The sequence below is a fragment of the Miniopterus schreibersii genome, assembly GCF_964146895.1.
Source record: "Miniopterus schreibersii genome assembly, chromosome: 18".
NCBI lineage: Eukaryota > Metazoa > Chordata > Mammalia > Chiroptera > Miniopteridae > Miniopterus > Miniopterus schreibersii.
In genome coordinates this window covers 19,301,045-19,406,852 of record NC_138121.1, presented here as the reverse complement: position 1 = coordinate 19,406,852, position 105,808 = coordinate 19,301,045, and the positions used below count along the sequence as shown (strand labels likewise).

Below are 105,808 nucleotides of genomic sequence, written 5' to 3'. Positions count from 1 at the left end.
CTACGGCTTAGATCAAGATACAGAATGTTTCTAGCACCCCAGAAGGATACATGCAGAGTTCAGCCAGGAGCACTCAAGATTGTATGTATGTATCCAGGACCTAACAGAGGACTTTTCTTTCATTTTTTAAAGAGGTGATAACCCAAGATTGGATAGTGCAAAGAGACTATAGCAGAGAGCGGGCTAAAGGTTCTGTTTGGCAGAGAGGACCCTGTAAATTATTGCCAAGAAAACACGGTAATAACGAACCAGGAATCTCATAGGGACTCGTGGGATTTGTATCGTGGCCAACTGGAGAGCCCTGCCTAAAGCCGCGCTCGGCTCCAGCCGACTTTCAGTCTGCGGGAATATGAGCCCAGTGTTGACATTCTCCAGCTAGCGCAAGCTGGGAAGGATTTAACACTTCTGGCCTTGAGTAACATGACCATAAATTTCTTTGGCTTTCAGCATCACAACAATGCTGTCCACCACAGCCTTTTTACCTGTTGTCATCTCAGGAAGCCACAAATTGAGCCGCTTTCCCATCTTCTCCATAGCTTCCTCACGCACTACACATGCCACTTGAGCACTCTGTGGAGCAGCCTCTCGTACAGATACGCTAATTTCCTTTTCCTTTTTTTTTGATGTACTGAACTGTTGATTAACATTGAGCTCTCGGCCAACAGCGCTACAACTCATGCCTGAGCGACGCTTGTCTCGCACATGTATTTTCTCCATAAGGCACCTCACAGCCTTCTCGCGCTTAGGAACAGGAGGCAGCGCTCCGGCACGACGCTTGGGGTCATTTCAAACAGCAAAATCACTCTAAAACGCACAAAAATGCAAAACAAAACAAAAATGCAAAAAAACGCGGCACTAAGTGGACTGCGAAAAATACACTTAGACATAGTATGAGAACTGGACCAAAAATCTGATCGTCTGCTTTGCTCATTCTCAGCTGGTAAAACGCACCGTTGACTCGAAATTTCACCCTCTACGCATGTCTGCAAATAACCCCAGAAATCACCGCGAATATTGTTTTTGGGGTTACAATAAATTTCAGCAAGTAAGAGAATACAAAAATACCAACCTGTGAATAGCGAGGGTCAACTGTATTCCCAAAGACATGTAATTTTGTTTAAGCACGTTTACTAAATTAAGTAGACTAGGTAGCACCGAGGACTACATGTCCCAGCGTGCACCGCTTCATCACGGAGCCAGTGCTTCGCCAACTGCCACAGTATCTCCTGCCGCGGCATTGGCCCGGAAGTGTCGCGTTACCGTCACGTACACGCACTGCGCATGTGCACTCGCAGCGGGGGCCCGCCCCAACCGCCGCCGCCCCCGCCTCAGCTTTGTAGTCTGTCCCTAGAGGTTTGCCTTGGGGTCAGCTGCTGCGGTCCTGTGGGTTGGCCCTCCCCGCGTGGCAGCGACATGGAGGAATTCGACTCCGAAGACTTCTCCTCCTCAGAGGAGGACGAGGATTACGTGCCTTCGGGTAAGCGATTCCGACTGGAGAGGCTTGCCCCGCCCCGCGACCCACGTGAGGCGCGCTTGGCTAGGCGTGCGTGGGCCTTGGTGGCTTTGGTGGCCCCGGAGCACGGGTCTCGAGCATCCCTGAGCGCTCCGCCCCTGGGGCCCGAGACCTGTGCGGGAGGACGTCTGGCGCAGCCGCTCCCGGCGGCCTGACTTCGGCTGCAGCCCCCTTTCGAGCGCGGGAACCGGCGCGGGAACACGGCCCTGCTTCAGGGGGCGCCGGCGGTGGTCCGCCATCCCCTAGTCACGCCAATGCTGAAATCGTCTGAAAGGCGGCCTGAGCGTTGGAAGTTATCTTAAGATCCGTCCTGAGGGAATTGCCAGCTAGCATCACGTCCAAGATAGCTCTGTCCACTTTCTGCCCCCAGACGGGATCTGGTTGGTAGAAAGTTCACATGATGCTTTTTGCCTGTTTGTTACGTATATGCCATTGCTCTTCTCAGAACTTTGTGTGTGTATTGTTTTGTATAAAAACTGAGCGGGGCTAAAATAAATCTTGTCACCCAAACCTATCTCTTCCGAAACTCTGCGCCTTCCCCAGACTTTCCCATCTCATAAAAGTATTCATACAATCCCTCTGATAGAAAACAAAACAACCCTGGCCTGTGTGCTCAGTGGTTAGAGCATCCGCCGGCGCACTGAAGGGTGGCGGTTCGATTCCCGGTCAAGGGTACTTACCTGGGATGCAGGTGGATGGATACCCGCCCGGGTTGGGGCGCGTGCGGGAGGCAACCGATCGATGTGAGAGGGATGCATCTATGTCTCTCTCTCTCTCTCTCCCCCTCTCTTCACCGTCCCTCCCTCCACTCTCTCTAAAAATCAATGGAAAAAAAATCCCAGAGTGAGGATTAACAACAACAACAAAAAACACCACCAAAAAACAAAGACACAAATAAAAACCCTTAGGAGTAGAGTCATCCTTATTCTTCCCTTTTGGTCCAACCGATCAACAAGTTCTGTTGTGTCTACGTGGAAAGGACATTTCTGACCACCTCCTTACCAGTCTCACTGCTACTGAGCTACCACAATCCTTCATTAGGATTCCTCATAGCTACACCCCCCCCCCCCCCCCCCGTTTTTCCCTGATTCCAGTCTCCTCCACCAACATTGATCTTACAGTAATGGCCAGAGTGATCGTTTGGAAACTAGTTTTCATTTTAATAAAAAAGGCTTGTTTTGAAACCAAGTAGTTCCCGTCATCCCTCATCAGCTTCATTCCTCTCACTCCCAGCACACACCCTCCCACCTCAGGCCCTGACCAGCTCTCCGGTCTGCCATTGTTCCTGTGTCCGATTTTGGTTAGATCAGTATTTAGTTTGTTGATGTAGGAAATGCCCGAGCCTGTAGAGAATTTTTATAAGAGTTTACTTGAGCCAAACTGATAATGTATGTTGTGGAGCAAAATCTCAAATGCTCCAGATATGAACAGTTTGCAGTTTCTTTTATGCATTTAAGGTTAAGGAGGGATCCTGAGGAATATTACTGAAGGTGGGGGAGAGGAAGGTGGGATTGGGGATTGGATTACAGGATAATTGAGGTTATGTGCTGTCTTGAGGGTGGCCTGATTTAGGAGGAAGGGTCCAAAAGGGGGATTTCAAAGGTGTGTTAACCTGAATATACCATTTAGTATAATGTTAGCTATAGGTTTTTCAGCTACTTTTTGTGTGTTTTAAGCAATTTACAATGACTAAATCACATAACACTAGCAGGTATGTGCTATTATTGTGCTCTACATTTTACAGATGAAGGAACTGAGGCTCCCTAAGTCATCCAGCAAGATAGTAGCTAAGCTGGGATTTGAACCCTGGCATTCTACATATACTGCCTCTCACAGATGCTTTTTATCAGGTTAAAGTTCCTCTATTCCTAATTTGCTGAGAAGTGAGCTTTGTCAAATGCTTTTCTCCATCTATCGATGATGTGTGGTTTTTCTTCTGTTGTCTGTTAATGTGGTGAGTTGCAGTGATTGATTTAAAAATCCCCCCCCCTTTTTATTGGATTTCTTGGGTAACACTGGTTAGCAGGATCCCTGTCCTCATGCTGTGTATAGCATAGCAGAAATTGCAAACATTAAATATAAATGGGATGAGTTATGGAGGAAAATATGGACTGCCATGGAAGCCTAGGATCCAGGAACTTAGCCTAGTCTCCAAGGACAGGGAAAACTTCTCTAAGGAAGTAATATTTTAGTTAGTTGAAGAATAGAGGGAAGTACTAGACTTTTTTCCTAACACAAATGTCTCAACTTGCTGTGAAAACCTTTATTCCTGCCTTTCTGACCGCCCTGTTCTGTGATTTCAGGTGGAGAGTATAGTGAAGACGATGTAAATGAATTAGTGAAGGAAGATGAAGTGGATGGTGAAGAGCAGACACAGAAAACCAAAGGGCAAAAAAGGAAGGCTCAGAGCATTCCTCCCAGGTGATGCTGCCCACAACGCCCCTAGAAGTCAGGGCTGTTATCCCAGCCATCCTGATTGTTCTGATCAATTTCTTGCTGCTAGGGTTTCTTACCTTTTTCTCTTCGGGAGAAACATTTGGTGACATTTTAGGATTAAATTTTTCGTCTCTGGCAAGGTTTAAAATTTTTCGAGCATTAATTTAAAAAATTTAATAGGTAAAACATAAACATAGTTAAAATGAAAAGCTTAGTTACTACAAAAATATGTACCCCATCTCTAGCCCCTGTTCCTGTGTCTCAAAAGAACTATGCTACCAGAGATATTCTATGCATATATAAGCATGTATGTATATCTTTCCTACTCTCTTTAAAAACGAGCAACAACAATTAGCATACTCTGTATATCGTTTCTCATTTTCATTATTTCACATCTTGGAGATGATACCATGGCAGTATATCTAGCTATACCTTATTCTTTTCATTGGCTGCATAATATTCCATTATATGGATAGACCTTACTTTAAGTTGTTTATAGATATTAGCAAATTACCTTCCATAGGCCTGGTACTGAAATACATTCCCACCAAAAATTATGAAAATTCTTATGGGTTATTTAACTTAGATAAGAGAATCTCCCATAGAAATTTTTTATTCTCTTTGATTGGTGTTTCTGTCTTCCTGGGCATTGAAGCAAAGAGCAGATTGTAGTTTATAAAAAGGGGGAAAGGAATTTTAGGTATTAGGTTCACTTGAAGTTAGAATCAATTTACTTGCATGAGTTTTGGGCCCAGTTCCTTTATCCTTGGAATTTTCTGTATTTCAGTTTTAATAGCTTCAGAAAATGGGAAGAAATGTGGATCCTGTTCCCTGAGAATTCTAGGAAGAAACAATGCAAATAAAATATTTTTTTAAATGTATTTTTATTGATTTCAGAGAGAGGAAGGGAGAGGGAGAGAGAGAAACATCAATGAGGAGAGTCATTGACTGGCTGCCTCCTGCATGCCCCCTGCTGGGGATCAATTCCCACAACCTGGGCATGTGCTCTGACGGGGAATCAAACCAGGATCTCCTGGATCATAAGTTGATGCTCAACCGCTGAGCCACGCCAGCTGGGCCAGTGCAAATAAATTTGAGGCTCTCCTCAGTAAAACATGTTCTCCAAATGTAATGACTTCAAAAGGTCAAAAATACCTGATATATATATGTATGTATGTGTGTGTGTGTGTGTGTGTATGTATATATGTTCTTAGAAAACTTTCTGGACAGATTGATTCTGTGAGGTGATTTTGGGTGTTTCTTGGTGAAAATAACTGGTCCTGACTTAGAAGTAGAACACTATATTTTGATTCTAGGTGTTTAGGGGGGAAGCTAAGGGCTCAATTCTTTTTTTCTTCCACAAAAATCTCAGTGTATCTCTTCTACACCCCTAGTGTGCATCTTAATCAGTAGTCCCAGATTTAAAAGTTTCTTGGGTCTGCAACATTGTGTTTGGAATTGAGGAAGGGATAACATCATTTTGCATGTCTTGTCTTTCTTTTCCTTGTGATGTTGGTGATTAGGAAGAGAAAACAAGGTGGCCTCTCATTAGAAGAGGAAGAGGAGGGTCTCAGCGAGGCATCTGGAGGAAGCAGCAGTGAGGAGGAAGGCATGGCTGCAGAGCAGGAGGAAGGCGCGGGGTCAGAGGATGCAAGGAAGAAGAAGGAGGATGAACTGTGGGCCAGCTTCCTCAACGATGTGGGGCCGAAATCAAAAGTGCCCTCGAGTCCGCAGGTTAAAGTAAGTTGATTCATGAATGAGGTGAATGTTTCCAAATAGATTTTATTTGATTTACATACTGAGATTTGAAGCTTACAGCAGAAATCAGACTACATAGATGCCTTTTGATAGTAACTCTACTAAGTGAAAAAGCAAAGTATTCCCTATGGTAGGAGAAATAAGCTTTTCTAATCAAGTAAATTCTCAGTAGGTCTTTAACTGTTTAGAGATGAAACATTTATGAATAGCCATGGACAGCATGTTTGAATGGTTTTTTTAGATTTCATCCTTATGTGAAACTGATTACATTTCTTACTTTTTTCATAGAAAAGAGAAGAGGCTGAAGAGACAAGTTCAAATAAATTGTTGGTCAAAGCAGAAGAGCTAGAGAAACCTAAAGAAACAGAAAAAGTTAAAATCACCAAGGTGTTTGATTTTGCTGGTGAAGAAGTCAGGTAAGATGACCTTCATAAATTTTAGAACTAGTTCTTTTAAAAATGAGCATCTTCCCCGGCCAGGCGTGGCTCAGTGGTTGAGCGTTGGCCTCGGATCTAGGAGATCGAGGTTCGACTCCCAGTCAGGGCACATGCCCGGGTTGCGGGCTCGATCCCCAGTCGGGGACATGCAGGAGGCAGCCGGTCAGTGACTCTCTCATCATTGATGTCTCTCTCTCTCTCCCTCTCCCTTCCTCTCTCTGAAATCAATAAAGATATATTTAAAAAGAAAAAAAAGAGCATCTTGCCCTAGCCGGTTTGGCTCAGTGGTTAGAGTGTCGACCCGCAGACTGAAGGTTCTCCAGTTGGAAAGGGTCTCCAGTTCAGTTCAGGTCAAGGGTATGCACATCAGTTGCAGGCTGGGGGCATATGTGGGAGGCATCCAGTCGATGTGTGTCTCTCACATCAATGTTTCTCTCTCTCTGTCTTTCCCCCTCCCTTCCACTCTCTCTAAAAAAAAAAATCAATGGAAGAGATATCCTCAGTTGAGGATTAACAACAACAAAATTTAGAGCATCTTTCTGAATGGTGTTATGAGTAATCTGTCTTCATTCTACTCCATCATAATATTTTGGGAGAGTTATATTTGATCTCAAGGAGAACAGTGGCTCCATGAATTATCAGAGAACATAAGTAGCAACCAACAGTGCTTCTTGCTCAGAAGGGCACAGTGCACTAATGTTAATGTATGGAATTTTGCACCTGTTTCTGTTGCCTTTTCAGTTCAGCACTCTTTCTTTCAAAGAATCCTTTTGAATTTGAACTTCTTTATGTTTTGTATGTAAAGGCTTCGTTAGTCAAAACATCACTGCAAAGAACTCACTTTGGTTTTAGTAATGCATGATCAGAAACCACAGTCAATATAAGAGGGCTCATACAGTAAAAGCGGTGTGACTCGGTCGACCTTCATTTCTTTGGAATTTTTTTTTTTTTAACTTTTAAAAAATATATATATCTTTATTGATTTCAGAGAGAGGAAAGGCGGGGGAGGGGAGAGATAGAAACATCAATGATGAGAGAGTCATTGATCAGCTGCCTAGGCCACAATCCGGGCATGTGCCCTGACCGGGAATCGAACCCTGATCACCTGGATCCTAGGTCGATGCTCAACAGCTGAGCCATGCCCAGCCGGGCATCTTTGGAATTATTTCATCGTCATGTGGTTTATTACTATTGCTGCATTTAGAAAAGATGTGTTTTCACAAAAAAACGAGTTTTGTTTTGCCATCAGTAAATTAGCATTTAAAAAACACCAATTTTACTTTCTTAATTTAGTTAACAAATTTAAACTAATTTTTAAAAGTCACACTTGGTTAATAGTTTAAATGATTTTTAAAATAATTTATAAAGATAAATGCTTACAATCCCACTTCTGAGTATTTAGTCGAAGAAATCCAAAACACTAATTTGAAAAGATATATGCATCCCTATGTTCATTGAAGCATTACTTACCATAACCCAGATAATGGAAGCAACCTACGTGTCCACCAGTAGGTGACTGGATAAAGAAGAAGTGGTATATATATATACAATGGAATATTACTTGGCCATAAAAAAAGAATGAAATCTTACCATTTGCAACAACCTGGATGGACCTAGAAGGTATTACGCTAAGTGAAATAAGTCAGTCAGAGAAAGACAAATACCATATGATTTTACTTATATGTGGAATCTAAAGAACAAAATAAGTGAACAAACAAAACAGAAATAGACTCATAGGTACAGAGAACTAACTGATGGTTGCCAGATGGGAGAGGGGTTGGGGGTCTGTGAAAAAGGTTAAGGAATTAAGTATAAATTGGCAATTTCAAAATAGTCATGGGGATGTCAAGTACAGCTTAGAGAATATAGTTAGTAATATTGTAATACCTGTGTATGGTGTCAGGTGGATACAGGACTTACTAGGAGGATCACTTTGTAAATTAAATGTCTAACCACTCTGCTGTACACCTGACACTAATATAATATAGTATGTCAACTATAATTGAAAAATAAATTATAATTAAAAAAATAAATGCTTACATTTTATCAAGCTTTTGGGTTTTAGTTGACAAAATCACCTAAACACATTCTTATGTGGTCTTTCTGCACATCACTAATAAACTAATATCACATGTGATCATCTTGTAAGTTTGACGATATAACTGAATTGATCTGTATTCTGTTTAATGTAGTGAGTCCATTGATCATGTCTTAAATATTATGACATTGTCAAATTGCAAACAAGTTTCTAAATACTTACTATTTCTATATTCATCTCCTCTTGGACCAGTAATAGATAGTATTGTGTGGTTTTTTATTTTGTTTTGTTTTTAAAATATATCGTATTGATTTCAGAGAGAGGAAGGAAGAGGGAGAGAGAGAGAGACATCAATGATGAGAGAGTCATTGATTGGCTGCCTCCTGCACGCCCCCGACCGGGGGTCGAGCCCGCAACCTGTGCATGTGCCATGACCGGGAATCGAACCTCGATCTCCTGGCTCCTAGGCGAATGCTCAACCACTGAGCCACACACGGCCAGGCATAGTTTTGCAGCCCACATTTTATTTATTTATTTATTTATTTATTTATTTATTTATTTATTTATTTATTTTTAAAATATATCTTTATTGATTTCAGAGAGAGGAAAGGAGAGGGAGAGAGCGAGAGAGAAACATCAATGATGAGAGAGTCATTGATCGGCTGCCTCCTGCACGCCCCCGACTGGGGATCGAGCCCGCAACCCGGGCATGTGCCCTGACCGGGAATCGAACCCTGATCGCCTGGATCCTAGGCCGATGCTCAATCGCTGAGCCACGCCCAGCCGGGCAGCCCACATTTTAAGTAGCTCTATGTATGATTCTACTCAGATTTCCCCCCGGTTGTTCTAATAATGTTCTTTACAACTCTATTTCTTGTTCAGTCCAATATCCAATCCAGGATTATACACTGCATTTAGTCTTTTTAGCCTCCTTGAAATCAGACTGTTTTTAAGCCTTTTTTGTATTTCTTAACATATGTTGTTCGAGTCCATCTGTGTTGTAGAATGTCCCTCAGTTTGGATTGTTGAATTGTTTCCTGTGACTGGCATCAGGTTAATCACTTTAGATACTACATTGATGGTGTTTTGTCATCCTCGGTGCACCCAGTATTGGTGGTGATGTGATAGACCACCTAAGGCAATACCTTTCAGAATTCCCTGTCATAAAAACACCCTTTTCCTTGATAATCATTCATTTTGGGGATCCATTATGTAATTCTTGACCAGAAATCACCCGGGGAACTGTGGAGTTGTCCAATAGAGCATAGCAGACCACTGATGGTAAACCTTTAATGGTTTGGAAGGCCTACAAAAATAATACAGAAAGTGTTTAACATACCATTAGAAACAAGACCTGCATTATTTTCCATGTGCCTTATAGGATACCTTAAGAAAGATTTATTATAAATAACTTAACCACTGGCCCTACGTGAGAGTAAGAAAAGCTGGTGAGTAACTGTTGTTATGAGAAAGTATTAAATTTCCTGATCAAATTAAATTTTGTGGACTTACTACTATTTATTAACATAGTCTGACACAAATTTCCTATTTCGCTTAAAGCAAATGGTAATTTTAAATATTGGATGGATATTCAGGTAGCCTGCTATTTCTATGATTTGTCAGAAGAGGGCAGCACCATATCTATGAACAAATATGAGTAGGGAAGCACTTTTTCATAAATATAACAGATATATTCAAAAGTAACAAATGCTTATTACTTTAAAGACATACATTATAGAGAGATATAACATGAAAAGCAGAAGTTCTCTATAATCCCTTCTAAAGAAAACAAAAACCCTGTTGGCAATTTGGCATGATTTTTTTTTTTTACTTGGATTATTTATATGTAAATTTAGGTATCATAAGGAACTCATGTAGGACCTTGGGAGGCCTGAATTTTGACAACCAGATGCAAACTTGGTCTATAGATTTGAACGTAATCTTTAATCTCTATGCCATTCTGCTTTTTCTTTTTGTATCAAGTTAAGAGCATTACTACATTTTTAAGAAATGTAAGAAAGAGCTAGTGATGACTGGGAAGAATTTGTAAGTATAAGCATAAGGTAGTGTTAGCACAAAGTTGGTCTTTTTCTAATTACATTTTAATAATTAAATTTTGGGTCTTTTACACACCCCCTCCCCCCAAAAGATGTGTAGCTTATTAACCAGGGAGAATGAGGACAAGTAGTATTTTCTATCCTTCCCTGTCACATAACCAACCAGCTGAGCGAATTAGCTCAGACTTTCCTAAATGATTCACCTTTTGGAAAAGGCCAGTCGTGGAAAGTTTCTGCCTAAATAAAGACTTTTCAGGAAGTTCTGAGCAAGTGAAAATGAACTTAAAATGGAATTTCTGCTGCTATCACTTGAATTAACTACTGCTAATAGTGGGCCTTTTCCTGTCAGGGTTCCCTCTTATATATTAGAAGTGGTCTATAATTTAGACCACTCCTACTTGAAGATATTTTGATAGTTGAATCCCTGCTTGTTGTTTGTTAAAAGTGGAGTTCTTCTAGGTATACTATCAGTGAAGAGTAATCTTCTGCAAATATTACTTTGTATCAGTTAGCAAAGTCCTTGAGAGAAATATACCAGTTTATAGAACTTGTTTCCTGGTGAATATGAATAGGACTTTGACCCTAAGAAATTAACAGAGATACTCCATGGTTATACTTTTTTCAATGCTTCCTTTATACACTTAACTATAGATCATGTATTTTCATGATTTGTTTTTATGATTGGCTTCCCTGATAGACTGTGAGCCCCTTAAGGGCAGAGGTCATGGCATTTTTTAATAGGTCCCACATCTACAGGGTTCTCTCTAGCTAATCTACTTAATCTCTGGCTAATCTTGAAAAAGTAACTTAACCCCTTAAATTTCATTTTTCTCTTTCACGAAATGTAAATGTGTCAGCTATTGCTACGGAACTACTGTGTAATAAACCATCCCAAGACTCAGTAGTATACACCAATAAGCATTTATTTGTCACTAGTGTGTTTCTGGCTGTCTGGGGCTCAGCAGATCTAGGCTTGGGTCCAAGCTACTAGTTGGGTTCAGATCTGTAGCATGTGTCTATCATCTGCCTTGGACCAGTAGCTGCTTGAGGCATATATATATATATATTTTATAGCTAGAGGGTGTCAAGGGGCACATGAAACAACAGAAACACATTTAAAGCTTCTATTGCTGTCAGATCAGTTAGCATCCCGCTGACCACCACTGAAACAAGTCACGTGTCCAAGCTTAACATTGGTGGGGTGGGGGAGTATCTTCTTGATCAAGAGGGAAGGAATGAATATTTGCTGAATGATGGTTTAATCTATCATATAAGTTCTCTTATTTTTGACTCTTACTACTACTGAGAGGCTCATTTGGAAGAGTTGAGGTACCCACAAATTAAGCCTGATAGAAGTAGGTCCAGATTTTGGCAATCATTCCCAGGGAAGATTCTTAATACAGAACCCTCAGAGTTATATTCTGTGTCATTTATGTGGGTGACACAGTACTGAGTGCAGGAGTGAGATGACTCTTGATAAGAAAATTTGGTTCGGGTCTTAGGAAGCCTTGAAGGAAGGAGAGAAGAGATAGAGACTTACATTCCTGCAAAGATGGAATTTGTAGGATTCACCTGTTGTTCTTGGCTAGTCTTATTCTGGATGACCTGGTTGAAGACCCATAATACAATGACTATAATTTTCGACCCTCCTACAGATAGATTGGAATTTAAACAAAATTCCTCAGATGTTTTTGTTGAATTTGCAAGCCTAGGCAGGCATTAGGCATTTCTCTTTCTTTATCTGAAATTTCAGACACCATAAATATCCTTATTTGTCAGTTTTATTGAGGGCAATTTTTGCAAATTTGAAATTGGGCAGGATTCTCAACTATAATTTTCTTCCATTCCCAAATTAGTGCCAAATTAGCCAGTTTTAAGGGATCTTGCTTCATCTTCGGGTTGTTTTAGGTGTAGAATAGGAGTCTTCTGCAGAGTATTTTCAAAATGTTTATATTGTTGCTTTTCTCTTTGAAATAATACCAGTGTTTTTCTCCCAAATATTCCATTTCCTCATTCCAACTTTTACTGGGCCTTTCCGTGTGAGTCCTAATCTACATGTGAAGTGCAGTGGGAGAGCCTTTTTCAGCCTTCACACAAGTAACCCACAAGGGCTGTGATTCAGTAGTGACTACCAGAGTGTTTCATGCCAACAGAAGTAATGGAGGGGATTTTAGATCAAATTTATACACGTGATTGTTTCATTTAGCAAGGGAAAATGTATTTATCTGGAACTATTGTAGTAAACTTGAACCATAAAGCTTAGCAACCAGAAGGTATTGAAAACCCAGTGGATATTTTCCTTGTCATTTTATTCCCTTTTTTAAGATTTTGTTTCTGTCTTTTTATTCCTTTTGTAAACTTAATGTCTCCTTCCTTGGCACAGGGTGACTAAGGAAGTAGATGCTACCTCTAAAGAGGCTAAATCTTTCTTCAAGCAAAATGAGAAAGAAAAACCACAGGCTAATGTCCCTTCAACTCTGCCGACACCCCCTGCTGGGTCAGGGTGAGTATTCTAGTCCCAGGCCCAGGTGTACCTGGCACATTGGAGAAGCTGTTTTTGGTATAAGGACCACTTTAACTGCAGCTGTCATGTCTCCTTTCCTGAGAGAAGGAATTATGTTTCTGCTCTGCCTTTGCTGAAATATTTTCCAATGGAAGATGGAAAGGAAAACTAACCATAGGTCTCTCATTTGATACCAGCCTAAAAAAAGTCCTGATTTATAGTGTTGATCACAGGGCTGAACAATTAGTAAACTTTACATTTAAAATATAACTTTTAAATGAAAATATCAGCACGTCTTCAGAACATCTAATGAAGCATAATTTGGGTTGAGTACTCCCATCCCCCAAGGCCCTCAAAGGAACATAAAAAGTGAAAGCTGATTTACAAATAATTCTATTAACACATTTTCAAGAACTTAATAGACCTTTTTCCTTCATATTTTCTATATTACTCGAGTTATTTTTAGCTGAAGATTAGAATTGAATTCTTTCTCTTTGGAGAAAATAAAAATCTCTTCTTAACCTGTATGTAAGAGGTAAAGTCTCACAGTAAATGTAAGAAGTAAGGGCACTAGCCTCCAGAGAACTGAACATGGACCACAACCCATGGACACACTGATCACCTACTAACTCCTGTGGGAAACTGTGTCCTTGAGGTGTTTGGGGTAGAAGAGTCACCTGCAGGGGCTTCTCTGACCCTTTTGTCAGAGTTTGCCGCTTCTTCCTTCCCTTCCCAAACATACTTACGTCATTGCTATGAACAGTAAAGTTTTGTTTTTTACATTAAAAAAAATTGGTTTTTCTATCAGATTATGAGCTTTTCTAGGACAGGCCTTTCTTATCTCTGCAGCCCTGGCTGCAAACAATGCTATGTTACGCTGGTGTGCTTTCCAGGGTTACCCAGAAGCAGACCCTGAGACGAAGGTTTGTTAGTGTGAGAGGTGATTCCAGGAAGCCCCAGTAGGGAGGTGAAAAGGGGTGGGAAGGAAGCCAGTTGAGGGTGTGTTGCCCAGCAGGTTGCTGCTGGTGGTGGCTGGTACTCAGTCCTGCTGAAGGGTTCAGGGAGATGGTGAAGAACATGGGGAGGGCGAGGAGGCTGAGATATTAATCCTCCAACTCCTATCCATCACTGGCTCAGCTGCTTCCATCTGTCTTCAGTCCTCATGCTGTGAGCTGCAGGTGCTTTAGTAAGGTGCTACTCTCAGGGTGTGCCATGGCTCTGAGTGCAAGGACATGTGGTTGGAGCTCTGTCCACATCTGCTCCATGCTCTTTACCTGCTGCTTACTCCAAGTATTTCTCTCCCCCAGAGTGACTAGGTGGCAGAAGTCATGTAGTACTTATACAGAAACCTGAGAAGGAAAGGGATTGAGTGCTTGATACCACAGTGGGAATGATACAAACACTGATGAAGGCAGCTGTGGAAGGATCAGAGTAATGTGAACAGAGTTCTCCAGGCCTGACCCTGAACTTTTTAAGCTGTGGTTTGCAATCATCATTTAAAAGAAATGAAATAGAATGAAAAATATTATAGTACATCACATGGTAAGAGTAAATATTGTTTCATAACATTTTTATTTCAGTTATTGATGTGCTTGTCACAAAATAAACTATTTTTAGTGAGGGTTGAGATTTTTAAAAAGTGAGGCTGTAGGCTATGCAACATGTTTTTAGCTTTATAATCATATTGTTTGAAAGGGCTTCTCTTCAGACCAGTAGCTTTCAAACTTTATTGACTGCCAGTTTTAGTAAGGAATACATTTTACAGTATGCCCTAGTACACCCATAAATATAAGTATGTAAAAAAGTGAAATAAAAAGCTGGTGAAATAATATTTCCCTTTTCTATAGATGATGAACTCTGATTTTCTACCTTACATTATTATGTCAAGTGTGTTATTTTTTAAAATGTTATGACTAACTGATTCGACTACAACTTGAATTTGAAAAAATACTGCTTTAGACTTCAGGAATTAGCCTCTGCAGGCTTTTACTTGGGTTACGAGGCCTATATCATTATTATTAAATAATGTCTCGTGCATTTATTGAAAGCATTATTGTGAAAGTTACCTTTGGATTAAATACCAGATAGGTAAAGAGGCAAAATTTCTTCTACCTTAGGTTTCTAGCATGGTTTCAGCTAGCCCAATTTTCACTTCTAGCCTCCTTGGCTATTTCTTAAAATAATTCCTATTGATACTTAGAGATTCTACTTAGAAACTATATGTTTCAGAAAGTACTCTGTTACTATGATTATGAATCTAACTAGAGGAAGAAGTGGCAGCTTAAGAAGGTCACTAAGGCAGCTCGTTTAAGTCCCTGAGTCACTCACATGGAAAGATCACTGCATTCTGTAACCATCCCTTCCTTTCTTAGAGCTCACAGCCTTTCTAGGGTAAGAAATCTGTGGAGAGGATATCTGTATTAGGGAGACCCAGCAGGAAACAGATGGCATCCTCAAATTAGGATACTTTGAGGAGAGTTTGAGGTGAAAGACCCCGGGGCAGGTAATAATGAGGCTCCATTACCACCCCTAGATCTGAGGGGCAGGAAGGGGAGCAGTTTATGGCAGACAGAGAGGGCCTTCTGACAGGAGCTGAGACCTCACTTGAGCGATGGACCCTCCAGGGGGAAGCCAGGGGAATAAATACCAAATCTCCCATTCTTCCCTCCTGTCTCTTACCAGGGTGCTCCATTGACCACTGAGTCCTGTGAAAGAAGAAATTATTCTAACACTTTTTTAAATGGTAAGGAAGACTCACTTAGGATTATCGCTATAGGTATTAAGACATCACATTTTGGGAGAGACATCCACCTCAACTCTGAATACAGCAAAGACAGCTGAATGAGCTGTCTTTATAGCCAAGGAGCAGAATGAGAGGGGGCAGGATGGAATATGACTAAGAGGGGATGTCAGGGATGGGAGGATTCTTGCTGAAGGCAGGCTGGGAATTATACCTCAAAGGTAGGAAATTAGGAACTTGATCAGATAATGAGAGTGATCAAATATTAAGAATGGGGGATTCTGCCCTGCCGGGCATGGCTCAGCAGTTGAGCATCCACCTAGGATCCAGGCGATCGGGGTTCGATTCCCGGTCAGGGCACATGCCTGGGTTGTGGGCTCGATCAATGACTTTCTCATCATTGATGTTTCTATCTCTCCCTCTCTTTTCCTCTCTCTGAAATCAATAAAGATATATTAAAAAAAAAAAGAATGGGGCATTCTCTTCAAACTGGCTTTCCAGGATTCTTGCTAAAAGTGGGCTGTACAAGCCTAACAAGGACAGGGGCCAAGACTGAAGCCTAGTTGAGAAGAGGGCTCAAAGGAGCCTGACTAAGGTTTGATCCAGAAGAAAGTCTTTTGTCCGTATAGGGCAGCATCTGGGGCAGAGGCCAGTATGGAAGAAGGCTTAGAGGGAATCTTGCAGTAGATTAATGAACAGCTGACTCCTTTATAAAAGGGTAAAGTGAAATTTGATCAAAATCAGTTTTTTTGAAAGTTACAATGGAATGTAACATCATAAGGATATGTCTGCCTGGGTAAAAAAGCCCTTAGAGTTGTACATGAAAATGGGGACTCACTGAATTATGATGCAGTGTACTTTGAATTTCTGAATAAATCTAGAAGATGACCTTCAATGTTGGCATGATTGCTTTTCTTGCATCTCAAAAAAACTTCTACAGTTGTAAATGTGCTTGGGAAAAGACAGGGTCAGGAGGAATTCAACTGATCTGGGGTGTCTTAGTGGACTCATTTGATCAGTGCCAACATTAGTATCTGCTGCAGGCTGCACATGCATGGTATGGAAAATGTTTTCAGGGGAAAAAATTTATAGGACCCAATTTATTAAAAGAAAATTATTCTAATATTTTTTCCACAGACTTTTCATTTTCATTTTTGGAGTTACTTCAGTTTATAGAAATGCTTTATTTATTTATTTTTCTTCTCTCTAAACAGATTTAAGCAATACAGGAAAACCAGAGCAGCAGAGTAAAACATCCTGTCCCACATCCTTTGCTAGCAAATAAGAACAGATTCACAGGAGCAAATGTTTGTAACTGAAAATGCATTTCCTCCACATGTTTAAAATAGCACACTGGTTAGGCTATAAAAAGCCAAAGTTTATGCTTTGGGAATGGAGTAAACCAAACACCCAATTTTAATTAGAGGCAGGATTTAGAGACGACAAGAAGCACTCTCTACATTTGGTAGTAGAAAGCAGAATGTTCAGTGTGTCTAAATTCCTGTATTTTTATTACTTAGCTCTTGACCAACTTCTCTCCCTACCCCCAACCCCCATCCTCATTACCAATACTGTTGGCCGCTTACATCCAGCTTCTCCCAGTGTTTGTGGATATCTGGCTAGTCAGCCTTCAACCCCACACTTATTACTTGCTTTCAACCCCGCATTCATTAATTAACCTTATTCCAGCACTGGGCTACTAGTGGGCTGTTAGCCTCATTAAAGTTTATAATCCTAGTCATAGGCATTAACTTGTTTAATTAAGGGCTTATTATTTAGTTGCCTCCTTATACAGGGGTAGACAAGAGTAAGTTGAATTACCAGCCTTTATTACCTAAAAGATAAATCATAAGCCCTGGCCGGTATGGGTCAGTTGGTTGGGTGTTGTCCTGTGCACGGGAAGGTTGCAGGTTCCATTCCTGGTTAGGGCACATGCCTGGGTTGTGGGGCTCGATCCTCAGTAGGGGGCATGCAGGAGGCAGCCGATAGATACTTTGCTCTCACATTGATGTTTCTCTCTAAAAATCAGTAAACAGTCTTTTAAGGAAAGGTAAATCATAAGTAAGGATACAAAATAATAACAATAATAAGGCAATGACAAATAATACAAGTAAATAATAAAGTAATAAATAATAATGCAAGAATAAACTCTTTCATGTGTTCGCAATGTTGCCCACTCCTGTAGATTGGGAATGACATAAAGAAAAGTGGGGAAGCTTCATTAAGTTTCAAACAACATCGTGGGTGGTGTCAGTTTAGCCCCGAAGATAGGAAAGAATTCTTCACAGTCATAATAAAGATAGAAGATCCAGGACTTGAGAAGACAGTAATAATGCCTGACTTTATGATGTTGGTCAGTACTCAGCCTATTGACCAATCAGTTCCCATAAACCTTTAGTTTGTGCAATAGACTCTTCCCATCTGAGCAGTTAATCTGATCTCTCCCGATCTCCCCACATGTAAGTTAATATTGACTTTGTTGGCTTTTTGTAGTTTAAAATATTTTCAATATATATAGTCTCTTGATAGAGAGCATTGAACGTTTAAAGTAACTAAAGTCTGATATTTCCACAATATTAGGTGGAAATGTTTCTAATTTTTTATCAGAATCTCTTGTTATGATGATCGATCAGATCTCTGACCTATGTTGATTTATTTTTGTAGACTTTTTTATTTTTAAAGGAGTTGCTTTCGTGTTGAGACAACAACAAAAGACAAGCTACTTCAGAATCTGACTTTCCCTTCTGGTTTAATGCTCACATGAAATGCCTGACCAGTTGGCATATGTCTGCCTGGTGAATAGATGTAGTTGAAGGTTAGAGGTGTTGACTGCCCAGGAAGAATATCCGAGTATAACTTAAATTGGCCCTCTGCATATACAGAATCCCAGCTCCAGTTGACCCTTGAACAATGTGGGTTTGAACTGTGTGGGTCAATTGAAAAAAATCCATGTATAAGTGGACCCGTGCAGTTCAAATGCACATTGTTCAAGGGTCAACTGAATATGGTGAGCTTACTTAATACCTTAGAGAATGGCCATTTTAGGAAAAGGAAAATCAACTTGGTTCAAAAGAGTAAATATCATGAGAAAGAGCTTATTGGTAATTGTAATAATTAAGATAATTAAAAGAAAGTAGATATTCCAGCAGATGTGATATTTTTTGGACACTAATCTTTATGAAGGCAAATGATTTAAAATGTGTTTTTTTTCTTTCTCTAAAAACAGCTTTATTCATTTTATGAATATACTACATTTTGTAGTATATTAGTTGATGGACATAGGGTTGTTTCCACTTTGGGCTATTATGAATAATGCTTCTATGAACATTCATGTATAAGTTTTTGAATGGACATAAATATTCATTTCACTTGGGTATATACCTGAGTGTAGAATTGCTGGGTCATATAGTAACTTGAATGTGGTCTTGAAAAGGAGAATGAGCCATAAGAAAAATCTAGGAGTGTTAGTTACCAAGGGTGGGTGACTTGGGTGCCTAGATTCCTTCCACCATGATTTTTTTGAAGCATGTTCAATTCTATGTGTAAGCTCCTGCTATAGGAAAAAAAGAGATTGATGGAAAGTTGTAATGTCTGGTAATACTATAAAAGCAATGACTACAGAAAAGAACAGGCAGTTTTCTCCTGTGATAATTAATTTTAGAAGTAAGGAGAGGGAATTAAGCCTTGATTTGTTCCCACAACCAGCTGTAAGCTTCCTACTTGGTGAGATTTCCTGTTTGATGATCATTTGGAATTTTAGTTTTAGTTGACTCTGGGCTTTCTCTGTTCTTATTTTATTACCGTTGGTAAATAGATGTTGTTACCCTTCCCACTAACTTTGAATTTAACTTTGTTATTCTTAGCGGATGTGGTACTGCCAGTAGGAGGTGTTCAGAAATGTGTGGTGAGATATTTTGGTTGTCATATGACTTGAGGAGGCCATTGGTAGGGTTCAGGGATACTAAATATCCTTAGGACATTTTGTACAGAGAATTTCCCCCCCCAAAATGTCAGCAGTGTCCCCTTTAAGACATTGTTTTAGGGAGCTGGAGCCCCTCAGTTATATAACTGCTGACTTTTCCTTCAGTTTCTGGAGACTCCACTCCAGGGCAGACATTCACAGACTGGCAGTCCATAGACTGAATCTGTCCTTAGTTGGCCAGTATTTAAAAGTAAGGAAAGTTGACATAAAAACCTGGATTACTGACTTTCTTCAGAAATGAGAAGCTGTGCCACTGCCCTCCCTCTTTCCTTATGGCAACAATGAACTGAAGCACAGTAGAGAGGGTTTATCCTTTCCTGGTCCCTACTCAGCTGCTTCAGTCATTTATGTTACCTGCTTGTTCCCTGTAGTCAGGTGTTTCGTACACTCTGGGATGAAAACTTTCCCTTTGATGATCACATCAGTTTCCTTATGGAAACCAGTTTATCCTTTAGGTGAAATGTCAGACATTATCATCTCAGACTTCAGGTTAAACATTTACCTTTTTAAAAAAAACTAAATAGCCCGGCCAGCATGGCTCAGAGGTTGAGCATCGACCTATGATCCAGGAGATTCCGGTTGGGGCACATGCCCAGGTTGCGGGCTCAATCCCCAGTGGGGGGCATGCAGGAGGCAGCCGATCAATGACTCTCTCGTCATTGATGTTTCTATCTCTCTCTCTCCCTTTCCCTTCCTCTCTCTGAAATCAATAAAAACATATTTAAAAAAAAAAAAAAAGACTAAATAGCTTCTGTTGATAACTTACCAAATTTAAGGCACAGTGTTAAGTGTATTATTTCAGAATTCTAGTCCAAGCTTTGAGACCAAAGCTTGGGTTCTCAGCCATTGTGTCATATAGCCACTCTTTCTTATCCTCCTGATTGGCCTTTAATGTTAAAAACATCTCTCTTCAGCTTTGTAATTGATGGAGGACTCTTTGAACACTATTTTGTTCTTTTTTATTTTTGAAGGAAGTGAAATGACTATTTTCTCACTTTTCCTGTAAGCTTTTTCCCCATTAACCATGGCTAGTCCAGATTTCCTCTATTTCAGTCTCATTCCTATCTCCTGAAATTGAAGGGGCTGGCATGCTTTAAAAATTGAGTTCCAGTTATGTTTATACATTGATAATCTTTTAATAGTTAACAAGGAAGCTGTGGACAAGATGTGATCAGTTGGGGAATAATGGCTGTTTCTGTTTCTGTATGGTAATGAACTTCTACTGAGGTCTGAATCCTACATGGTAGGCAACTTATATGCGGGTGTTGCCAGGGGAGTTAGATAGGAGATACCCTTGCCTGGCTTATGTTAAGTGCATTTCTTCTGGCAGCCGTTTATTCCAGAATAGGACTGGCTAGAAATAGCTTTTAAGGGGATACTTTAAGGAGCTAGTGTGGCAAATGGAAATGATTGATTCTGGCAGCCTTGGTGGTACTGCTACTATCTTGCTTATCAGCTCCCGAATGATGTGCTTTGTGTCAGGGCAAGAAAACCCTGTATCAGATTTTTACCTTCAGATCCTTCAATGGATGCTAAGCTCTGCTTTGTTTGGTTTTAATTTATTCTTAACTTGCTTTTTAAATGTACCTCTACAGGTGTTACAGGTATAGAGTAAATGGATTTGAAACTTAAATAGTTCTCTAAAGATTTCCCTATGAATAGTTGGCATATTATGAATTTATTAAAGGTGAGATTGTTCCAGGCCAAGCTGGTAACTCAAAGAATTATAGAGAGACTAGTGATATTCTTTTTTGTTGTTGTTGATACCAGGAGGGGGGCGTGGGGGGCAATATTTGACACTTGGATCAAGCAATGAAATGCCTGCCAATATGAGCATCTCAGTGAGATTCCAAACATAGATAAGCTTTTAAAGCAAGAACTTTTTTCATTTGTGGTCACCAGGATGGGGTAGCCTCTATCAATTTGGATTGAATATCTACAGCAAATACTATGAACCTAGGAAGTGTCTACAGTGGTGTTCAAGGTTACCAAGAGTTGAACAAATTCTGGTGTTCTTAGAAAATCCTACGAGGAGATAGACTTTATTGCACAGTGCAGCCTGTTTCCTTTGCCCTTAGCCTTGAGTTACGGTGCCAATGAGTTTCAGAAATCTGAGTTTAAGAGCCAGGTGCCTATATCTGTTATAAACTTTTAAAACTTTATTTTGCTATATTTCTATACCCCTGGTTGTGCCAGATTTCTCTTGGTGTGAACTATGAGTCAGTAGAAGTGCTTTTGGGCGCACATCTTGGGAACGTAGGGAAGAATAGAACAGGTAGCTGAAGTTACGATGTTCACAAAGTCTACTCAGTATGATAATAGGAAATTGATTTAGAAACAAGGATATGGAGGCTTCCATTTAAGGGGAAAGTTGTGATGCCCTAGGAATGAAGTGGAAATATTTCATTTCACTAATGAAATCACTAAATTTCACTAATTTATTGATTTAACGGCTTCATATGTTTTAGCTTCTCTTAGTGTACACTAGAGGGCAGAATCCCCTCTTGAAAAGATAGCTTGATTTTGGCAGGATCCCAGGAACTTCAAGCATTCCCAAGGTTTGGTATAAGAGTGCAGCACATTTTTCTTTGGCTAATTATATTAGTCCCTTGGTATGAGAGGTCTGTGTGCTATATAGTTTCTTCATTTTTCTTTTATTAGAATTTGTTTTCAACTCTACCATTGTGTTTAGAAAGTGAAGATGAGTTTTCTCATTTTTTTCTTGGAAATGCAGTTTTATTGTTGTTTTTGTTTTTTTATTGCAAATAAAAAAATTAAAATGGCCCCTAGTCCCCCATTTAAATTATTTTCAGAAAGCAGGCAGTGAAAATTTCTTGCTACCTGCCTTTTCTTCATTTGTGCAGATTCTTCCTTATGCTATGCTAATATATGGTAATCGTATATACATTAAAACAAAAATGGGCTCACTCTGTTAGCCTGCAGCTTGAATTTTACTTCACAGTCTATCCCGGGCATCTTTCCAGGCTCTGTATGAACACCTCCTGTGTGGTTCTGTAATTCATTGTGTGAATATTCTGTAATTTGAGTAACCATTCCATTATTGATGAACATTTGTTTTCTAAATTTACAGTTATGAATAATTCTGTAATAATCCTTGCACATATATGTTATTTCTGGAGGATAGATTCTTAGAAGTGTGACTGTGGGATCATCAGATACGTGCACTGTAAATCCTAATAGATGTTGCCAATTAGGCAATACCAATTTGAAACTTCTCCAGTGTTACTTGAGGGCCTATTTCTGCACACCATTACCAGTAGTCATCAGGGTTTTCTCCACAATTAATATGTTAACTGGATCTTCACAAACTGCTGGTTCAAATTGTGGCTTAAATGTTTCTCTCCTTTGAAAACCTGTACCAAAAACATACTTCTTTTTTCAAGAATTAAACCAATGCTACATTTTTGTGCATTTGTCAAGTGTAATAGAAACAATAAATTAAGATTTTGGGTGTCGCCTATAGTCTCCATACTGTTATCAAATCATCAGAATTCTTAGTCATTTAAGAATTCAGGTAAAAATCTGAGTTTTATAAACACTGAGGGAAATTGTGAGCCAATTTAGGGACTCTATATGATAGATCCTTTAAAACGCTGCACTACTACTCTCTTAGGTCCTTAGTATTGGAACTTACCATGTATTTCCAAATGTTTAGACATCAGTGAAGACTGTCATTTGTCCGAAGCATAACAATCAGTGATTCTTATGTTTCAACAGGTTCTATCTAATACAGGTATTTTGCTGCCATTTCATGGCAGGTTATGATTATACAGAAAGATTCAGATTGGGTAAATATTTTAATTTGGATTGGAGAATTTTTCTTACGGGAGAGGCTGAGCAGCTGTGTTCTAATTATTTTGGTCAGGGACTAAAGAGCAGGCCGATCTGAAGTTTAGCATTTACTATATTCAGTTACTTAGCCTTGGATTCTTGCCAAAACCCTGTTACCCAAGGGAATCTATGACAAATTTAATCTGAAATAATTTAAAACTTTTAAACTAGGCTAATATTTCCATATCAGTGAGAAAATGGAACACCTGAAGAAGACTTCCTCTTTGGATCTAGTAATTCTAAATGCGTATGACTATAAAAAAGTCCCAGCCTTTTGATTATTAGCTTTCCCTTGACTTTGAAATGTGGTACAATTCAATGGCTGCTAATTTGAGAATGAGCAGGGAAAAATCCATCCTTTGCATTGGCCTCTGCTTTAAACTGGAATTCTCTAACCCCAGTTGCCTGTGAGATGGTGAGCTATAGGAGGCAGAAATCACAGAAGAGTTTTCTCTACAGACAGAGTATGACATGACTGACTTGGACCAGAAGTGAGAGAAAGTCCCAAGGAATACCATGTACCAAATGCTCTTGATCTTGGTCTTTTGTCTAGTGTAGCTAGCTTCAAAGAAAAGATTTGAGAAAAAATTTCCTTTAGAAAAGTAACCACAAATGTGTCTGCTTCCCGGCCATGTTTCTGTGTTGTGCTGTGGGTTAACTAAATTCAAGTTTTTTATATCATTTCAGAAAGTCATTCTGATTTAGCTTACATTGGACCAGTCTGCACCTCATTTTCTCAGTCTTGATGTGGTGAATCCAGCTTCCCTATTGCGCTAACTTGAGTCAGTTGTGTGTTTTACACTATTGCACAAGAATGAGCCAGGCAGAATTCCAGCTCTGTGAAGGCTTAGATTATGAAGTATCTGTCTTTATGAAATTGGAGTTATATATTTTTTAAAACTTCTTTGATATAGAACTTTGTTTAACACCATAATGAAAGCAAAGCATCATTGTTTCCCAGGTATGGAAGGGAAAGTCTGTAATAAAGGGTTTTATTTTCCTTATATTTTATCAATCACTGAGGAAATTGGTTGGCAATGAAAAATGGAACACAACTCCTTTCTCCCAATAATAGGGTATGTCATCTAATTATGATACACTATCTCAAAATACTTCTTTCTGATAAGACTGGACCTCTGAGCTTTCTACTGCTATCTTTTCTATATTTGTTTAGGGTTTTCTCAAGATTCACAGGCCTCTTCTCTTTATGCATTTAATAATGACATTCATCTACACCTGAGCTCCAGACCCATATTTTTCACTGCTTGCTAAAAATTTATTCTGAATTCCCCTAACACCACATTGGTCCAACATTTAACTCATTATCTCTCATTCCTTCCATTTTGCGAAGCTGAAGAAACACAGCCTATGAAGTTAAATAGCTTGTCCAGGAGAGAGAGCCTAGGCTAGAATGTAAGGCTTCTTTTCAATCCAGTGTCCTAATCTGCTGGGCTGAAGTGCTGATGCATCACTGGAGAAAAGTAATGAGCCACTACTATTCCTTCAATCACTCAGGTCCCAGTCTCAGTGCCATCTTCAGCTCTTCCCTTTTCTTCCCACTCTCAGTTCTTCCCTTTTCTTTCCTGCCTCCCCACCTACACAACAACCCAGTCCATTAACTTCTTTTAATTTCACCTTCAAAATGTGTACAAACATTTATATTCTTCCGCTTCCTCTCCTTCCCCTCTTTCCTCCATATTTCATCTTCATTCCCATTGCCTTTTTTCTGGGTCATTCTTTCTGAAGCATCTGTCTTCATATAATTGGAATATTTTTTTGTCTTTTGAAAGGCTTGGATTATTGTAATTGTTTCCTAAGTCACTTAAATCCTATATTCCCTCTTCCTATATCCACCCTACATGCCGCTGCTGGGATAATTTAGGTCACATCACTTGCTCAAAAATTTGATCCTTGTTGCCTACTATTAAGTTCAAATTATTTAGCTTGTTATTAGTGAACACCAACCACACTTTAGCTCCAGCCAACAACCCTTTTTCTGAGTTACTTTATTTGACAACCAGAAAGGAGTCCTTCCCTTTGACCCGTATTCTCCTCCTTCAGCTTTGTTCAAACTGTTCGATCCCTTCCCCAGTTGCCCTCATCTCTCTCCATTGGAATCCTGACCATTTTTCAAGCCCTCCCAAACCCTTCCCTGATACATGTCCTCTTTCTTCATACTCCTGTTCCACTAATGGCCCTTTAAATATTTGACTATGAAGTATAGTTATTTTATTCTTTCTTATTCATGCCCTACAAAGAGTAAAGGCTCTTAAGATCTTCTCTTTGACTTTGGATTTCTGTAGTATCAAAAATCTGGATGGATTTAGTTTTGTTTCTTAAATCTAAGGAATCTGGCTTTTGAAAGTTCCTAAAGATTCTCAGGTGTTATCTCTTTGAATATTGCCTGTTTGCAGTATCTATTATCTCCTAGAATTTCAGTTATGTCGTCAGATCTTCTCATTTTGTTCTCCATATCACTTTGCTTCTGTGGTATTTTCCATCGCATTATTTCTTGGAGTTGCCTTCTGGCTATTACCAATGTTCCAGTTCTTTACTTGTTTTTCAGCTGTATCTAAAATATTTTAACTTGTCCAGTGAGTTTAATTTCAGTGACTAAATTTTTAATTTTAAAAAATTCTATGTGGTTAGTTTTCAGATCTGCCTATTCTTTTTCTTTTTTCCCCCATAAGATCTTATTTTTATGGTTTTGAGGGTTTTTTTAATGTGTGTAATCATTTTAAGTATACTTCCTTTATAGTTGCTGTCTGATGGTTCTTTTATCAGAAGTTCTCAGGGTTCTAAAGCTGTCTTTATTTTATTTGTGGCCTCTGTTATAGTAGATTATTTCCTTTTGTGTTTAGTATTTTTTATACTTATCTTTAGCAAGGTTTTTTCTTTGGGGTGATCTCAGGCAGGTGGCTTGGGGTGAAGTTGTATTTCTCTAAAGTGGAGATAAATTTCCTTCTTCTAGAAGGAAATTTGGGCTAATTTTTATGTTAATTTTTTACCTTGGAGTTCCTGGAATATTCAGGTATTATAATTGAAGTAATTATGAGCCACAAATTGGTGTGATTGCAGGCCCAGGGTGCCAGTTGTCAGGAGCCACTTTTTTCTCTCTATTCCCTATAGCCCAAGCCAAGAGACGCTTTCTTGCCTGCTTCCTGGTCTGTTAGGTGAATGTTTTCTAGCCTGTCCTTTCCCTGAGGATGCATATTTTCTACTTTATTTAAGAGAGGGGAAAGGAAAGAGAGAGAGAGACAGGGAGAGAGGAAGAGAGAGAGAAACATCGATCCATAGCCTCCTGTATGTGCCCCTATGGGATCGAACCCGAAACCTAGGTATGTGCCCTGACCAGGAATCAAACCTGAAATCTTTCAGTGCACGGGACAATGCTCCAACCAACTGAGCCACACTGGCCAGGGCCAATTTGTACATTTTATTCCCTTCACCTTTTTCTCCTAAACCTCTAACCCCCCTCCCATCTGGCAACTGTCAGTTTGTTCTCTTTATCTATGAGTTTGTTTCTGTTTTGCTTGTTCATTTATTTTGTTTTTTAGATTTTACATATAAGTGAAATCTGTGGCATTTGTCTTTCTCTGTCTGATTTATTTCACTTAGTGTAATACCCTCTAGGTTCATTCATGCTGTCGCAAATGGTAAGATTTCATTCTTTTTTATGGCCGAGTAATATTCCATTGTGTATAAGTACCACATCATTATCTAATCATCTATTGATGGACAGTTAGGTTGCTTCTATATCTTGGCCATTGTATATAATGCTTTATATATTTAGGTACTCCTATGTTGGGTACGTAAATATTTACAAGGGTTATTTCCTCTTGTTGGCTTGATCCCTTTATCATTATGAAAAGTCCTTCTTTATCTCTTATTAAAGCCTTTATTTTAAAGTCTATGTTGTCTGATATAAGTATTGCTACCCCAGCTTTTTTTCATTTCCATCTGCATGAAATATCTTTTTCCATCCATTTACTTTGTCTGTGTATGTCTTTCTGTCTGAAATGGGTCTCTTGTAGGCAGCATGTGTATGGGTCTTGTTTTCTTATTCATTCTTTTGAGTGGTGTGCTTAATCCATTTACATTTAAAGTAATTATTGATAGGTTTGTAGTTATTGCCATTTTATCATTCATAATTTTTATCTTTTTTTTTTCTTCTTTTTTTTTTTCTTTTTTTTCTTCTTAAAGAAGTCCCTTTAACATTTCTTATAATACTGTTTGGCGGTGATTAACTCCTTTAGCTTTTTCTTGTCTGGGCTATGATTTCAACTCTTCTAAATTTGTTGACATTAATTTTATGGCCTGAATGTGGTCTATCTTGTTATATGTTCTGTGCACATTGTAAAGCTCATTATCTTCTTTCCCCCCAGCATCTTTTAAATAAGCTCCTTTTCTGTCTGAATCATCCAGGGTCAATGTCTAAAAACCCGAACTAATATCCCTTTCCAACTGCATTCATTGGTCTCCACCACTGCACTGTGAGCTTGAGGGCATAGATCTTGTGTTTTGTATGTCCAGTCTAGTACATAGTAACTTATAGGTATTTGTTGAATGAATGAATAAATGAGTAGCTTTTATTAGTGATCACTATTTTTAAAAAGTCTTGGATAAACTTTGATCTAAGGAGATTTTATTCTTATTCTTTTGGTTATATATATTCTCCTATCAGTCTTAATCTTTAAGGCAGAATGTTTTTGATTCCATAGCTTGTGTTCAGGAAGTAACTGACCCTGGAAACAGACTGTAATGTCTATTATATGATTGGAATGACAATTTATTTTAGCTTAATCACGCCGAAGTTCAAGCATAGACATGTCGGAAGTTCCTTACTCATTCCACAAAACTTATTTTGCAACTCCTGCTATTTCCTTTATTTCAGGTTGACTTGTCCTCTTGTTGGAGAAGTGTTGTTTTCACAGCAGTACATTTCACAGTGCACGTCATTGTCAGAATGAGCAAAAGCTCTAATATGTGCCTGGAAGCCTATTCGCCAGTCAGGAAACACATGGTATTCCCTCAGCCTTTCCTGCACTTAACTTTGGGTTTCCTTATGGATAACTCTTCAGTTGTTGTCTCCCATTTAGCACAGATGCCAGTTAGAATGTAAGGGATTTTGATATGATGTATGCCGTTAATAAACTGTTCAGGCTTGCTGGTGACCACTAGCAAAGTTGCTGTGTAGAGTAGATGAAATAGATTTGGGAGATATAACAGGGTCATGAGCTAATAAACATTATACCACTTGGCACTGTATCCTCTTTATTGCTAAGCTAGTTTAGGGTGACTAACTCTTTTTTGCTTTGGGGGATTTTCTTACAGCTTTTACTACGAGAAAAAAACGGAGTGAGCCTGTGGAGAGGGGCAGTGGAGAAAAGTGTTTTTGAGGAATTTCCCCTGACTTTCAGTTATGACATATTTAATGGCTTCATGTTTTTTCTCCTTTGGAACTAAATTGACTAAATTGCACTTGACCACAACAAGTCTTTTCTATTTCTCTCATACTTAGTTTCTTCTCTTCTTTGCCACCTTTTTTCTTTTTCTTTTTTGTTTTACGGCATTCGTTGGAAATATTCAAGAAAGAGGTGAGACATAAATAAAACAAGATTTCAGAGAAATAAGGATATCATTTTAGTTATGGTTAGTATTCCTCCACTTCATGTATAAACAACAAAACTAGAGGAAGATATGTTGGGATTTTTGTGATTGCACAGCAAGAATGATGGAGAGCGTTTTGGTGACAATTCTCAGTACTCCACGTTTTGTTTTTTTCTCAGCCTTCATCTGTTCAGAAGATGTATTAAACAGCCTTCAGCTCAGTGAGCTTTGATAGTTAGTTGTATAAATCCATGTAGCCACCATCCAAAATAAGTAGTATAAGTTCATCATCTCAGAAAGTTTCCTCATGTCCCTTTCTAGTTGGTTCTCTTCCCCTACCCCCTCGCACCCTGTGCCCCAGGTAACCACTGATTTTTATTATGACAGATCAGTTTTGCCTATTCCAGAACTTCATGTAAATCAAGTCATTGTGTAACTCTTTTGTGCCTGGCTTGTTTCACTCAGCATAATGTTTTTGTGACTCATCGGTGTTGCTGTGTCTATCAGTAGTTCATTCCTTTTTATTTTCTTTGTATGAGATTATACCAGTTTATTCATCCTATTGATGGACATCTAGGCTGTTTCCAAATCTTTTTGAAGACATATGTTCTTATTTCTCTTGGGTAAATAAATACCTAGGAGTAGGATCGCTTGGTCATAGGGTAGATGTGTGTTTAATATTATAACAAACTACCAAACAGTTCTCCAGAAGATTCTATTTTTCTACATTCCTGCCAGCAGCACATGAAGGATCCACTTGGTCCATATCCTTGCCCATATTTGTTGTCAGTCTTTCTTATTTTAGTGGGTGGGAAATGGTATCTCCTGTGGTTTTAATTTGCATTGCTCAGAAGACTAAGAATGATGACATCTTTTCATGTGCTTATTGGCCATTTGTATACCTTTTGTGAAGTACCTCTTTCACCCTCATTTTTTATCAGTCTGCTCTTGATTTAAATGCTATTGAGTATTTTTCCCAGTCTGTGTCTTGCCTACTTTTTTTCTATGGTATGTTTTGATGAGCTTAAATTTTGAGTTTTGATGAAATTTAATTAGTTTAGTTTTTTTCTTTTATTGTTACTGCTCTTTGCATCCTAAGAATTCTGCCTATCCTAAGGTTGAGAAAATTTCTCCTTTTTTTGAAAACTTATGGTTCTAGCTTATGTGTTTAGATTTTTCAACCTATTCTGAATTAAGTTTTGCATATAAACATTCACTTTTTAGTTGTTGTTTTTTAAAAAAAACAAAACACATCTGACTGTTGTTTAAAAATTTCAAACAGCCTTGGCTGATATGGCTCAGTGTGGTTAGGGCATTGGCCCTCGCACTGAAGGGTCACAGGTTAAATTCCCAGTCAAGGGTAGCTGGGTTGCAGGTTGGGACCAGTGCAGGAGGCAACCAGTCAATGTGTCTCTCTCACATCTATGTTTCTCTTTCCCTCCCTCCCCCTCTCTCTTTCTCTCTTTCCTCCTCCTCCTTCTCTCACCCTCCTTTCCTTCCACTCTCTAAAAACCAATAGAAAAAATATGCTCGGGTGAGGAGTAACGAAAAAAAATTTAAACAATGCAGAAAGATATAGAAGACAAAATGAAAGTTAATAGTTTGATGTTTCTCTTTATAGGTCTTCTCTGTCCAGTACAGTACCCAGTAGCTATATGTGACTATTGAGCATTGAAATATAGGTAGTCCAAATTTACACACTAAATTAAACACTTAGTAAGAAAAAAAATAAGCTAGCTCAATTTTTATATCAGTTTCATTACTGAAATGGTAACTAACATTTTTAATATATTGGGTTAAATAGAATAAATGATTAACATTTTTACCATTACATTCTTTAATATGGCTACTATAAAATGTAAAGTTATATATGTGGCTCCCATTTGTGGTTCTCATTATATTTCAGTTGGACAGCTCTAGCCTCAACCTTTCCCTAAGCATTTAGTAATCTATGTATACATATCTGTATGGGATTTTCTTTCATATATAAAAGATGTTTTTAAAATGGAGTTATCTAAGTCTATTTTCTTGAAATTTTTCATTTTTGCTTAAAAATACTAAAATGTATGCACTAACACATTTCATGTTAGTACATGTAGATTTACCTGATACTCTTTTTAATGACTGCATGGTATTATGTTTTGAATGTTGTATAATTTATGAAACCACTTCCCTGTAAGGATATTTAGATTATTTACCACTTTGCTTTCTGATAAACATTGTGTTTGTAGAGATTGTTTGTATTTAGAAAGGTGATAAAACTCATTAGAGTTTTCTTGTTAAATAGAAATGGTTATTGCAGGGTGAATTGGGGAGAGGAAGTCAAGGCTTCCCTGGTAAAGGACGAATGGCTTCATAGCTATAATCAGAACAATCTTAAGGGTAGCAGACCCTTTAAATATAGTGTATTCCTTCTGCTGGAGTTCAAACTCTGCCTCTCTTTTGTTCATAATCAGTTACACAATGAAATAACTTAGGCAGGATAGAGGGTCACAAAGAAAAAGGTCTATCTTACCTTAGGAGAGTTTTAATGCTCACTGTGTGAAAATTCTTTTGAACAACTTTCCTCTTCTTTTCCAATTGTTTCCCCTTTTTTCCCCCCCCAGAAGAAATAACCTTCCTAATATTTATAAAACTTAGTATATAGCCAGTCATTTTGGAAGAAAGTCCCAAAAGAGAACAAATCTGTAAGCATTAGTAAGAATGAATGATATGAGATTATTTAAATATACTTTGGTCAAGTTAACATCTGTTTGTGAGTGTTGAAATGGGACGTTATGTTATTTCCATAAATGTATCCTGGGAAATGTACTTTTCCCCCCCAATTAGCGCATGTAACTGATAAATCCAGACCTTGAACCAGCTTTTAGAGTAAGGGAGGGAAGTAGACAGATGGGAGCAGCTGCTCCAATAGAGGTGTGTCAGGCAAATTGTCACTGTTTTATCTCCAGGCCAGAGTTGTTTCAGTTCCTAAACTGGGAATTAAGTCTATATGATTCCATGCCAGGGAATTCCTTTAAAATAGCAAGATCATGAACTTTTTTCTTTATCTTATAGTTAGTAAAGTTAATATCCCATTTCAGTTAGCAATTTGCTAGAACTTTGGAACCAAAATGTTTACTTGCTAAGGCTTTTCTTTGCCCCCTCCCTGACACACATGTTCTGGTTTATTTAGTATTCAAAGAGGCATTCGAAGGGTGTGTGTGTGTGTATGCACTCCTGCTTTTAAATATGTGGGGGACAGGGTGCCAGGAGGAAAAGTTAGCACTCCCTCATATTAAAAGATGATGGTTTTATTTTTCTTCCATGAAACAAAGCCTGGAAGGAAAAGTTGAACTTTGCAAGCATTTGCAAAAGTCAGCTGATTTCCAGACCTTGAACCTGGATTGAGGCACAACTGGAGCTCCTCTCTCAGATTTTCTGTTGATTCTTTCATGAAGAAGGTATTTCATGCTAAAGCCTGGTCTGAGGTTGTTATTGTTTTTAACTTCTAGTTCTGATTGGATTCTGGAACCATTTTGCAGGCAACTGTATATTGCTTCCTTAGAGAACTGGAAAGTTCCACTGATCTGGATCCTTTGGCAATAAGTTGACATTTTTATTGAGGCTAGTCAGCACCCCTGGCTGGAGTCTTGAAATTGTGGGTGTGTTCCTGCTGCCCAGTGTTGGGTTATTCATGAACAGATATGAAAACCATATACATCTGAATTGTGTTACCACTAGATTGTGTTCACTTTTTCTTTTTATTTGGGGACTCTGAGCTTTATGCCAAACTCTTCAGATTGAGACCCTTCTTGTAGCTGTTGTTTTGAGCCTCTTGTGTTTTGTCGTAGAGGGAAGAGAATGCTGTCATGAGTATTACTGCTGACTCCTTCTTTGGAAGTAGGTAGAGTATAATTATATGTGCTTTTGATTTGGCTAGTCCTGCCTAGTTCAACCCTAATTTTGCATGACTCTTTCAGCTATAAAATGGGGATCATAATTCCTACCTCATAGACCTGTTTTGAGAATGAAATGAAGGGTCTTAGTAAAGTTTCTGGCAAAGAAGGGCTCAATAAGAATTAGTTGTTGTTCCTTTTTTCCCCTTCTTTTTAAAAGAATAGTTTATTGATTTTTAGAGAGAGAAAGGAGAGCGAGAGAAGGAGAGATAGAAACATTGATGTGCGGGTGCAATATCTACCGGCTGTCTCCTGCAGGTCCCCTACCGGGGCTCAAGCTGCAGCCAGGCATGTACCCTTGACCAGGAATCGAACGGGCAACCTCCTGGTGCACGGGAGGGCGCCCACCCAACTGAGCCGCACAGGCTGGGCCCTTGCCCCTTCAGTAAGGTTGGTCTTCACCTAGTAGTTAATATTTGGGCAAAGGGCTTATAAAATGATCAGGTAGAATAAGAAGCAGAGTTAACTAATAATGAAACTTAAAACTAGTTAAAAACCTGTGTAGGTTTAATTAATATTTTCATCCTCTTCAAGGATGAAACGATCCCTTTCAATTAGAGGATAATACTCCGACTGAAATTTCATTTCATTTCATTTTCTCTGCTCATCCTAGTGTACAGCGAAACATTTGAGAAGGAAGACTAGAAACGGAGGTTCTTCTCGTGAATGTGAAGCTATGTTAATGTTTTATGTATTGGGACATAGAAACCTATATTCAGTAAAGAGCCCGCGTTAGCAGAGAAAGAACTCACCTGCAGTGGAAGCTTAACCATAGGACTTAAAGATGGAGATACTAGTTTTAAAAATTCAGTTGAATTTTATATAAATCTTGTTTAAGTTTCTTAGTTTACTTTGGCATCATCGTTTTTTTATGTCCACAGTTTTATTTACTTAGGGTATCATTAATTAGCTAATGTTTGATCATTCTACACACACATATATATGGAGGGAAAGTAATTATGAAGTTTGCATAATTTTCTACTGACATTACTTACAATGTTTTATTTGTAACTTATCCCAGAGGACTTCTAACAATGTCTGTCTAGACATTTGTAGTTGTCGTAACTTTGGCTGGAGAGTAGGGAGGACGCTACTGGCATCTGGTAGGTAAAAGCTAGGGATACTGCTAAACATCCTGTAGTACACAGGATAGTCCCTACAACAAAGAATTGTTTGATTCAAAATAAGAATAGTGCCCAGGTTGAGAAACCCTGTGTAGCACTAAGTGAAGTCCAAGGGAACACTTGGCAGTTAGTTTTTACAACTCTAAAATTGCCTTTTTCTGTACTTGACACATTCTGTACTCATATAGGACATATTTAATGAATAAATAAACTAAAGCTGATCCCATCTTTTTATTTTTATTTATTTTTTAATTCTCACCTAAGGGTTTTTTCCCATTGCTTTTCAGAGAAAGTAGAAGGGAGAGAGAGGGGGAGAGGGAGAGAGAAGCAGATGTAGAGAGACATATCATTGGTTGCCTCCCACACACTACCCAACTGGGGCCAGGGATCAAGCTTGCAACCGAGGTATGTGCCCTTGGCTGGAATTGAACTCGGGACCCTTCAGTTCATAGACTGACACTCTAACCACTGAGCCAAACTGACTAGGGCAAGGCTGATCCCATCTTGAATTTTGTTATGGGCAGGTCCTTTTGCAAGTGAATTGATTTCTGCAAATAGATCTTTAATTTTGCGTAGTAAGATATATGGGCTGTTTGTTATAAGCCTAATGCCAGTTAAAAGGCTTAAGGAGTATCAATGGAATATTTGATATAACACTTATATTAAAGATGTATATAGTATATGAGGCAACAAAAATCATAAGAGGGACTATATTTAAGTGGCAGAAGATATAGCATTACAAAGACTAAAAAATTTTATTTATTTATTTATTTATTTATTTTAAATATATCTTTATGATTTCAGAGAGAGGAAAGGGGAGGGAGAGAGAGAGATAGAAACATCAATGATGAGAGAGTCACCGATCGAGCCCACAACCCGGGCATGTGCCCTGACCGGGAATCGAACCCCGATCGCCTGGATCCTAGGTCGACACTCAACCACTGAGCCACGCCCAGCCGGGATAAAAAAATTATTTTAAAGGAACTTCTGACACATGCACACACACACACACACACAACCACCACCACATTCATTACATTTGAATTAATTCTGCCTGATTGACACAAGGACTGCTTCTTTTCCCCCCTTTTAATCCTCTTGTGTCTGGTGGACAGATTTATAATCATTGCCTTTCCATTTTCATCGGAGGAAACAAGTGTGGGGACATATGTCTTTAGCAATAGTTTGTGTTTAGATTATTGCTAGGCTACCCACTGCAAAGCCTTGAGTCTGAATATGTAGAGTAGTTAAAGCAGAAGACTTCATCTAGCTATATTTCTACATAGCAATATGTGCTTTAAGCTACTTTTATTATTACTATTCCTCAAATAAAGTATTTCTTCTATGCCTAATGAAAACAGTCTCATTTTACCTTTAAAAACTGTACAAAGGAACAGAGGACTGCGTTTACTTTTTACTTTAGAGCAAATTGTATTTTATATATATTATTCTTCTATTCCTGATCTGCCTATCTTAACCAATCTTGAATTTAATATATTAGTTAATTAGCCATATAAGTGTCTTGGTCTTTGTAAAGCAAGACATGATTGCACAAAATATTAGAAAATTTTCTTGCATTTTACTCTTTCTTTGTTTGAATTATTGAAAACTGGATAGTGTTGATACCAGTAAGGAAATATATAGCCCTCAGACTCCTTTTTTTTTAAATTCATCTTTTTAATATAGAAACCAAACATGTATACAGAAGTAAAGAGGAAGGGATAATTAATCCCTGTACCATCATCAGACTTCAACAATTATCAACATTTGCGAAATCTATGAGGTAGATATTATTATCCCCTTTTAGTTATTTTTTATTATGGAAAATATTAAACAATAGTAGAGAGAATAGTGTTAATGAATCTCTATGTACACATCACCCAGCTTCAACACTTATCAACACATGTCCCATGTGTGTATCATCTGTGATAGCCCTACCCATTCCACCACCAGCACCCACACTGAATATTTTGAAGCAAAATTTTAACATATCATTTTTAGCTATAAAAATTTCAATATGTATCTCTAAAAAGTAAGTATTATTTTAGAGACAATTACTATTATTACATCTGAAAAATATGTTTCTTGATATTATCAGTTATCCAGTGTTCATATTTCCTTAATTGTATCATAAGGTATATTTTTTTACAGCTAGTTTGCTTGTATCAGACTGCAAACAAGGTCCACATAATTACATTTGCCTGATGAGCCTTAGAAGTCTCATTTTACCTCCCCTGACCCCGCACTTTCTCCCCTAGCATTTTTTCTGTTGTTGTTGTTGTTTTAAAAACAGCCTTTTAAGGTATAATTTACATATTGTAAAATTCACTTAATGTATGTATACAGTTTTAATGATTTTTAGTAAATTTTTTAAAGTTGTAACCTTCATTGTGCATGATTCAGTTTTAAATCATTTCCATCACCCAGTTTCCTTCTCTCCATTCGCAGACAATTTCTACTCCCACCTTCAGCCCCAGTCAAACACTGATCTGCGTTCTCTCTCTATAGATTTGCCTTTTCTAGAAATTTCATATAAATATAATCATACTTTTAATGTCTTTAATATAGGTTCTTAATCTGCCTTCCTTTGCTTAGTATAATGTTTTTGAGGCTCATCGATGGAGTAGTGTATATCAGTAGTTCATTCTTTTTTATTGCTGAATGATGTTCTCTTATATAGATATACAACATTTTGTTTATTTATTCACTAGTTCATAGACATCTGGATCATTTCCATTTTTTGGCTATTATGAATAATGCTGCTATGAACATTTGTGTACAAGTCTTTGTGTGGACATATGTTTTAGTTTCCTTTGGTTGATACCTGAGAGTGGAATTGCTGGGTGGTACAGTAAATTTATGTTTAAAGAAATTTTAAGAAATTGCCAAATTGTTTTCCAAAGTCGCTACACCATTTTATATTCCTACCAGCAGTGTAAGAAGGTTCCCATTTCTCTACTTCCTCACCAACTCAGCTATTGTCAGTCTTTTTGATCTAGTGGGTATATAGTGGTACCCCATTTTATATAATTTGCATGTCCCTAATGACTAATAATGTGAAGTATCTTTTCACATATTTACTAGCCATTTTTATATCTTCTTTAAATGTCTTTAAAAATTGTTTTGCCTATTTTTGAACAGTGCTGTGAATTGTGTATCTCCTTATTGAGTTGGGATTCCCCCCCTCATTTTTCAGCTGCTCTGACAGCCAGACATAATACTCTGTCTCTTCAAGCCATGAAAATGCAGTTTTCTGTGTGAGTTCTAGCCACTCATTCAACAGGGACTGGCGAGTGCCCACTGGCAGAGCACTGTAACTCAGTCTCACAGTCATTTGTCTTCTTAGGGTTGATTCCACTCCAATTTCTACCTGGTTTTGGTGGCTCTCTTGTGCCTTTAATACTTGTTTTCCATATTTTCTCCAGAGTTTATCATTGTTTATGACTGTGAGAGGGTTAGTTCAAAAAAGCTACTCCACCATTACTCTTATTCTATCTAAAAATAGCTTTTTATGTACTTAACCTTGTTGTTCAACTTCAGATATCACATATGTGTTACAATTATTTTATGATTTGTAAGCTCTTTATGGGCTTAGAGTAAATCCACATATTAATACATCAAATATTTATGATGATGTGGAAAAACAACTAACCAGTCTCACCATGGGGAAATTTCTGTTATGTTGATGGCCAGATCACCCACAACACATTGTAGCCACAAATAAGTAACTTGGTTTCCTTCTCATTACCCATCTACTTAAAACATACTTGAAAACATCACCAAAATGATATAATAGATGACCAGTGTTTAGTAGTGTTAAAAATGAACAATTGGCAAACATTGATAAATGCTTAGATTAGTGGTTCTCAAACTATTTGGTCTTAGGACTTCTTTACATTCATAAAAATTTTGAGGATCCCAAAGAACTTTGGATATCTGTTGATATTTACTATGTTAGAAATTAAAACAAAGAAATTTAAAACATTTATTTTCAAATAGTAATAAATTCATTACATGTTAGTATAAATAGTGTTTTTATGAAAAGTAAATATATTTTCCAAAACAACAAAAAAGAATTTACCAAGAAGAGTGGCATTGTTTACATATTTACAAATCTCTTCAGTATCTGTCCTAATAAAAGATAGCGGGGATCTCATACTTGCTTCCCACATTCCATTAGCCATCATTGTTGACGCTGTCACCTATCATGTGACTTCTGGAAAACTCCACCATATACTTGTGAGAGAATGAGAGAGAAAAGGCAAATACTATCTTAGGGTTTTCATGAAAATAGTTTTAACCTTTTTGACTGCCTAAAGAGATCTCAGGGGTCCCTGGACCACACTTTGAGAACTGCAGGTTTAGTATATCTCTAGAGAGATATTTAAGCAACTAATAACAGTATTTGTTTTAGGGGAGGGGGAAATTGGCATTATTTTCAAATACTTCTTGAATTTTGTTCTTGTTCAGTAATTTTTATTTTTTTAAAAGGTGAATTATTAAATAAAGCTCTTATCTTCCTTCTGGCAAAAAGGTGATTATTAGACTTCTGAAAATTATTTTAGATACTTATATTTAGAGGGGAGAAGAGCCTCAGGAGACACCTCTCCAATCTAAATTGGGTCCCCATGGTCATGATCTGTCAGAGCCCCTTATTCTTTTCTTTCATAGCGCTTACCTCTGTAATTACATGGACTTTTATGTATGTTTTATCTTTTTCACCTCTCTTCTCCCCCAGTAGACTGTTAGCTCCCTAAACACATGAATCTGGTCTGTTCACTATTTTCAATCTAGTATTTGGTTCATAGTAGTTTGTTAGTAAATGTTTCTTAAATGAATTAATAAGGATCTTTGGGGAACTCACATCAGTCCCATTTGTCAATGCTGAGCAATTCTGGACAGCTGGGTAAAGTTTCCTGCGTTTGTTATAGTTCCCCATAGATTGTGCACTAGATGAGCAGTAAGTATTAATAAGCAATTTAGAAGGCAAGTGTCATGAAGGGGTCACAAAATGATTCTTTTGTGCTCAGACTTTTTGCCTTTTTTTTTTTTGCTATAAAGATTTCCTTCTCTGTCTCATTCTTTGATTGTTATGTTTTTCTCTAACTAAAATAAACATTTAAAAAAAGACCTCATTTGGCTTTGTACCAAACCTGACACTAGTGCCAGAGTAAATAACTACACCAAACACTTCTTTGTGCCTGGATGAAGTTGGCCAAATGTTTCATCTGTTTCCTTGTGGTGGTTCTTTCAGTATTCTCAGCTCATTCATCACTGGGTCATCAGAGGCAAGCGGCTGGTTTCAGAGCCAGCAGTTTTCTTATACAAGGCCTCCCATTGCCACAGGATCTGCCACTGCCATAGTAACAATACCTCAGCTGGAGCTCTTGCTGCAGCCGTTGAAGTCCATTCATGGCCTCCTGCCCTTGCCTCTCATTTTATGTAATATCATTGTTTTAAAAAAGAATTAATGTCTGTTTTATATAAAATAACCCTGTGGAGCAAAAGGTTTATAGTCCTTAGTAGGAGGGCCCACAGTGAACTACTGTTTTTTGGTAAAGTAATTATTTTCCCTCTCGTAAACAGAACTTTAGGTTTGCTTCTAAGTGTAGGAATGAAGAGCAGAGAGTACTCTTCTGGAAGGTACCTCAGCTCATGGCTTGTGTTGTAGATTGAGATTGGCTTCATCACTTTGCCACATGTTTTTTTGAGCTATAGTTTATATGTTAAGGAGTAATATTAAAAAGTTGGGACTGTCTAGGAAAATCTACAACATAAGGTTGGTTTTCTTGCCTGGAAGGAAGACAGGAGGTTGACTCTTTAAAAGAGCATTATGCTGTATTTTAATTTCCACTTTACTGATCTTTTCAGCACAGTGTTGGTATCAACACTCCTAGAGCTGCATCCTGGCCCTGTCTCTCTACCCAAAGTAAGATGCTACACAATAGATTATAAGCAAAACCATTGGTCTTTGTGGAGACTTGTTTTTTGGTATGAAGAACATTTTTGCCTTGAAGTTTGTAGAGCAAACAGATGGAAAGAGAAGACAGTAGTGACTCAGTAGTGTCCCACTTGACTGTTGCCACCTAGTTTGTGTAGATCATACACTGTAGCAGCTAGCAAGTGTTTGATGGTGGCCAAAAACACCTCTTCTGGAAAAGAATACTTTCATTGAATACTTGGACTTTTCTGAGTTTTTTTGTCTTATACAAATAACTTCCTGTAGATATGGGAATTACTGGTCAAGACAGGCTCTCTTGCTTGCTTTTGTTAGGCCTCACTTCCAGCCCATTCCATAGCTGCACAGTGTGGAATAGGAGAAAGGAAGAGAGCAAAGAAATAACAAAGGTTCTGAAAACAAATACAAGGAAACCAGGGGGTCCAAAGAGGAAACAGACATGAGAAATTCATACAGAAACCTAACAAGTAAAGAACATGCCTGTGTGTTCAGTTATTTTCTACAGTATATTTATGGAGGGGACAGGTTCCTTGGCAGTTCTATTGTGTATTGTAAAAGTTTTTTCATTCTCTAAGCTTTTCAAATCATTATCCCTTTCTAAGTTTTTGTATATCTGACTTCACATTCGGTTTTGAGATGAGATTTATAGTTCCTGCTGTACCTTGTACCTCTTCTTGTCCCAAAGCAGCAAACTCTATAGCACTGATCGCAGTATCATTCTAGGAGACATTTCTGGGGACCTGAATCTGTGATTTAAACCTAGAATATCACTTATGAAAGTTCTCGTTACTGTGTAGTTGTTGAGAATTATCAGTGTTATATAAGCCACAAGACAGTGGAGAATCCAGTTTGGTTTATTTAACTTACCTCTACATCAGCAGCATCTAGAACAGTTTATGTTAAAGATAGGCACTCAATAAATACTTGTTGAATTAATGAATGGTTATAGGAAGAAAACTGGGGAATAGGTGGTGTGTTTATAGACAGTGCGTGCTAAAGATGAGTGACAGAGCAGAGATTATGAATTCAACACAACTGAAAAAATTGAAGCTAGACGCAAGCAACTAATAAAAGATCCTAAGAATATCCAGAAGACAGTGGGTAGATGTATGTTTTCCCTATATGTAAGATGTTATATTGAACCGATTTTTATTTAAACCTTAGTAGACAGGATAATCTAGTAGCCGTGAGGCCTTGATAGGAGTTGTTAGATGGGCCAGGTACCGAAACTCACCAAGGCAGGAAGCTCTGGATGCCTAGCAAGGGCAAAACTGGGAAAACAAGAACCGTGTCCCCAGGGTAACCTATCCTCCCCCAGCATATCACTGGTCATGCTGTTTAGACCCCCTGAGCATTCCTTCCTAAAGATAACGTCTAGGCCTCAGTTGTATTTCAGCTCAATGCCCAGATAAACAGCGAAACCAGACAAGTGGCGCAAGTGGCTGACTCAGGACCAGATACATTGACTATTGGCCAGCGCCATCTCCATTCCTCCAAGGGGATCCCACAAGACTTGCATCTAGGGGAGCAGTGGACAGCAGCAGCTCATCCTGGGCTTACCCCCTGAACCTCTCTCCAAGGTCCCCGAACCTGTCTCCAAAGCCCCCTTCTCTGACTTATCAGTGAGCCAAAGCAGCCCAGCCTAGGTTCTCCTGTTGCTTCTTCTGTGCTCTTCCTTGTTTCACTGTCCTAAGTATATTTTGCTGACATCATAGACTCAATACCCTTTGGCTCAGTGCTGTGTAACCCTTCCCTTTTAATAAATTTAATTTTTCTTTATTCACCCATCTGAGATGGCTATTTAGCCTGCTCATGCACCACCAACTGTTAACCTGCCAACAGTTACAAGGACCCCACTTATACACAACATAATTTGTTTATGTTAACTGATACAGTTAATAGGTGGGTATAATTCTACATGTGTAAATTGATCTTATAAGAAAAATAGTTTAGCCCTAGCTGGTGGTGTTCAGTGGTTAGAGCATTGGCCTTGCACTGAAGGGTTGCAGGTTTGATCCCCTGCCCTGGTTGGGATGCATGTGGGTAGCAACTAATCAATGTTTCTCTCTCACATTAATGTTTATCTCTCTCTCCCACTTTCCCCCCCATCCCTCCCTTCCACTTTCTCTAAAAATCAATGGAAAAGTATCTTCAGGTGAGGATTAACAACAACAACAAAAAATGGTTTATGCTTTTCCTTATCTCCCAGTACCATAGAAATTTTTCAGCTCTATTGCCCTCTGGGCTCCTCTTACTCATCTAATGCCAGGATTTAGAAAGTATCCCACTACTTTTGCTTCAAGGAACTTGATTCACTACCAGTCATCTGACTCAACACCCAATCAGGGGTTGAGACTTATTAGATGCATCATTCTTTTTAGAGATGCCTCGAGCCCTTTCCTGCCTTTCACTCTAAAGTCCCCAAATCTATGAAATTAAACGGTATTGTAGTACAAGGACCCTTGTGTTTACTTTCTGAAATGACCTCCTTCCAGAAGCCATCTTTTATCTGATGTGATAAGAGGTATGTCTGTGTGGGTAAGTCACAAAACAGGTATTCCAAGCTCTATTAGGAGATCAGCATTTGAAAAGGTAGAAAGTATACCAGAATCAGCCAAGTAGAAAACTAGTTGTCTCTCGTGATCATTTTCAGCTTTTTCTGGAGAGTATCATTAGCAATGCAAATGTGAGGTTTGATAGCACAATAAACAAAACACTGAAAACTTTAGATTCTACTTATGAAACACTGGCACTCACAGAAATAGACTTTGGTCAGGTAGACAGCTAAGCACATCCCTATTGGGCCAGAGATTGTTATCCTTTTGTTCTGAATTCAAAACCAATTATTATTATTATTTTTTTTTTTTTATCCTCACTTGAGGATATTTTTTCCAGTGCTTTTCAGAGAGAGTTGTAGGGAGAGAGAGAGAAAAACATCGATGTGAGAGAGACACATCAATTGGTTGCCTCCCGCACCCCCACCCCCCCCACTGGGGCCAGGGATTGAGCCTGCCACCAAGGTATGTGCCCTTGGCCAGAACTGAACCCAGGACCCTTCAGTCCACAGGCTGATGCTCTAACCACAGCAAAATCAGCTAGGGCCAAGCCCAGTTATTTTTAATGGTCCTGAATGTGTCTCCAAATTTACTTAGGGTTGTTTTCGCTGGAAAAAAGGAGAATCTGATAGGAGGTGTTTTAACACCAGCTGGAGGTGGTGATGGTCAGGGAAACTGCTTACAGGCTGCTCAGGCACGGAGTCTCAGCAAAGACTGGCTTAATGGTTTGGCAAACCCAAAGCATGTGAATTGGTAGTTTTATTGTTGTTTTGTCTTATTTTTGCTCTTTAAGAGTCTTTGGGGCGTGGGTGTCAGTGCACAGACTAACTAAAAATTCAACACCTAATCCACTTCAAAGTATATCACCCTCTGCAGAGCTTTGTTATTTGGAGGCAATGGTGTGAATTATTCCCTGTTAATAAGAGTTTGGCTTTTTCTTTTTGGAAAAAAAGAGCTTGTATGCCCATTACCCTATGTTGGCAGTTCTTAAATTTTTTGTTCTTAGGACTTCTTTACATTCTTCAGAATTACTGAGTGGGTTATAACTCATTTATGGTATATAAAAGTTAGAACAGAACAATTTAAAATATTTATTAATTCTTCTTCCAGTAACGTTAATAAACCCATTATATGTTAATGTAATATAAATAAGTAACTGTTTTCCCCCCAAATTAGTAAGGAGAATAGTATTATAATTTTCTGTCTTTAATGTCTGGTTTAATAGAAGATAGCTGGATTCTTAGATCTGCTTTATCCAGTCTGTTTTTATATGTCATTTTGGTTGAATTATATGAAGAAAAGCCAGCCTCACACAGATATGTAGTTGGAAAAGGAAGGAGTATTTTAAGAGCTTTTTTAAAAATTTTGGAACTCATTCTATGATACTATACCAAAATATGAATAGTGGGTAGTTTCTTAAAGTTTAGCTGCAATATGGAATCTAAAACTGTATTAATAAACTTTTATACTATTACATTAAAATCTTTGGTCTCACTTGCACTTTGAATGAATTTTTTTTTTTTTACTAATATGCATGATATGTAACACCATGCATTAGTCATTTGGAAAATACTGTTTTACTGGGTTATACAGATCCAATGTTGACTAATTTCATGAATAAGTTACATACATTAATATCTCTGCCAGTCTCATCAGAAAGCCTTTAAGTTTTGGGAAGCTGCCCAGCTCACTATGGTAGATGCAAGTTTTCCAGAATTCTAAAGCTGAAAATTAATCATTGGCAGCAGATACTGTCAGTTGTTCTCCTTGAAGTGACAAACTGACTTCATTCACTTTTCAGAAATGAGAAAATGTTTGCCAGGTGTGCAAGTATGAATAACCACAGTTTATCTGGGTAAAGCATATTATTTAGTTTGCAACTCAGTTGCACAAATGCTCTTCCTGAAGACCACCACTCACAGCAGAAGTGCTTTATGCTCACTTCCTATTTCGTAAAATAGAATATTAAAAATATAACTACGAATTAAGATTTAATAAATTATCTCATTTTTAATAAAATTGTATTTTTTGAATAACAAATACCATTATAAATATGGTATATAGAAATTCATTTTACTTAATACTTCTTTGTTCTTATAAAATTCTTATTTTAGGATAATTTTATATTGGATAATCTGACTAGATTATTATTTCAAAAGAGTTGCTAAAATTATGCAGAGAGTTCCAATATACTTTTCAACTTTTCTAATGTTAACATCTTATAATCCTAAAATGAAAGCACAGGCAGATTCAGTGTGCAGTGAGAACCCGCTTCCTGGTTCATGGATGACTGTCTTCTCACTGTCCTAACTTGGTGGAAGGGGCAAGGAAGTTCTCTAGGGTCTTTTTGTATTGATTGATAGATTGGTTGATTTTTTAGAGAGGAAAAAGAGGGGAAGAGAGAGAGAGAGAGACAAACATTGATATGAGAGACAAACATCAATCAGATGCTTCCCAAACATGCCTGACCGTCAGTCAAACCCGAAACCTGGGTATGTGCCCTGACTAGGGATCGAACCCACCACCTTTCGGTGTATGGGACGGCACTCCAACCAACAGAGCCATACAAGCCAGCGCTGTTTTGTTTTTATTTTATTTTGCTGAAAGCAATACTACTTATTATTTCTAAATCAAATTTTGACTTTAGGACCCTCAGGTTTTCTTAAATCTAGAGTTTCTATCTTCTTAAACAGAACAAACAACAGGAATTATAGAGTATCACATAAATGCCCATTTGCCTTATTTTACAGTATACACGCAAAAGTCTCAGAATGACTATACTGACATGACCACCGCCAAGTGTAATTAGTATAAATAGTTTAAGTTGGGTTTTTGCAGAGTTCTTTTGTCCTTATTTCTTTCACTAAAGATGTATTGCCAAAGGACTATGTTCTAAAGTCACTTGGAATAGTTTTTCTTTTTAATGGTTTCTCTTTCCGTTAACAAAAAAGATAACATTTATCTCCCCTTACTTAGATTAGCAGTGCTGTACTGGATACAATTTTCTCTGTCTTGCTTTTTCCCCTTAATAATATATTTTGGAGGTTACTTGATAGTAGTACTTACAGTTTCCTCATCCTTTATTTTTTTCAGAAGGAAGGTGTTTCATTGTGTGAGTGTACCAGAGTTTTTCAGTTAGTTTTCTTTGATAAACATTTGGGTTGTTTCTAGTCTTTTGTTATTATAAACAGTCCCACAATGAATAGTTTTATGCCTATGTGTTTTTGTGGCTTCTGGTAAGGATTTCTGTGATTTAAGGCTATCTTTACTTGTGTCCAGTTAAATATCTGCAGTAATTCTAAAATAACAATATTTTATTAAAAAGAGCTTGTATATAATTATTCATTAGGGAAATGGAAATCAAACCACAGTGGGATACCACTTCACACCCATTAGGATGGCTTTAATAAAAAAGATGGGAATAGCAAGTGTTGGTGAAGGTGTAGAGAAATTGAAAGAAACCCTTATGTTGCTGGTGGGATGTAGCATGGTATATAGCAGCTTTGGAAAAGAATTTGGAGGTTTCTCAAAAAGTTAAATATAGATTTACCATGTGACCCAACAGTTCCACTTCTAGGTACATACCCAGGAAAACTGAAAACATATCTTGTACACAAATGTTTGTAACAGCATTATTCATGGTAACCAAAAAGTGGAAACAGCCCGATGTTTACTAACTGATGAATGGATAAGCAAAATGTTGTACATTCATTCTGAGGTGTTTTCTAACACCAACAACCAATTCTCTGATTTTCCGGACACCAACTGGGTGTTCAACGATTTAATTCAATTCCTACACTCCCCAGAGTTTGTGTATATCACACAGTTTAAGGACTCAGTCCCACAAGACTGCCCCCACTTCAGATACCAAATGCAAGTCCTGGGCCAACCATACTTCTGTCTAAATAACTATAAATTGGGTTCCTATAACCTGCTCTTAAAGTTCACTAATTTGCTAGAATGGCTCACAGGACACAGGAAGGCACTTTACTGTGTTTACCAGTTTATTAGAAAGGATGTAACTCAGGAACAGCCAGATGGAAGAGGTGCGCAGGGCAAAGTATTGGGAGGCAGAGTGTGCACAGAACTTTCATGCCATCTCCAGGTGCACCATTCTCTCAGCACCTCAATGTGTTTACTAACCCAGAAGCTCATCACATTTTACTATTTAAGAGTTTTTATAGGGCTTAATCTCCACCTCTCCCCTTCCCAGAGGTTGGGAGGTAGGGCTAAAAGTTCCAAGCCTCTAACCCACTTGATCTTTTTAGTGACTAGCTCTATCCTGAGGCTATCTCTGGGCCCTACCCAAAGTTTCCTATTGTAGCACAACTCCTGTATAAGCAAAAGGGGCTCTTGCTGTGAATAACAGAAGACATTCCTGTATCTTGGGAAATTACAAGGGTTTTAGGAGCTTTGTACCAGGAACTAGGGACAAAGATCAAATATATTTCTTATTATTACTATAACCATTCAATGGAATATTAGTTGTTAAAAAAAAAAAAAAAAAGGGAATGAAATGCACTCAACAAACTGGGAATATAAAGGAACTTCCTCAGCCTGAAAAAGGGTATCTATGAAAAACCAACCCACAGCTAACATTGTACTTAACCGTGAACTGGATGCTTTCCCCTGAGAGAGGAATAAGACAAGGATGTCCCCTCATGCCGTTTCTATTCAGCATTGTGCTAGAGGTTCTAGCCAGGGTAGTTAGACAAGAAAATATAGTATAGTAGTCCCTCCCCCTTTATCTGTGGTTTCACTTTCTGCAGTTTCAGTTACCTACAGTCAATTGTAGTCTGAAAATATTAAATGGAAAATTCCCAAGTTTTAAATTTCACACCATTCTGAGTAGCAGGATGAAATTTCTTGCCACCCTGCTCCATCTTACCTGGATGTGAATCATACCTTTGTCCAGTGTGTCCATGTTTTATAGACTACCTGCCCGTTAGTCACTTAGTAGCTGTTTTGATTATCAGAGAGAGACTACATTCATATAACTTTTATTACAGTACATTGTTATAATTGTTATATTTTATTACTAGTTATAGTTGTTAATTTTTTCTTGTGCCTACTTTATAAATTAGACTTTATCATAGGTATGTATTGTATAGGAAGAAACATAGAATTCATAGGGTTCAGTACTCTTTGAGTTTCACTGAAGGTCTTGGAACGTGTCTCCCCAGGGGGTAGGGATGGGAGGGGTGGATGCTACTGTAAGAGGCATCCATATTGGAAAGGAAGAAGTTAAATCTCTTCACAAATGACATGAATTTGCCCTGGCCAGTGTGGCTCAGTTGGTTGGGTGTCATCTCATGCATCAAAGGGTTGCAAGTTCAATTCCTGGTCAGGGCACATACCTGGGTTTGGGGCTTGATCCTCTGTGGGGGGCATGTGGGAGGCAGCCAATCAAAGTTCCACTGTCACATTGATGTTTTTCTCTCTCTCTAAGAATCAATTTTAAAATATCTTTTAAAAAAAGATACGATCTTGTCGTTTAATTAATTCTCTAAAAAACTATGAGAACTAATAAGTTTAGCAAGGTTGCAGAATATAAGATCAATATACAAAAATCAATTAGATTTCAATAAACTAGCAATGAACAAGCCAAAAATGAAATTAAGACAATTCCATTTACAAAAGCAGCAAAAAGAATAAAAATACTGCCTAGCCGTAGTGGCTCAGTTGGTTGACCATCGTCTGTGCACCAAAAGGTTGCTGGTTCAGTTCCCCGTCAGGGCACACACATACCTAGGTTGCAGGTTCAATCCCCAGTCAGATCGATGTTTTTTTCTTTCTCTCCCCCTTCCTCTCTAAGCATGTCCTTGGGTGAGGATTAAAAAAAAACGGATAAAACTAGTTAGGTAAATTTAACAAAAGATGTTTAAGACAGATGGGCTGACATCCATAAAATACTGTTGAAAGAATTTAAAGATCTAAATAAATGGAAATGGAGAGACATCCATGTTGACTGATTAGAAGACAATATTGTTAAGTAGGCAATACTCCCAAAATTGATCTACAAATTCGTGCAGTCCTTCTCAGAATTCCAGCTGGCTTCTTTGTAGAAATTGATAGGCTAATTCTAAAAATCATTTGGAAACTCAAGGGACACAGAATAGCCAAAACAGTTTTGAGAAAGAGGATTTACATTTTCCAATTTCAAAACTTATTACAAAGGTACAATAATCAAGATAGTGTGGCGCTAGCATAAGGACAGCCATACAGATCGATAGAGTTGAATTGAGAGTTTAGAAATATACCTTCTCATGTATGGTCAATTGATTTATGATCAGGGGGCCAAGACAATTAAATAGGGGAGGTATAGTCTTTTCAACATATGGTACTGGGGCAACTGGGTAACTCTCATAGCTGTGTTATTTATATAACAGCCAAAGGGCTATAAACAACCCAAATGTCTATCAATTGATGAATGCATAAGTAAAGTATATAAAATGCATACAGTGGAATATTTGGCCTTGAAAATGTGTGAGGTACTGATTTGTGCTTTAAAATAGATGAACCTTGCAAACCTTGTACTAAATGAAAGAAGTCAGGCACCATGTATTGTATGATTGTATCTATGTGAAACATCGTCCAGAATAAGCAAATCTATAGAGACAAAGTAGAATAATGTTTGTCAGGGGCTAGGAAGGATAAGGAATGGGGAGAGACTGCTAATGGGTAAAGGGGTTATTTATTTTGGCAGGGGGAGGGCTGATGGAAATCTTCTAGAATTAGTAGAACTTTGTGCCTATACTAGTAACCACTGAAATGTACACTTTAAAAGGGTACATTTTATGATATGCAAATTATATCTCAATACAAAGAAAAGACCTTGCAGTAAATTATTACCTCAGTAGAGTTTGATTTAAGGTAAACCAAAAAGGAAAAAACAACTTGTAGTTTACTGCAGTTTTAACTAAACAATAGACTTTATTCAGATTTCACCAGTTTCCCCACTAATGTCCTTTGTGTGTTCCAGGATCCAAACCAGGATTTCACCTTGCAAGTTAGTGGTCATGTCTCCATAGTTTCTTCTAATCTGTGACAATTTCTAAGTCTGTATTTTTCATGACCTTGACACTTTTTTTAAAGAGTACTGGTCAGTTAGGTACAGCATTTCATAAAAAGTCCCTCCATTTGAGTTTGCTTCATGTTTTCTCATGATGAGACTGGGATAGTGGGTGTTTGGAAAGACTGCCAGAGAGATAATGTGCCCTTCTTATTACACATAGTAACATATTACTGGTGATGTTAACCTTGATCATTTGGTCAAAGTGGAGTCTGCTAGGTTTCTCCACTGTAAAGTTAGTATTTTTTCCCCTTTAAATTGATCTTTTTTTTATTCCCTTTCCCCCCCACATTTTTTCAGGTCACTTTACATTAGTGTTCTATTGATACTAATAAAGGAATGTTGACACTTGTTACTGAACTTGAGTTCCCATAATGCATTGCGACACCAACTATTTTCTGTTACATAGGAAGCATAGATGAGACCATCTGCATTTTCCCAAAAATAGGGTGTGGTGGGGAAGTCCTGCTGACTGACTGGATTTTCAAGTCTTTATTAGGCAGCACAATGCTGCCTCAGAGGAAAGGAATGGAGCCGAGTTTGGATGGTATACCCATCTCTTTCATAGGGAGTGTTGGCTTTTTTTAAGTGGCAGTTTTTAGACCTATCTTGGAAAATTTAAGTATGTACAGTGTAGAATATCTAGAAATGTAATAGCTTATTCTTGGCTTCCTTCATCCTGTCTATCCATCTGATACTATGTGTGTGGTAGAGCATTTACTCCCAGATAACTTTGGCAAGTTAACATTCCTAGTCCTTGGGCTACTTCATTTACATTTCACCAGGAACTTTTATATCAGAATCCAGAACAAGACCTCACCCACCACCTTTCTGTTATTAACACTAAGTGGGTACTAGTAAGCACTGTGAAATTTAAGAAAGACAAATCCTTGTGGGAGATGTATTGTGAACACTGAATATTTACATTTGCGCTATCATTCAGTGTTGCTCACACTGTCATTCAATTCTGTTATTCTCTTTTTTTTTTTTTTAAATATATCTTTATTGATTTCAGAGAGGAAAGGAGAGGGAGAGAGAGAGAGAAACATCAATGATGAGAGAGTCATTGATCGAGCCCGCAACCCGGGCATATGCCCTGACCGGGAATCGAACCCTGATCTCCTGGATCCTAGGTCGATGCTTAACCACTGAGCCACACCCGGCTGGGCTGTTGTTCTCTCTTAATGCACATTCTGAGTTCTTGGGTGGAGACCTGAAAGCTTCCAGATCTCATCTCAAGAAGACCTTGATTAATCCTTGTGCAGCCTCAGTGCAGTCACTGTTTACTTGACCAGGTCTCATGGGAGCTGGACACCAACTTAGAACCAAAAAATATGTGTCTTAAACAGATCAACATTTCCCAAGATCTTAAAGTTCACTCAATTACATTTCTTGTATTCAAGCTTCCACATTGGTCTACCTCAAACCAATCACAATAGGAACAAATAATCTTGATCTCCTGTTACCAAGCACTCAGCTTTTGGAGATGTTCTTTCTAAATGACATTGCCTCTGGGCTCTTCTTAAAGATCATTATTTTCATCCTAAAACTTTATTTTGCATTCAGCTTTCCTTTTTTACTTTTCTTCTCATGTGAATATATGTCTACTATAAAACATCTAAACATGAGCTATAATATGGTTGGTCTTGAATTATACCATTATTTTATAAGTATTTTTCTAATTGGCATACTTCCCATGATTTTGCGTTCTAAAACAACTAAAGGGGTTTAACTCCTGATTCCTTTTTTTCTTTTTGAGGCGAAATTCACATAAAATAAAACATTTTAAAATGTATAATTCAGTAGTATTTAGTACATTGCATTGCTATGCAATCATTACCCTGATTCCTTTTTATATTTGTGGATTGGAATGAAAAAACATGCCTGTATGTACTGACAGGGCAAGCTTTCCATTAGTTTTAGAATTTGTGCACTATTGCTGGAGATTAGTTAGTTTCATCCAACAGTCAAACAATTGGTCCATTGGGTTTCAAGTAACTGGTTTATTATAGCCCATTGTCCTTCCATAATTGCACTAAATAAGAGCTCTAAAATTGTTCATGCTGCTTTAGTTTTGGAATAAGGGGAAAACTGTTTCTTACCAGAGATACTTGAAATGTCCCCATAATTAAACAAATGCCTTAAAATTTTTGCACAAAAGGTTGCATATTCATTTGTTGCACAGGCTACTTAACAAATTATCCACTGAATTATTCTTTTCTTTGCCTCCTTAGGAAATCAACCTTGCATAATCTTGCATTGATTAATTGATTTACAGTAGTACGGCAGGAAAGAGAGTAGATAGGGTTAGTAACTATTAGGATATCAATCATTTTCAGCTCATAAAGCCACCTTCAAGAGTTCTACCTAGTTTACTAGCTAGGGTAGTTTCAAAACGTATTGCTTAGTTTCTGTTAGAAAGCTTTTAAAGTAATTGAGCTAGTGATGAAGTCATGAACTCCCTCCCAGGCTTCCCTCATCTGCTCTGGGGCCTTGTGCTCCCCCAAAGACTGTGGGAATTTGCCCCTATTTTGTCATAAACACATATTTTCTCTAAAATTCCTTTCCATCTTGGAACAATTCCATCAGCGTTTGTTTCTTATCTACATGATGTGGACCAGCACCTTTTTGCTGGAGAAAAAATGGAATCAACACATTAGTGTGAGGGAATCATAGCAGGCTGTTCCCAGGCCACATGAAGGCTGCTCAGAGGTGGAATCCTCAACAAAGGAACTGCTATTGAATGAGAGAGAACATGAGCATGCAGAGGAAACTGGCTATCTAGTGCTGCTAGCATTTTGTTCTCTAACCAGCTAAAATCTGAAAGGTTTCTGCTAAATGGTATTTAGAAATGTTTAGTGTTGTGTAGTAATCTTTAAATTTATCCCAGAGACTTTTTCCATTTTCCCAAGGACAAGACAGTCTCCGTCTTCCCCAAGAACAACCAGAAGTTGGGACTTGTAGGGTATGTTCATTGATGGACCTGACCTTAAATCCAGTTGTTGTCTTCAAGGAGCTCAGACTGCTGTGTCGGAGACTGCTGTCCTTTTTGCAGCAGATTTAGAGAGTTGCTCCCATTGGATAGAGGGAATGCCACTTCACCTAGGGCATGGCTTCTCAACCTCTGCACCCCTGACATTTGAGCTGGATAGTCCTTTGTTGTGGAGAACTATCCTGTGAGTTACAGGATATTTAGCTGCATCCCTGGCCTCTCCCCTCTAGATGCCAGTCATACCTGGTTGTGACAACCAGAAATGTCTCCATACATTGCCAGATGTTCCATAGGCGTGAAAATCACCCAAGACTGAGAATCACTGACCTAGGTTTTCTCCCAAAGTTAAGATGAGGGTTCCTAACTCTTCACCCCTCCACCTAACCTCAGAATATTTTTTCTTCTTCTCCCAGGAGCCTAGAGAAAGGCTGCCTCTTCTGCTTTTGTGTGCAGATTTAGAGAGTGGGTGTACTAATCTACAGGATTTGGTCAGAACTGTACCTGGATTTGGCTTTAGCCACCAGTGGGGATGGGAAGTGATGAGCCAGCAGTGAGTGACCTTCTTACTACCTGGCCTCTTGTTCTAATTAAACAAACTTTTACGGTCTTCCTGTTAATGAGTCAGCTGGTAAACAAAACACTCTTCTTTTGCCAAAGCTGTTATGAGGCAGAGTCATAGCAGAGTTTATACACATTAGTTCTTGTTGTACTGACTTTCTTCCTGGAGAGTGGGGAAGGATCCCAATAAAAATGGAAGTGCCCTCATGGATTTGTGACGATATAGTGAGTAGCAGTTTTTCAAAACAGTAAACCTGAGATTTTTTTCCTAACAATAACCATTAGGAGGTATCATTGTTTCTACATCTTATAGTAATAAGTAAACTCTGGTGTCAGAAGAGGATTATAAAACCCCTCGCATAGCATGCCACAGATCGGTCCTGGCAGTGGATTTTGTGGCACGGTGCTAGTAACAGCTGACACCCTTGGTGTGGCCTGTGATATTCAGGCACCTGAGGTACATATTTGAAGTGTTTAGTTTGGAATGTGTGTGCCACATAAGTATTAGGAATTTTTTTTTTAATACCACTAGAGTTTTAGAAGGGAAAGAAACCATGGGAAAAGGAGCCGAGACAGGCTAAGGACTAGAGCAGAGTCAAAAGACTGAGGGCTTTTGATTCCTCAACCGGGTCTTTTCAGTTGCACTGCACTGCTCCTGAGCTGGCTGCTTGAGAACAGCCAACTGAGCACAGAAAGGGAGCCTTAGAAATGGTAGCAAATACAAAAGCAAGGAGTGCAAAGGGAACACAGCAGCTTTGTCTCCTCTGGAGGTGCTGTGGCTGCCTTTTCTTTTTCTGGAGCTCTGGAAGGTGTGTCAGCATTGCTGGTTCAGGGCTGGGAGGGGAGACTGGGAAATCAGGTCTTTTTTCCCCATACCCGACTGAAACCTTCTCCTATTTGCTCTGAAGCCAAAGAAGCTTTCCCAAGGCTTCATTGCCAGAGCAATTTCAAATACACAGGAGCTCTGCTTATAATTCCCCCGCTGAGAGGTTTTACTTTGGAGGTTTGCTTTAAGCTCTCTGCTAATCCAACCAATCACTTATTTTGGAGCAAAACTACCAGTGTTCTTTTGACAGTGTGATGATTGCTCAATCATGATTTTTCTCCTCATGGTAGATGCCAGGCTTAGCATTACAAAAGAATGTCTTTCCAAATGTTACAGTTGGGTTTCCATAGGGTTATTAATAGCTTTGAATCCCATTTGGAATAAGAACTGTAGGTTCTTAGAACAGCCGCCATCAAGGAGAATTGTAGCTGATGGTATATGGTGCAGGTGGATGGGCAGACAATTAGTGCTGAATTTTGCCAAGTTTACAGCTATTAACATTTACTAGTGCCTTGTCAGTAAAACCCAATGAGGTTACACACAGAATCATTAGAACATAATTAACTGGGAGCAAACTGGCATTAGAAAGTGCTACGGGAGTAGAAGCCCCTTGCTTGCCCGTTGTGCCTTTGGGCCAAATGTAACACCAGCCTGAGAAAAGAATAGTCGTCATGAAAATATTTTCTTTGCTTCCAAGTCAGGAAACACTCACAATGGGCTCTACTTCTCCATTCTGGATTTTGAGATGTTCAGGAAACAACCAGCCATTACCAGCTGAGAGTTTCCTGCTGATAAATGAACTCTGAGGCCACCGCGACCTGTCTTGTTAATGAGTTAGTGAGGAATCTGGTCCTTGCACTGACCCTATCCTTAAAAGCTTTCTGTGGAGCTGAACGACCTTCCTCTGATTTGTGAGTTAACTCTTTCTTACTTAGCAAATGAGAAGCAGAAGGGGAGAAAAGGCCCTGTGAGCCAGAGAAGTGGAGAGAGGCTTTTTTTTTTTTTAATTTGAACATCATTAACTTTACTTGTAGACAGAAATTTCCTCCCGCAAAAAATATTTTCCTTTTATTGCAGAACCTGAATAAAACTGGTCATGTATTTGTTATGTTGCCTTTTGCCCCAAGGCAATAACATTTTATTGAGGGATTTCCCCACCCATTACTCTGACCAGAAACTACTTTGAATTGAGCAACTTAAGTATTTGAATTCTGTGAAAACACTTAAATGTAGGGAAAAGAATAATTTTTTTACTTCTGTAAGTAAATGTTATTAACCTAGCATTTATTAAAGGGGGCAGATCCTCTCTTTAGCTTACTAGAGAAAGAACAGTCTCCTTTAAATTAGGTCATCTTTGAGAGCCAGAAATTATTTCTTGTCTTACATTATTTTTTATCTTAGTGATTGATAGTTGGCGATGTTCCATGATTTGAAGGGGAACGCAGGGTTGTTTTTGTACATACCTCTCTTACAGGGTTATTTCTCAGCTTTGCAATTCTAGAAATGTGATTTTATCAGTTGATGTGATTCCGATGAGCTGATTCATGGCAGCCATACTCATAAGGCTGGTATTACATTTGGTTTAGAAAACTAAAATGTTTGTTAACTTATTACTATTTCATTAACTAGAAGAGTCTTTCTTTAGAGGCATCTCAAAAGCCAGTACTTGGAAAAATCACAAAAAGTGATAGGAGGCTTTGTTTGGTAAGCAAAGAAACAAAAATGGATCTGTCATCTCAAAAGCACCTTCTCCATATACCGTTTTGAGGAATCGTCCTCTACGTAAAGCATGTATCTATCCAGTTCTCGGTATTAGTGGTTTATATTTAGAACACTCTCTACCTGGTTAGTGCTGCTACACATGTGCCCCAAATCCCTAAACATATCAGAAAAATATGTCTTTAACAGTGCTGGGGGTGGTGAATAAAAGGAATGTCCTGGGTAGTCTAGAAATTTGAAGAATTCCTTTAGGAGAGAAGGCTGGTGGAATCATATTAAAGGTAGAAATCAAGTCCAAAAGCCTTGCGTGTCCTGCCCCTCGCCTGTAATTACTGGACACAGGCTATGAGGAATAGATGGAGCATTTACACACTAGGGATCTTAAGCATTATGAGCAAGCACATATATAACTAAGAGTTGCCAAACATCAGAGGAAAACCAACATATAAAGAAAAGCACCATGCTCAAGAAATTGAAAAGCTAACATTGGAGGATTCAAGTAAATAGAACACAAAAAAGGAGACTTTAAGGGAAGTGTGTTTATAGTGAGAGGGATAAAAAGAGAATATTGCATTCATGAAACAAAAACAGTCTGTTTTGGGGGAAAATGAATTTTATTTCCTAGATCTTGGAAATAAAACCTGATTGTTTAACTGGAACCTTGTTAAAGGGGCCGCATAGCATAATGGATACAACTAAAGGGAATTAGTGAGGAGGAAAGAGCCAAAGAGTTTTCCTAGAATATAAAATAATAGAAAGGGTGACAGAATAGTGAATGCAATAAGGGGGGATATTTCAGAAGTTCTTGAGTTCATCTAGTATGAGTCCTGGGAGAAAAAGAGAGAATGGAGGGGGGAACAAATACTCAAAGAAATAAGGGAAGAAAATTTCCCAAACAGAAGAACAGCAAGAATCCTTAGAATGAAAGGGCCCACCTCGGAGTGCCCACCGTGAATTTATTAATTTAAGAAGACTCCATTTTACACGTATAATGGAAGCCTCAGAACACGAAGGATAAGGAAAAATGCTGAAAGCTTCCAGAGAGAGAAAACAGCCCAGCCTGTGAGAAGCAAAACCATGTTGGTATCATTGGCAGCACTGGATGCCAGAAGATCATAAAGCACCGTGTTTATAGTTCTCAGAGAAAATACCATGGGACCGAAGAGTCCATACCCAGGGAAGTAAGGTAAGGGCAGATGACATTTTTCAGGTACACAAGAACTCAGTTTAGAATCAGACTCATAGATACAGAGAACAGACTAACAGCTGTCAGGGGGAGGGGGCTTGGGGGGCTCAGTGAAAAAGGTGAAGGGATTAAGCAAAAAAAAGGGGAAAAACCTCATAGACACAGACATCAGTATGGTGATTACAAGAGGGGAAGGGGGATGGGGGAGATAGAAGAGGGTTAACTGGAGTGGGGGTGGGGGGATGGTGACAGAAAGAGATGACTTTGGATGGTGAATACTTGAAGCATATAATTTTATTAGCCAACATCACCCCAATATACTCAATTTAAAAAAAAAAAAAAACTCGTTTTTTTTCATTTGTGACCACTATATTATAGAATTACCAGGGGTATGTTGTCCAGAAAAAAATGGGAAAGGAAACAAAAGAGGCACTGGTGGGGGGATTAATTTTAGGGGCGCCTGAGCCTTTCTCACCCTCCATAGACATTTTCTTAGTTTATCAATTGGCCTGCTGAGTAGATGGGGTTTTTTTGTCTCCAATGTTTTTCAGTTTGGTAAGGTTTAGGTTTTGCTGGGAGTGTTCCACCTTTTGTTTCTTTTTCAGCCTTGTTTTGAACAAGTTTAATGTGAATAGTAGAAAAGACTTCTTGTATCTTACCTGCCCTTTACTCCCTCCTCCCTCCTTTATTCTGATGCAGACCTCCTTCCCCCACTGCATCACCTCCAGCTGATGGCTTTTGCTTTGCAACACAGCCCAAGTCTGCTGGGGCTTGCATACCAGGGAAGTGCAGATGTTCTCAGAGCATTTCAGACTGGACATGTGGGATTGCTGCAACAGTTCATCATCATCATCATTATTATTATTATTCTCTTCTCTCTTCCTTTTCACCTGTTTCTGTTGTTTTAAAGGGTTTGTTTAGATTAATTACAAGAGAAAAAATAAGCAAACTTTTCCACAGCTTCTGTGGGTCAGGTGCTACAAGGAGGAGGCACGTTGTGGATGGGGAAGGAAGAGTGGATGGCAATGATTGGTGGCCTTTCCAGATAATCATGAGTAACTAATATTGCAATACCTGTGTTTCGCAGAGGCTCTTGCAGAGCATTAACGATTAATAATACAGCCTCTCACAGTTAAATTGGTCTCTCTGTGTCTCAGTCACTGAAGTAGAAAATGTGAAGGACTGATTTATCCAGGGTGGGGGCAGCCCACACAGCAGATGAATTAGGAGTGCAGCCCAGAAGTTGTACCATCTGAGCGCCTTGCTCTAACCACCATAACTTCCTTCCTTATTTTTTAATCAGCTTAAGAAGGAAAAGGCTGTATTAATAACCAGAATGTGGTATGGAAGGCTTTAAAGACTTCCTTTCATTGCTTTTTTCATTTCCCTTCCCCTATTTGAAACAAAACCAAACACTTTCTGGTTTGATGACAATCTTGGTGGCATTTCAGGACTTTCTTCCCTAATTCCCATTTGACAGAGGCATGTCTCTTAGCCATTTTTGCAGTTTGGCTCTGCAGCACAATGTATATCAGAAGGGGCAGCCATCAAAGATTATTTTATTTTATTTTTTTAAATATATCTTTATTGATTTCAGAGAGAGGAAGGGAGAGGGAGAGAGAGAGATAGAAACATCAATGATGAGAGGGTCGTCATTGATTGGCTGCCTCCTGCACCCTCCCTACTGGAGATCAAGCCTGCAACCCGGGCATGTGCCCTGACCAGGAATCGAACCTCGATTTCCTGGATCCTAGGTTGATGCTCAACCGTTGCGCCATGCCCGGCTGGGCAGCTATCAAAGATTTTTGTCTTTCCAAAATTTGGCTTACTCTTAGACAATGGAATTACTATGATGGTTCTGCATTTACTAAGATATACAGTTGGCTTCTAAAAGCAAATAGTTTAAAGAAGAAATCGTGATCAATTTGCTTCTTTAAATCTGTAACATTACCACATTTTTCCCTTCTGTGTTGACCCAATAGCCATACAGATACCCCTCCTTCTGTTCATCAAAAGATATTAAGTGATTAGGCAAGCCACAAAACGAAAGAAAATATTTACAAAATACATACTATGTATGCATATGTGTATATAAAGAACTATGACAGTAATGAAAAAGACAAACCCCAGACTGCATTTGGCCACCATTAGAAGGGGGCAAGTTCCAGGTGTGGCCATCAGTGCTTGGCACCCCCACACAGCAGGTAGAGCAGTACCTGATAGAAGGAGAGGCCCATCCTTGTAGCCCATCTTTGAAGTAGCCCTGGTGGATAATGCCCACATTGTGCTTTTTCTAATTTCTAATCGTTGGAATTTGCTTCATTTTGTCATCATAAGGGCTGGCTTGTCTGCCTGAGCAGCAGCCTTCAGAATAATAAGAAAATTATGCTACTTGGACTCTGTACTTAAAGGTGGACAGTGGAGCTTGATAAAATGAGGGGCATTCTCATCTTATGAGATTTATAAACAGTTTTATGCTTTCCATATTCTAGTTAACAGCATACAAAACCTACTGAAAAATAAATATGATTTTGGAAGAATGTTCCAGCTTTCATCATTTCAGCAGTGCACTTTCTCACTGGGGAACAGATAATTTCACCAGCTTTTCCAGTGAAGAAATAGCAATGACTCGAGTGGTTTTTGCTTAACGAGGAGTTCAGAACCAGATGTAAAAGACAGAATCCCCCCCATCCTGGCCTCATCTCTACCTTAAACCTATACATCCATCATTGTTTTGAAAACTAGCCTCATGACTCCTCAGTGACTTGGTTCAGCTGACCCACATTGAGTTCACAGCCTTCCCCAAATGTTTGGACAGTCCATTTGGTTTCTCTTTAAATCATAATGTTTGGATAATTACATAAGTAGTAATGTGCTTCAGTGGGAGTCATGAGGAACTTTCTCTAAAACAGTGGCCCTCAAATTGTAGCTTGCGTTTGTAAAGTGCAGGTGCCAGGGCCCTGCTCCCAGACATTCTGATTCAGGAGGATTTTGCATTGTTAATAACCAAAGAGGATTCTGAAGCAGGTAGTTCTTGGATAGCACTGAGAAACACTTAAAAATATTATAATAGGTGTTTAAGGGAAAAGCAAGAAAAGGGATTTTATTCTTGTCATTTGTCAGGCACTGTCAGGGGCCACAGACCCCTAAAAACAGTCATGAGTCTTGCTTTTTCCTTGTATCCCTGGCATCAGCATGGTTTCTAGCACATAGTAGGAATGTAAGACATGTTGAATAAGGAAATATATTAAAACAAATGAACAAGTGACCTACATATAACACTATCAAATGTAGTTCAATTTGGATACTTCAGTGTTGTAGGAAGGATTGTACATGTAGAAAATCTTTACTAAGAATAAATAATAAACATGTTAAGTGACAACAGCAGCAGAGGTCAAAGAGGACACATTCAAAATTAGGAAGTCTTAAGAGCCAAATATGGCCAGACATACGTCTCCTCAGAAAAATCCTTTTTTCTCCTTGTCTGCTGTTAAGATTTATTAACCCAGATTGGTTATCAAATCAAAACCATTACATAGTTTGAAAAGTGAAAATGTACTAGAAAGCCTCCTGATCCAGTCCTGGGTCCTGCTTTCCAGAGCCAACCTCTTTAAACTCTGTTGGCTAGTTCTTCCGGTATTTTTTGTCCGTGTTTAATAAACTGTTATTTTTTGGTTTATCAACTTTAGACATTGCTTATTAACTTCCTGTTCATTCTAGTTTTGAAGAAGCACCAACTCCTGTTTTAGAAGAGGGGGAATTCACACTCTTGAGCCACCCCTGCCCCTCAGCATCCCAACGTAATGCCATTACTGCCACTCTTAGTACTGTTCACTGCTGAGCCAGGGTGTAGACTGCCCTATATTTCCTTTCATGTATATATATATATGTATATTATTTTGCTTGATTTTCTGCATCTCTATCATAGATTTTTTCCAAACTTCAACAGGGCTGTAAAATTCCTCTCAATATTGTTCTCCACTCTGTCAGATAATCTGTCATTTCCATCCCTCACCCCACCCCCAATTCCTTCTGGAGCCTTCCATTATCCTGTTCAAGTCGGGGCTTTTTGTTACCTTGGCTTTTTGTGCAGCTGTTGCTCTGGGTCTGCCCTTTGTCTCTCTTTGTGTAGCTCCCCTATTTCCAGATCCCTCCTCTTTCTCTTTCTAGGTTTATTCCTTCCTTTTGATATAGCTCATCCTCCAGTAACATCCTGAGGAAACATTTTATGGGAGATAAATTTTGAAACTTTGCTTGTCTAAAAATAAGTTCACATTTTTGTGGGGTTTGTAGGGTATAATGTTATAGGTGGGAAATTATTTTCCTTCTGAATTGTGAGCACATTGCTCCACAGTCAGACGTCTATAAGTCTGAAGCTATTTGGAAGTCTTGACTCTTTGTATATGATCTCACTTGTACACCACTACCTGCCCCCAGAAGTTTTTAGGATCATCTTTTACCCTGGGATTCTCACCAGGCACCAAGACCCCCAGCACTGACAAGCACCAGTTCCTTTTTGCATCTTTTTCTAGCTGCTCTTCACCATCTTATCCTTTCTACTGTATACAGCAGCTCAGATTCCCACTGAATGAGAGAAAAAGTTAGTGCCTGCATAATTCTCTTACCTTGACATGGTTGTGACAGCTGAAGGGAGTGACCATCTTTGCTGATGTTCAGTTTGCTGCTGTGGCAAACCTGAATAATTCTTTCTGACAGATTCTGACAAGAAGTTGTTCTTTTGGCTGAGTATTGAGTTTTCTAATTGCTCCAGTTACATCCATCCAGTGTTGGTTTTAGCTTTAAGGCTGGACTCAGGCATTGCTTCTGGTTCAAAACATAATAGTGTATATGACTTTAAACTGTCCCCCCCAAAAAACAAACAAATAAACAAGCAGGCTAACTGTGAGGCAGTCAGTAGCAAGGGAAAAACTCGTTGCCACACATAGCTAAGTCTCTTGATAGGTCTCTTCACCTGGTTGTTCCAGAGCTTTATTTTCACATAAAATGAATCCAAATACCACTTTTTTTGTTTTTTTGCAAAGGGACAAAAAAGAAAAGACTGGTCCAGCATTGCCCTTAATTCTGTCCCTCATGTGTTTTGGTTAACATATCTTATCCCCTGTACTTCAGATTACAGTTAATGACAGGGTTGTTGAACACTCTTCAGGCTCTTGTACCATGGTGCCAAGGCCAGCCTAGGACAAATTCCAGGCTACTGAAAGCCATTCAAGGACGTCTGCCATCTGTTCCAGTGAACAGATGCTTTTCCTGTGCCTGCCCTGAAGTACTTAGCTCTCCTGTAGAAACCTAGCTAAGGATGGGCAGCAGCTACAAGATTAGCCAATACAGAGAATTGTTAGTTTAGCAGGTATCGTTATTGGAATCTATTTACAATGTATGAAGTTGATACATTTTCCCAATATTCGTACATTTTTTAAAACAAATTATTTATTTATTTATTTATTTTAATATATCTTTATTGATTTCAGAGAGAGGACAGGAGAGGGAGAGAGAGAGACAGAAACATCAATGATGAGAGAGTCATTGATCGAGCCCACAATCCGGGCATGTGCCCTGACTGGGAATCGAACCCCGATCGCCTGAATCCTAGGTCAACGCTCAACCGCTGAGCCATGCCCAGTCGGGCTAAAACAAATTTTAATAGAATGCCTACCATGTGCCAGCCAGTGCCAGGTGCTTGGGTTATATCTGTGAACAAAACAGACATTGGTTCCAGCCTAGGTGGAGTTTCCATTCCAGTAGGGTGATAGGCAGTAAACATACATAAATTACATAGGGTGTTAGAAAATGTCAAGTGTTATGGAGAAAAGAAAATCTGAGGAGGGCGGGGGGAATCAGGAGTGTGGGGTGAGCGTAAAGGTTACAGTATTGAATAGGATGGCCAGATTTCTCATTGAGAAATTGAGATTTGAGCAAAGACCTGAGGGAGGTGAGGTAGTTAACCAAGCTACTATCTGAGAAGAGAGTATTTTGGGCAGAAGGAATCACTTGAAGCAAGGCCTAGAAGGTGGTGCATGCCTGAGATGGAATGAACGGGGGTAGTTGTAGAAAAGGAAGTCTGAGAGCTAAGTCCTAGGCCAGGTGTTGTTGCCATCTTCTAAGATGTGGAAAGCTGCTGAGGGGAAGTCCACTGGGCAGTTGGGTATTTAAGGCTAGAGTTAGGAAGAGAGGTCTGGGCTGAGGATTAGACATTTGGGGGTCAGAAGCTTATAACTGGTATTTAAGCCTTAGGATTGGATGAAGTCACTCAGGAAACGAGTGAGGATGGAGAAAAGCAGTCTAAGAATCGCATGCTGGAAGATTCCCAGATGCCTTCCAGGAGGCCAACATTAACAATCAGACAAGTCCAAATCGAGAGTCATTGTGCCGGCAGGGGGACTGTTCCAGATTACAGGGGACCAATTTTCTTGATTTGAAATTTTTCAAAATGAAAAGTGTGTGAGGGAAAAAGAAGTTGAAATTTAAAATATACTTTACTGCCAAAAATAATTAGCCTCAGAAAAAGAACAAGCAGCTCCTGCTAACGTTTCAGATCCACTAAGTTTTCTCTAGCACAGCAAGATTTTTGTTTGTTTCTGGATTCCAGAGAGCATCTTTTCAAGGAGGCCAAGAGTGGGGATGACAGGAAGTTCTGATTATCTACCAGGTGCCAGACATTGTGCTATAGGTGCTTTCACAGACATTACTGGCATTATTTCTGGACTTCTCTATCCTAGCTTGTCCCCTTGGCATCTTCTTTCTCATCTTTTACATTTCAGACACCTCCCCCTCCCTCTCTGCAGCCTTCCCCAACTCACACTCTTATGCTCCTATTGTCCTTACTGGGCAGCTGTTTTCTCATAATGTAATTACTTGTTTGCATATCTTTCTCTTGCACAAATAAATTAAATGAGAGTAAGAAATCTGTGTGTCTATCCCCAGTGGCCAGCGAAGAGTCTGGCACACTGAAGGCACTCAATGAAGAAGGGCTGAGTTGACTAAGAGCTCATGTGATCATCACTCTCCAAGGTGGTTATTATTATCATTTTACTAATTGGTTACTTGAGGCTCAGAAATGAACTCACCTAGGGTTTTGGTGTTTTGTTTTTTTAAAAAAAAGATTAATTGAAAGTGTACATGTTTTTCCTATAGGAAGCTGTAATAGATACCAGCTGAGAGATATGTTGCTTCTGAATGATTTAAAATAGTTTTAAACTTGGGTGGATTCTTTAGTATGTATTCTTTATATCGCAGTAAAGCAGTTTTAAAAGGTATTAGCTGAGAATAATAAATGGTTGGTCATCAGATTTTCTAGCATTCTTTCAGAATACGAATAAATTCAGTCTTATATGTAGTTAGGGTATTGTCTCCATTGTCTTCACGCTTAGAGGAAAACTTCCTCAGTATTGCTAGGTAGTTTGGGGATGGGGGACACTGTTTTGTTTTTTTATTTTTATTTTTTATTATTTTTTATTTTTTTATTATTATTTTAATATCTTTATTGATTTCAGAGAGAGGAAGAGAGAGAGACAGAAACATCAATGATGAGAGAGTCATTGATCAAGCCCACAACCCAGGCATGTGCCCTGACCAGGAATCGAACTCTGATCGCCTGGATCCTAGATCGACGCTCAATCTCTGAGCCATGCCCGGCCGGGCTGTTTTGTTTTTTTATATGTGTGCCCTTTTAGTTTTAGTTATGTCATTCAAATGAGACTGTCAGTGTCCCCTAACTCCGAGCCTCCTTCCTTCATCTGGGCAGTGAGAATGATGAACACGCACACACAGTCCGCTGAATTACCAGCTGAGCCTCACAGGGACAGGAAAGATGTCATGAAGCCATGGCCCCCCAGGAGAGGGTCACAGACTCCCAGACTGCTCTGCTGGCTTCGGGGCAAGGAGCCTTACTCTCACAGCAGGGAGAGAGTAATGCCTGGTTTCCCAGAGCACATGGTTAATAGTATACAAGGATGAATCAAAGAATTCAGTAGTCTGCCCACCCTTCACTTCTTTAGTTGATCACATTCGTTTTGTTTTAATTCCCTCAAACCATCTATGCATGGCAGGGTTGGCCAGCTTCATTGTAGCAGAACTTCCTCTCCTAGCCAGTGATTGCTAAAGCACTTTTTTCTAACCTTTAGGCCATGATTTTTGGCACAGTCATATCTTATGCCCCATTGTGGATGGTGATACTAAAAGCACGTGCTCTGGGGATCCCAGAGTGCAAAGAAACGAGATTTGTTCAAGGTTTGTCCATTACTCAGCAGTGGGATTGGGTGACAGGAACCTTGAAGAATAACCTATATCTCTGAATGAAAAAGCTGCTTTAGCAACCCTGGCTGGCAGATTAAGGAAAGAGACTCTACTTACCCTTTTCTCTTGCCTTAGAGAGGGAGGGTGGGAACTCTTTTTTGGTGGTCAGTGATGCAATGGGTAAAAGTCTTCCATCTATTAAAGAGAAACTCTGTTGTGGTTATACAGATTGCCCAGCTGTGGTTAGCATCTATGAAAACCATTTCCTGCATGAAGTAGAAAGAAAATGTCCTGCTTTCTCTACCAAACTGTGGGAACAGATATTTCTTTTTTTTGAAATTCATTGCATTGTCTTAGCAAAGTGACATTGTGGGCTCCAGCTGAAAAAGCCCCGCTTCTCTTGATCGCCCTTGTGCAGATAATTGCTTCCCATGGGCTCTTTAAATCCTGGATCACAACGGGTACTGTGACAAGGGGAAACTGCTGATGCTGATGATAGTGTGTCCTGGCTTTTTGAGGAGTGGGGGGCTGCCCTGGGCAGAGGGGCAGGTTGAGGTCTGATCCTCGAGTTGCCCATTGAGTTTAGCAGGATCATGGCTTCTAAGAGACAGGAGAAGATACCCTGGCAACTAAGTGAGCAAGTGATTTGGCAGATGCCATCATGAGAGGAATTTGGAGTCAGGACCAAGCAGGAGCGCCAAGCGCTGAAAATGACCTTTCTTACCACTACAGACTCATTAATGAAAGGACCATAAAACACTCCTCTCCAGACAGAACTTTGAGGAGTCAGGAATCACAGCTGTGTCCAGCGTCTATATCCTTCTCATTTGGAATTTAATGTGCTTATTTAGTACAAGTGAGAAGTTTGGGTGGGGAGTAATTTTGTAAAATGTATGCTAGCCAACTCGTGAGGTTCACATAAAGCCATATGGTTAATGTGCTTACCCGTTTCTAGACAGGAGCTCAGGCATGACTTGTTCTCTGTGAGGTCTCTGTGATGTCAGACTAAAGGAAGTTTTGGTCTGGCTGAAGACACCCCTACATCCTGAAACTTTAACCTGATCTCAACTTGGGTGGTGCCCAAGAGTTTAAAATTTATTTTATGTTGACATCCTCCGATGTTTTCATCAGGAGATAAGAGACCTGCCTGGAAGAAAAAGAAAGCTGAACGTCAAAGAAAAGGCAGAATGCTGAGGTTTGAGAAAGCATGCCAACTCCCTAATCAGCAATTAGCCAAACAACCCATAATCAAGGCACATTTATCTTCCGTGCCCTGTGCTTTGCTTTTCTCAAGTTAGCTCGTTTGAGAGATGTCCTATTTGCCCAACTGTGCTTTCCTGATGGGAGTGATCAGGGTGAGTGTGGTTCCTGCCTCTAGTCCAGGCAAGTAGGGTGCAGACCCGCCCTGGCTTAGTACTGTCACAGGAGAAAGCCAACAAAGCTCACCTTTAGAGAGGTCATTGACTTGTTACTGCCAGTTCCTGATTCAGCTTCATCTTTTCTTTGCCTCTGTGGCTGTCATTGTTTAAGAGCAGATATGGAACCACTATTTGGAAAACAAGCTATGCTGTCCTCAGTTGAACTCCCAGGGTCCTGCATAAAGAAAAATGTCACTATGGGCTTTGCTAGAAGCTGTATTTAATAATTCCTTTAAAATTCTGTCTCAGAAATGTAAATAGCCTGTTTGTGTTGGTCAATAAATTATTCTCCCTGCTGTGCCTGATCATACAAATTAAAGCAACAGCAGTTTTCCCCTTGGGGAAAGCATCCCCCATGACCAGACATTATCCTCATTCCAAATAAACTAAACATTTCCTCCTTGGAGAGCCCGCAGGCCTCTTCACTCCCTAACTGAGATAAAATGGAGGCCCTTCTCTGCTTTGCCATGACCCCCCACCATGGGACTGGCACAAGGAAGGAAATTGCTGTAGCAGGGGCAGGAAGGGAAGTGGCATTATCTCTTTCCCAGGGAATGAGATGAATCCACATGGGAGTGGGACAGAAGAGAAAGGGAATTCAGAAGTATTATTTTCTAGAGGTCTGGTGGGCCGGGCAGAAGAGTTTTTCTTTGCTATACTGACCTCTGCATCATTAACCCTTACACGTACTAGGCCCTCGACCCTTGAGAAGAATATCCAGATATCTAGGTGAATGCTCTGGGTTGGCTGGAGACCTCTGTTCTCACCATTGGCCTGTCCAATCTAGGGCTCTGCTGATGATCCATAAACCTTGGTCTTTTCTCTAGTTACCGCTTTTTTACTTAGAGACTTTCGTATAGCCAGAATTTTATCTTTTTGGGACTTTCTGAATATTTGTCCTTCAAATAGGATCTTTAGAAATGGTCAGGGTATTATAGAGTGAGGCACCAGAAATAAGCAGTCAGAACTTCCTGAGAGTATTATCCTACATATTACACATTAATTACAGTTTAATTACGGAGGGAGTCTATACTTAGCATCTTCAGTCCTGGACTGACCTGACACTATGTGCCCATTACTATGTGATGGTGCAGTAACAAGTACCCAGCCTCCTCTATGTGACATACTTGGCATAGGAAACAGACAAACCCTAAACTAGCAATATTATATAATAAAACCATCCTGGACTCAAAAAATTGTCAATCACATCAGTGACCAAAAAAATCAAACAAACAAAATAAAAGAAAAGGTAAGGGACCATGCTAGATTAAAAGATGAAAGGAGACTAAGGAAGCTTCAAATGTGGAATAAAGCAGATATGTTTCACAGACACGTTATAAAGTGTAGAGCAGCTGAAGTCAAAATCAGACAAACTTAAGTGCAGTTTCATTCCTGGATTGGCATAAGAGCAATAAAACATAGCAAATCATTTTATATTTGTAGAAAAACTGTAAAGCTACTGCTGTTTGCCAGCTTTTATTTTTCCTTTTGCTGATAGATGCCCCCTTTTTTTTTTGCTGGCACTGTATCAACGTCAGTAATAGATTTAAGAGTACTAACAATTTTGCAAACCACAGAAGGTTAAAGATCGTGTGGAACTTCTTGTGTTACTTCTGGTTTTCCAGGTTCCTGAACCCGATGCCCCATAGAATACTGTCAGTACAAGGCTGGGAAGTGAATGGGATTTAAACTCTCTTCCTAATGTGCTGCTGGCTTCCAGTGCATTCCTTGAGTGGTCTGGTCTTGGGCTTTGGGGAGATTACTTAGAGATTTACACAGGTGTGGAGTGAAATTGGCCCAGGGGTTGGGGCTTTACTTTTCATTCTTATGGATTTCAGCTAAATCCAAAGAAGATCTGAAAGAGAACAGTAGTTCCAAGTAGTTCTCACTGAAGAATTGTCATCATAACTTTCTTCCCATTATTCAGGAAGTACCATGCCAGTTCCAGATCCTTGTATTGTTCTGGAAAATAGTCCATGTATGAGCTACAAAAAAGTTCACTCCTGCCTTGTAAACAGATGACAAATACTAAGGAAACTGTGTGCCTCTGCCAAAGAATCTTTGTTTCAAATAATTTGCATATCAGTGGTTATGCAAGTTATGAGATGGAAGACATAGGCTTGAGCCAAGCTCTATATTGAAGCTCTAAATAAAGATCAATAGTGCTTCCAAGCACATGTGTTGACCCCATCCTTGCTTGTTCTGTTTTGGAGCTACCTTTTTTGGCCTGTCAGTTAAAATGTAATATTGAGTATTTTGTTATGAGAGAAAAAATTGGATAAGTCCATTGTCAAGTCATGGGGATTTAGTTCATTAAACATGCAGCAATCATGTGGTATGGCAAGACTTTGTGCTACACTGTGATTGAGTCAAGAATGAGTATGAGCCCGGCCGGACGTGGCTCAGCGGTTGAGCATTGATCTAGGATCCAGGAGATCGCGGTTCGATTCCTGGTCAGGGCACATGCCTAGGTTGCGGGCTTAATCCCCAGTCGGGGGCGTGCAGGAGGCAGCCGATCAATGACTCTCTCCTCATTGATGTTTTTATCTCTCTCTCTGAAATCAATGAAGATATATTTTTTAAAAAAAGAAAAAAAGAAAGTACAACCTGGGCCCTGTGTACACTGAACTCCAAACAACAGGTAAAATAAGAATACCCCCTCCTGGCCAGGCGTGGCTCAGCGGTTGAGCGTTGACCTAGGATCCAGGCGATCAGGGTTCGATTCCCTGTCAGGGCACATGCCCCGGTTGCGGGCTTGATCAATGACTCATCATTAATGTTTCTATCTCTCTCCCTCTCCTTTCCTCTCTCTGAAATCAATAAAGATATATTTAAAAATAAATAAATAAAAGAAAGAAAAAAAAGAAAAAAAAAAGAATACCCCCCAATTTAGCAATGAAAGAAACTGGAGTGTGGAAGGCATCCCCAAAGGTTATCTATCCCCATCCCGAGCATCAGCAGGATGGAGAAGACAGGCTGGATGTCAAAAGCACTGGGTACTAGTCCCAAGTCTCCCACTGTGAATTGGGCAGGTTTCTTAACCTTCTTGGAATCCTTGGATTCTCTTAGATAAGGAGGTTGGATTAAATGCCTCTCAGCTGCTCCCTCTTGTGCCCTCATAGTATGTGGTTACAGTTTGTGCCTGTATGATGATCTCATCTGTTAGATTTTCTCCTTGAAGCCAAAGATTATGCCTTGCATTGGTGTCCCCAGTTCCAAGCATAATGTCTGGTATACAGTAATTTATCAGTAATCTCTGTTGAATGAATACAATGAATTAATGACTCAAAATACATTCCCAAACCTAAAATCCTATTCTGTGGGATGGCTGGGTGCTTGAGCTGATTTTAAAGATAATGGGGCCTGGCTGGGCGTGGCTTAGTGGTTGAGCATCCACCTAGGATCCAGGAGGTTGCGGTTCAATTCCCGGTCAGGGCACATGCCGGGGTTGTGGGCTCGATGCCCAGTCAGTGGCATGCAGGAGGCAGCTGATCAGTGATCATTGATGTGTCTGTCTCTCTCTCCTTGATCATTGATGTGTCTGTCTCTCTGTCTCCCTCTCCTTATGACAGACTCAACAAGATGGAATTTTTGCAATCAGTTTTGTTAAGCTTACATTTCTGGAGCTAAAGAGAAACAATAAATTCTAGCAAATTGTTGTAAACTTTGAATTCAGAGAGGAAAAAGATGACTGTCATTTTGCCCTTTTTGTCCCTTTTCCTTTTCTGAGTTTCTGAATTTTTTTCTGTGAGGTCTTGGCTGGTGTCTGGTGTTGGGAGAGGTCATTGGGCTAGGTGGGAAGGGAATTGAAGATATAATTGCTGATTGATAGGTAACTGGACAGAATACAGAAGAAAGAAAAGCTTGGTATGATTCTCTTTCACTGCTATGCCTACTGCGCTCAGCTGTGCTCTCTTATGGTGGGAAGCCGGCTAGTCAGAGTGAAGGCCATGCTCCTCAGACAGGATTAGTCTTTACGTCGAACTTGTGGTAGTAAGGTCAGTGGAGTAGTGTGACATTCAGGAGGAGGTGGTTGAGATGTCATTGTTACGTTGAAAACATCTTGGCAACAATACTCTAGACATGTCTGAATATGACATTCTGGATGCCATCTGTGAGTGAGCAAGTACACGGTGCATTTCTTTGGACTTTGACTTGCAACAGATACGTGAGGATTCTCTTGAATGAAGTACCATTCATTCAAGCTCACCACACTTTAGAAGCAAGACCAAAAAACCCACAGCTGGGGGTGTAGGTGGTCTGTCAAAGCCAACTTTTGGTAGTATCTTGCCCTTATGGCTTAGGATCCAGAACAGAGAGAAATCAGTTGTGCCTGGAACTGCATTGGTTCCTGCTGACAGCAGAGAGGTCTCCAAGGGAATTCTGACCTCCCTCTCCACAGCTTTCCAGTCTACACAGCTGCCATATGCCTATGGGAAACCACTGCTGATTTACTGCCTCCCAACTTGCCACAGTGCTTGGAGACAGAAATGTACCACTGTGATGCCCTCTGCAATGCCCTTTCACAGCACAGCCCCTACCCACAAGTTGATCCTTTCTTGCCTGCCTCAGCTTTCCTGAAAGTCTGATTGATAAACCTTAATAGCACAGATAGGGCCAAGGTCCTGGTAAATCTGCCTTCCTGAGAGCTGCGAGGAATGGCACCAGGATTATGCCACTAAAGCTCCCCGTCGAGGTGAGAGAGTGAATGTGAGAGCTCAGAGGCCTGCAGGGACCTCACATGCCAGGTTCCAGGAAGAAAGTGCTGGTCTCTCAGTTATGATGAACTCTCTGTCTTCTAGCTGCTACTATAAATGCGTTATTCACTTTGATTTAGCTCCAAATAAAAGACAGGTAATTTTGCTTTCAAGGCTATCAAATTAGGAAATTATAAACCATGTTAATGATCCAATGAAAGCAGACCTAGAAGCTTTCCCCTGAAGCATAATAGCGTAGGTGACATTTGCTGATGTTTAATGGTGAGCAAGGCAAAGTAGGGTGAGGATTATGGCTTTCTGCTTTGCTGGAAGCCTCTTCACTGCTATGCAGCAAAAAATCATTTTCTCATAGGCTTCTGAAAGTGATTTGTGGAAAAGGTGGTATAATCTGATAATACCATCAGTGTTGTAGGCTGAGGGACAGAGATGGTGTCCAAAGCCTGTGGTGCTGCTCCGATATGGTGGGGAACCCTGGACTGTTGAGAGCTGATTGGTGAATACAAGTGGAAATTGCTCCCCTTAGAGTTCCCCAGTTTACAAGTGTTTTGAACACTTTTTATTCTACAAAGATCTGATTCTCATCCACTGATTGGTTCTGTGACCCAGGTGACATTGTTGGGTTTATCAAGTGCCCACTATTTGCAGAACTATGTCCATGTTCTCTAGAGTCATTTGGATTATCTGCACAAGGAAAATCATGTTTCTCGTAAATGTCTTAAAGTCCTCTCAAAGAAGAACTTTAGGTATGGCTTTAAGTGCAGATAGGTTATTTGGAAAGTCATCCCAGGAAGCAGGAGTGACAGGGTGGGAAGAGTGAGATGGAAACAGGAAAAGCCAATACAAGTGTGCATTTCTAAGGCCATGAGGGCTCAATGCCACCAAAACTTCTGAGAAGCATTCAGAATACCTCCCAGAATTGCCTATGTGAAGACAGGGGCCTGTGCCATTTGGCCACCAGCTCTAGTCCCCATGAGGGTGGCCTCAGTGACATGGACTCCACCACATGTCCAGGCAGTGGTTTACCAAGTAGGCAGGGTCAAAGGAGGCCTTGCAGCCAGAAATGGAAAGCCTCCAGGTGTGTGCTTTGGTGGAATGTTGTCAACAGTGACTCTGAACTTGCTCAGAATTGACCAGGGCAGGGGACTGCTGAAATTAGAGTCCTCAAGCATCTGCGATGGAAAGGATTCCTGCTACAATAGAAAAAGAACTGGGGTGCAATAGAAACACCACCAGGAGGCAGCTAATCTAAGGACTGAGGAAAGCGTCCTGGAAGGCTTCCTGGAGAGTGGTTTCTAAGCTGAGATAGGACCAGATGAATGGGAGGGAGGCAGGTAGAGGTGAGGTACAGGTTAGGGTTATATAGTTGGAGCATAGATTGCAAGGGTAGGTGTGGCAAGAGAAGATCAGGAAGAACTTTGTAAGTTAAGGAGTTTAGACTTATTATGAGAGCAATAGTGGCCCTGGAAGAGACATTCAGGCAGAAAGACATAAGTGCTGTGTTTTAGAAAATTCACTCTAATAACAGCATGTAGAATAGATGCCAGGATAGAGCAGTTGGGGAGATGGGTGAAGAGGCTGCAAAATTATCCAGGTGAGAGAAAATAACAATGTGAACCAAAGTAGGGCAGTGAGGCAGGTGAGAAGTAAAAAGATTTGACATATTAAGTTTCTAAATCCCCAATCATGCTCTGCTCCTGGTAAAATCGTGTGTGTGTGTGTGTGTGTGTGTGTGTGTGTGTGTGTGTGTGTGGTGTGTGTGGTGTGTGTGGTGTGTGTGTGTGTGTGTGTATGGAGAGATTGTTGTAGGGAAAGAATTTTTAGGTGTGATTGAAAGCTTATAAAAAGCCATTTGGAAAATCCTTACTCAAACTGTGAAGTAAAATAGCTGTCAAAATAGGTAAATTTTCACCTTAGAGGAAGGACAGCACAGTGCATCGCACTGGGCATCAGAAAGACCTTGCTTTGTCCTGGATCTGCATTTTCTATTGGTTTGACCTTTGTTGTGTCATTTAACCTCTTCAAACTTTGTTTATTTGTCCAACTCAAGAAAACTATTCTCATTGAGCCTCGAGGATGAGGATCCCTGCCCAGCCTATTTTGAGTTGATCTTAAGCTAACAGCAGGTAGTGGGACGTGACCACAGCAGGGAAGCTAACATCCTCTTAGTCAACATGAATACAATGGGAGTGTGGAGGGAAATTTTTCAGCCCCAAGAGTCTTGTGTGCAGTGTGGACACTGGCCTGTCAGCTCACTCCAGGGAAGAGGCAGTGACCTGTCCTTCACCTACTCTGTGCTATAGGGACGTGCAGTTTCAGAATGGTTAGTGTGACACTAGGTCATCTGGAAGCCTCCTCCTCCAACTCTGAGACACAGTACTGCTCTTTCACAGGCCATAGTGGGAATAAGATAAGAAAATGTTTATGAAAGCACTTGGAGAATCAGCATTCTAGGCAAGTGAAAGGTATTGATGTTATCAGTAGATCTTGTGATGATGTTAGCTCACAGAGGTTTTTAAATGTTTTAGCTCTTGTTCATATTCCAGTAAAGCAGAAAACTCCCAGTTGCCTGCATGCTGGTATATAATTTCTCTTAGTTTCATAGAGACCAAACCCCATATTCCTTCCCCTAATACCACCTTCTTACTAACTAGCTGCATTCTGTTTTTCTTACTTTATCTCATAACATTGACTGGAAACATTTGACCTGCCAAGACTTGAACTTGGGCATATGGGGTTTCTCCCACAGTCCGTGATAGCAACAGCAGCAAAAAGAACACAGGCTGTACATTCCTTGCTTTCGGGGTAAGGAATGTTCTCCACCTCCTGGGAAAAACCAGGGCCCTGACTCACAGGAGTCTAAAGGAAACTGATCTCAGAATCCTTTTAGATAATGTCACTTCTCGATCATCACTGTTGGAATCTGATTCTCTTTCTCTTAAAAGAGTTCCCTGGGGCTTTAGTGCACAAATGATGACAGTGATTCAGTATGGCTAACATTTATTGCACCTTTACTCTGTGCCAGGTGCTGTTTTAAGCACTTTACGAATAAGATATTCTTTAGCCCATGAGTAACTCTTCACTTTGTAGATTAGGAAATCGAGGCAGATGTATGTGGTTAAATAGCCTCAAGTATGAATATGAACGTAGGCATGTGATCCTAAAGCCGTGTCTGAATCATGTTCTGCTTCTCCCTCCTTGCAAGCAGAGACCTGTCAGAGCACACAGAGATCTTCAGGGGTTTCTATCCCAGGTCCTTCGAGCGGTCAGAGATGTTAATCAGGAAAAGTGCGTTAGAATTCCGGTCTGTTTGACGTGTTCTCCACGCTAGACAGGAAGGACCCTGGATGCAAACGTGGCCCATTACGATAAACAGCTCGAATCCAGGGAGCCCCGTGCCAATCAGAAAAACCGTTAATCCAGAGATGATAATTTTCACACGCAACATGTTTTGTGTTTTTGCTTTCCCTAGATTAAAAAGATCAAGTGGCATGAGCAGCCTTTTGGGGAAGATTGGAGCCAAGAAGCAGAAGATGAGCACCCTGGAGAAGTCCAAATTGGACTGGGAGAGCTTCAAGGAGGAAGAGGGCATTGGTGAAGAGCTAGCCATCCACAATCGAGGGAAGGAAGGGTAAGAGCACGGAGGTGCTATTCCTCTGGCAAGCCCTAAGAACTCTGAAATATTAGTGCAGGCATGCCCCCCAATTTAAATGTGAGTACTTTGGTTTGTCAGTGAAGCTCTGTTCTAATACTGGGCAGGTCCTGGTGGTGAGAAAAACGCTGGGGTGATAGGAAGGGAGGGCCATGTGAGCAGCACTCCTCTTTGGGACAGTCTCACATCTGCCAATCTGAATTTGCTGAATTACAGCTCAGTGAACTGTAAGTCACCTCATTTATTCACATGGTCAGATGCGACTCACTGTATCAGTATTGGCCTGACCTGAGTTATTGGGCCTTCTGAGAAGCCAGACTAGCTCAGTGCTTCAAAAGCAGCCAACAGAGTGCCTAGGTGTCTCATGATTGTGGGATTTATTTTTATCCATGTCATTATGACCCAAGGTGGGGCTTCACCCTTAGCTTCAGCCTGTATGACATGCCAGCCCTCAGACAGCATCCTGGCCATCACTTGCAACCCCTATCTTCTTCACTTTGGAATACAAAAAGTATGCCCATAAACTATGTATTTAGGAATGTCAATAAGAAACAGTGTTCAGTGAGTACTTGGGACCCTCCGAAGGCTAAGGAACAAAGCCACTATAGAAGTGGGTCCATGGCTCAAGGTCAACACCCCCCACCCCTAACAGTGAAAGGAAGTGTTGTGCGGCCCATCAAACAGTCCTGGGTGCTCATTACCTGGCCTCTCACCAGTAAGGGCTATCTCTGTGGCACACTAGACATCTCTAAGGTTCATCTCCTTCACCAGTAAAATTGGCATAATGATACCATCCTCGGTGGTTGTGAGGATTTTATGAAATAATATATGTAATATATGTATAATACATATAAGTAATATACATAAAGCCCTTGCAGGGTGCCTGTCACATAAAGTCATGCATTAAGTGGTAGACATTTAGGTTATTTACAAGCTAAACTATAATAAAGATAGGGGAGGGATTTATTTTGGGGGTCATATATTTTAAATTAGGCTTCAAGATTATTTGAGGGAACTTAGAAGCTGATCAATATATTAAAAAAAAATTTTTTTTAATGACTTTATGAGCTTGTTTAACTACCAGACTTCTAAGTCAGTCTGTCAAAGATGGAATGCCCCAAGACTGAAGTGGAAGTGCCAGAGCCAACTGGGGACAGCCCAGGGTGAAGCGCAGGCAGGAGTTCATGTTATCTAGAGAAGGCTTCTGACATTTGCCCCACTCCTTGACTCTGCTCTAGTAACTCACAGCTCCCTCCTCTTCTCCACATTTGCCTAGTGATCTGAGGCAGCAGGGGAACTGCCAGTGTGAGCTACATTCTGTGGTTTCTCTGAATATTGATTATATGAGTTGGACAGTGTTCATTCTGCTTGGGTTAATAGAGGTCTTATAAAAATAAGGAGTGATGCTGTTAAAGATAAGGGAGAGTTAATAAAAGTAAGACTGGAAGAGAAAATGAGATTTAAAAAGACATGTGCTTCATGAGGAGGACTTTTCAGGCCATGGAAAATTGAGTAACTAGGTTAGAGAACAACTGATTATGTGCACCTTTTAAGTGCTCTGCTTTTCCCTCCTTCTCTGAGACCTTTCCCCTGGCCAGGTGATTCCACAGGTCTCATCAAGTTTTTCCAAGGCAGATCTGATGACTTCTGTGCTTTGCCTTTGGCTATTTTCACGCTCCACTCACTTGCCCTTCCTAGCTCCCTCAGGCAGATCAAAGGGCCCAACCCCTAGTCTGGGCAAGGGGCTGGAACTATGGTTCTCATGTTGGGGATTTTTCCAAAGTTCAAGGGACAGGGTCACCCCTGTATAGAGCTGCTAAATCAAGAGTCATAGTTATTTATGTCTTTAAAATCACTCCTTAGTTGCTTCTGATGCACAGCCAGAGTTGAGAATCACTTAGACCACAGCATCAGAATTCTAGAGATGAATTAACTAATGTTACCTCGATAAATTTAATAAAATATTTAAAAAATCCTAGAGATGAGAGCAAGACAAGCAGCTGCTAGATGAGCCCTTCCAGCATGTGATAACTAGAGAGTTGACTTCAAAATGGAATATCAAGAAGGGCAAGAAGATTTTTATTGAGAAGTGTGTCCAGCACCATAGCTTTGAAGGGAGGAAAGCACAGGAACCAAACCTGTAAGATCTGTTTGGGCAGAGGGAGGTCAGGCCACCAAAGTCTCCTACACAGATGCCAGCAAAAGCAAGGGCATCACCTGAGGAAAGGATCCTCTGGCTGAATATGTGCAGAATCCCAAGAAATATACCTCTAAAACAAAGTGATTTTTACTGAACAAAGAAGGGGGAAAGGTCACATTTGATAACATTTCAAAAAAGCTACCTATGGGCAATGATTGGCTTCTGCCATATTTATTATGAGATTGTGACCTTTTTACAAGCATCATATTTAAGTTGATCTCATGTACAAGAATTCAGGTCATGACCGGTGATAAAAATATTCCTGTTACGCAGTTCTGATTAAAATGAGATTGGATTGAAGTTAAAAGATTGTTGTGCTTTTTGTGTTTTGATGGTAATTCCAGTTTAGTAAGTGCTTTCCTCTCTTTGCCCTTGTAAAGACTTGATAGGATTTGAAGCTAAATTCCTTATTATTTCCAATTTTTTAAAGGGCAATTTTGCTATCTTAAAACATTCACATAAGGGAACAGGGCACTTTGAGAAAGAGCAGGCACAGGATCAAATCTGCAAAGAATTTTTAGGCAATGGAAATATCAGATACAGGCTTTAAACTTTAAAAAGTGGCCTCGCAGATTTTAAAACAACACAAACAGAATTTCTAGAATTGAAAAACATAGTGACCATAATTAAAAACTAAATGGATAGATTTAACAATAGTTGGACCAGCTGAAAAGAGAATCCATGAACTGGAAAACAGTCAGAAGAAATTAATTCAGAATATGGTTCAGAGAGACAAAAAAATATGGAAGGGAAGTTAAGCAACTTGGAGGACAGGATAGGAAAAGTTGAAAGATACCTCATTATAGACTTCTTAAAACCTGAAGAATCCCAAGATAAGTAAAATAGAAATTTAGACTTAGATATATCAGAGTGAAATGCAGAAAGCCAAACACTATGAGAAAATTCTTAAGAGCAGCCAGAAAAAAGAGACTTCTCTGAAAGGAGGGGCATTAGATTGACAGATGGCTTCTCATCGGCAGTAGTACAAGCCAAAGACACTGGAATGATCTATTCAAACTGCAAAAATAAACAACCCCCCCAACCTATACTTTTGTGTTACATGTATGTAAAGATATGAGAGACTGTGTGTATATGTGTCTCCTTCACGAATTAGGGCAAATATAGACATTTTCAGAATAATGAAAGCTGAGAGAGTTACCCAGCAAAGAGGCATATATGTGGTGGATTTAAATGAGTGCTGACTATATAAAACAATAATGTTAATGTCTTGTACATTGTTAGGTTTTTTTCTTACAGCAAGATAGTATTAAAACACCTGGCAACAAATACATAAAAGTTGGAAGGGGTAAGTGGAGTGTAGTTTTCCAAAGATTATGTATTATCCAGGAAGACGGTAGACGTTAAGTGTGCATATTTGTATAAATTCCAAAGTAATGGAGGGAGAATAATGAAAGGGTTTATGAAAGAAGACACAAAAAGAGAATTAAAGAAACCAAACAGGCAGGATAAGTAATAAGGACAAAATAAGATGGTAGTTTTTTAATTTATCAGAGCTTTCATTAAATGTCAATAAACTAAATGCTCCAGTTTAAAGACAGATTGATACATTGAATTAAAAAATAAACAACTATTTTCTGTTTAAAGAAACATACTTAAAACAATGGGATACAGAAATGTTGACCCCAAAAAACCTCGGAGAAAAGATAAAGCAATTAAACACTAACCAAAAGAAAGTCGATATAGCCATATTAATATTAGATAGAATAGACTTTAAGGCAGATATATTACCAGAAATAAAGAGGATGTTCTCCTCATGATAAAAATGTTCAATTTACCTGGGAGATATAATAAAAAACTCAAATTCATTTGTACCATTTGGCATTATCTGCTGAATCTCAGAGTAATTTCTCCCTGTGACTTAGCAATTTCACTCCTAGCCGAATTCCCAACAGAAATTCATTCAGTTATATGTTCCCCAAAAGACACATAAGAATTTAAGTAACAATACTTTTCATAATATGCCCAAACTGGAAACAGCTCAAATGTCTATCAGTAGTGTGACAAAGTGTGATACGTTCACACACGGGGATACTCTTCAGCAATGGGAATGAACATGAATAAATTTCAATGACATAACAAAGACACTCATGCAACATGATTTCATTTTTGTGAAGGTCAAAAATAGGCAAAGCCAATGAGTCCATAAGGTCAGTCTGTGAAACAAACAAGTCGCAAAAGAATACACGCAGTATAAGTCTATGTCAAGTTCAAAATGAGGCACAACTAGACTGTAATGTCAAGGGAACAGAAACTTGAAAGGGGATCAAGAAAACGTGGACAAGCTCCCACCTGGGTGGGCTGGGTGTTGGGGTAAGAGTTTGCAGGGGTGTCCTCGAGGCTGACAGTATTTTGCTTCTTGACCTGGTAGCAGCCACATGTGTGCTTGCATTATAGCGATTCATTTGCCATGCCCCGTTTTATACACTTTTCTCTGTGTGTTTGTGTTATATTTTACCATAAACTGAATTGAAACTGAATTCAAATCCTGTCTTTACTACCAACCTGCCAAAGTGCGGTAGTCCCAGGTCCTTCCTCTATAAAGTATACCTCTCAGGTTTATTATGGAAATTAAATAAGTAGGAGAAATGTCTCACGTGTGTAAATAGGAATCCCCCACCCCACTCCTTTCTCCCATCTGCCTTTACTGACCTCGCCAAGGCGGAGTTCTTACAGGAGAGCTAGGCACTGTGTTCCTTTCAATCCCTTGCTGGCGTATTCCTGCCAACGCTTTAGGAATACTTTCCACAGTGGTGGCAAATACAGCTTGGGGGCATCTCCTCCTCCTCTCCCTTTCTTCCTTCTCTGAGCTTTTAAACTTGGGAAGTCCCAGGGCTGAGTGTCTCACATTCTCTCCCCTGTTTCTATAAACAGACTCCTCCCTCAGACTTCTCAAAAAATGGCACTATCGCTGTCCACCCAACTGTTAAAGGAAAAACCTAGGAGTCATCCTTGAGTTCCTCTCTTTCCACTCATATCCTGACAGTCCAATAGACAATTGTCATAAAATATTACGGTTCATCCCTGTTTGTCCAGCACCACTTCCAGCACTCCCGTACAAGCCACAGACATCTGCTGTGCTCCCTGCTTCCACACCTGTCCCCTTTCCTCCATTCTCCTCCACGTAGCAGCTAAATGACTTTTTTAGAAAATACAAACCAGCCCTGGCCAGTGTGGCTCAGTAGTTAGAGCATTAGACCATGGACTTAAGGGTCACAGGTTTGATTCCTGGTCAAAGACGCATGCCTGGGTTGCAGGTTCAATTCCCGGGCCTGGTTGGTCATGTGCAGGAGGTAACCAATCGAAGTGTCTCTCTTACATTGATGTTTCTCTCTCTCTCTCTCTCTCTCCTTCCCCCCCTTCTCTCCCTTCCTCTCCCTCTCCCTCACTCCCTCCCTCTCTCCCTTTCTCTCTCCCCCTCCCTCCTTCCCTTCCACTGTCTCTAAAAATCAATGGCAAAAATATCCTCAGGCAAGGATTAACAACAACAACAAAAATGCAAACCATTTTTCCTCTCTTCCCTGCTGAAATCAGTATTCAACTCCTTACCTGTCATCCCAGGCCCTCCCACCTCTCCTCCTCTTCTCCCATGCTTATGGCAGTCCAGCCTCTGTAGTGCCCCTCCAGACCCTCCTCCACAATGGGCTCAACTCAGATGCCAGCGATCCTCAGTCACATCACCCTGTTTGTTCTCCATCACACTTATTACCAACTGATGCATGTTGTTGTGTTTGGTTTCCTAAATACTAAGTCCCAAGGGTGGGGTCTGCTTCACCACTTAGTTACCAGCCCTACAAGAGTACCTACCCAGAGCAGGTGCTGAGCTCTGCACTGTCTCAGTCCCCATCCTTCTGGCTAGCAGACAGCCATGGCTTTGATTTGGAACCCAGTAGGATTAGAATTAACAACCCAGAAAAGAAGGGAGAATACATCCTAATGATGTCTCCACCCAGGCATCATTTTTGGTGAGCAAAGTTAGTTAAAATGCTTCCACCAAAGATGCTTTTCCTCTGAGCCCAGACTCCCAGGGCAGGGTCCAGCATTTCAGGGTCAGTGTTGCTTCTCTCTCGCCTGTAAGCGATCCCACAGGTTCCCTGGTACCGTTCGCCATCAGCAGCACAGCTCTGCAGTACTACTGAGGCAGAGGCCAGCAGGCTTCAGGGAAGGGATCAATGTGTAGAAAATGAGAGATATACAGGCTTGGTGTGGGCTGCTGCTTGGCAATAAAATTGAAGGTCATGGAGTCGATGATTGGAAACCAGGTGTGTTTGTAATTTGGAGAGGCATGAAGGAGAGACCAAAGAAAATAATTTTCTTTCTCCAAAGAATCTGTCTCCGTTACCCCCCAGAGCCACTCTTTCAGAACCAGCCCAACGTGAAGGTGAGATGGGAGGAAAGCAGTGGAGAGAAACTTAATTAAAATCACCACCCTGTCACTCTGGCCCTCAAGATATTTGCAAGTCACAGCTCTCCTTTGGGGAGGCGGAGGGAGGCACAGGCTTGTGAAGTATTGGACAGGTTGTTTCTTTCAGTTGCATTTCTCAGGGCAAAAAAGTTCCCATCTCATTACACCCACCCAGAGCCTTATTCTAGTCTTGGAGCACCTCCACTGCCCGTTGCTTTGGTGTTGGGCATTGAAGTTCCCCCTTTCCTTCTTATTTTTGTGCTGCACTGAATGCACATTGGTTCTGCTCACAGCCAACTAATAACAGCCCCGAAGCATCCCCAGTTCTTTCCCCCTGCTTCACATGTGCCTCCACATCCCTGTGCTCTCTCCTTTCCTGACCAGTGGGCAGGAAGCCTCTCGTGGGCAGGTGACCAGCCATGTAATAGAGCTTTTGGAGGTGCGCATGCCCATTTGGAGGTGATGTCTCAGGTGGGTTGGTGGCCCATCCTTTCATTTGTGGTGTGGGCTTCCAGAAGTAGGTGCTGACATGCTCCCTGGAAGCATTTTCTACCCTTCTCTTGTCCTCTTCTATCTTTCCTTCCCTCCTCATTGGCCTGAATCTCAAGAAAATTGGTGGCAGAAAAGTAATTTGGGTTGAAAGAGCAAAAAGATTTCAGCCTATTGTGCTAACCTGGTTCTGAAAGGAAAAGCTAGAAAATCCCTTAGGTTTTGATGCTATTAGCATATCTTATTAATGAAAGTGGAGAACTGCTGCCTCTTAAATGGGCCATAATGCAGTAGTAGAGGGAAGGGATGACACCCCCACCCCCTTCCCAGTGGATTGGACCGAATCCGCCTGGGTCCCAGGAGTGCTGGGTAAGGTCAGACAAGCACCAATGCACTTGTCAGCTGGCAGTTCTCTTCTGGGACTGTAACCTGCTTAAGGTGCCTGGAAACTTCCTGAGGCTCCGTGTAAATAGGCTGTTTAGTCAGGCCACCTTGGAGGAGGGGCTTTCCCCATGAGCCAGCCCTTCCTCTTTCCAGAGCATTTGGCCCCTTGGTCCCTGTTCCAGCTGTCCCAGGTTCTGAGGCTTTATAGTGATCAGTCAAGTCAGAAATGGGAAGCAAGAACCCCGCAATGCTCATAGCTATTTGGGGTTTTATTGTTTACAAAGTAGTTGTCACGGTTTCATTGTATCATCAGAGGGGCACTGTAATTTTCATTCCTGTTTTACAGAAGAAAAATAAGGCACAGAAAATAAAGTATCTTGCCCAGAGTCAGACAAATAGTAAATGTCAAAGCCATCCTCATCCTTGACACCTTGTCCCTCAATGATGGGGGTGTCCATGTCCAATAGAAATTTTGTTCCTGGTCAGCTCTTGGCAGTAAACCAAAGCCATCACAAGGATCCCGTTAGCAGCTGCAGATGGCTGTGAATAGGGGAATGAAGTCACCAGACCTGTCTTGATGGCCTTTGTCTGGAGTGCCCTTGAGAATTCAGTTGCATTCTGCACCTGTGCCCCTCTTTGCTGCCTGAGGCCTTCCCTGAACCTGAACTCCGCCTGCACCTGCCTCTTTAGCACTCAGCCTGGCTTCACTCTTGATAGTCTGAAGGTCAGCTGGACCAGCACAGCTATCCGGAACCTTCAAGGCCATTATTCATGCTCAGCATGCATCCTAATTTAAGTATCACTTCCTCTTCTTTAAAGGAAAGTCAAGAAGAAAGACCACAAATGCTCAAAACCGCTTACCATACTTTTCCTAACCACCGACCTGCTCTCTCAGACAGGTAGCACTGGGTAATGGCTCTCTTGAAACATGCCCTAAATTTCACCCCTTTTTTTCTGCTGGAACTTCAAGGGGCATTTAAAGCACACCACTGTCAAAATGCTGATCCTCATCCAGGGCCAGTTGGCTGGGGTGGGGAGAGATGGTGGTTGTACTGTGACAAAGCCCTTCAGTTTATTTTGGTTAACAGTCCCCACTGGAGAATCCTGGGTTCCTTGGTGACAGATGGAAGGGGAATTTGTTCTGTCATGTGTCTACCTCCCCGTCAGTCTTCCCTGTTTTCTCTCTATTAAAAAGGGGTCCAGTGTTTGTGTCTTCCCCAGCCACCAGGGAATCTGAAATTCAGATTTAATGGGCATATCCTGTATTTCATTTGTGAGATCTGACAACCTGACCCTGAGGGCTTATGTCCAACCTAGGAGAAGGCCCTGCCCTTGTGTGTCCAGCCATTCTGGCCTCTTATTGGCGGCTTTGACGCAGCCACTTAGTTCCTGATCCCAGACCAGGTGATGGCTACTGGTTGCTGATAACACACATCTAGAGAGCTGACTACTCCTCTTGGATTGATTGTCCTCAGGACCCTGATGAAAACTAGCTTCCCAAAATGATGGTGACAGCACTCACTGCCATTTTAGTGAGCACCTACTCAGTGTTAGCTAAATTGGAAATGTTATGTGGCTTAGAGTCAAACAGCCAGCAAATGGCAGAGTCAGGATTCAAATTTAAAGCCATCCCCTCTGTAGTAAGGCATAGGGTAGCTTGGCTGGAAAGTAGATGGGACAGCCTGCAATTCACAGGGTGCTGTGAGAGGGAAAGTGAGGCCCTGAACTCAGCAAAGGAACACAGGCTCCTAAGCCTGGTAAGGTTCTCACCATAAACGTAATGACAGACAGGTGCATGTTTTCTACAGTGCAACAAAAGAAAAATTAGTGCAGAGATTCAATTATGTGCCCCATTTTCAATGACAGTTTTGCTCTCTTAAAAGATTAATTAGCAACAGAGATCCCCTCCCTCAGGCAAGTCGTGGCACACTTTATGGCAAGAAGCAGCATTAAAATTCAGCTGCCTGCCTACTTCAGCCCTGTGCTTCCTTCCCATCCTGCCTGGGAGGACCCAGGAAAGCCTTTCTACTGAACCTGGCCTCATATTTAGGGAGCAAAACACCGACCTTTTAAGGGGCCCCTGTATGTGGACTGTGGGAGGCAGAGGCACTTGATCTCATTCCCTTAGAGGAATTTAGAGAAAGGCCTCTTCTGTCATCTTGGAAGCAACCTGGCCCCTACTGGGTGGATGGTAGGGTAGAAGAGGGAGGGTGAGGGGAAGGAAAGCCTGAGGCAGTTAAATACCTTCTAATGTGAGCACTTTATATACCTGTTCACTTCACCTTCCCTGCTGCCCTGTGAGGTGGTTTTTACTACACTTTTTCTTCCATTTTCCCACGACCTTTTGTGACATTCTGATGTATATATGCAGAATGCATAGCTCCTCTCCCCACCAACTCAGCACACCTCTAAGGCCAGGAAATACGGCATCACTATTTTGCTCTTGAGAAAAATGAGTTTCAGAGACACTCAGTCCTTCACCAGAGTATAAGCGAGCTGGGCTCTGAACCTGTGCTTGGCTCAGCCCGCATTCTTCTGTCCTTAAAGCCTTGTTACAAAATTGAAGCATTTTCCTGCCACCAAGCCTCATGTTTTTTCCCTTTGGTAAGTTGCTTTCTTTTTTCATTTTATTTTCGTTCACATCTGAACCAGAAACATCCTTTTTAGATCAAATGTGAGAGTCATGTTACTGAAAGTCGTGGGTGGTCATTCTGGTCACCACCTGTGGTCATCTGTTTGCCTTTGCTGTAACTGGTGATCCCGCTGCCCAAGTGGACCTCTTCACACCTGGGGGACGGGGCAGTGCAGTGGAGACACTTTCTCTTATGGATTCTGTTGACAAACATCTTTTTCATTTTCTTCTAGGTACATTGAACGGAAAGCTTTTCTAGACCGAGTGGATCACAGGCAGTTTGAAATTGAGCGAGATCTCAGGCTGAGCAAAATGAAACCCTGATGTTATGGGGGGAAATCCCTAGCAGCTTAATCCTGTTTACAATGTGAGCTTCTGTGCGTCTGTGAAATGTCTCCAGTGACTCTCCTCTACTGTTTCCCAGGAAGGCCTTTTTTTCTACATTGAATTTCTCTCTTTGTATTTTCATCTCACGTGGTTTCATTCATTTTACTTCTAAAAGTTTGTCCTTAAATAAAAGTAAAAAATAAAAGTTGGTCCTATAAAAGACTGGTGAAGATGATGACACTACTCGCCTTCCCTTTATTCTGCTGCAGAGTCCACCAGGCCAAGCCAGTACACTCCAGGCCTATCCCACTGGCCACGGTGAGGATGTGAACTTGGCCATGGGGCTCTTTCTGAAGTCAGCCTGGCCCCAGAGACTGATGGCAGGAGGTTCCCTAGTATTGGTGGAACACCAGGTCCCTGGGCAATTTTGTTCTCAGTTCTATTCGTGCTTCTCTCCTGAATAGGATTTCTATTACTGGTGTAAAGTAAGGCTGAAAATAAGGATACATATTGAAGAATTAGGAATTTCTTTTTTACCTTCACTCTTTTTTTCTTATCCTCACCTGAGGATATGTCCACTGATTCTAGAGAGGGGAAGGAAGAGAGAGAGAGAAACATCAACTGGCCACCTCCCATACACATCCCAAAGGGATCAAACCCACACGCAACCTTTCCTGTGTGCAGGACAACACTCTAACCAACTGAGCCACCCAGCCAAGCCTTTACCGTCTCTCTTTCTCCACTTCCCAGAGTTAAAGTTGACTTCAGATATGCTCTCACCTCAATAACTCTTTAGGGTTTTTTTTTTAGGTTTTTTTGTTTGTTTGTTTTTTCAGATATATCTTTATTGATTTCAGAGAGAGGAATGGAGAGAGAGAGAGAGAAACATCAATGATGAGAGAGTCATTGATCGGCTGCCTCTTGCACGCCCCCGACTGGGGATGGAGCCCACAACCCAGGCATGTGCCCTGACCAGGAATTGAACTGCAAACTCCTGGATCCTAGGTCGACACTCAACTGCTGAGCCACGCCCGGCCGGGCAATAATTCTTTAGTTTTTGGTCATCAAAGAAGAATCTGAAGGACTATTTCTTTTTTGTACTTCTTTAGAGAATTTAAATCCCAAACTTTATATTAATAAAGCAGTTAAGCCCCACAGCCTGGTCCTAGGGATGAAGGGTCCCTTAGGGGAAAGGTAGAGTTCCAAAGACTGGGATCCTGTTCCTTTCTGGACAGCTACCAGCTGTGTGACTTTGACCACGGCTCAGCTTTCTGTGCCTCCATTTTCTGCTCTGTCAATGGCATGAGTAACACCAGTACCTCACAGGGCTAAGATAAGCTCATGACACACCTGAGGGGTGTAAGTACCCATCTCTCCATCCAATCCTCTAATATGTGGTCAGAAGCTCACAGAAAGCAAGACCTGATTGTCAACCCTACATGGTTATGGACCTTATTCTCAGAAAAGTATTTTACAGGCTACATGTGAATACATTGTCTGTTCATATCCACTTTGATGAAGGATTCTAGAAGGAGTAATAGAGCATTTTCAGGCCAGCATCAGAACAGATGGCCTATCAGGCTTCAGGTATAGTCCTGCACAGGGACACAGAAATAACAGGAAAGTCCTTTAACCTAAGAACAGCCAGAGTTTAGATGAGGGCAGGACATCCAGACCCATAGGAGCCACCAGCCGACACTGAGATGCCAGTCCTGCCGTGTGGTATCCTCTGTGCATCGTCTGTTTTCACTGCCCTGTTGGTGACTGTTGCCCTAACTTTTTTCTCGGAGTTTTGAGGGCCTCCAGCGTTCCTTCCTCTTCACACAGTTCTTCCCCTCAGCTGCCATTGTATCAACAACATGAGTGGCTCCTCCTGGTTTGAAGAATGAATTATAATCCTATTGAATAAATGGTGCTAAACTCATTGTAATTAGGGTTTTTCTTTTTAGCAGATATCACACCTTTGAAGCCTATGAGATTAAGACAAATGCTGCAAGAGCATGCTGGGCTCTTGGCACAGGTAGGTTTGCTATTCTTGCTTTGCTCCCAGGCATGGAAAGAGAAGCCAGCTGTGTCAGTGAGAATCCTCACACAGGCTTCTGTAACAAGCATCAGATTAATGTTACAGCTCTGCAGAAAGGTCGGTTTCTTTCTGCTGTCTCTTGATTCACTGCGTGTTTTCCCAGCAGGTTTGCTGCACACATCTGATCTCCACTCGATGACTTACACATCCATGAGTCTTGAAAAGCCCTGTAGCCTAGTCCTGTCTCCTGCAGACTGGTAGCTTGTCAGGAGTGCAAATGGGTAGCTATGTGCACCATCCTTGTTACACATGCCCTCCCTCCCAACTTCATAAATCCTTACTTTGGTGTTCCCAGACTTTTACATTTAAAACTTCCATTTGCCTTGACTTCAGCTGCCTCCCTCTTGATCTACATGTCATCGCTTTAAAAGCACCTATATTGAACCAAGCTCATCTTGCTGATGAAGCGGCTTAATACCTGTGTGTGTGCACACCCATATATCCTCTTGTTATGAGACTTAAAAGCAGCCTCAGAGCAGGCTTTCATTTGTGTGTCATCGGCCATAGCTGGCTCTCTGACCGCCCCCGGCTGTGGGAGAGGCTGGAAAAGCCTCTGACCTGGAAGGCCGGAAGTGGGCTGGGGGTGGGGGGTTAGGACTGGGTGATAGGTCAGCCAGCCAGTGTACCCCACACACTCAGAGCTTCATAATAAACAAACAGGCTTTTCTCCATTTGGTCTTTAAAATTGTCCCAGAGGAGTAGGTGGAGTTAGAGATGAAACAAGATGGGCCATTGGTAACTATTGAAGCTGGGTAAGGAATACACCAAGTTCTTTATATAAATTTAAATTTTATATAGACTTAAAATTTTCATAATAGAGCATTTTTTTAAATTGTCCCAGAAAGGCAGAATTGAACTATGTAAGAGGAAAGACTTTGAGGTGCTCTGGCTATTCCAGGACAGAGGGGGTGGTCTCCCAGAGCCCCTCCCCACCCCCACCCCCAGGCTGGCAGTGGCCAGGAATGCATTGTAGGGGACCCTGGTATAGTAAGAGTTGCTACCCACCTCCTAAGATCCTGCACTTGTTTGTATGTCATCTCATCTTCTAGACTGAAGCACCTACTCTGACCCTTATGTTCACTCCTTACTGTTGTGGCTCAGTTCTGAGGGACAGTGGAACTGGCTGGCAAGACAGGTCCTCGGGTGTGGACAGCTGGTCTCTCCAAATGAGTGGCTGTTTCTCATAGGTGTAAACCAGGCCCCAGGAGGTGTGAGTATTCTTAGCCCTGCCTGACCATCCACAGTGGGCTGAGTGCCGTGGCTGCAGAATGGAGTGGCTGCTGCCTGCCAGGGACCCCGGCAGAGGACTGGTGTAAGAGAATAGGAAGGAAACGGCACAGCCACTATGTACAGCGCAGGCTTGTGCGATTCAGCAAGGGATGAAATCTGGAGGGGGTGAGGTGGGCTGGAGGCAGCATGGTCCAGCCTTGGGCCTTCCTCCTGGTCATCCGAGCCGCATCTGTGCCCTTGGTGGGACTTACCTTCTCAGCCAGCATTGTCACCTGTCCAGACCTCTTCCTACCTCACCTAGAGAACAGGGCTCCCTCAGCGAATTCCTGGCTTTTCTCATGCCCACTGAGACCAGGCTGGGTGGTAGGGCTGATCGGGGTGTGTTCATCTTCAATCTAGAATCACCTTTTTGCCTAGCTGGTGTGGCTTAGCGGTTGAGCATCAACCTAGGATCCAGGAGATCACGGTTTGATTCCCTGTCAAGGCACATGCCCGGGTTGCAGGCTCGATCCCCAGCAGGGGGTGTGCAGGAGGCAGCTGATCAATGACTCTCATTGATATTTCTATCTCTCCCTCTCCCTTCCTCTCTGAAATCAATAAAGATATAAAAAAATTCACTTTTTTCATCAGTCTTGGCAGACACTGTCTAGCCCACAAGTTTTTATTTTATCTAGCTCTTCACGTCCGCATTTAGTGAAAACTAATCTGCCTAACTCCCGCAGGAAATACTGTCCCTTTATCCCAGAGTCGGGAATTGTCAAGGAAAATGTTTGCAGGAAGTGGGAAGTGGAAAGACTGAGTCAGTGCTAAGAGGCAGTTTGGCAGCCCTTTGCCGGGTACCGTGTGCCTCCCTTGTGTGGTGTGAGTGATGGGAGAACGGCCCAAGAACCCTTCTTGACTGGTCTGTGGAGTCCAGAGAATCCCTGAGAGTTGGGTTTCCAGGCTGTGTTCTTGCCATCAGTTTTGTCTTGCTCTTGTCCCAGGTGGGTGTGTCGGATTTCCAGGGCATCTGGTACCTTCCCATTACCGCAAAAACTGCCCTACAACTGCACAGGGTCAAAGGATTAAAACAAGCTGCTCTTTGTGTTCTGCTCACCTATTTCCTGAGGAACACGGTGCTCTAATTAGGACTCTGCATAAGGTCTCTAGGGGAGAAGGGGCCATGTTAAGAGCTAAATTGTGAACGAGCTGAGGAGGAACTGGACTACCAGCCCTGGCGGACAGCCTGGTGCCCGAGTTCATGAGACCTGTCCAAGTGGAGGAAACCAGCCGACGGCTGACCCCGCAGAAGGTCAGGAGAACCTCCTTAGAGAGGATGGGGTGATGATGCCTCTTCTACCCAGGCAGGGACCAGGAAGGCCAAGTGGCAGGGCTCTCCAGGTGCTGTGCTGCCTCATGGCACCAGCCGAACAGAGGAGGGGTGGTGTGTGGTACATAGTTAGGGTAGCATGGGGTGGGTGGCGTGGCATGGAGCAGGGGAGAGGACCTAAAATAGGCTCGTGAGAGTGTCGTCTGGTATTTGGCTTCAGAACTACAATTGCTCAGGCATGTTGGGTAAGAGTTCATGACTTTAAAATTACCCCCAAACAAGTGAACAAATAGGAAATGGTATGAGATGGTTGACTCCTGGGGAATGATCAGAAGCTCTTAGCTTCATCAGCAAATGATGGCCTGGTCCCACGTGCCAGGTGTTTCCTCACATGGTATCAGATCTTCCTCATCTTTGAGAAGAGGAAACTTGCCTGAAGTCAAACTGCAAAGCAGCCAGTGGTCACACCTACATCTCATGACTGGGGAAAGGGGACAGGCAAGATTAAACACTCATCTCCCTTGGATCCCGTGATGGAGGATTCCTGTTGGAAAGAAAGGACTTGAGGAGAAGCGAAGATGAGGCGAGCTTGCAGTTGCATGAGAGCTGGCGTACCCCCTGCCAAACTTTCTCAGAAGTCACCAAAGGCCAGGTATCCTGGCTGTTGGCCTCGATTCCCATCCTGCCTGTGCCCTGGGGCACTCCCTGCAGGGGGAGGAGAGTGTGGTGGCCTCACCCAGACCCCTCAGTCCTTTTTTCTGACAGGCCTCCTGGTGAGGTGTCCCTCGTGCATAAGCTCCACTCCAGAGCCAGGCTTCTGTGCCAAGTAGTGTAGACGGCAGTGCCCTCTTCTTTGGGATGCTGCCTGGTTTCAGGGGTTGAGGGGAGGAGGGACTGGGTGCCCAGATGGCTGCCAAGATGCCCTAAATGCCATTCCCTCTGCACTTCCTTCCCTGGGCTTACAGGTGCACCCAGAGTTTCTGCTTAGGACTTTTTCAAAGTCTTTTTTTCCTGCAGTGTTTTGGTTTTGGTGCCTTCCTACAGCAACTTAGATTCAAAAACACTATCAGATGCAATCTTTGTACACAGGCAAGTAGACAACAAGGAAAATGGGATGTGAGAGTCCAGAAGATTCTGCCCCAGCTTCCTGCAGCCTGGAATGGCCCAAACAACAAAGACCCTCCTTCAGGGCCTCCTCCTCTCCAGGATCTGCCAGCGAGCTTTCATTGTGACCTCAGAAAGCTGGTGGGTAGGCTGCCTGAGCTGTGCTCAAGCAGGGTGCGGGTGTTGATGTTAGGGAGGGGAGGAGGGGAGACAGCATGAGAGAGCACCCCCAGGGGCAGACACACAGGTTGGCCTCCTGCCTCCACCCTTAAATCAGGGTGGGATCCAGGTTGAGGCCCTCTGAGTCTCAAATTCATTGTCTTCAAAAAGGTTGATGAGACTGGTTAATAACCCTGCCCTGTCTACCTCACAGCATTTTATTAAATGAAATACACTATCCAAGTGTTAAGTTACTATAATTAAATTGTGCACCTGGCTCCCAGCTCCCTAAGACAGCCAAGCTTATGTGAATATAAATTAGCACAACTTTGAAGAACACTGGCCCCATCTAATAAATCTGGAGCTGCACTCATACCGTGACACAGCAACTCCTCTGGGTACCTGAGGGTACCAGGTGGACCCTCTCTGTCCCTGACACCTCATCACATTGCCTCGTCTTTTGTCATCTCTAGCTGGACCTTGCAGTTCTGTTATAGCTCTGCCATTGAGTTCCATTATGGAGCCTTTGAATTTGAGGTTGGGGGTCCTAAGAACAGGGAGGGGAACCTGCCCATTCCCCAATCACACTCATGGACACACACACACAGCTTCCTACACCAGAGAAGCACAGCATGTGCACAGGGAGGCAGGCTTGTTGGTGATCAGACAAACCTGGAAACCCCCCCAATGCACATCAGAAGAAAGGATCAGTTGTGAAATAGTCACTGGTGGAATATGACACAGATGTGGACAGAATGAACCAGGGCTACGTGCATCCTCACAGATGAACCTCGTGAGCAGCATTGAGATACAAAGCAAGTTGCAGAAGGCCTAACGTATAATCCCAGTTATACAAGTTCAAAAACATGCGAGCATAGAGGTAATGGTTGCCCAACAGTGTGAATGCACTAAATGCTACTGAATTTTACATTTTAAAACAGTTAATTTTATGCATATGACTCTCACCTCAAAAAAGTTTTAAACTTGTATCCTTTCTGTCAGTCTCCTTACAAGTGAGATGTCCAAGGGATGAGCAGTTCAGGGATGGAGTGGTTACTATGGTGATGAGCTTGCTGGGTGTCAAGGAGCTTTCTCTGCATCCCATTCTGGGCTAGCAGGCATTCCAATATGAACCCCCCAAGTGGCTCCTGGAACATTCCCCAGGAGATGAGTGATTCACACAGGTGAACTACCAGGTGCCCCCCAATTCCCCTTTCTCTAAAAGCAGGCTGGGAGAGACCATTTGCCCCCTCCCAACATAGCCGATGGGACAGGGCCTGCCGAGTCAGCCTTCCTCTCACCCACACAGCCCGACAGATGCACAGAGACAGGACACGAACATGCCATATGGTAGAAAGATACTGCAGCAGGCCTTGACTTGTTCGATGCAAATAAATGGTTCCTGACCTGGATGAATAAGCTTGAAATTTGACAACACAAAATTGAATTACAGTCAATGTCTGGGTTTTCTAGTGGAAGTTAGGGAGCTGCCCATCTTCAAACTGCCCAGCATCCTGAGCTGTCCCTTGGGCCACAGCTGTGACATGAAGCTACTGTGGGTGCCCTCTCTCCATGAGAGTTGTGGCCAAACTCCCCAGTGTGTGGAGGAGGGTGCTGGACCCAGCTGCTCTGCTCTCCTTTGCAGGGAGGACAGGAAGCGAATGTCTTTGACTAACCCCCTAATCTCTGTTATTGATTTAATGTCTTCCTTCTTCCACTTAACAACTGCCTTTGCATTATAACCTAAGCCTGCCTGAATTTGAGCACCCTAACTGACAAATGGAAGGCATCTTTAAAGTCTGGAAGCTTTTTGGGTTCCTGCGGGTGCCAGGTGGACCCTCTCTGTCCCTGACGCCTCATCACATCTCCTCATCTTTGTCATCTCTAGTTGGGCTTTGCAGTTCTGTTACAGCTCTGCCATTGAGCTCCTTTATGGGGCCTTTGAATCTGAGGTTGGGGGTCTTGAGAACGGGGAGGGGAACCTGCCCATCCCCCGTCACACACGTACACACCTGCCCTCCTGCACCAACAGTGTCTGTTGTGACCTGTGTGTGCCCTTGAGACCGCTGTTGACAACTGAGGCTAGAAATGATGCGAATAAGCTTCATTGTGGAGGCCTATTTTGTCTTTGCAATGGAAGCGGTATTTTCCAGATGATTGCAAATACCCCGTGTGGTATAATAAAAAGTAAATATTTGGTTTTTGTGCAGTTCCTGGCACAGAGCCCCTAAAACACTTGGAATTTACTGTCTTTGTACTCTGATGAGATGATTCCTAGGGGAGCCCTAGATAGCTTCAGGATGAGGGCTGGTCACCAGCAAAAACAAGCCTGTGACTAAAGGGTTAGAACTTTCAGCCCCACCCCCAACCTCTGGGGAGAGGGAGGCCAGAGATGGAATTCAATCACCAAGGCCAATGATTTAATCAATCATGCCTACGAAATGAAGCCTCCATAAAATCCCCTAAACAACAAAATTTGGGGAGCTTCCAAGCTGATGAACACATCACGTGCTGGGAGGGTAGTGTGCTCCCCAACTCTGCAGACCCAGAGGCTCCTATGGACAAGACCCTCTGGGCCATCCCCATCTGGCTCTTCATTTGCAGCCTTAGGACTTTTCTAAGTCTGTGAGTTGTTCTAGCAAATATCAAACCTGATGGGGTTGGTTATGGGCTGGGCAAGACTGTGAGTAGCCTGGGCATCCCATTTGTGGCTGCATTTGAAGTGGGGGCAGTCTTGTCTGATTGAGCCCTTAATCTGTGGAGTCTGCACTAACTCGATAGTGATAGAATTGAACTGAATTGTTGGACCTCCAGTTGGTATTAGAGAATAGGTTGGACCCCACTTTTGTCTATCTCTTCCCTTGATGCCAAACATGTGCCACAGGTGACTGAGGGGCAGTGTAATATAGTGAAAGACACTCATGCAGCATAGTCAGGACACCCGGATTCTAATCCCAGCTCTGTTGACCAGTTTGTGTCCGCTTGGCTTCCCTGGCCCCACTTTCTACATCTGTAAAATGAGGGTGGATTAAATAATCCCGGGGGTTTATATTAGGACTCTGCATTCCTAACAAGCAGCCAGGTGAGTCTTGCACACTCTGAAGCTGGGGAACCACTGCTTGTGGCCTCCATTTATAAAAAATGTAAAAGCCTCCTGCTATGTGTTCAGGGAATTTCCATCTCCCTTTATTCTTGCCGCTTCAAATAATTCAAACTCTTAAATTCCTGACGCACCAGTGAAGCCCAGGTTTCTTCCTTGCCATCTGCTGAGACCCACCCGCAGGAACTTTCTCCTGCTTTCAAGCCTTTGGAGGCCCCAGCAAAGAGCTTAGCTGGAAGCTCCTTAAAGTTATGGGTAACTTGGGGAAGCAGCTGAAATCGGGCCTGGGAGGCAACAGAGAAATTCAAACAACAAAATCCTCCCAAGACCCATCACACAGCTGAAGAGGCAACGCTTCGCTGCCAGGTTGGCAACAGATGGCATGAGCCACGTGCACACACACATGCTCACACCAGCTAAACCGAGATGTAGTGTGTCACCTAGGTTGCCCTGCAGCTTGGAGGAGACCCAAGCCACCAGAGGCACAACAGTCCTGTCAAAACAAACCCCGCTGGCTCGGGGCAGATTGCCCCAGTTCCCAGGCCAGCGCCCCGGCCTTCCTGCCAGCAAGAACTCCGCCTGCGCCAGGCTTTCCCTCTCCCCCCTCCCACCCTCGGGGGGTTGTGCCTCTGCGATTGTTCTTCCGATTATAGAAGGAAACTGTTCATTGTTGGGAAATTGGGAAGCAGAAAAATTAAAACTTAAATTTCCCATAATCTTACAGAGAAAACTGCTATGCTTGTATATACTCTGTCTTTTTTCATATGTTCTTACACACCTTTTCTTAATCAGGTTGGACTTATACTGTACCTCTGTGGCTCAATACAGAAGCTACTTACATTTATACGTGTGGCTATTTACATTTACATTTTAAATTCATAGAACTCAAAATTCAGTTCCTTAGTCACACTAACCAAAGATTTCAAGTGCTCAGTAGTCACATGACTAGGGGCTACGATCGTGGACAGAGCAGGTATTAAACATTTTCTTCATCACAGAATTCTAGTGGACTGGGCTGGCATATGCAGTTTTTTTAATCTAAGGTATATACTATGAGCATTTCTTCATTTATTCAAACATTCCTTGAGAATATGATTTTTAACGACTGTATAATATGCCAAGATGTGTCTGTAGCATAATTTATTTTACTAATCTTCCACCATCGGCCACTGAGGTTACTCACTTTTTGTTATTATAAATAACGCTGTGGTGAACTGCTTACTTTGTCCTTAGATCTTGATCTGCATCCCTGATTACTTCTAGATTACTTCTAAAGGGGAGTTGTTGTGTCAAGGAAGGCACATATTTTCAAGGCCTTGAAATACAATGCCCGGTTACCTCCTAGAAAGGTCTCCCTGCCTCCAGCGGGGCTGTTGTACCCCTCTCCCTTTGAAAACCCTCGGAGAAGACAAGGCTCAGCAAAGAACCCTGCCTGCCTGTCTCTGAGCACAGAGCCCAGTGCTTTGGGTGGGACATGTCCAGGACTAGGAGGAGAAAGGCCACCCATGGAGAAGATTGCGCTAGATCATCCCTGAGTACCAGAGCTCTCTGTGTTACCAGCCTGGGTTCTGTGTCTGGACGGGGCATTGGGACAGGGTAGGTATGGTGATAATTTTATGTGTCAATTTGGACTAGAGGATGCACAAGTAGCTGGGAAAATAATGCCTATAAGGGTTTTTCTGGAAGAGATTAGCATTTGAATGGGTAGATTGAGTCAAGAAGATCATTGTCACCAATGTGGATGGGCACCATCCAATCCAGAGAGCCTGGATAAAACAAAAGGTAGAAGGAAGGGCGAATTTGCTCTCTCCTTGACCTCAGGCGTCCATCTCCTCCTGCCCATGGGCACTTCTGGTCCTAGGACCTTTGGACTTGGACTGGGACTTAGACTGTCAACTCCCCGGGGTCTCCAGCTTGCAGAGGACAGATCGTGGAGTTTCTCCCTTTGTCTATCCTCTTGTCTCTGCTTCTCTGGAGCCTCTGACTAATGCATCTGAAACATGCCCCAGTGGCTCTTGATTCATCACAAACCCAGTTTGTGGCCCATTTGCTTATGAGTTGCTCTAAGCATCGGCACCCATTTGTCCTGTCACGTCTCAGGGTAAGTGAGTTTTGTTCAGATAGGAGGTGGGGCTGCACTTCACTTCACTTCTCTCACGTTTCTCAGGTGGTTCTGAGGCTTGGTGAGCAGGTCCACCAAGTAGTTTGTCTTAAACTGCTATTTACAGCCCTGTGGCCTCTGATCTTATCCCCTCTCTGCCTTTACCCTCCCAAATTGAAGCTCTTCTTCCTTTGATACCTTGCCCGCCCCCTTTCTCATTTCAGTTGCCCCTTTGTGTGTTTTCCACTCTACCATATGGTCTTGACTTGGGACAGTCAGACCTGCACACAGGATTCCAGATTTGTGGTTCAAGGCCCCAAGCATCCGATCTGGCACCACTGTTTCTTTTGTAAGTTTGGCTGCTTCGTGCAGCCTCACTTTTGCTCTCTGTAAAATGGGGGTGCCTCTGGACAATTATGAAGCAGCACAGACTGGACTGTGGCAACTGCTCCATTCAGTGCATCCTTGGACAAGGGGGAGCCAGTGAGGATGGAGCAGTCTGGGAGCTGGGCTGGCCTGAGTTCCTGTGCTTGCAGATGGAGAACTGGTCTGTGTTGCCGGCTACAGCAAGACCCGGGCTGTCCTAGGATGAACAGGGCTTAGGCCACCACAGGCTCAGAACCGGTGAGGAGTCCTTCCTTATGGATGGGTGAAGGGATTGTCTGGGAGGAAACCATTTAAATCCAAAAGTCACATCCTTCTCAAGAAGCCTGAGACACTGGTGGCAAGAACGGCACCCCTAGATGTTCAGAGCCCTTGCCCTTCAGGGCTCCTCCGGCTGCCCTGGCCTGTCTCCCAGCGCAGTCATGGCATTTAGTCTCCCTCAGGCTGGCCCAGGGGTGGCTGTGTCCTTGTTCCCTAGTCTCACTGTGGCCTGGGTTGTTCAGAGAGTAAGAAGGGAGCTTGCTTCTGCTCACCAAGGGAGCTTTCTCCACCTTCACCCCCAAAAGGGAGACTGCTCCTCCTTACAGGAGAGCCTGTCATGGGCTTTCTCAGTGCTGGGGAAAGAACTGGAAGGCAGAGGACCTGGGGCCCAGCTGCAGCTCCGTGGTGCCTTGGTGAAGCCCCTTTTCCTCCCCTGGGGCTCCCTCCTGAGCAGGGGAGGGTGTGGGCTGAGACTCTCCCTCCCTGGATTCTGAATGGGGTGCTGCAGGGACCCTAGAGGGGTGTGTGGGGATGGGGGCAACAGGAAAGGTTGTCTGGAAATCTCTCCCCACCTGTACTTAGGGCCTCTCTGCAAGTAACTCCCCAGATATCCCCAGTGCAGTCAATTGGCTCCTTAAGGGCAAAAGAACCTGTAGAACTGCAGACTTCTTGACTCACCCACCTCCGTGGAGGGTGCTAGAGGTAACCAGTCAGGCCAGAGCCTGCCCAGACCCCTTTTCTCAGGTGCACCATCCCCCAGCTGCTGGGAGACGTGGCTGCTAACAGCTCACCACCGTCTTGTCTCTGGAAAATTGCCTTTGGCAGAGTGAGACCTGCCTGACCAGAGATTACCCCTCACCCCAGGTCAGGCAGTAGGTCAGGAGTCTAACAACCCAGCCCCTGCCCCGAGGTGGGACCAATTACGTGGTGCAATCCATGCTCCAGAGCTGGAGATGGAAAACAGCTCGGGGCACCACTTCCCCGTTGTGACCTTCCTCTGTCCCCTCCTGCTCCTTCACTCTCTTTCTCTCAAAGAGATACTTTCAAAGACTCCCCATCTTAGGCTTGGCTTCCAGGAAATGACAACCCCTGCAATGTCTTGCACATATTAGGTACACAATAATTTGTACAGGTTGTTCACCTGGGACTTCCCAGGTCTGGGTTTCCACCAGGATATAGGTGCCCAACAGGAGTCTGGTCCTGATGCCTTCAAATACCCTGAGAGATTTATCAGGGGGAAAAAGGCACATTGTTCTAAGGAAACAGAAGTGGATGCCAAGAGAGCTGAACCCAGCTCTCCCCAGCACCCTCTCTGAGCATCCCACACAACTGTCCCATTGTACAGAAGAGGAAACTGAGATCTGGAGAGGGGTGACTGGTGCAGGTCTGAGCATGCCAGAGGCCGTGTTTGAATGCAAGCCTCCCCACTGGGCTCTGCTTTCTGGAACCTTGGTTTGTTTCTCCCCAGGAGCACATGGGACTGAGGCTGCTGGACCAAGTGTGTGTGTGGGGGGGGGGGGGGGGGATAAGCAACCTCCACATTGGCTTTGCTGCCCACACAACCCCCTGAACTCTCACTCATCCTTCAAACTCCTATTTCAGTGCCACCACCTCCAGGAAGCCTCTGCCACCCCAGGCCCGCCAGGGGGGCAGACCCCAAGTCCAGCTTCCCCATCTGGGTCTGTCACAGTGTCTCTAAGTCTTATCCTGGCATTTGAGAGGTCAGTCATCCAGACAGGCAATGTGCAGCCTTGTCCTTCTGGAACCTTCTGCCAGCCATTCCTTCTGTCAAACATTGAGCCCAAGGGCCTTGTGTAAAGCATTTGTCTAAGAGTAGCCTTGAAGCTAGAACTTGGGCCAGCCTCCAGCATCTTCACTATCCTGCAGTAAACGCAGGGCTGCAGGGGCTTCCTTTAGGAGGAGCAGGTTTCTGCTGTCTTAGGGAGCACGGGAAGCAGAAAGCTGGGGACCAGGAAAGGCAAGGCGGTGGGTGGAGGGTGGAGAGACCGGATCGGTGATCCTGACAGCAGCAGCATTTAACTGATGCTTCCAAGTCTGTGCTGTACCAGCACTTATGTGCCCTATATCCCTGTCCTCCCAGGATGGTGAACCAGGGCAGCGCACTGCACCCACTTCGCTCAGGGCTCCCACATGGGATGAGGTAGGGATGGGCTCGCTGGAGCTGTTGGTGTTCGGCTGCTTCATTAAGCCCCAACTGGACAGATGGGCGAAAACATGCTTAGAGAGTATAAACACCGAGCCGAAGTTCACGTGGCAGAATGAGACCCAGGCTGGGCCCTGCCACTGGAGGTCAAAGGTCACAGGGAGCCTGGTTCCTGCTCAAGTGCAGACCTCACTCCCTACAGTGAGTCCTTTCCTGTTTTTACAAGGGTCAGTTTCAACCCTGGGATTAGGGAGACTTTCCCAGCGACCCTGGGGCCGACCCTTAGTCTCCAGGCAGCAGAACAGCTAATGGGGGCTGGGGGCCTGTCTGTCCTGCCTCGCTGAGAACTCATACTGCTGCTCTGGAGACTCACACTGGTGGCCCCAATGTGGCAGCCCCTCTTTGGGGCTCTTTAATAATTTAGAGAATGTATATTATTCAGCCGGGTGGTTTCATCTCTGGATTCAGAAACACAATGCCTTGGGGATTGTTTCCACTGAAGAGTGAAATTCCACTTATCACAGTCACCGGGAACACAAGCCTGTTCCTGGAAGAGTCTCTGGCCTCTGGGTGTTTACAAACATCCTAGGAGACCTGGAGGCCAGCAGCCAGGGCCCTGGGAGCTGAGGTCAGAGCCTGCAGTTCTATCTAGCTCAGCTGTCCCTTCTTCTTTGTCCCCTGCCTGCTCAGGGGTGACAAGTCTGCATGGATCAGTGTGTGTGACCCAGGGCCTTTCTCTGCTCGCTGTTTAGTTGTACCCCCTCCCCAGCCTCACTTGAGATCAGCCTCTGGGAAAGACCCTTGCACCAGGCCTCACAGGGTCCATTGGAACCTGTCCAGGGTGGCTTGCATTTCCTAGAACTTGTCAAAAAGTGTTCTTTAAAAAACAAAAATCACACTTTGAAAACATTCGGCAAAGTGCAATAAACCAGACACAAACAGGTAAATATTATATGATTACACCCATATCAGATACCTAGAATAGGCAAATTCATAGAGACAGAAAGTAGAATGGTGTTTGCAGGAGCTGGGGGGAGGCAGGGAGAGAGGTTACTGTTTAACAGGGGCAGAGTTTCTGTTTGGGGTAATGGGAAAGTTCTGGAAATGGATAGTGGTGATGGTTGCACAACATGGTGAATGTGCTTTATGCCACTGAATTGTACACTTTAAAATAGTTAAAACGGTCAATTGTTTTAAAACAATTTTAAAAAGTATTTACTATAAAAAAAAATTGCACAAGTAATGAATATTCATTATAGAAACATTCAAAAATAGAGAAAATAATTTTATTTACACTAAAACCCCATCTCCTTCTCCAAAAAACAAACTAGTCTTCTGTGAGATTTTAATCCACATAGAAAAAGCCCTACTTACTAACTAGCACAGTAAGTACTAAGGGCCCAATAGGCCTGCTCTAAATATTAAACAATGGTAAAAAAAAAAAATCCTACCCCCACCCCAAGATAACCACAGCTGATATTTTGGTATCTATCTTTCCACACTTTTCCCAATGCAAATATATTACATAAACATAAATGGGAATTTTTAGGAAAATAGGATCCAACTGTGCTGATTATTTGGAAGACTATTTTTCTTCACTTAACAGTATATTGCTAACATATTTCCTTGTTATTCTGTGGTGCCGCCTTGGATTGGATTCTGTGCATGTTCTGTGATTTTTTTAACTGATGTCCATTATTGAACATGCAAATTGTTCCCATGTTTTCCTGACCAGCAGGAAAGCTGAAAGTTCTGTTCTTGCACGTATATCTTTGGGTACTTGTGAGTGCATGTTTTAGGATAAATTCCTGGAATTTGTGGGTCAAAAGGTCCAGGCCTATTAGAGTTTTTTGCCTTGTCTTGCTGGACTGCATGCTGGAGCCCCACATCATTTATAGTTATTCCCATAAACTGTGAGAGATGCTGTCTGAACTGAGTGAGAGGATTCCTGCACTGGCCAAACTGAGCCATGGGGCAGTTCAGGCTGTGGAAACCAGTTGGGGAGCAGTTTGGAGGGCCAGGGGTCCCCCTAAACACATCTGAATCCCCAGAATCTATGACTAGGTTACCTTACAAAGCTTACAAAGCAAAAAGTGCTTTGCAGTTATGATTAAATTAAGAATCTTGAGATGGGAAGATTTTCCTGGATTATCTGAGTGGGCCCAATATCATCACAAGGCTCTTATAAGAGGGATTCAAGAAGCCCAGAGTCAGAGGAGGTATGATGATTGAAGCAGCGGTTGGAGTGAGGCAAGGCCATGAGCCAAGGAATGTGGGCAGCCTCTAGAAGCTGAAAAAGGCAAGAAAATTCTTCCCTAGAGCCTCCAGAAAGACTGCAGCCCTGACAACCCTTTTGGACTTCTGGCCTCCAGAATTGTAGGATAATAAATTCGTATTGTTTCAAGTCACTAAATTTATAGTGATTTGTTACGGCAGCAATAAGAGACTAATACATCTGCCCTCTGCCACCAGGTCCTGAAGCCCCAGTGTCTAAGGGACAATGGTCTCCCTCTGCACCCAGCAGCCTGATGACCTGAACATCACGCTCCCTCCCCAAACCAGATTCTCTCAAGGTTCTGTGCATGGAGGACAAAGAGGTACCTACCCCAGCCCCCAGAACCCACCCTTGAGCAGACTGTGAAATTACCTTGAAGGATGTTGGAAACTGGATTTGCTTAAGGTCACGAGGTAAAGTGTGAGGTGGTGCCACGACCAAACCCCAAGGTCTAGCCTGGCAGGCCAGTGGGTTCCCCACCTATTCCACTAAACTCAGCCTCTCTTTCTCTGCTAGTCTGACTTGCCTTTCTGGGGATATGTAGTCATTCACATTTTAGAGTGAGTAAAACAGGACATCTGACTCTGGGTTCTCTCCCACCTGTCAATGTGGTGCTACTACAGAGTAGTAGCGCTCAACTCTCATGGTGAAAACCAGGGTTGGGGTAGGTAGTTACCATTCTCATCCTCTCCAGAGCTCACAGGGTCCCATTGGCCACCCCCAACCCTGAAGTGTTCCTCTAGGCCTCCCCAAAACAAACTCAGTTCTTGCCCTCCATAGGGAGTTGCTTAACCATGCCTGGCTCACGCATGTGGCAAATACGTTTAATAAGTAAGGATTCTGTGTCAGGTCCAGTGCCCCAAACTTTACCTGAGTTACATTCAACAGAATCCCCTTAGCCATCCAAAGAGTACTATTCTCTCATTTCACAGAGGAGAAAACTGAGCCCCAGGCAAGTTAACTCATACACAAGATTATTCAACTGCAAGCAGCAGAGCAGGATTCCAACCAGATAACAACTCCAGAGCCCAGGGCTGCCTCAGGTTGTCCTGCAGAAGCATTTCATTTGGCTCACTCAGTGTTTCAAAATCCAGAGATTTTATAAAACAATCTGGATTTCTAGGTTCTCTTGAAAAATCTTATTTACCAACAGAAAGAACTCCCAATAGCCAAAGTGGGAACAATTTGAGCAAGAAAATGAAGCAGTATGGGATTATAATCCAAAGTGTAAAATAAATATCCATGAGATCACACTGATCTAAATAAATGATTGAATAAATAAATCAATGAAGAAGAGACAAATTTCCATTACAGAGTAATTTCAAATAATTTATGTGGATACTGTGTGCTCAGGGAGGTGGAGCACAGCCCCTCACTCCTTCCAAAGAGTACAATATAGAAAGTGGGGACAAAGAGTCACTTTATAGTGAAGAAACTTGCCTGACAAATACTATCTCAGCCAGGTGATCGAGGTCAACATCAACAGCAATAAATCTTGCTGATAGTATGTACCCTTGATAGCATGTGATGAGAATGGCATTTTACCTCTGGGCTCTTTCTCCTAAAAAGCCATAACCCCAGCCTAATCACGAGAAAAACATCAGACAAATCCCAACAGAGGGACAGCCTGTAAAGTCCCTGACCAGTACTCTTCAAAACTCTCAAGGTCATCAAAAACAAGGAAACTCTGAGAAATGGTCCCAGCCCAGAGGAGCCTAAGGAGAAATGATTAGTAAATGTAGTATGGGGTCCTGGATGGGACCTTGGACCGGGAAAGGGGCAGCAAGGAACAACCAAGGCAGCCTGCACAGAGCATGGCATTAGTTAATAAAGATGTACCAATGTTGGCTTATCAATGGTGACAGATGCACCATGCTAATGCAGGATTATTCCACAGTGCCCATAGGTGCCTCGGAAGACTCACTGCACTCTCCTAGGCCAGGGGCTCCTCTGCCATAAAGGTCCCCAGTTACATTGCTGGGTGGGAGGAGAAGGAACCAACTTCCAAGCCTCGGCCCCTCTAGACATAGGAAGGCCCAGGGGCAGAGGCCAGAGAGCTAGGTATGAAGCTATCTCTGCCCAGATTTACTCGATGGTTGTATCCAAATTCCCTTCCCTCCCAGTGCCAGGAACGATAATAACCCCTGTCTCCCTGGGGCCCTGGTAAGCCCTCAAGGACCCTCTTAGGGTGCTGGGGCCTGCTCAGGCAGCCCAGCTGTTGCCTCTGGTGTGAACTGCTATTCATGAGGCCCCAGAGCCTGTTGTCTGCAGGACTGAGTCACCCAGGACATTTGCCTGCTGGGGATGGGGTTGGAGGTGGTAGAGGAATAGTGAGAGAGGAACATCCCTGCTTTCACACTCACCTGGTAGTGTCAGGGGAGGGCATTCAGTGCCTGGTGGGGCTCCTCTGCCTGTCCCGAACCCCACACCTAAGGCCCTGGGTCCCTTGCCTTGGAATAAGTGAGGGTCTGGCCAGGGATCCCTCTTCCTGCGCTAAGGGGAGAGTTAGTGATGTCCTCCCAGAATAAGCAGCTGTAAGCAGCCATTGGGGGTCAGCTGGAGGCAAGGACTAGATGGTTTCAAGGTTCTGGCCCCAGCTGCATCCCTCCCCTGCGTTTCCATTTCCCTGTACCTAGGAGTGTGAAAGGGGTCTTTCCCTTTCCCCGGCACCTAGAAATGGGGTCGATGGGAGAGGAGATAAGAAGAGTGGGCAATAAGAATCCAGCCAAAAGAGAGAAAGAAAGAGGTGGGGAAGGCTCAGTAATGGAGGGGTCAGGGTGGCTTCAGAGGCCTCTGAGACAGTGGGTGTGTGTGGCTGGGAGCCCAGGCGCCAGGCTGAGCTGCTGTACCCAGCTCAGGAGCCCCCATGCCAGCTGGACACGGGCAAGTGGGCACGGGCAGGGCTGCCTGCCAAACACACACAGAGCGCCCTTTGAAGAGCTGGCAGCTGTCAGCCCAGAGCCCTCTCTGCTCCCTGTGGCCCTGCCTGCCCCCTCCAAGTACTTCTTGCCAAGCACTGGGCTGAGGAAACTGAGGTGCACAATTGGGAATCTCCATTGAAGGGGTGAAGAGGGGACAACCCTGCTCAGTTGGAGCAGGAAGGGATCCTGGCTCATCCATCTGAGAACTGGTCCCTGGGCCTTGTGGCAGGTCTCAGTTTCCCCCTTTCTTGCACATCTAGTGCCCCTCTCGTTGCTGGTGGCCCTGTTAGGACTCTCCCCAGCACCCTTGGGAGAAAGATAAGGCAGCCCCACTCTTGGGGCAGAAGGCTGGAAAGGCTCCTCAACTCTACTGGACGGCCTACTAATGGAGGATTTTGAGGTCTAGGAGCTGAGGGGCAGATCTAGGTCTCTGGAAAAGCCACCTGCTGCTGCTTCCTCCCTCTCTTCAATCACCTGGGGCTTCCTGGCCCTGCACACCTGTCAGACAAAAGAGCCTGTCCTAAGGGGCTGGAGCTCTCTGTCTGCCCCCCGGTGCCCCCATGAGCTGAGGCTGCTGCCAGCCTCATGGAACCAGCTGTCTTTCCTCCTCTGGGTGGGCCGCAGTGCTGACCTTCCCAGGCACCGCCGGCCACTGGAACCTCGGCCTTGCTGCTCACTCACCCTCCCCACACAGTGGCAACCTCCACCCCCTCCCCTCACGCCAGTGAGGCTTTGCCCAGGAAGGACGCCCAAGGAGCAGGGACAGGCTGCATGTGGTGGGCGGCAGAACAGAGTGATCAGACCCTTGGTTCTCCTTCTGATAGCTGAGGGACCACAGAGCCTCAGCCTGTCAAATGTGTCATGGGAACAGCAAGGCCTACCTGTGTGTTAGGACGCACATGTATGTGACATGCATGTGCCCACTGCCTGTAGGTACCGTGTTTGGACTCCATGTCAGACGTGCAACAGCTGAAGACATTGGGGGTATTTAACCCCGGGAAAGGAAGGCTCCACCGCGAATGTCTGAGGGCTGGCGCCTGGTGCAGTTACAGCGGCTGTGGGTCACTCTTGAGTGGAGGTTACCGGGCGGCAAGATCCAACTGTCCAGCTCCAACTGTCAGGGTGGCCCAACAGTGAGCCAGGCTGTTCCCGGGTGTCCGAAGCTCCCCATCCCCGGGCGAGGGGCAGTGGGGGGAGCGCAGAGCAGGCAGAAGAGCCCCGGGCGGCCGGTGGAGGGTACTTGGGGTCTCTGGGCTTTCAGCTGGGGCGCTGAGAAGGGTTTCCAGGAGCGCTGCTCTGCTGACGTGCAGTCATCTTCAGATGCAAGGACTGGGAGCCCCGCCAGACCACAGGGCAGGCGCCCAGCGCC

General features: G+C 41.9%; 1 protein-coding gene across 3 annotated transcripts; it reads left to right on the top strand.

Annotated features, from left to right (window-relative positions):
* Positions 1 to 1,242: 1,242 nt before the first annotated feature.
* Positions 1,243 to 85,586, top strand: CFDP1 (craniofacial development protein 1). 3 transcript variants are annotated; one of them, XM_081119246.1, is made up of 8 exons: positions 1,286 to 1,477; positions 3,258 to 3,363; positions 3,817 to 3,934; positions 5,473 to 5,689; positions 5,996 to 6,123; positions 12,623 to 12,742; positions 74,714 to 74,872; positions 85,255 to 85,586. In XM_081119246.1, exons 2-8 carry the CDS (start codon positions 3,258 to 3,260, stop codon positions 85,343 to 85,345), a joined length of 939 nt encoding a protein of 312 aa, XP_080975372.1. In that variant the 5' UTR covers positions 1,286 to 1,477; the 3' UTR covers positions 85,346 to 85,586. The 3 variants fall into 3 exon arrangements, with proteins under 3 accessions (XP_080975371.1, XP_080975373.1, XP_080975372.1); XM_081119245.1 differs by lacking the exon at positions 3,258 to 3,363 and having other exon boundaries at positions 1,243 to 1,477; XM_081119247.1 differs by lacking the exons at positions 3,258 to 3,363; positions 12,623 to 12,742 and having other exon boundaries at positions 1,243 to 1,477.
* Positions 85,587 to 105,808: the final 20,222 nt, after the last annotated feature.

What these genes read in the sequence shown, in the direction of transcription:
- CFDP1 (XM_081119245.1), top strand. Translation starts at nt 1,282, where the DNA reads ATGTGCACTCGCAGCGGGGGCCCGCCCCAACCGCCGCCGCCCCCGCCT. An exon ending in CGAGGATTACGTGCCTTCGG is followed by an intron (nt 1,478 to 3,816) that starts GTAAGCGATTCC and finishes CTGTGATTTCAG; the next exon opens with GTGGAGAGTATAGTGAAGAC. An exon ending in ACACCCCCTGCTGGGTCAGG is followed by an intron (nt 12,743 to 74,713) that starts GTGAGTATTCTA and finishes TGCTTTCCCTAG; the next exon opens with ATTAAAAAGATCAAGTGGCA.